The sequence below is a fragment of the Phaethon aethereus genome (assembly GCF_964289735.1).
Source record: "Phaethon aethereus genome assembly, chromosome: Z".
In the NCBI taxonomy this organism is placed as follows: domain Eukaryota; kingdom Metazoa; phylum Chordata; class Aves; order Phaethontiformes; family Phaethontidae; genus Phaethon; species Phaethon aethereus.
Window position 1 is genome coordinate 14,457,022 of NC_138577.1, and position 144,179 is coordinate 14,601,200.

The following is a 144,179-nucleotide window of genomic DNA, read 5'->3' on the forward strand; positions in this document are numbered from 1 at the left end:
TTGTTGACTTCTTTTCTACGAGATCACTTCTTTTGCTGGATCCACTAGTGAATAGAATGCCTTCCAGGTAACTGAGACTTAAAACACCGAAATCATAATTCAACAGCCCCAAAAGAATTAAATTATTTACAACACAATCAAGTACATTACAAGATTATAAAACTGCAGCCAATAACAATATTTACTTCTTAAACAGGTATATATATTAAATGCTCAAAACATTCTAAAACCATTAAGTAACAGTGTAAAAAGAGTAAGTAACTATAAGCAGTCTCACATATGTCAGGCTTAGGTCAGCTGACATTACTTGTGAACCTATTACAAATCTAATTAATAGTTTTACCTGTAAAAGTAACAAAGTAAGGTTTCCTTTTATATTTTTTTCAAAACAAATTTTCTATACTAAATTAACTTCCATTTTAAAATAAAATTAAAAATTGCATCATGATTTGTAGGGAATTTAATAAAAACAAAGTATTCCTAAAAATACAGAAAACAGTGTATTTTCATCATCTGCAAAGGAAAAAATAGAGACAAAACGGTCAAATGACTTACGTCATGTCATACAGTCAGCAGCTTGAACAGGAGAAGGACTTGGAGAAGGAGAAGCAATTCTTGTTTAAAAAACTCTATGGATTCTTTCAGCCTCCAGTATCTGAAAGGAGAGTTAAGCACAGGTTAAAAAGGGAGCAGTAATACAGACAGAAAGTCTTCCATTTCCTAAAAACCAATGTAGCTTTCAGCAATACAGAATGTATTTTTTAATGTGATTGTGATAGATTTTTCTTTTTGTCATACTTAATGATGCCTTGTCAAGTGTGTTCAGGTAATTACCAGAAGTCTAATAGCAAAATGAAACAACCCAAATTGCCAGCAACTCCATGTATCTGTTACACAAGTTTTCAATCACTGCAGCTCCAGTTTCAACTTCTGTGTCATAATTATCCTTCATTACAGCAGCAACATTAAGACATGAAACCAATTTCCACTAATCTTAATTGTCTTACAGTAGTAATTCATGTTTAACTACCTCTTGTCTCCATATTCCTTGTTTACACTTTTCCTACATGACAATATTTTTTGGATTGCATAGTTATAAAGACATTGCATAACTTGCCCCTTTACGTTAAAAGAATGAAATTTTATGATGTGGTCAGCACATCATACAAGGAAACACATACATATAGTGATATCTTTTGACATCACCTTTCTCCCAGTAAAGCACTCTTCTAAAACAGTGCTAGCAGAGCCTCAAACTCTTCAGTGATGGGATGTGCCATGTAAAATTTGTAAAATTTTAGCATCTGTCTCAATGCAAATACAGAAATAACACAAAGGCTTACATAATCTATAAAATGTGACAGATCAAGTGATTGTCTCTGGTTTTGATGGATCATCATTTTAGAAAACATTCGTAAGTTAGAATAATTAAACTGATTTAAAACATAATCTTCTTTATACAATGAACACATTTCAACACAATGCAGCAAAACTATTACACTTTCCTATTAAGAAATGAGAAAGTTTCAAGAGTATTAAACATATCTTGTACATTTTTTCTTTTTCAGGATTAATCATGCAGTTAAACTACAAAGAAATTCCATGACAGAAAATTTATCCTTATTAGCAATTTCAGTGCTGCTAACTCAAAATACAAATAGGTTATCTTGAGATTATTAGTTAAGTGGTATCCAATATTTGGAAAGCCCACGAACGTACAGTCATATGCATCACCCTACTCTCTTTACCAGACAGTATATTATTACCTGAACACACTCAAAAGAATCATTAGTCATAACAAATTTGAGGACAAAGGCTGCCAAAATGATCAATACTGAGAGAAAGAAATATGCTTCATTATTCAGAATATGGTTTTCTTTTTTAATTCTAGAAATGTTAAGTAAAAATAAGAAAAATTTGTATCACAATCATACACTTGGAAGTATAATAATGACCTATCTGCTGTGTAATTCACCCACAAACTAGCACTATTTAGTTTATCTATTGTGACATAATTATGAACGCAAATCATACTACCTGTGAAGACAAAGATGTACAGCTTTTCTCATTCCTCTCTCAAAGATGGTACAAGCTTAAGCAACGTGGAATTCAATGGACAACAAATAATCAAAGATTTTGTGATTGCATGTGCACTTTTGGTTACTCAGTCTGGTGCAGAAAACATTTACCGCATCTCAATGTTCAGCTGCTGGCATAGCTAAAGTAGCTTCCCTTCAAGGAAACAACCATACAACAGTATCATCAGTCCTCTGGTGAAATGATACAGAGATACACCCAATCACACTTCACAGTATGGTGCTTTCCATATTTATGATATTGGCTTCCAGACAACCCCATACACTAATTTGATAGGTGAACAATTTATCTGTGTTCATGGCCAAACAACAACAGCTTAAGCAATTCTGCTGCCTTTCAGTGTGGTCCTCAGTCACTTTTCCACAAAAAAAAAGATTTAAATGTAAATTTCCATTAAAATCTTGTTTTCTCACTCAAGATTCTTTTTTAGCTCCGCATGCTTGGGCCCAAATTTATAGTCAATTTCATAAGCTCTCGAAAGCTGATGTGGAATAGTCCCAATAAATATTCTTGCAAAATATTGTCCAGATTGTATGTACCAGCAACTAGTTAGAGAAGTTTCAATTGTACTCAACTTTATTTAACTTATTTGTTGCAACACTTTTAAGAATGCTGCTTGCAAATTACATGTGTTGTTTTATTTGAGATGTTAAAATTAATTTCCACTATCTTGAGCCAAGACAGGCAAGCCAAATAGGTTACTGCAAAAAATAATGAAAAGAGTAATGTCATTAATGAGGTTAGATTACAAGCTCCACTAGATCAACAAAGAGCTCTGGAAAAATTAGGCCAGCTGCAATGTAAGATATAAAATACAGCCAAGACAAGCTAAGTTGAAAAATACTTTGTAGGGACACAGAGAAACTTAATCCTTTCAAATGGCAGACTACCAGAGTTGATGGAAAAGGTGCAGCTGTTTCATAAGCAAATCTATAATTAAATGCAATTAAGGATTTTAAAAGCCACAAAGCTTTAGCCCAACTAATAGCTGAAGAGCAATTGGCATTATCTCCAGATCACTACTGATATGATCAGCATATCAATAATTTGTACTAAAATTGCTGGAGAGGATTAGCTAAATAATACAATTGCTCCATGTTCCCTTTTTGGTTCTATTGTTACTCCAAGTAGACTTAAAAAAGACAAAAAAGAAGCGGCTTACAGAAGGAGTTGAATTTAGGAAAAAAGCTATGGTTACACAAAGTAAACTGTATGTGTTACACAGAATGTGCATCACATATACCAAAATGATTATTGGTTGTACACACACATATTTAGGCTTTCTTTGTTTATAAAATAAGTCTTTCTTGGTACATTCAGTTCATCATCTAGATGATACTCCATAATGCTTTGTAAGTCTCCAGACGCAGCTGCCCAAGACATAGTGTACCCGTATTTTGATACATCTCTTTAAAACCCAGATCAAATACTTCAGGGATTGAGATCATCATCATGATGCTTTCCTATTTTCAAGTTTGTTTTTTGACTCCACAATTGCAAAGATAACTTCTTCAGCTCACTGAATCTCATCTGATTCCAACAACAAATTCTGACTCATCACATACGGTGAACAGTTTGAAAGGCAAACCATTTGAAGCAGCAAAACACCTTTTACCAGTCTATATTCATACACTCAGACCTGGCTATTGATGCCCTCTCTCTCTATTCGTCATAAAAAAGCAAGTCTTAATCTTGACTAGAATTTGCACTTTAACTCACATCACAGGCCACCAAGTGCTCTATAACAAATAGAGCATTTATACCTGACAGAGAGTATCAACATCACCATCTACTTTGTTCATCTGGATAAGGAGTGAGGGAAGCCAATATAAATTCTTTGTATTGACTTATATTTCTTTATCCAATTATTTATCCTTACATTCTGGGACTGCATGGCTTTGTATGTCTAACAGGAATAGTACTTGCAATGATTGGGGGAGGGTGGGCATGGAGACCAGGAAATATACACTTTGCTTAGTGTGTAAGAAGTACTAATTCTGCCTTTTAGGATCCTAAGAGGGTAACCCAGTATTTTTACAGGTATACTATTCCTCATGGATTTAGAAAAGGCTCATTTGTTATTGCTGTGTCTGCAGCAAGGTTTCTCCTGATTTCAAAATCACGTACCTGTATTCAGAAAAAATCCAAATCAACAGACAGAATCAATTATTACAGAATTCACATCTTTTTGAGCAGGTTACTGTTCCTCATACACAGTTAAATTACACAGTACCGAGTAATTTATCATACCAGATTACTAACTTAAGATAAAATATTAAAGAGACAGTAGAGGACATTATTTCTTTCCTAATATCAATACAATATTATTTTTTTTGAAAAGTTGGAAAATAAACAGACTTTTATGCCAGTTCAAAATGAGTTTTCTCTCTTCAATATTATTGCTCTTTCCTCTTTTGACAATGACTACTGTTAAAGTGAAGATAAAGTAAAGATTTTCTCCCAGGGACAAGAAAAGTAATTGCAAGTTGCATCATATCAATCCCATTTTCATTTTTTTAAAATGTACTTTTTGAAATATGCCTTTCTTATGAGCTAAGCAAAAGCCACAAAGCAAGCTAGTAAGCTAGATGAATATTTTCTAACAACTCTAGAGATATTTTCATGTAGAAGGGGTAATACTACATATGTATATACATGAGTTACGTATTTTTATATACATATATACATATACACATAAAATAGATATATTCACTAAACTTTATTCTGAAATATAAGAAAAAATTATGTATGTGTTCGATCAATGTTTAAAAAAACATCACCACAATGCAAATATATATTTGTCTTTATAACCATATCACCTGCTTCCAAAATGTAAAGTTACATGTACAAAAAAGCCTGTATTCTTGAAGAAACTAGAAAATTCATTTACTTTTCATGACAGAAAAGTAAAAAAAAACCCAAACAAACAAAAAACCATACAAAGAAAAAGTAAAAACAAGTTCATCCATAATAACATTTAATTTAGCACTTAATCTAAAAACATTCAAAGGAAATTCACAGAATCACTAGGTTGGAGAGGACCTTCAAGATCATCAAGTTCAACCATTAATCCAGTGCCACCATGTCCCCTAAACCATGTCCTGAATTCAGAAACTTAAGGTATATATAATAACTAATTTAACAGCAAAATACAGGTAATATGTTAAATAATGAAAAAATCCTCTTTCAGACTGACTCTTCTGGGATTAAAGTGAGAAACAGTACACAAGAAGGAACAGAACAGGAGAGCACTAGACTGATAAACTCTCTCTTATCTTCTTTCTTATAAGAAAACATCTCTCAGACTACTGTAGTATTACAGAATATTGCTTTAAAAAAGACTGTAACACCAGATCCACTTTCAATGCTGTAAGCCAATTTAATATCAAATATTCAGAAGACATGTCTGAATTTAAAAAAAGTTGGTATTCACTGTATCTAGCAGAAAGAACAGAGAATTTTGATGAACCCATAAAAACCATTTTGAAGTTAAGACTAAAGAAAAATTTGTTGGGCAACATTAAGACCAGCACAGTTTAGGTAGCAACAAATATGGTCTACATCTGCTAGTTTAAATTGTAGCGATTTCCAAAGGTTGTCCCTCAATTAAATGACAGAATACAGCACAGGGGCATAGTTTTTATAGCGACACTAAAGTAAGTTGATAGCTCAGTATCGAGCTGCAGATAGCACATTCAGAGTTAGCCCCAAGTTATACTAACTGATGAGCTGCCACAAATAAACATGTTTAAAGTAAAATGCTAAACTAGGAAAACTGTAAACTAGGCCCCTCACTAAAAGAAGGACATTTTGTTGCTGCAGCGTGTCCAAAGAAGGGCAACGAAGCTGGTGAAGGGTCTAGAGCACAAGTCTTATGAGGAGCAACTGAGGGAACTGGGGTTGTTTAGTCTGGAGAAAAGGCGGCTGAAGGAAGACCTTATCGCTCCTGCAACAACCTGAAAGGAGGTTGTAGGGAGGTGGCTGTTGGTCTCTTCTCCTAAGTTGCAAGCAATAGGACAAGAGGAAATGGCCTCAAGTTGCCCCAGGGGAATTGGATATAAGGAAAAATTGGATATAAGGAAAAATTTTTTCACCGAAAGGGTTGTCAAGCATTGGAACAAGCTGCCCAAGGAAGTGGTTGAATCACCATCCCTGGAGGTATTTAAAAAACGTGTAGATGTGGCACTTAGATACACAGTTTAGTGGTGGACTCAATCATCTTAAAGGTCTTTTCCAACCTAAATGATTCTATGATTCTGTGAATTACTATATACTTGTTCTGGCCAGGAGCTAGAGCAGTATGTACAGATGACTTACTTGGGCATGAAAAACATAGCCAAGTTAACCGTCTAAATGTATGTGACTGGGATATATAAAAGGTAAAATCACTCATCTTTTAATGAAAAATTACTCATCATCAAATCCTTTCTTAGCTATTCAGATTACCAAAATTTTAAGGATCAAGAAAGGAAACATACCAATATTTGCCAGCTAAGCAAATAGCCCCCACTTTCTTTGCTTCTCTCTTCTCTCTCAAAACAACTTCTTTTCTTATTACTTATGAATGGACTCTGAACTGAAAGGTTTTTGCTTAATATATTTTATTATTCTACGGATTTATTTGTTTTACAGCTTTACACTAAGATTCTGATCAAAACAGTGATTCTGCCCCCCCGCCCTACCCCCCCCCCCCCAAAAAAAAAGGAAAAAAGTTAAACAGAACCTCTTCCTCTAATTTTTTGCACATTCAAGTTTACTAGTCAGTGGTTGCTTTCTTTGGGAAAGTTGCATTCTTATTCTATACAGCATGTCCTATCCAGAAAAACTGCTTTAATAAGAATTGCTTCAATAATGGTTGTGTAATCTCTGTCCAGAACCTGATTTATTAATGATTTTATCTTACTGCTTTACATACTTGCTAGCTTCAAGGTGTTGAAGTATTTCCAGGCTTTCAACGTGCTAGCAATACAGCATGCATGCGTTTCATAATACATAGTGAAAGTGCTTATCATCAGTAGTTTATGAGAACGTTGTGATAAATGCATGTTCAGTAAACCATTTGCTAGCAAATTTCCTTGATCTTAACAAAATCATATTTTAGCTAAGAATGTGGTCAACTGTTATTTACTGTGATATACATGCCTTTTTAAGCTTTAAATTATATCTTGCTCAGTGATAACAATACTTCACAAAAATCACCTATGACAAGGATGATATTTTAGGGTCTGAAGGTTAACTTCTTTGATCACAGTTAAATCTTACACATATTTTTTCTACATAAATATATTATTTTCTTCTAGCTGCTATAAATGACCAGATTGTTAAAGAGCTGCTGACAGAACTTGCTAGACTTCATAGCGCTAGGGCAAAATTATTTCCCTTAAACACACACATTCTCTTCTTTGTTTTGTGGAGGTATCCTATTTATTTAGAGTAGGAGTCTTACTTACATTGCCAAAACCTGATGTAAAACTCATTATAATATAAAAACTTTGTGGATAAAGGATGACTTTTACAGACTGGTTAAAATGTGGAAGAATTTTAGGCCTTCTAGTATTCCTGAAATATGAAAAGAAATGGAATCTGAACTGAGTAAAGCAGAAAAAAAATCACAGAATCACAGAACCATTAAGGTTAGAGAAGACCTTTAAGATCATCAAGTCCAACCATCAGCCCAACACCAAATCCTCTCTTCAGGGCAGAAATATGACAATATAGAAAGAAGCGGGGTAGCAGAAAGAAGTGTGAATGACAATGAGCATAGGAGAAAACAAAAGCTGACAGAATTAAAGACAGTATGCTTCCTGAGTCCTCACAAACTTGCAGAAACAGGCAGCAATAAAAACTATAGTAGTATGAGTTGAATGAGGAGGAGGAAATAAGGAACATACCCGAAAGCAGAGGTTGGAAAAATATTAAGATTCAGCTAGGGTCTGAAATGGAACTTCTCATAAAGTGAGAACTTCTAACAAAGTGGGTTTTTAAAATTATTTTTATTTTTAGGAATTTTGGCATTTCACGTGACAGGGTTTGAACTGTGTCATGGTTTAGCTACATTTTACTACATTTTTTCCCCAACACTATTCCAGAGAATTACAATTAGAGCATTACAAATGTAAACAGAATATATATGGAATACGCACTATACCTGAATAACTAGAATATTCGCATAAATAAGGTTTTCAACAGGAATATTATAGCATAGAATCTACAGTTCTTGTAAGAAGTTCTTGATACATACTAAGGACAATGCATGCAAAAGAAGAATTTAAATAACTTAGAATTTTGCCCTGTCTCAATTCTCTCTTTTTATGCTTTAACTCTGAATATGACCTTAAAAACTGAGACAGGTCTTTCAACTATATGAAATTAGCACAGACACAATTCTGTAACATGACACCAATAAGACAGATTCAGCATAACATTGTGATAAAGAGGGTAACTGTAACTTTCTCATCAGGGTAACTGGCAAGCATCAATGCCTTGTGATAGGATTAATTTCTGAAAAAGTCAAAGATGGATCACCATGAGAAAACAGCATTAATTTTTAAGTGGTACGCTAAAAGTTATGGCTAGTACACCTAAACTGTCTCCCCAGATAACCCATGCTGTTATATAGCGAGCGGGTAGGTGAACTCTCAACAGATTTACAGAATTCTATGAGAATTTCTGCTAAGCATTATCACTGTCTGTTACTTTTCTACCACACGTGTTTTACTGGTTATGACTGAAGACACATTTGGATTAAAACCAAAATGCCCTTCATCTCCAAAGTGTTCTTTCCTTTAAGCAACATTCATACCACCAAATAACTCTTGCTAAGGCAAATTGTAATTACAAACTCTTTATAAATGTTTTACATCTCTGTTATTTAATAATTACATCATTTATGCTTCCATTATTTGTCCTGAATGAGTGAGCGGGTAGGTGAACTCTCAACAGATTTACAGAATTCTATGAGAACTTCTGCTAAGCATTATCATTGCCTCTTAACTTTTCTGCCATGTGTATTCTACTCATTATGACTGAAGATACATTTGGATTAAAACCAAAATGCCCTTCATCTCCAAAATATTCTTTCCTTTAAGTAACATCCGTACCACCAAATAGCTCTTGCTAAGGCAAATTGTAATTATAAACTCTTTATAATTTTTTACATCTCCATTATTTAATAATTACATCATTTATGCTTCCATTATTTGTCCTGAAAGCCTATCACCTTGCAAAACATGCATTTTTTTTCTGCTTGTTAAATTTCCACATTACAGACCTGTCTCATAAACCATGGCTGAAGCACACTTGCATACCCTGAACATTGTAAGGGTTCCTCCCTGAAAATGAATGATCAACAATTAAGTCCTCTTCACGAGTGAGGATATCTTCATTACAAACAAAATACAAACTATAAAATAAATTTGGATCATCATATTCAGCTCAAAGATGAAGGGAAAAGAATAATCATATTAAAATCTCTGTTGTGTCATACAGACATAGAGTAAAATAAATCACAACGCTGAACAAAATGTTACAATTATTGAAAAACTATACCTCTGTAGCAGCTGCTGTTCTATATGCTGACATGTACACAGGATGGAAATATCTACTTCTAATCCACAAAAAGGTTGTAAATAGTAGCTCAAAAATACAGAAGTGATAGGGACAATAGAAACAAATTGTCTAAGTATCAAAAACTATCATATGGAAAGCAATGTTACTTACTCTATTTCACAAAAAGTGAACCAAAGATATCTATAAAAAACTGCTATACTTGTTCTCTCTTTGCACAAAACAGTTGATGGATGATAAATTCAAAAGACAAATGTTTGATGAAGTTGTATTTACATAATTATTCACATTTCAAAAATATGTAATGAAGGAAGAAAATATTATTAATTCAATGAATTACATTTAGAATTCTGAAAAAAAAAGTAATTATTTTCATTCAAATAAGTAACTTTATACGAAAGAAACTACATAGCAGCAGTAAGAAAGCAATCGCTACTTTTTTTGTTTATTAGTGATTTGAAACACTGAACTTTGTGTTTGCAAAAGAGCTTTCAAAATCATTACCCGTTTTAAAAAAAAAATTGAAAAGCGTATACACACATGCTTGCACATCCACACATAATCCATACATTCTTCTGACTCTTACAGGTTTCTGTAAAGCTGTGTGTCATGAGACAAATGGGCTAGTTTGACTTCCCAAAATGTCCTTTCATTTGCTCTCTGAGTTGCTTTGGGGTGGTTGCAATCACCAAGATCTATTCCACTTGTAAAGGGTTTTCCATGTTAACATACCAAAGCAAAGCAAACTTAATTCCTTAGCTTTAGACACAAATGATAAGATGACCAAATCTTGAAACAATTGAACTAAAATTCATACAAATTTAACCACTGCACTGTCTTGATTTTGTTTGCATGAATGTCTGGGTCTCTAAGGAAGCAATTAAAAAAAGTCACAATTTCATTTATTTGCTTTTTGGTTATGTTTGCCATTCCTGGGCTTTCCATATCTGATACCTCTCTCACCATGGAACAGAAACTGTTTAAAACATTCCTTTCAAGGGATTGTTGAACAGAGCTGCCCAAGCCTAATCACAGGAAACAATGCCAGAAACAGAATATATTAATCTTAGGTTCCATGTATCATATGATGCAGTAAATTATTAAACTTTATCTGCATGGCCTGTATATATAAATCAGATTAATTTAACACTGTATTAGCAGTAAAGTCTGTCACGTATGCTTATTTCTTGTTTCAATATTAAATCTATTTTTCTGTGCTTCACCTGGCCCATTCAAGTAATATCATGCATTAATCTGTAAAGAAAAAACAAACACCAAAAAAACTTAATAAACAGTACGCTGCACTTGCTTTTATAGGCTTGGGCCTTTTGTTATTCCAAATATGACAATGAAGAAACCAAAAATGTATACCTAAATCTTAGAAAGGCATCTTCCTCTAAACGGACAATAAGGACTACTCTGTCTCTAAGATTCTTCTGACATGTGCAGAATATATGGATTATGTGTCTGCAGCAGCTATAAACTTTAGCGAAAGAACTTTCTGCTGCCATCCAATGGTAAACTGACCAAAAGATGGAGTAAATTGGCTTCATTTACATATTTTATTAGCTACCATGCAGGAGAATTCTTGTCACAGAAAATGTGATAATTCTAATTTTTAAAATGGAAATGAAAGAAGAATTTATTGAATTGCTACAAGCAGCAAGAATTTTGTTCAAGGTTATACTAAACCTTCAAGTCCTCTACTGAATAAAATTTCAAAAAAGAATAAATTCTACCAGTGACTTACTAGTACTTGTATTACATAAGAAAACATTTATATCAGTAAGTACCCACGCATATAACTGCAGTTGAAATAGCTGTTTCGAATGGTGCAGCCTGAGCATCTGTATTTGGTATTGTAAAGGAGAAATAACAGCATAGTGAGAGGTAAAACAAGAGAAAGGGCAGAATAAGCTTTACTGTCAGAAGTCATCAGTGAGAAGAAGAAAGAGAAACAGTACTATGGCATATCACTTTTTCACTGACACTGAAGACAAAGTCTACCTGAGTATATAACTAGAATAACACTACAAACTCAGTGAGGTTTTCAGAAGAGGCAGGAAGAAAATGGTGCGTGCTGGATATTGTCAATGATTCAGTCTGACAAATGCTGTGCTACTGTGCTGCTAAAAAGGAACTTGTCATTGATAATGATTTCTTTGGGAGCATTCATTCTGCATAAAAAGCTAAACACACTGACAACGAGCTGATCCTAAGGGGAGGAAGCAGCTTTTGAAACCCAAGGACAGAAAAAGATGTGCCAGACTTGGAACATAAATTGTGTAAAAGAAATTAGAACTTGTATCATAGGTTCAGAATAAGGCATAATATACATGTGAAGACAGGCATAATTATGCAAATTTGGGGATACATGATCAATGGTTTCTGAAGATACTTGGGAAAAAATACTCTGTCTAGTCTTAGTTGTTTTTTTAAAGCTGGCATATTCACCAGCTGGTTTTGTGAATACCTGACAGTCCAGCCGTGATTTTACTTGGTTTTAATTTTAAATCTCATTTATACAACATTTCTCTGAAATAGAGCAGGACAGCCACCACCCCTCTTAGGAAGGAATTTCAAAACTGTAATTTGCAAAAGCACTAAGCTGTCTAGATAGGCATGTGCCAAACATCCATATGCCAAATAACTTACAAAGTACTTGTACAAAAGGAACAGCTGAAGGGTTTTTTGGCCTATTGCTCTACACATGACACAAATGGCCAAAACCGACAAACTCTTGCCTAAAAAGCAATTCTAGCAGTTTCTGCCATCACTCTGGAGAATGAGGAGAAAAAAGAATGGTAAGAGTTGTTACAGTAAAAATCCAACAAAACGCACAATTCAGAATGTGTATAAACTACTTCAAAACCAAAATGCACATATGAGCCTTGGTGGGAGAGAAGGATTACTGCAGTAGATGAAAATGAGAAGACACACCATCATATGTGAAGACCTGAGGAATATGAAGAAGGAAATAAATGGAAATATAAATTATTCTTAACCAAACATGTGATAAGAATAATTCTGATAGCAGGCGAGAATAAGAATCAATGGAGCAGAAAGAGTTGGAAATGGGAATAAGTAGTAGGACAGATGGAAAAAATCGGAGGCAGAGTAGCACACTATTTTAGGTTCTTACTACTGGTTTGAACATAAAGCATTCTATGTTGTTATATAAAGTGATCCATCAGTAGTAGTAAGGCAGTCATTGTTCCATCACACAAGTCTCTACACAGTTATAATTTCTGTAATTTCTTTAAAAAGCTTATTTGTGCCACAACCTAAAGCACGAACAGTTCGATGGCTTTTTTGCATCTTTCACTAGTGGTCAGTCATTCTATGTTAATCTTTTTTACAGAATTCCACTTATTTTAAGGCAGACTGTTTATTCCCATTTAAATCTTCTATTCAGATTGTATGTAGTCAAAAAAGAAACTGTTTATGAATAAGACAAAGATATTATTAAACAAAATTGTATTTCAGTAGCTATTAAGCACAAGCACATTATTCCTGTCATCACCAGCAACTGTGATGTCCAAGAAGAAAAAAGCCATCTATTGGAATCAGCCTGGGAACAAATTTATTCTGGCATAAGATGAGAGAAATGTGCAACTTGAAAGATAAATCATTATTCTAGAAAAGCAAGTCTACACATATCTTCTTCTTACAAAATTAAATTTGGTGTATGAACATTATCATGCCATGATTTATCATTAATTTATTGTTAAAAAGAGCAACTGGGCATGTCAGTCCACGGTCTCTCCATTGTCTAGCTACATCAACATCAGTTTAATTTTTTAAAAACTATTTACATCATCAGTTTTGCCCTAATTAGCTAACAACTGCTGTGGATTAAAGAACAATTCTGAAAGCTTAATGTTCCACCAAGAACATTTCCAATGCACATTATGCTTACCAATGTTCTCATTGAACATAATGAGAAAGAACAAATATCCAAGGTTTTTAAGTGCTGGCATTAGTTGCAAGGATGCTAGCCAAATTCCAGATCACTTAGTTACATTGCGCTTACTTGCATTCCCTCTCCACTTCAGAACAGACACACTATTCTTCATTTTATACCTTAAAAATACAATTGAATGGAATTGTTAGTGCACAACAGCTGTCCTATTACTAACGGAAAAAGAATAAGCTCTTGCATTTCAGTAATAGCCAGAAGGACTCTAGTTACATTGCATACATTCTTTAATAATATTATACAAAAACTACTGTGAACGAACATAACATGGTGCACAGTTAATGAGCATTTATTGAATTATAAAGATAAAATACTAACTGATGAGGCCTTGTGAGTATTTAAATACTATTCAAAATATATCAGGCCACTGCATATAAAATAATGCATCCATAAAATGATAAACTCACATCTTGTAATCGTCTGAAAAAGTCTGGTTTCATTAATTTGATTTGTATCTCACAGAAACACTAGGCCAGAGACTGAATTCAACTATGCATGGCAAAAATGCAACTGACTGGAGAGAACTTTCATTCATCCCCACCAAGTGCATAACCATTCTGTGCATGAAAGAATGACAACAAGAAAAATATTCATGTAATTTAAGTTCTAACTGTATTATGACACAGATGTGTGTGTGGATGTGGGTAATTATTGGGATTGACTGAAAACATCCTTTGCTGGCATGTTTTACACACAATTTCCTATGCTAGAAAAATAGCGTGTCAGAATTTCAAAGCTCTGTTCAAGACATAAAATTAAGGCAATTTATGTCACCTTGATCTACTTTGTTCCATCCCTAGTGGAACGCCCTTTTTGGCTAGCGATCTTTAATAGTCACATTCCTTTATGAATTTTCATTCAATTCCACTCTCTAATCTTCAATCTTTTTAACCCCTTGCCTACTCCTAGCATCCTGCTACAGGATCACAGTCTGCATCCCAGAATCTTCCACCTGATGGAAAAAATTTACCATACAAGTATTAAAGGAAAGAAGTTCGTAGTAAAAAGGAAAATAAACTATTAAAAATAATGGATGCTCAAATATGGGTAATCAATTCAGTGGTATCACAATGACCTCTTTAAAATAAAAATGTCCTTAATTTCCCATCCCTTTGTTTCACACAGTTGCTTAAATCTGTATGTACATGCCAGTCTAACTTCCCTGCAATTTACTGTGTCCTTAAGACATGTACGTACTCATTTAGAGAGGTCCTGATGAGCTTTCTATTTTCTTTTCTTTTGGTTATGTGAATTTTCATTCTGTCAGACAGTTTGGCTCTTTATTTCCGTCACTTATGCTAGCTTTTACTGTTTCGACGCTTTCTGTATAAAGTGTTCCTTTGCTCTTGAAATGGTTGAGAAACACTGTCTACTTTAAAGCCACAGAACCTCTTCAAGAACCTTCTATACACTTTAAAAAAAATAACTATAAAAAGCTGCTTTAGTAAGTCTCTAAGTATTCTTACAAATGAATCCAAACAGTATCAATATTTCAAACGATACTCAATATTATATGCCACTATCCAGTGGATAGTACAAACACATCACACTGGAGATGCTGAATCATCATTTGAAGATGAAAAATTCTTCAGACCTCGGCTTAAATGTGGAAGTGTTATAACTGAACTAAAGGGAATCACATTTTCTTAGCACAAAAAGCGAGTTACAGTTCTGTGCAATAGGTTACATCACCTACTTCCCTATTTGGTTACCAGTATGGAAAATAAAAAAAGCAGCAGTCAGCCATAACACTACACTTGTTCCTCATACTGGAAGCATTTAGCCGTGTTTCTTCTTCATAGTGTCAGAACTTCTCTGCAGTTCTCTTGCCTTAATCTTGCCCAGTAATTTACTGAGATTTATTCAAGTTGAACCTACATACTAGTAATCCACTTTGCAGTACAAAAAAGAATGCACCCAGTTACAATACTTTCCTACACACAGTGTACTTGAAATTTTCCAGACTGCATCATACATCCTCATCGGTATTTGAACACAGATGACACACTTGTTTAAAATATAAAGAGGCTACTTAAACAGTAACTGCAGTTCTTTGTATGTAGCCACATTAGCACTGCCAAGTGTTTGTTCAACTACTTAAAGTAGGGGACTTTTTTTCACAGTATTTGTACAGCACACTCACACCTCAGCATTCTTCACGAAGATAATAAAAAGAGAAGAATATGCCATAGGAACCACAGTTCCACTCCAGAGACACTTCCCCCAAGCCCAAAACAGGGAAGGAGAGAGAAAAAAGATGGACAGTAAATGTACGTATACAATATCTCTATTATACTATTGAAAGCAAGATAGCACTTGAAACATCAGTTCAACTTGCAAGTCAGATGCCTAATGCTCTTTTTTAAAAGAGCTACTAGAGCGCTGAAAGCAACGAGCAGAGAAATACACAAAAAAATGTTCGTCTTCACATAATGGAAGGTAATATAATTAGTTCATGCAAAGCCTGGTTAAGCTATGGAACACCTTACCACAGACCACTATCAACATTAAAAATGGTCTGCATGTGTGCATGGAAGGAAAAATTAATTGTATTAGCTTATGTGGATGCAGAAATTCCTTCACCACAACCAATGTTTGCTGGGAGAATGTTCTGTAGGGCATCTTAGTATATGCTTTCCCCTAATTTCTTCCCCAGAATTTGTTATTGAGCATTGTCAGAGACAGGACACAGGACTAGTCAAACACCTGGTCTGAATTAATATAGTTGTTTTCTTGTGGCAACACAGAAAACCAAGGTAGGAGTCAGGACAGGGTTCCAGAATCATGGTATTCTACATGTCAGTATGGGCAATGGAACTGAGAGATGTAGCTATCCAATAGCTGTGGAAATGTGTGGTGAGCACAAAGCTCAAGATCATGTTTTTTTATTTAGGGCTTGATCCTCTTCTGACCTCAGTACAGACACTTGTAAGGACCCAGAGGTGACAGAAGGAGAGTATCAGTGCATGATGAGTATAGTTGAAACTACATTTCAAAGAAGATGTGATTATTTGGTCATGCCAGAGGGAATAAATAATGTTAAGTAAAATGAATAATAAAACTAATGAGGGAAAAGTGCAAAAAAAGGCCCAATTGGAAGTCGAGGATTTGTAGCCTCAACAAACTCTGGTGCAAAAAAGGAACCCTGAACTCACCCATTCTTTTAATTACTCTGTATCAGTTTAGTGCTACTACCCTCTGCACTGCTTCAATACAAATGCAATTTAACTTAAGAATTCAGGCACTTCTCAATTTGACTTTTCTTAATCTCAGTTGAAGTAAGATGAAATCATTCCTCCTAATCAACTCCCACTTCAGTTTAGAATCTTGAACCTTTAAAAGTATTTTGATTGTCCTTTTTTGATAAAAGCTTAAGTTTATTAATAATAACTTTAAAAACTGAGTTTTTGCCCTTTTATTCTTCATGCATGCCACTGTTACATACAGGTGATTCAAAGCTAATATCCACAAAAGCTTTAGACTTGATTATGTCATAAGCTCTTTTTTTGTTCTTCATACATGCAGTTTCTTTCACAAGGGCAAAAGGAATGAAATGCAACAGATAATCCCTTGGCACTTCAATTTCTGTGCTCAACAGATTGCTGTTTGATATGTTCCATTCCTTTGGCCATTATAAATAGAACCCAGAGACATTCTCTCCTCTTTCAAAGCAAGTCCACAGCAAGATGCATGAAGTTTAAATTACACAGTTTTCGGTGAAAAACTCAGATGCATTCCATATCCCGGTGTTACTGTCTAAAAGCTACATTATCCAAAGTACAGTGTCCTGTGGAACATCAGTTTGGAATTTCCAGGACAGTCCCACTGGCATTCCTAGCAGAGAAGTAAGAAATTAACAGAAGACAGAATAAATATTATTTGAAAGTAATGTGTTTTCAGCAAGGGTAGAATTAGGGAAACAGGTACCTTACTTGTAGTCTGCAAGTATTTTCCTTTGAACACACTCTGGACTCAGCTTTCACAGTGTACAACATAGACATCTTTCCAAGTTCTTAAATTCAGGGAAAGAATGAAGTAAAAATCAATTACTACATTATTCCATTACTACTCACAATTCTGTAAGAAAGCTACATTAATTTCTTAAAGAGCTAAGATGAAAAAACAAACCACTACTGAACTTAAACGAAAGAAATTGCACATCTTTCTCACAATTATAGCTTATTTGACTAAGATTATGTCCTTCTCAGCAGACAGAACAACCAATGTTATTTAAAAAAAAAAAATAGCTGTTTAGATATCCATTGAATATTATAAAGAACTTGAAGGAATATATTCCATAAAAAATTCTTAAAGACACAGGAAGTACCAGTGTTTCAAAGTCAGAGGCAATATGGAAAGAAGTACTAAACTTAATATAAATCTGGTTTGCATTTTTGAAATCAACATAAACTTCCGTTAATGACAGCAACATTTAACAACATATAAATATAAATACATATGCATTGATTTCTGGAGCTGAGGAAAAAATTCCATGATGAATCTAGAATAGATTTGTTCTTTGACATTTCAGAAACACTCTCTGATGGCAGATACTCCTAATGCAAAAATTATCGTAAAAAAAATTAGAAGCTTTTCTTTTCTTCCCCTGAAGTGTAGGTATTTTTATAACAACATATACACAAACCTTTAAATCTTTAAAAGGATATAAATATCAATTTAAGCATCCAACCTGAAACTATTTCACCTCTCTTGCAGTTTCCTGTTATTTGATTCATTCATGTGCCACTAACTCTACAATGACCTTATCAAGATATAAATGACAGGCAAGCTATGCATTTACCCTTACAAAACTTAGTAGTTTATTCTGATTTAAAGTACACCCTCTGTAAAAGCATAGAGATTTAATCAGAAGACTTTTAGAGGAACAGAATCCATAATATTCTAAGTTATGTCAACTGTTAATCATTGTCAGTTTGGAAAATTATGTTTAGCTTGTTGTCTGCCTGTTGTTAACCAGATCCTCTTGTTCCTGTCTTTTCTAGATCAAATAATAATCCTTTAGGATTCTGTATTGCACTGAAAAGTACTTGAAAACTTAATCAACTACAGATCTTCTCTACAGAAAGAAGTGGGCTAATTTAAATTCTCATGGTGTATTTTCCAGGTGCAGTTCTGTTCTCCATGGTCTACATTTTTGTAACACACTCTTCAAAATGGGGGCACCAAAACTATGCACGATACTTGTGTGATTCTAGAACAAAGATGACCAAATACAAACGAATTAGAGCAAACACCACTATCGGCGAGGCTTATTTCAAACGAAGCTCGATCCCCAAACTGGCTTATTGCAGAGCCACACGGGCAGCTGGCACACAAATGCTTCGAGACTTCTTACACAAACACGACTGTTAAAAAACATCCTTGTAAATGTGTAGCACACATTTTAACCGGCAGAGCTTTCTTCAGCAGTTTTTGCTCTCCCTCCCCCTTTCGTACGATGCTAACATAGTAATTTGTGCCGTCATGTGAACTGACCTGGGAAAATTACCCAAGATTAATTTTTTTCTTTTTCCTGCCACATCGTTTTTCAGCCTGAGAGTCGCCAGCTCTGCATCATGTGCGCTAGCACCACAGCAAATTCAGCAAGGAGCAGCCCGAGGCTGGAGTGGAACGGGGAAGTAGCGACTCAAACACGTATTAAACCAGCGGCTAGACACGCGGCCCGGCAGCCAGGAGGGGGCAGCTGGGGCAGGCAGGGAGCACGGCTGAGAAGGCAGCCGCTGCCCCGCCAGCCGACGCTGACAGCCCTGACAGAAAATAGCAGAGGATCATCGAACAGGGCAGTGAGAGACAGGGGCTACCGACCACCTGGGACTAGAAGGATCCTGCTGCCTCTCAGCCACGAGCTCCCTCGCGCTCAGCCGCCCCCTCCTCAACGCACTGGCAGCCCCGCGCCCCGCGAGGGACGCCCACACCTAACGGCCCCGCCGGAGGGGCGGTTGGGACGGTCAAGGCCCCGACGCGCGCCGCCCGAGCGGCTGCGGAGGCGGGCACGCGCTCTTCCTCGCGGCGCGCTCACCTTCCTCCTGGTCTCCCCGCCCCGGCCACACCCACGACACCGCCCCATCCGCAGCGCATGCGCAGCCTTCCCCGAGCCGCGCTCGCTCGTGGAGGGTGGCTGTTGCGGTGGGCGGGGACGCCCTCCCCTCCTCCACCGCGCATGCGCCCGGCCTGGTCGTCGTGGCAACGGGACGCGGTGCCCGGCGGTCGTGAGGGCCGCCGCGGGCGCTTGCCATGTCGGAGATTTTGTGCGAGTGGCTGAACGAGGAGGTGAAGCTCTCCCGGAGCGTGGGTGAGTGGCGGTCCTGCCCCGTCGGGAGAGGACGGGGGCTCGGGGCGCAGCTGGCTTGCCTGCCAGAGCAGGGCATAGCCGCAGGGTCAGGCCTTCGTCCCGCCGGGGGATTTAGGGGCTTCTGTGGGGACAGCTCCCGCTGACCTACTGCCGAACCCTTCCTCGCGTCCTGGTACCTCCTCAGGTACGTTTTTAATCTTCATGTGCAAGACGGCGATTTTCGAGGTGAAGTTAATTTTCCTCAAGGCACAAGTACTCTCGAGGGACATGAGGAGCTTAAGCTTCATCTGCTAATAAGGACTCCAGAGGATAAAAATATTTTGTTTTCAAAGCAATGCTTTGTTTTGAATGGCACGTGTTGTGCTGGCTTTGGAGAAGCACTTGTTCTGCAAGGAGGGAGCAACTTTCCATGCAAGAGTAGCCCGTTTGATCTAGCTTTGTTTTCATTTGCCTTTTTAATGGAAAATTTAGTAACTATCATTTACAGATATTGCCACGATCTTAATGACAATTATGACAACGTTTACATTTTAACACTGAAAATGAGAATTAAATGGCTACCTAAAGCTTATGTTGCAAAATAACTACACAGAAAGCAGATTTTTTTTGTGACTTGAAGATCAATCTGCTAGTATTCCTCTGAATTATTTAATAAAGTTTGGACTTAATTTGGTTATAAAAATAATAATGAGTTGTATTAAGATTGATGTATGAATTCTTTTAATGATCTTAAATTTTTTTTTTTAAAACAAACAAAAACCTGAACTTAGTTCCAGGATCATTTTCAGAAGAATTTTCTACTGGCTACCTCCTAGGAGAACTTCTACACAAATACGGTCTTCAGGATGACTTTAATCAATTTTCACAGAGCAGGTTAGTACGTATGGGTAACGTATCTCACAGAAATTAGACAAAATATTTATTTTTCAGTTAGGATTTGCTAATGCAGACTGGGAAAGACATATGGAACTTATTAAGATTTCATACATTTATCAGTAAGTCAAAAGCTACTTGTATTTGACACATGGGTTAGCTTTGTATTTCCAGGGAGATTGATCATACTGTTTTAAGAAAATTATGCATTTTGATTGCATCTATGAAAGCAACAGGTTAGACCAAAAGTTCAAGAAGCCTTTCAAGGATGTCTCTAAGATTGAGGATATTGACACTGTCCCCGTGAGCTGTGTAGAGCCAGGAATACAGAAGTGTGGTGTAAAATGAAAATGGTGGAGATGTGTTGGCTTTGATTGAAGCTTTGGCAGAAGATTATATAAGAATTTATACATTTACAAGTAAACTGGGGTAATATCTACAATGAAGAAGAACAGAAAAACAGGAAGTTGAAAAATCTTGTATAGTTCTTTGAGCCTTTGTATGTTGATGCTGTAGTTCATGGGGTTCCTTGGTTTATGCTCTTATTTTGGCAGATGTTGGTGCACTTGTGTATCAAGTGTGCCAAGCTGTACATCCTCCTCCTTTTTCTTCGTGAACCTCTTTTTTACCTTCTTTGCACTTCTCATTCATTTATACCCTTTCTTAACCAACTTGTAGGAAAGCAGCTTGAGCACAGCTAACAAAGGGAGACAACATACACAGCAGTTTTGCACAGTAGCTTTTGGGCTCTGCTTCTAGTGCTGTGATGTGATCTTCTAGGACAGGGTGTGATCCCCAGTACCCACTGGAGCAACTACTCAAAATGTCAGGGCTTCAGCTCAGATTGCTGTCCAGAGAAAGGAGGCTATATTACTTGTCTCAGGCTGTAGGGAATGCCCAGAGTCTTTACTTACCTTGGGCAGGGGAGGAGATGGCTTTGCCTGCAGATGTGTGTGGTCATGGAAGATCTATGTCACCAAGTCAGGCTGCTTCAGAAGGAGGTCAGTAGACTGTTCAGTGTCACAGATGATGAAAAGGAGATTGACTGGATCTTCTCTGAGACAGTGCAGATACAGGAACTTGAACCCGCAGCCATGCGGAGGGAGAGGCAGGCAGAATCTGTGCTTGTTGGGTTGGGAAAAGGAGATGACTGGCAGCTTGTGGCTTCTGGCAAGAGAAGGGAGGTTCCTGCTGCTGATCCACAGCTGCAGAACAGATTCACTCCCTTGGTAGCAGATGAGAGGCTGGTGGCTCTGTGCAACAAAGAATCTGAGCTGTCAAAGTCTGAACCACGCAGGAGCACCAGGAGGAAAAGGTGAGTGATAATAGTGGGAGACTTTCTCCTGCAGGAGATTGAGATGCCCATTTTCTGACCTTACATGCTAGCCAGGGAGGTCTGCAGTTTGCTGTGGGTTGGATCCAGGACTGCAGAGGGTCGTCCAGCTCTTGCATTGTTACCCCTGCTGCTCTTCTATGTGGGCACCAAGGATACTGCCAGAGAGAGCTGGAGCATATCAAGAGTGGCTCTGGAGGCAAAAGTCAAAGGCATGGGGGCCCAGGTGACTTTTTCCTCAATTCTGCTGGGGCGGTAGAAGGGCTGGCAAACCTAGTGAGGATAGCTTTAAACTAGGGATGAAGGGGGAAGAAGGTGATTTTAAAGGTCTTTTCCAACATTAATGATTCTGTGATTACTCTGAAACAAGTGAGGAAGTGACGGCCTAGACTGGCAAGCAAGAGGAAGGGGTGATGTGAATAAGAGAGGCAAAACAGTGCAGAAGGCTGCCCACCCCAAATGTGTGTATGCAATTAAGGAAGTGCTGAGAAGACAGCGTTATGGGAGAAGCATTCATAATTTTTCTGGTTAGAAAAATTGTTTTAACCTGGTTTGGCAGGTTAGAGCTCAAGTGCTTTTTGTGTATGGTATACAATTAGCTGCAATTGGGGGTAAGCTTTTGCTGTCAGATGCACTTTGTGTGTGCATGTATCAAGATTTATATAACCCATTGTGTTCTCTTTATCAAAATTTTTGCCTTGTAGACCAGTGCAGTTACATGTACTGCAATATAAAACCTAAGCCAAAGTGTGTATCTCATTACTTTAAGGAAGTCTTCTGTGCTTTTTTATCTTCCTATCTTGGTATGAAATAAATATCACAACCACACTTACTGCAGCAAGAAATTAAGTTTATGTTCTCATTTTTGTTGTTGTTTTTAATCATATAGGGTTGCAAATGCAAAACTTAACAATTTTTCTCGCCTGGAGCCCACGCTTCACCTCCTTGGTGTACAGTTTAATGAGAATGTGGCCCAAGACATCATGACGGGACAGCATGGGGCTGCAACAAAACTTTTATATGAATTGTATATTGCTTTAGGAAAAAAGAGAAAGGCAAAGCTCACTGGAGTAGCCATGGAAGCAATGAGACCTGCAGCAACTGCAAAGCTTAAGTCTATTGAAAGTGTATTGTATCGAGAGGTAACTATGCCTATTTTGTATAAATATATAGGAAAAAAGGTATCATATTTACATGTACCTGTGAAGTATGTTGCGTGCTTCCCCTCCATGCTTTTTAGATCTATTCAAAACCCAATACTTAAATGGAAAAGAAGTGACTCATGAGGATATTGGTCATCTGTGTTTTGTGTTCCTTTGTTTTGGCTCATTCTGTGTTACCTGCTCTGTTTTTAAGTTTTCTCCAGACTTAATATACGTATAGCAACAAAGGTTAGTAGTTATTCCGCAACTGCTGTTTTACTCGTTTGATCAGTACAGATTACAGACTGCATTGCGGTCTAGGTATCAATTTGGACTAATTTCCCCTCCAGAAAACTTATTTAAAACTGTGTTGAGCTTCGTGCCACAGTGGTTTGGTTCCTTCTGTTGCACATCTTTCCATATATTTATACTATACTCCAGCCTGCAATAACCATATGATGAGTAATATGAAGAGGAAAAAACAAAAGGAAAAGAGTATCTAAGAGGGAGTCAGTATCAATGTAGTAGATTCTGTTAAGGGCATTCTCCTTGTCTTCAGCAGTAACATTCAGTGTGTGCAGACCACAATTTTTTATCCGGATGAGTAATCTTTAAGAAGCTTTATATCATGAATCAAATTCAGCTGGGTGAAATTTTGTATTTTTTTTTGGCACACTTCCTGAAAGATAGCCTACAAGTAGAAAGTTTACCAACAAGTGCAAGGATAGTACCAGTTGAAACATCCCTTCACTTGTAGAAGGGATAGCTTAAAGAAGATAAAGCAACTGAGAGTAGCTCAGTTGAGATAGGTTCAGAATGGCATTTGAGTTGTAGAATAGTTGAGCTTGGAAGGGGCATCTAGAGGTTACTTAATCCACGCCCCCCGCTCTAAGGCTCTAAGCAAAGTAAACTATAGCAGGTTCCTCAGGACCTTGTTCAGTTGATTTTTTAATATCTCCAAAAATGGAGACTTCACAGCCTGTCTGGGCAAATTGTTCATCACCCTTTCAGTACTTTTTTTTTCCTTACATTTAAGTTGAATTTTCTGTATTTCAGTTTGAATAGAATAGAATAGAATAGTTCCACTTGGAAGGGACCTACAATGATCATCTTAGTGCAACTACCTGACTACTTCAGGACTGACCAGAAGTTAAAGCATGTTATTAAGGACATTGTCCAAATGCCTCTGACAGGCTGGGGGCATTGACCACATCTCTAGGAAGCCTGTTCCAGTGTTTGACCATCCTCTCAGTAAAGAAACGCTTCCTAATGTCCAGTCTAAACATTGCCTGGTGCAGCTTTGAGCCATTCCCATGCATCCTTTCGCTGGATAGCAGGGAGATCAAGCACCTGCCTCTATACTTCCCCTCTTCAGGAAGCTGTAGAGAGAAATGAGGTCACCCCCCAGCCTCCTTTTCTCCAAACTGAACGAAGTTTGGCATGAAGTTCAAATCCGCGTGTTCTTTTCAATGGAGCTAGTCTTGTTTTTCTGAAACATATGTGACTATGTTTAGATGTTGTTCTGTGTACATTAACACAGGAAAACACAGTTTGAAATGACTGTCACAAAATTATCAGGTTTAAATATGTTACTTACTGTTTCTGACACTTCATTGCTGCTTGTTTAATTTTAGCGTTTGAAAACTTTAACACCACGTCAGGCTGATTTGCAACTACAGCGGATTTCAGAGCATTTTGACATAAAATCTAAGGCAATAGAAGATAAAGCAGCTCGTATACACATTGCAGAACAACAGAAAGTTCAGAAGCTCCAGGAGGAACAAAGAGCCCAAGACATTGAAAAGGTGACTACTTATTTTTTATGGATTTCTAAAGAAGAGTTTTCTCAAGGTCATGTACATAATGAGTTACTTAAAGCCAGTGAAAATGTTTCTTAATTCTGTGCTACACATTCATGTTTATACAAAAGCAAAGAAAAGGAGTAAGCATGGCAATCATTAGTATTTAGATATAAAGCCAATACACTGTTAAAAGACCCTTAAAAACTTTAATAATAACTTAATGTTAAATTGAGAGTGTTTGCATATTATCATGCATGGAAAGTATTTATAGATTTGAAGGCAAAGTGTAAATTTCACAGCTGTATGTGTTCAAGGTGGCCTTGTAAAAGAGATTTGTGACATTATTCATTTGTGAAGAAAAGATGAAGCATTTTTCAAAAGCAGGAAGAAGACACAGGGAAAGGGACCTGTAGTCGGTATGGCCTCAGAACATCCTGTAGCTCTGTGTAGCTGTTCTGATAAAGTAAAAAAGAGGAACTAATTTCTTAAGATACGGGAACACTTACTCGAAGTACAGCCTGTAGTTTCTATAAAGGCACTGGCAAGTAGTCCAAGGGGTATTGAACCACAATGTAAATGAAGTTGACTAATTTGAGATGCATTATATATGGCTAATTAGAGAGAGTCTTGCTGTGGTTATTTAGTTGCTTTATTGCCACTGCATGCACAAGAATGAAAAAAAAAATCCCTTCATACATCTAGAAAAGAAAATACAAGCAATGTCCAAAATAAACTTTTAAAAGAAAATTTATTAATATCTTATTTGATATATTACATATTTATTTTTAACTAGCTTTGACTCTTTGTAAATTTTTTTCTACTCAATTCCACCTTTAACTGCATGTATCTGTAGTGCACTTTTAACTAGTGTAGTTTTAATGTTTGTTACTTCTTGGTCATCTGAGACTCATTGCTCAGCAGTAATATTACCTAATGGTATTATCAGTTTCTGTACCAGGAAACTGGTCTTCTCAGTTTCTGTGCTGAATTCTGACCTGAAACAGGTACTATATTAGAGTTAGAATTCAATACAAGCCCTTAAATGCCTATTAGCACTGAGCACAAACTGTTTTTCGTTACAGATGTGCTTCTATTGCACCGCACTATTTGTTAAATGTAGATGTAGCATATATAGACGTACCATTTTCAGATAATGGTACTTAAAAAATACATCTTCACCCTCAAATATTGCGAACATATATAACATATTGCTAAGCTGTCAAATTATTCAGAATGTAGAATGATACTTTAATTTAAAATGCATTTTACAACATCTACTTCTTGATATAAAAATGATGATTTATGAGCACAGTGGCTGAGAATATTCTTAAGGCAAGGTTTAACCGTGGACAGAAGTTAAGGAATTTTTTGCTTTCATGGCATTTTAGTGATATACTTTAATAGAAAAAAAGAAAGAAAGAAAGAAAAGTCATTTGCTCAAGCCTGGAGCCTGATAAGCTCTTCTACTTTCTTCGTGGAAGATTTTTTTTCCTTATGGCTTAATTACATTTACTTCATAGATATATAGTTAGTGTATTAGGGCCATATGGTGTATTTTGTTTCAACTCAAGTATCTGAACACAAGATGTTGAATATTTAGCATCGCATAGGAAGAAGGAGACAAAATGAAATAATGGCCAGGATTCAAGCAGCCATTATACAAATTCCAAAGGCACCACCAAGCCATGCCATAAAAGCTATTGAAGCCAAAAAATTCTTAAAGAAGAAAAGAGAAGCAGAGGTAACTATCATCAATATTCTTTTAATTTTAATTGTATGAACTTGCAAAACATGATTTCTGGGAGCATTTACACTTACAAATACTGTACTTGCACCATCCAAAAGCTGCTGAAATAAATGTTAAAATGATATTGTACACTCAGCCAGTGAAAATTGGGCTAAATATTAATATGATTATAATTCTGCACTTGTTACTTAGTAAAAATTTATTTTGATGTCAGGGAAAATTCTTATTGAATAAATATCATAGGTAGCTACCAATTTAATTGCTGACAGTATTTTAGCTTCTAGTCAACTAAGTAGAATATGTGAAATAAAAGCATTAATGTTTCCTTTTCGTTAGTGCATGATGAAGTTTTGCACGATAATGTATGAATTCTCCTGTAACACACTATAAAACTTTCTGCTCTATCAGAAATGTTAGTAACAGCTGAAATTGACAAGCCTTAAATCAAATGAAGAGATGATGGCAATGCAGCAAGAAAAACATTTTCTCTAATATCTAGGGCTGAAGAGTACTTGGTTTGTAATCTTACAGTTGATGGATTGTAATCTTACAGTTCATGGATTATATTGTCATTAGGAGTGCAAATATTACCTGTTTTTACAACTGCACAACTGTGACAGATGCATTTAAATGTAAGAGTGTAGGAACATAGCTGTTTGAGTAGCTATCAGTACTAAATCTAAAGCAGATCATAGCCCAGAATATCTTGTTTCAAATCCCTGAATGGTGGGAATTCTATAAACTGCAAGAGTCCTACATAAAATCAGAATTATCCTGCAGAATGAACAGCTGCAAAATCTTAGGATTTTCTGTCTGGTGGACGTAGGTATAGCTAGGAAAAGAGGATGTGGGAAGGAAATGAAAGGTAGAAGAAGGAAATAGTCTTGCCATTTTTCTTGATCTAGCTGATAACTTAAAATATTTTCAGTGTTAACATTTCTGTTGTACTAATATGACATAAAAATAATTCCCTAATACTTAGTCTGCTGAACCTTCCTTATGATGTTTCGTGAAAAGAAACATTACATTTTGTGTTATTTCTTAAGGACACATACAAGGAGATTAAAAAGTTTGAGAAGTCTATGGCAGGAAATGCATCTGCAGTGCACAGCCAAGACACTGACAGGTAATATTTGGGTGTTAGATTGCTAAGATTAGCCAGGTTCTTACCTCAGGTGCCTACTGTCTATGTAGACAGCTACTTCTGGAAAATGCAATGTCTTTAGTTTAAACTGTGATTGTCCTTTGAGTGATTGTCCCACTAGCACTGCAAATATTCCAGCTCCAGCACCGTTACAAAGTTTTTACCTTACCTTTAGTTGTAGTAGAGATGGCGCAAGCTTCATTCTCTTTTTTTTGCCATATATGCACCAACAAAGAACAAAAACTGCATCTCTTCTTCTCTGTTTATTTAAGTCATTGAGTCTGTATGGTTGGTTAGACTTGCAGAGAGACGAGAATGGTTGTGGATGTACACACACGGTAACACATTTCAAAAACAACAGAGAGAAGTAACCTTTCTCCTTTGACTTACCTGTACGTTCATTTATTTGTGAATAATTTTAAGTAATGGTCATTCTGTCACCTTTAGTGATATATATACCACAGTCATAAAAGTTGGCACTTGTCCATACTGCTGTGGATACTTCTGTGTGTAAACAACTGCGATTAATCATAGAATCATAGAATAGTTTGGGTTGGAAGAGGTCATCTAGCCCAACAACGTTACAATGAGCAGGGACAGTTTCAACTATATCATGTTGCTCAGAGCCCCATCCAACCTGACCTGGAATGCTTCCAGGGATGGGGCATCTACTTCCTCTCTGGGCAACCTGTGCCAGTGTTTTACCACCCTCACTGGGGAACATTTTCTTCCTTAGATCTAGGGTAAATCTACCCTCTCTTAGTTTAAAACCATTACCCCTTTTCCTATCACAACAGGCCCTGCTAAAAAGTCTATGCCCCCTTTAACTACTGGAAGGCTGCAATCAGGTCTCCCCAGAGCCTTCTCTTCTCCAGGCTAAACAACCCCAACTCTCTCAGCCTGTCCTCACAGGAGAGGTGTTCCATCCCTCTGACCATTGTTGTGGCCTCCTCTGGACCCGCTCCAACAGGTCCATGTCTTTGCTGTGCTGCGGGCTCCAGAGCTGGATGCAGGACTCCAGGTGGGCTCTCTTGAGAGCAAAGTAGAGAGGCAGAATCACCTCCCTAATTTCCTGTTTCTGCAGAATTTGCTTCCTTTTAACAAATTAACTAATTGACAGTTGGTTCAAGTCAGTGCTGGAGCCCTCCTCTTGACTTAGTGGTCATTGTGGGGCACAGGAGCATGAAAAAGTAGCCACAGTGCCCACAAAGAGTGCTGTTGCGCATTTGTGAGACTTGCACATAACTATACAGGGATCTATATGAAAACACCTCTAAGAACCATAATTCCTATCAAGTCAGTGATCCTTTTCTTTTTAACCTTTTCAATCAGTGGTATACAGGAATCATTGAAAACACAGAAGTTGAAAGAAACTACAGCACACACAGCAACTGAGCTGTTAAATATTTATTCAGATGATGAATATATACGGAAAATTCAAAAACGTTTAGAGGAAGATACATTTGCTAGAGAACAACGAGAAAAGAGACGACGAAAAATGCTAATGGAACAGTTAATAGCACATGAAGCTGAAGAGGTGAGAGAATATATGCTGAAGCATATAACCCATGCACAATTATTAATCTGAAAGTTTGCTTACAAATATAAAATAACTATTTTTGGAGGGTTGAATAAAATTTGGAGGGGATAAAGGAACCTATATACCCTTATCTCTAAAAATGACTTTTATGCCAACTATTGTCTTTCCTTGAAAAGTATGGAAGGTTGTCCATTCTTTCTCACCACCTTTATGTTATACTTCATCCTTACAAATATTAAAAGATCAGGTTAAGGCAGCAGAGCTAAAATTATTAAAAATCAGTTGAAGGCATGCCTTCTATTCTTTTCCTTGCTCCTCCTGCCAAGCTGAACATCAAAATGTATACTGGTTCTGAAGAAGATACTTATTAAAAAACAAGAAACATGACATTCCTTGGCTGAAACCCTGTATTTACAAATGTGACATGTAACGTTTTTGCTCTGGACTGAATGAATTCTGAAATGGTTGTGCTGCATGATATGAAGAAGCAAAACAATTATTTTGCAGATCAGAGCATTGATTTTTGATGTGTGATGGAATAGAAGATGTTTCTCTGGAGGATGTCTGTGTTATGTCTAAAAATGGATGTTGCAGGTTATTCGATTTGAATCTTTTCCTGTAAAGCACAAGGCTTTTCAGATTCCTCCTCAGATACTTCTCATTCAAAAAGCAGCTCATAGGTTACTGACTTCACAGATCTTCTCTTCTGTGATGATTGTATCAAAACAGAACCTTGTAACTTACTGGGTTTCTGTGATTTCTACTTACCTTTTATCTTACTATTGCACTGTGAGTCCTTAGCTTAGAATCATGTGTGTTGAACCCAGTATAGCTGAGCCCGTCTCCACTCTTGTTGGATAAAAATAGCACTTCAGATGTGTGGCATCTCTGAAAAGGAAAAGTTTGATATTATATATATATATTTAAGCATTGGCTTGTAATGTCTGGAGAATTGCTTGGAGTTGTTAAGAAAAAATAAAATTTGTTGTGTATTTTATCTCTATTTGATCTATATTTTATGAAAAACACCTGCAGTGGCTTAGATCAAGAGTCCGTCTATCCATGTATCCTGTGTCTGAGCTCTCATTCAAAGAGGTTCTATATCATGTTCTTATTGATATGCATAGGCCATGAAGTAGTTTTGCAACCCAGTCATCTGAAATCACTGTAGTCCCAAAACTTGCTCTTTACCTGCTATGCGCTGTTGCAGTCCCAGCACAATCCCACCAGCCTGGACTAGTGGGTCTGATAGTCATGGCTATCAGCTGATGGCCATGTGGCCAGCAGCAATCACTGGGGCATTTGGTGGATACAGCAGATCTAAGCCTGCAAAGGCAGCTAGTTCTGTTGAGGAGGTCTGACAGCTGGTCCATCTGCAGCTGTAGTACAAGCCTTGTCAGTTTGAGATGGAGGAATTGTTGCAATGTGCTGCCAATCAGACTGTCTCCAGCGAGGCTCCAAAGCAAGGCAAAAATAACAATAGTGTTCCTAACTTCCAAAGAGGAGAAATCAGCATTGATATAGAAACAAAAGAAGCCACAGACTGCAGGAATTAGAAGTAAAGACAAGTGAGCAGGTGACTGGAACAGTAGTCTGACCAGATCAGAGAATCTATTTAGTGGTAATTTGGTTCTAAATTAGTAGAGGAAGAGGTGTCTGGTTGGAAGTCTGTGAAATTTCAGAAGTTAGATCTTGCTTGACTTCAGAGAAGTGTGAAGCAAACTGAGATATTTTCTTTTAAAAATATACAAAGTAGTTGAAAATTACTTTCTCACTCCATCAGCCATTGAACCAGAAAGGATTTGAAGACTGAAATTATAGCTTGTAGACATTAGGGTCAGATTTTTACCTATACTGCATAAACCTTGAAACACAGGGCACGGGATCATTTAGAGTCAAATGAGTTTCATCCCTTCAGAGTGCTTTAGTGTCTTTCATGTCCATAAGTGTAAGCATCTACTAAAAGAATCTTCAAATTTTTGAGTTTTGACACACTGCAAGTTGGAGCCTGGGAGAAAAAATACTTTACAATCACATGACACTCCTTTATGTGGAGGACAGGGTGATGCCAGTCAGATTCTCATAGGCAGGAGTTGAAAGTGTTTGACAGTGACATGGCTTCATCCCAATTGAATCTTTGATCTCTTTCATTTCGACAAAGTATTTGTTCTAAGTACTCATTAATTTTAAATGTTCTGTATCTCTCTAAATTTAACAAGTTATCAGGAAGAAGATACTATCAGCAATAAATTGAGAAGATGAAAATGGGAGGAGAAACGAATTGTTACTAGATTATTGCATGTCAACCAAATAGATTTATGTATGCTAAGCTATAAGTTTTGGTCATAAGTGTTATGATTACACAACAGGACAGAATTGTTTCATTTGTATGTAAATTAAACAAGGAAATAGAAAAATAGAAAAACATGATATAGTAATTACATATGAACAACATGAAACATAAACACATTAATGTTTGACCACTGGATGCCACTGTTGTCTCAAGTAGGTAAACTGAAAAAAAGTGTGTATTACGCTTTCTCAGTAGTAATTTTTCAAATTATTACTAAAATGTCCAATTTATGATATTTATTATTTCTTCAGACACTTCACAGTCCTCTGTGAAGAAGTTGATGTAAAATGGTAGGTCAAAAATTGTACTACCGTTTTTATTTTGTCTCCTAATATGCCCAGAAGTTTCAAAACCTTTCAGCCTTAGGTTTTAGTACTTTGTCCATTCCTGTTCGTATGAAAGATAGCTACCAATGCTTCACTCCCCTATCCAATAAGCACCCTTTTTGAAATTATGAGTTTAGTGTTCTGAATTGTAATTTATCCATTGTGTAGCTCTAAGTTACTTGCCTTTTCATATATTCTTGTTCCTCAAAAATTCCCTGCTAGCTCTTTTTAGGCCTACTCAACATGTCAAAATATTTGAGCACTTAGAATATTGAAGTTCTCTACCCCCCAGTTAGAAAAGAAAAGGTCTGTTTTATCTGTTCTGAAGTGTTCTAAAGGAACATCTTCCCATTTCCTTTATAAAGAGGGCATTCACCTAGATGAGATGCTTTGATCTCTCACTGGGCCAAATATTTGCACCATATAGTTGATGGTTTGAGTATGACAAATGACCACTCTGTTAGGGTGGCTTCTGCAATGCCCTGTTAATTAGGATTTAAAGATCTATTTTCCTCTGGTGGAATACTTAACTGCTGTACTAATCCACAGTTGAGGATAAGCAGTTGCAACTAAAGAAAACAATGAAGGATATTTACTTGTAATAGGAAGCAAAGTCTGTGTATCCTCTATTCTTCTTTGAAATCTTAATGAAATTCTAAGTCCAAAGAAGAAGTGAGTAGAACTGAGGCAGCAAAGGGCATCATGTCTCCTTTTATTGCCTTGACTTAATTATGTAAGAGACAAATAGACAGATTAACTCTTCAGTAAGCAGTGCTACTGGATAATTTTATCACCTGAACCATATCAAATGACACATAGCATGATAATGAAAATATAAAGTGCATATAAAGTTGTTACCATTGCATTGTTTTCCATTTCAGTTGCATGCATTATGATAATTCTGTATGTAGAAAAATAGTGTACAAACAGTACACTGCAGATACAGTACAAAACTAAATACATTCAAAATTAGATCCTCATTTTGTGATAAGCTTTGTAGGGAGATGATATTCCATGCAAGTGAAGGATTAAACCCTGAGAGGACTGCATCTTTGCCATGAGAACTATCATGCAGTGTCATGAGATTCCATGCTAGGAAAGGGGATTGAAAAGCTCACATTTTGCTAAAATAAGTAAAAGTAAGTCACCAGTATTTGATTGGAATGTACTTTATTCCCAGCAACTGCAAAGGGAAAGGAACTTAAAAATACGGAAAGAGCCTTGTTCCTTGTTTGAAAAATATTGGCTTCTCCCTAACATCAACATTAAAGATCTAAATTAATTAGAAAGTCATTTGGTTTATTATTGCAATTAAAATTGCCATGTTTTGAAGCTTTGTGTTGGAAATCTATTACAGATGCCCTTGTTGCATTGTATAGCACAGATCTAGACCTCTTTGTAGAGTTCTTTCATAAATGTTATGATAATGTGCAACAAAGTTTGATTTTCATTTATAGGTGAATTTATGTAATGTGTTCTGCCCTCTTTGTCATAGACAGCTGGTGGAAAATAAACCAGATTGAAAGAAAATAGAAGCAATACTTTATTTTAGTTTGGTTTTTGTACTACTACTACCTGTCCTTATCTGTTCCTCTGTGTTTAGAAAAATTAACTTGAAATCTTCTGATCAGTTCCCAATTTAGGTCCTTAAATTTGAATACATTTCATAGCAGTTTTTCTGCATCTGAAACAAACACCCAAGGAATCAGAGATTTCCTATAAAAATCTGCTGCAGAAGTGTATTTGGCAATGGTGTTTGAAAGGCAAGCTGATGCTTTTGTATTGAAGACAGAAGTAGTTTTGGACTCTGAAAGCAGTGAGGCAAAACTTTAGATTAGGTTAAGCATTAATTTAGATACCAAGAACAGTCTAGAAAAGTATAGTAGCAAGAAGATACTATTATATTTTGACAAGTAGTTTGAAAAATGACAGTCCACATCCTTCAAAGTGTCTGTGCACACCGACCATGCTTCAAGCAATAGTTCAGAATGGTTTTCTGAACAGAGGAATTCTATTCATGTCCCAGTGAGAACACTGAAATTTACCCAGGAAGTCTTGAATTTTCTTCTGTTCTGCATGCTTCCTCATATTCCTAGTCTCCTGAATGGAGGAGGGAATTACCCAAATCCCAAGAAAGAAGTAAAAAGTTCAAACCTGAAGAAGAATAGACTGATTCTAGCAGAGTATGGCTGAGAATGGGGACTGGTAAAGAGTGGGGATAAGTTAATGATTTGAGGAAAGGGTATATCTTTACATAAAGAAACAATTGTTTGAAATATGCTGCAGTTTCTTTGCACACAGGAAATAGCCAAGTTAAAACTGAGTTAATCTGAACAAATGTATTTTTACTATCTCGGTTAAGACATATTTAGAATTCATTTCCATAGTTCTACAATTCTTACACAGTTTACAAAAATAGTAGTCATAAAGAGAGATATATGTTGTTCCAGATTTATGTATCAAATGAGCAGGTAAATGCTGTTATATGGGCCATTCAAATTTCTTGTATGAGACACTGATGAGTTGTCTATGAAATACCTTATAAGCTGTGCTTAATACTATTATTTTTTATCTTTTAGGAGGCTTACCGGGAGGAGCAACTTATTTACAGACTAATGAGACAATCTCAGCAGGAGCGGAGGATTGCTGTTCAACTCATGCATGTTCGACATGAAAAAGAGGTGTTAAGGCAAAACAGACTTTTCAGGGAAAAACAATATGAAGAAAGACGACTGAAAGAGTTCCAGGAAGCTCTTGATAGAGAAGCGGTAAAGATTATTTGCTCTTTGAATTGCTGCAGGGCTGTTACAGTACCTTCATGCTATAACATGGAATTTCTATTGCCAGCTGTTAGCATTTAGGACCTTTCTAGTGACAGGGTGATTTAATGATGAATATATTCTTTTATCTAGGTTCAGAGTTACACCTAAGTTAATGAGCGGGGTAAAGCTGAGCAACTTAAAGTCTAATTTTGATCTTTTCTTCCAAACTAATTTTAACTTTGTAGGAAAACATTGCATGCTGAGTTTGAAAGGCACAGTCATGCAGAGGCAAAATGACAGAAGACAATGACATAGGATCTTGTTTCAAGAATCATGTTTTTAATTTCCTTTAGACGTAATCTCTTAACAACCATTTTTGTCAAATACTGGAGGAGTTTCACTTATGAGTGCTAATTTCTAATTTTTTTATTTAAATGAGCAAGTTCATTTTAGTTTCCAGGACTGTGCACTTCTGCACTTTCATTCTCTTTGTAATCTCAAATTTCCTCTTTAAAAAATATTCTAGGCTCTTGCAAAACAAGAAAAAATTGATTATGAAGAACAAATTATCAAAGAAAGGGAACGTCATGAGAAAATTGCTGTTGAAAGAGCTCAGGCACGTTATAAAAAGCATTATTCTATATGTTGGGAAGTGATTGACCAAATCATTGATTTGTCAACAAAAGTAGGAGAGTATCGTCTACTAACAAACAAGTGAGTATGGTGGCTGTTAGGCAAAAACAACAGCTGTTGGGTAGCTGTTAGGCTTCATTATTCAGTCTGGTTTAAGCACCATAACATCTTATATAGGTTCTCGGATACCTTACAGGATAGTTCCGATTAGTTTGTGTGGGAAGATGATACTAGTTTTGTGTGAGGATTCATTGATGTGTAATACAGAGTGAACTAATGCTAAAGCCCTAATTTACTGAAAACTCAACTAACTTGAATCCGTAGTGAGACGAAGATGCTCTAGTTCTACAGCCTGTGAAACTAACGATTTCCCGTTTTATGAACAAATTCCTTAGTTTAAAAATTAAAAGCTGAGTGGTGCTCATCTCATTCTAGATTGCTCCACTAGCTGAACATTTCCTCAGTGTAATATAAACAGAAAGAATTTCCTAACATATATTAACCTGCCTGGACTGTCCTAAGAAAAGCAACTCGGTCCAAAATTTTCCGTGTCCTACATGCTGTGATTCCCTCTTCTGACATGCCCTAATTGCACAAGGTTTCTGAGAAGGTCCTAAAAAAGCAGTAACCTCCAAGTGCCTGTGCTGTAGGAGTGCTTCCAAAACCACAGAGTGGGGTGTTGCTGGTGTTGATCTATCATTAGTATTCAGTGAATAGACTATGAAGTAAGGCTTAAAGGATTAGAAAGTATGCCAAAATCTTCATCGCCTTTTAGTGTAAATGTATGTTAAAATAATAAAGATCTAAGTGTATGAAATACATATTTTTATATTTTAGGGAAATTACATAAATTTAGGCCCAGTAAATATATGATAAAATAGTCAACCTAGACACAGTTTAGTGATGATTTGATGATTTCCTTGTCTGACAGAGTCATGGTTCCAGTGTAAGGTAGTGTCACATTTGCTTGTACTGAGTCGTGCATAATAGGTATAGATATTTGAAATATCTTTCCAAAGTATGGATATCAAGGTTGTATCTGCATTTACTGCCATTATAGGTACGCTTTGTTTGTCCTGCTGTGCACTTCATTGTGCAGGATGCATAGAATAGATATTCAATTACTTTTCAACAGCACTTGCAGAGTTTTGTTTAAAGCTATAACACTCAACTGTCTACAATCATTACTAAAAAATGAAAGTCCAAATTGATGTAATCTTAAGATTAAATCTTAAAATTACTTTCATTTTGACCATATGTTACATTTGTTATTCATACTGTTTATTTAGCAGCAATAGAATTCTAATGTGACATATGTCAGCATCCTTGTTTGCATTTAGCTTGCTACTATATGCAGTTTATCTTCTTGTTTCATATGAATATTTTTCCTTTCTGAAAGAAAAACAAAGGAGTTTAATACTCATATAATTCTAAATTAATTTTAGCTTCCAGGAAAATTTCTGTAGATTTTTGGTGAGAGGAGGCTTTATACCACAAAAGGGAAGAATATTTTGTAACAGTGAAAAATAGCTACAGCAAAACCGCTACTATACAGCTCTGCCAGCCAAATACTGTGCGATGACATATCTGTGAAAATACTGAAGCCTACAAGTGCCTACAGCTATCATATAAGTAACTAAGCACTTATAAAAAGCTGTAATAATTATAGAAAGCATTGTAAATTATATCTAGTTTAGCATATGGTTTTTTGACAAATGTGATTCTTGTAAATTTGGGTCCACTATTCTCAAATATCCAACCTCCTTAATTTTTGGTTTGTAACTCATTCTTTTTTTTTTTTTTTTCTTCTGCAGCAAAATTCCATTAAAACTGATGGTTGCTTGGAAGGAATTTTTTTTTAATGCAAAACCAATGTATGAACAAGCCTCAATTCAACCTTTGCCAAATGAACCAAGCCCAGAACAACTTGTAGAGCTGAATAAAATGAATCTGTTAGATGAAAAAGATTATGGTGAATACAAGGTACCTCAAACTGATAAAACATAATGGAAGATAATACACCTTGATTTTTCATAATCATAAACATTTTGTTGTGATGTTTCATTTTGTTCTTTTACTAGTTTCTGATACCAGATTTTGACATGCATTTTCTTTTCATTGCCTGAGATTCTATATGAAATATATGGCTATATTTTCTGTTAGTAGCACTGGAGAACTTGTGCAATTTTAAAACACTGTTGTAATTTCATTCTTGTGTATAGCATTGATTATATTTCTCTCTTGAGTTCATAGGACCAACATGTTAATTGCAATGCAGTTATTTCTTACCTAATTGGAATTTGAAAGTGTGGTTAATACTACCACATTTGAAAATGCAACAGAAAGTAGCCAGCAAAAGCAAGTAAAATGGAATACTATATCTATCACAATGTCTGATAGTCTTAATTTCAGCAATTTTGAGTGAAAGCTTTCTAACAAGACTTACTGGTTTGAGTGATCCATTTATTTTAAGACAGTAATGTTTGTGAAAATTATTAAAAATGGTTGACATTTTTGTTAACCTTCTGTTAGAATACAAGTGACTATTTTTCAGGGTGCCTTAAAAGTTTTCTTCAACTTTACAATATATTAGTGTAAGTTCACAAGTGAAAGATGAGAGATGAATGTTTCCATGTTAAAATGTATTGTACAATTTTTTCCAAATTACATTAATGATACTTTTCTTTGGAAAAAAAATCCTGCTACATATTGGGTCTTTTCAAATAACCTATTTAACTAGAATATGGCAAAAGCATGGCAAATAATGTGTCTTTGACTTGTTGGGAAATTATAACAACAATATATATGTTCTTTTCTCCACATCCTGAACCAACTGGTACATTTTCTTTTCAAATGAGTATAAACATCCTTCTCTCTAAATTGGAGAGATATGGATTTAATGGGTGGACTGTTGGGTGGAATTGCTTGGATGGTCACATCCAACGGGTAGTGGTCAATGGCTCAACGTCCAGATGTAGATTGGTGACAAGTGCTGTCCCTCAGGGGTCTGTGTTGGGACCGGTAGTCCCTAATATCTTCATCAATGACATGGTGAGATCAAGTGCACCCTCATCAAGTTTGCAGATGACACCCAGCTGAGTGTTGTGGTTGACACGCCTGAGGGATGGGATGCCACCCAGAGGGACCTGGACAAGCTCAAAGAATGGGCCCATGTGAACCTCATGAGTTTCCACAAGGCCAAGTGCAGGGTCCTACACCTGGGTCAGGGTAACCCCCAGTATCAGTACAGGCTGGGGGATGAAGGGATCAAGAGCAGCCCTGCCAAAGAAGGACCTGGAGGTACTGCTGGATGGAAAGCTGGACAAGAGCCAGCAATGTGCGCTCAGAGCCCAGAAGGCCGACCATATTCTGGACTGCATCCAAAGCAGCATGGCCAGCAGGTCGAGGAAGGTGATGCTGCCCCTCTGCTCTCAAGAGAGCCCACCTGGAGTCCTGCATCCAGCTCTGGAGCCCTCGGCAGAGGAAAAACATGGACCTGTTGGAGCGGGTCCAGAGGGACAGCCACAAAAATGGTCAGAGGGATGGAACACCTCTGCTGTGAGGACAGTCTGAGAGCTGGGGTTGTTGAGCCTGGAGAAAAAGAGACTCCAGGGAGACCTTATTACAGCCTTCCAGTAGTTAAAGGGGGCTTAGAAGAAAGATGGGGACAGACATGCTAGCAGGACCTGTGTTGATAGGACAAGGGGTAATGGTTTTAAACTAAGAGAGGGTAGATTTAGCGTAGATCTAAGGAATCAAATTTTGACAATGAGGGTGGTGAAACACTGGCATAGATTGCCCAAAGAGGAGGTAGACGCCCCATCCCTGGAAATATTGCAGGTCAGGTTGGATGGGGCTCTGAGCAACCTGATCTAGTTGAAGCTGTCCCTGCTCATTGCAGGGGGGTTTCACGAGATGACCTTAAAAGATCCTTTCCAAATTAAACTATTCTATGATTCTATGATTTTAAGTATGTTGTCTGAGATCTATTAGAGAGGAGTTACTGTGCAACTTGAAAAGATTTTTTGGTTTACTTTAGGACTAAAAATAGGTGATTAGGTGATATTTTCATTTAAATTGATAATGCACATATGTTCAAAGTAAAGGCTGATCAAGTTCTGTTAGTAGAATGTATGTTGTGGCAATATATCATTCATGATAATAGGTTCAGGAAAAGGTTGCATATTCTATCTGGAACATGAATTCAAAACAGTATCTTTCAATAGCTATCTTTGAAACTGCTTGCTTCTGTTGATGGTGATTAAATATTTAATTTATAGAATGATACAATTGTTTACGTTGAAAGGGATGTGGAGGTCATTTAATTCAACCCCTTTGCTCAAAGCAAGGCCAACCTCTGAGTCAGATAAGGTGGCTCAGCACCTTGTCTGGTCGGCTTTCAAGTGTTTCCTAGGACAGAGATTCCACAGGCTCTCTGTGCAACCTGTTCCTGTGCTTAACCACTCATTGTGAACATTTTTTTTTCTTCATTTTTTTTCCTAGTTGGAATTCCTCTTGCTGAAACATTTGACTTTGCCTCTCAACCCTTTATTGTGCATCCCAAATGAGATGACAAACTAAAATCTCATTGGGAATACTATTAGTCCGCATATCTTCCAAAGAGCTGTTCAGTAGCCTGCAACCAAATAATAGTTAATACGGGACTAGTATTATCCTGCATACGAAAATGTTTTCTTCTAGCTTCTCATAGCATAAACTGCACATCAGGACTTCCCTGGTCTTGCAAGATCCAATACTGGTAGAGTGTATATATTAGAGAGACAAAAGCACAATTTTGTTTTCAATTCTTTTGACTACATCTTTCTATTCTCGTCTTTCTTCCAATGTGATTGTGAGTAAGTGTCTTTACCAGCAAAAGTTAAACTGTATGCTGGTACCTCATACCACTGGTAAATATATATTGGTCTCAGAGTAGATGAGCTGGAATCTTCTAGTCAGTATTTCCTTCCTTTAAAAATGTTTGAATTATATTGTGGTTTGTTTGTTTTGAGTTTGTTTTGGGTTGTTGTTTTTTGTATTTTTTCATCTCTATTGAATATGTGTTAGGCAAATCCATATATTTGAAATCTCTGTCCATAAAAACTTTCAAAGATTGATGTGTGATACTGGGCAATAGTGTATTTCAGAAAACTGAATGTTAGGATACTGGGCTTCTATGCAAAAAATCTGCTACTGATTCATTCTGTGGTATTGGTGAAATGATTTTTCATGTTTATGGAATTAAAAAAAATATTCTAGGAATCTATGAAAATGATGATGGGGTACTTCTCTTTCTCAACTGGGTCTTAGTGAGTATCAATAAACGCTTAATGATTATGACATAGTTATAGTTTTTAACAAGAGTTTAGTCTAAAAAATGTTTTTTTTTATTTAGTATTATTCAGATTTGGTTACTATATGAATTGTGTTTGTGTATAAATATATGTATCTAGAAAGATGAAAGACAAGGCATATTCACAAGTTATTTGGTAATTTGTCATTTATACAGAGTATGACAGGGGAATGGTGCCCAACTGAAGACAACAGTGAAAACAAACCTCCTCTCAATAATAACATATTGGGTCATGTGCTTCATAGACTGATGGAAATTTTCTATCCTCCAAAACCTAAATCTTCACCACCTCTGTTTCCTCCATTTCCTATCAAAGGATGTATTTTGGGAAAACTTTTTAGTGGAAAAACTACCTGTGTAAAGTTTATTGAAAAAGGTACAGTTGGTTTTTTTTCCCCTTAAATTCTTAAAATTTTTTATTTGCATTAAAATACCACTCCTACAATGAAAATTGTTAGGCACATTCTTGCTTTTCTAACCTTGAACTTCAGATACATCTGTATTTTGCAGGGATTGGTTGCAAGTCATTCATTCATTACCGTCCAAAATAAGATTAAAGACACGTGAACTTTCATGTAGTGTTAAGAAAGTATTACTTTTGCATTGAGAATTTGAAATGCTTTTGGCAAACTTCTCTGGGGATCTTTGTTACAGAAGAGACTAGCAAGATAGCTATGTGATTGTGGATACACACTGTGCAGTGGTAACAGAGAAGGGATGGTGGAAACAACTTACATCAAAAGCCCAAACAAAACCATTAATTTTATTGCCTGCAATAGTTTCTCTCTGTATATGCTCAACTCAAACTGTAAGGTTATCTAATTTTTGTGTGTATTAGTTTGTAATATTCAGGTACTATCTGTTGATACTCTGGTTCAGGAGGCCATCCGAGCTTTTCTTAAAAATGAAATGAAAAGTGAACACAATGTGATTCCACAAGAAGCAGAGAGTTCTGGGGAACAAAATGAGGTAAGCATTTTTGTTCATTTTGGTTTTGGCTCCCTTGGGAAGATAAGAATGAAATATGTAAGGAAGAAAGCATAGTGTTTCAATTTTTTCTCTATTTCAAACTTAATTCTAAGTTCTGACTTAAAAGACTTCAAGAGTCAGCTTGAATTGACAGGCTTGTTTTTCTGGTAATACGTAGTTTCCTTTTTAATCCATTTCCTTTCATAATTGATACAAGGTCCAGAAGAACTTATCAAAATCACCACTGGAAGTTCTAAAGAAACTCCAAACAGAAACACCTATCAATGGAACCAAAGGTGAGTATATATATTTTATTTATATATGTATATATAAATTAATAAAATTTAATTCTTATCTTATCTTATTAGATTTAAATGGAAGTTCCCCTTTCTCTTATACATTTGTGGTAGTATCCATGACATCTGAATTTTCACAGTAGTTTCCATTGTGAATTTTCCTGTTTCCACACAATCCTAGTGTCTGGGAGCAGCAAGTGCAGGCTGCTCCTTCGTGAGCTAGGTGAGGAGGGCAGCAGCAAACCAGGAAGCACATCATTCACCAACAAAGAGTGAGGCTATCAACTGAAGTCAGGGTCACTATCAGGTCCAGAGATACGGGTCCATGTGAGCCTCAATCTGGTGATAACCCAGCAATTCTGCCAATGAAGCAAGTCTGAGGTCAATCTGGGAATTGAAGTCAGCAGGTGTGGATCAGGATCAGAATCAAGGAGACAGGATGCAGGGTGCAGATATGACTGCTACACAGCTGTAATGTAGTGCAGCAAGGTCCAGGATGAGAGCTTCAGCCTAAAAGGAGCTTCCAAAGGAAGGAAGGGCAAACCCTCACCTTCCCTCACTTTACCTTTCTTAACAACAGATCATATCAACAAGGGAACTGGCACTGGGCTCAGCCACCTAAACTTGGAATCACAGAATGATTGAGGGTGGAAGGGACCTCTGGAAATCATAAATGTCCAATCCTCCTCAAAGCAGGGTCAGTACTGCAGGTTCTTCATGTCTATGTTCAGTTGGATGAACTGAATGGAGATGTTGGATGGATGGATTTCCAAGGATGGAGATTCCACAACCTCACTGAGCAACATGTTTCAATATTCCATAACTGTTACAGTTAATATTTTTATTTTTAAATGGAAATTCCTGTGTTTCAGTTTGTGTCTGCTGACTTCTGTCATTTTACTTGGCACCACTAAAAAGAGTCTGTCTCTGTTTTCTTTACTCCCCTCCCCATCCCAGATATTTCTACACATTGATAAGATTCCCCTCATGCCTTCTCTTCTCCAGGCTGAACAGTCCCAGCTCTCAGCCTCTCCTCATATGCCAGATACTCCCAGACCTTAGTAATCGTCAGGGCCATTCTCTGGGCCTGGTCCAATACATTCATGTGTTTTTTTGCACTGGGGAGTCCCAAACTGGACAATGCCAGGTGTGATCTCACCAGAGCTGTATCTGCTTGATGTGGTCCATGATGCTGGTGGCTGCCTTTGCTTTGAGGGCACATTGCTAGCTCATGGTGAACTTGTTCTCCCCCAAGGCCTCCAGGCCCTTCTCTGCAAAGCTACTTTCAAGACAGTTGGTGCCCAGCTGGTACTGAAGGCATGGGGTTTTCCTCACTGGAAGCATTTCCCTTTGCTGACCTTCATGAGAGTCCGGCCAACCCTTTTCCCCAGCCCTTCAAGGTCCCTCTGAAGGGCAGCACAACCATCTGGTGTATCAACCACTTCTTCCAGTTTTGTATCGTCTGCAAACTTGCTGAGAGTGCGCTCTGCCTCATCATGCAGGTCATTAATGAAGATGTTAAACAGTATTGGTCTCAGAATCAGCACTTGGGCTATACCACCAACCGCTGACGGTCAGCTGCACCTCGCACTGCAGATCACAGCCCCTTGATCCTGGCAGTCCAGCCAGTTTTCACTCCACCTCACTGTCCACTTACCTAGTCTGTACTTCATCACTTTATCTATGAGAATGTTAAGGAAGACGGGGTCAAAAGTCAATGTAAACAGCATACGCTGATCTTCTCTCAACCACTGAGCCGACCACCTCACTGTAGAAGGTTGTCAGGTTGTCAGTCATGTTGGGCATGATTTCACCTTCATAAATCCATGCTGACAACCCCCAGTCTTCTTCTTGTCCTTAATATGCTTGGAAATGGTTTCCATGGTTATTTGCTCCATCAGTTCTTAGGGACTGAGGTGAGGCTGACTGGCTTGTACATCCCCAATTCTTCCTTCTTGCTTTCCTTGAAGAGGGGAATGGCAGTTGCATTCTTCTAGTCCTAGGGATCTCCCCCAGTCACCAGGACCTTTCAAAGATTATTTAGAGTGGCTGAGCAATGACATTAGCTAGGTCCCTCAGCACAGGTGGGTATAGGCCATCAGGTCCCATGGACTTGTGTATTTCTAGCTTATTTAAGTGTTCCTTAAGCTGATCCTCCTCCACCAAGCTGATCCACCACTTACCAAAGGTAAGTCTTTCTTGCTGCAGACTTTCCTGCTAGTCTCAGCGGTTTTGGGTACCTCAGTCTTTTGCATGTCTTTTTTAGTAGGCCCACATTTTCCATAGCCTTCCTTTTGCTGTGGAGATATGTGTAAACACCCTTCTTGTTGCCCTTCTGACTAGACATAAGGCAAGACCTTTTCTCATGAGAACCATGAAGCATTGAAACAAATTGCCTCAAGAGGTGGTGTAGTCTCCATCCTTCGAGGTTTTCAGGACCACGCTGGGTTAACAACTTGGCAACATGGTCTGACCTTTGAACTGATGCCACTTTGAGCAGAAGATTGAACTTGAACTAGGTAACCTCCAGAAGTTACTTCCAAGCTGAATTATTCAATGATCCTATGATTCTAACAATTGTATATACGTTCTGTATTCATTTGTTCAAAGAACAATGAGGCATATACTTTTATTATTTATCTATAGTTATAAATATTTTAGTAATAGAACTATGAAACTTTATAATGTACCTGTTTTAGGAAATTGTCCTGTCAAAAAGGATCCATCTGGGCAAGATTTTAAATCAGATAACAGTCAGGATGACCTATCCAAGGTTTGTAATCCAATTTTATCTTCTACTTTTTATAAACATGCATTAGATAAAATGGTTAAATTACTTAAATGGCGATGCTGTTTCATCATTCTGAATTCAATTATGGACCTCACTCTATTATGAAAATCTATTCCTGTATATGTTGGTTAGAGTTGTACATATTGTTAAAGTTCTAAATACTCGTTAAATCTCACATTTATGTAAGATATGGCACTTTCTATGTAATTTCTGAGTTAGCTGTATTGTATGATGTATTCCTGACCTTGCTTCTGCCAAGCAGATCATTCATCCCTTGACAAGGTTTCTTTTCTTTATGTTCAAAAATACTTAATTCTGCAATGATCTCTTTGACTTCATTGCTCACAGGAAAATACTTTCAAAGATAAGATGTAAAAGAATCCCTGTAAAACTAATAAAGTTAAATGCTATCTGTAGGAAACTATCAGTGGATTTATAGTAGTGAAAATCAGAATGAGCTTCAAACCAGGGTACTTAATTTTTTATTTCTTGGCCTTCATATCCTTTGTTTTTCAACCTTGTTCCTGTCTGACATTTTTATGGGTGTAATGATGGAATTCAGTTGGAGATTTCAATGAAATTAGGCCTCTTTTACATCAGTTGAAACTATTTTGCCTTAATAGTTATCAATAAATATTATATGTAATAACAATAAATTTATAATATAAATAGATAACACAATAAACATTAAAATTAATTAAATAATATATAATATATAACAGATAAAATAGAATCATACTCTTTATAAGAGTGAGTGTTGTGAACATTCTGGGCTTACTAGTCTTACACTGCACTCTTCCACAGCTCTCTGTACGTGCCCAGCTTGGCGCCGCATCACAGAAATTGTTGAAGAAAGGAAAAAGTATTCCTGATGAATTACTAATTGACATCCTATTGGAAGCCATTAAGTATGAAATCATATAGCTTTTTTTTCTCAGTTATTTAGAACATAACTATCCATCTTGTAGTCCAGATTAAGCCTTTTCTCTTTATTAAGGATTTTTTTGAATATGAAGTTTTCTACATGGAAAGTGGAGCTTATTAGTGAAGTTAGTTAATGCTCATTTTATGCTAGTAGTAGAATGCTAGCAGTACAGTCTAGCCCTAAATTATGCAGACATTATTGTACAGGACTGAAGGTAAGTAAAAATATACTTGACTATCACATAGTTATTTAATATAACTAATGTATCTGTTTTATTTATTAGTTGGAGATATTCAGCACGTGCTAGTATTTTTTCTTTTACATTTAGTGAAATGCATAATCCAAGCATTCGTACTTCAGCAGTTAGCTTACTTATTTTTGTCTACCCATGTTTGACAGAAAATTGTCTCAACTACACTGATGTGCAATTAGCACTTAAATTCCCACAGGAATATAATTTAAGTTATATTACGCCCATTAGTATATTTTAAAGTTACGAAACACATTTTGCTGTTTCTTACTTCGGTGCAAAAGTTAGTAGAGAAAATAGTGAAATTACACCTCTGATCATAGTCTGTATAGAGTGTTTTTGAAATCTTTATTTATCAATACAGCAAAAATTGTCTTGTTTTTGCATTTTTCCCCTTTTATTTAGGCTTAATATTACTTTTCTGATTTAAAGTCCACTGCTTTACAGTTTAAGTTTTAATTACGTCTGTCATATTTTGTATTCATCAGGATATTTAATATACTGAATTCAGAATGAAAGACTGTTAGGGCAAGCTCATCTTTAAGTGTTATTTTTATGCTATCAATTTGCTGTATAATTCTGGTTCTTTATTTACTTTTAGCCGAACACCACCAGAGAAGGGGTGGCTTGTGGATGGGTTTCCAATGACAATTAATCAGGCAAAGCTATTCGAAAAAGCCTATACAGGGATTGATCCAGAAGCAAAAGATGCAAATTCTGGAAAGCTCTCACTTGTTACAGATCCCAGGGCCCCTAACGAGCCTCCTGTTACCTTGCCTGCATTTGATGTTTCTGTATTATTGGATATTTCAGACACTGTGGTACTGAAACGTGTGGCTAACATGAAGTGTAAGTTTCCAACTACTTTTAACAAAGTAAAATGACATGCAGATTCTGATGTATGGGGAATGTAAAAACTGTTACAATACTGAAATGACTAAATTGTGAGTAGTTGAGCAAGTTGCATATTTTAATTAAAACTACTAAAGTATATAAAATTAGATTTTCCTCTGATAATTATGAAATTAGAAATTGTTTAGATTTCTGGACAGCTTTCTTCTCAATTTGTAAGGACACTTTTAACTTTAGCTGTCTAAAAGTACATGACTAGGTAGAAGTAACACATTGATCCCAAACATTATTTACCAGGTATACCTGTAAGTTGTACTTATTAGAGCAAAATAGCATTACTGCACAATTTCTCTACATGTCATAGTATCACTTTCATTAATTGTGCATTATCACCTTGAATGTTTCCAGATTATTTCAAATACTTTTATTTGTTTCAAAGGCAGATCAGAAGGGTGCAAGTGCGTATGTGCTTGTTTGTATTTGTACTGAGTTCTCACTGGAGCTGAGACAGCCAGTGGCTGGTGTTAGGCATCACATAAAACAGCAGCTGGAAAAAATACAAGTTACAACAGATACAGAAATATATCTCTTTACAAATGAGTATGTGTAAATAGTATTTTTCTCCAGGAGACACATTTGGAAAAGGATGAAGGAAATGATAAACAAAGGGATGTGCCAACATTCATTCCCTGGGAGTGCCAACATTCATTCCCTATTGATTGCTGCCTTTGTCTTATCTTTGGTTAGTCAGTGAATAATCAGAAATTGTCAATTTTGGCAAACAAAGGCAAAGGCATCAAAGGCTTTTTGAGGGCTGTTTCCCTTCCAAATCACACATTTTTAATTGGCGTTACATACCCTGGCAAATCATAAGTTCATTTCATGAATATGTCCCATACTGTCCAAATTATAAAAAGATTGCTCTTCTTTGTTTTCACTGCAGCACTTACCTGGCACATGGCTTGAATTAAAGCACCATATACCTTTTATCTATAGGTAGGAGTGAGGATGAGGCAAAACCATTAGAGCTTCTGCTAACAATGCAGTGAAGATAAATTTATAGACACTTGAAATTCTTGTTAAAGACCTTGTGTTGGCAAAACACTTTGAAAATGTGATAATACATGATATAATCTCAGAAATCCAAACAGCATTTATTTCATAAGATATAATATGGTGATAGAAAAAGTCAAAAGAAGAATAAAAAAAATCAGAAATCTATAAAAACCTGTTTATTTCTAATCAATTAAAGTGTTTTTTAGATTTAGAGAAGACTCGGAAAGAGAGAATACCTTGTCTTCTGATGCAGTGGAATATCTGACCATTGTTGTGAAAAGTAGTTACTTCAAGGAAAATTCAGATTAGGCAGGGAAGATACCTTCTAACTGTTATAAGATAAGCCTGAAATAGTCTGCCCACAGGACTGCTCCCTCTTTACAACTGGACATTTCTGTGACTACAAAGCACCCATCAGGAAATGTTAGTGTTATAATGGGCTGTGCATTTAAATGGAGGAGGCAAGACACTGTGTTCAGGTCCTTTCCAGCTTAATTTTATATTTCTATGATTTTCTCTGACTTTTCCTTTCTTTTAGGAAGTTTGGTACCCAATTTTAAAATGAAGGAATGTAAACCCAAGGAACACTGAAATTTTTGTTTTAATGATTATCTTATTTGAAATGAATAACTACCTGCATAATTGCTTTATTCAGTATATGCTCATATATGCTGTTTTCCACACAGCGGATAAATCAAAGTTGTCTCAAACTGAACAGAACAAGAATCAAAATTCAGATGCTGAAATCCTAGAACAGAAGATTGAGTTAGCCAGGGACCAGGTGCTATCTAGGTATGTTATATGAAGTACAAAAAGTTGCTTCAGCCAGATATTTAGGCATGTTATTAATCTGAATCTCTCATGTGATCCATGACAGTACTGACATGCCTAATGTTAAGAATTTACTTGGGAGTTTCTCTAATGTGGAGCCTAAAGAGTACTTTCATTTTTGTCACAATATAAATAATCCTAGAAGATAAGAATTGATGTGGTTTGCTTTTTCCAGGGAGAATTTCTTTTTTAGATATATATTGCATGAACCATATGTATACATATACATATATACATACATATATACGCATACATATATTTGAAGTATATCATGCATCATGTGACTATCTTTGAGTGAAATGCACTTGATTTGAGTTACAGATTTTCTAAAATGGTATCTCCCACTTTTATATTTGTAAAAAAACAATTAGTTTTGTATTTTTTATTGAATCATAAAATGTTTAACTTTACATAAAAAGGAAAATCAAGAATAACAGGGTTTTTTTCTAAATAGTTGATACTATTAAATATTTCAGACTATTATATTGTTATTATTGTTTTTATTTGTGATACAAGAAAGTAGATTTAGCTTGTGACAAAAAAGAGTAAGAGATATATAAGACAAGGTAACAGGAGGATTTTGAAAATTTTCCTGTTGAAAAAGAAGGGGCTCATGTGGATGGAGTATTATTTTGCAAAAACTATTTCTTGGATTTGTTTTAGTATTAAATTAAATGGTCTGCTTGTTCTTTTCTTTAATAATTTGGGAAAATGTTTAATTTTTCATTAGTTAGATTCTAATTTTATACATTAATGTGCTTTTTGTAGAATTTCAGGCTTTCTAGACACATGGCCAAAATTAGAGAAATGGTTTTCAGTCCATCAAAATATTCTAGTGAAAGTCAATGCAGAGACAGAAGAAAGTCTCGTGTGTGAAGCAGTGAAGGAAATTATAATGGAAGAAATTGCCAAAAAATGGAATAGAAGTAAGCTTTCCTGTTCTTAATTTTTACAATTCAGTAAGAAAAGACTTTGTTCTTTATAATTAACACTAATAATTAATATAGAAAACAGTATAGAAACATACATTTTCACTGGCCCTGCAAGACTTTGGGTATGTGTGGGTTAGTGATAACTACACCAGAACTCTGAACTTTTCTGTTGTGCTTCTACTTCTTCAGAGGATGTGGACTAATTCCACATAATTGTAAAGATAATTTAAGAAAAAAATTTAAAATATTTAAAAGAAAGTGTCAATTGGATTTATTTAAATTCCATGAAGTAAACGATTACTAAATTCAGTCCCTTCTTCCTGCTTTAAATATTACAGCAAGCATCTTCACCATATGGGATAACATAATGGTATAAGAAAGGCTAACTTGCCATTATCAACATATACTAATTTATTGGCAGCAGCTTGAAAACATGGATAACTTGGAGTGTTTTTGCCATGTGTTTTGGTGCATCTTTATTCCATTTTTCCTCTTTAACACCCAAAATGAAAGAATCATTTAAAAGTTAAAAAGGAAAAAAGATGAAGTACCCAGGGGAAAAGATGCATCAGATAAACCAGGATTAGTAGACTTTTGAATATCCAAGTTTTTTCTTCATAATTATTACAAGAAAGTCTTGGTGTGTATTCTACCACCAAAAAAAAAAAAAAAAAGTAGTACTAGCTTTAAAAGCACAGTAAAAGTTTGGACCACTAGTTCTGCACAAGGTTTCCAGTTCATGAAAAAGTCTTGGAAATTGTGCACCTTACAGAAAACTGGATGGAGCATTTTCAAAGAACTACTTGGTTGGAATTGGGCTTTTTATGTGCTTGATATAATTTATAACCCTGCTGGACTCAGTGACAAAAATTCATGTTGATGCAAATGCAGTTGAGATTTTCTGGTTAGAATCCAATTATCTTGTAGAAGTATTGTAAGGACTATTTACTCCATATTAAGACATAAACCAGATTCAAAGGGGGAAGGGGATAAAACCAGGCTCACTAGAGATGAGCCTAGGGGTGGCATGCTGGTGTTGGGCGTGAAATTGATAGCCCAGCTCAAGTGCATCTATACCAATGCATGCAGCATGGGCACCAAACAGGAGGAGCTGGAAGCTGTTGTGCAGCAGGACAACTATGATGTAGTTGCCATCACAGAAACATGGTGGGATGCTTCTCATGACTGGAGTGCTGCAATGGATGGCTATAAGCTCCAGAAAGGATAGGCATGGAAGGAGAGGCGGTGGGTTGGCTTTGTATGTTAGGGCGTGTTTTGGTTGTATAGAACTCAATGATTGTGAAGACTAGGTTGAGTGCTTATGGGTAAGGATGAGGGGGAAGGCCAATGAGGCCGATATCCTGCTGGGAGTCTGTTGTGGTTTAGCCCCAGCTGGGAACTAAGCATCACAGCTGCTCACTCACTTCCCCCTCCCCCAGTGGAACAGGGGAGAGAATTAGGAAAAAACTCATGGGTTGAGGTAAAAACAGTTTAATAGGACAGCAAGAGAGAAGGGAACAACAATGATAACAATAATACCGGCAAAAGAATGTACAAGAACAAGTGATGCCCAATACAGCAATTGCTCACCTCAGTCAGTCTGGGTGATTCTTACTGTCATATCATTGATATGGTAGATAGCAACCATAGTAGTAATATCATACTGTATTGTGTAACAATTAATATAATACAATTCAAATCATTGACTATTTTCACCCAAAATCAAACCTCTTTGAGGTACACATTGGAATTCCCCATCCTTCCACATAACCCACCAAGTGCACCCAGGTCCCTGGGCAAAGGCAATCCCACGAATGCGTTTGCGTTTGCATTTGCCTGAGGCAGGAGTAACCCAGACTGTCTTCCCCAGCATATTTTTTATGTGCACCACGGGGACTTTATCCCCTTCTACAGAATGTAAAAGTTTTGATTGGGCAGGGTTGGCTCTATTAGTAGAAACCCTAGTGTTGACTAACCAGGTGGCTTTTGCTAAATGTTTATCCCCATGTTTGAATGTCCCATCACCCATTACTCTCAGTGTAGTCTTTAACAGTCCATTGTATCATTCAATTTTTCCAGAAGCTGGTGCATGATAGGGGATGTGATATACCCACTCACTGCCATGCTCTTTGGCCCAGGTGTCTATGAGGTTGTTTCGGAAATGAGTTCCATTGTCTGACTCAATTCTTTCAGGGGTGCCATGTCGCCATAAGACTTGCTTTTCAAGGCCTAGGATAGTGTTCCGCATGGTGGCATGGGGCACAGAATATGTTTCCAGCCACCCAGTGGTTGCTTCCACCATTGTAAGCACACAGCGCTTGCCTTGGCAAGTTTGTGGAAGTGTAATATAGTCAATCTGCCAGGCTTCACCATATTTGTATTTCAACCATCGTCCTTCATACCAGAGGGGCTTTAACTGCTTGGCTTTTTTGATCGCAGCACACATTTCACATTCATGGATAACCTGTGCAATAGTGTTCATGGTCAAGTCCACCCCTCGATCCTGAGTGCATCTGTATGTTGCATCTCTTCCCTGACGGCCTGAGGTGTCATGGGCCCACCGAGCTATAAATAGTTCACTCTTATGTTGCCAGTCCAGATCCACCTGAGCCATTTCAATCTTAGCAGTCTGATCCACCTGATGGTTGTTTTGATGTTCTTCAGTGGCCCGACTCTTGGGTACGTGAGCACCTACATGACATACTTTTATGACCAGATTCTCTAATCGGGCAGCAATATCTTGGCACAATTCAGCAGCCCAGGTGGGCTTGCCTCTGTGCTGCCAGTTTCTCTGCCTCCATTGCTGTAGCCACCTCCATAGAGCATTTGCCACCATCCATGCGTCAGTATAGAGATAGGGTATTGGCAATATCTAAAGCCAACTGGATGGCTTTCACCTCCGCAAACTGACTTGATTCACCTTGTCCTTCGGCAGCTTCTGCGACTCATCGTATAGGGCTCCATACAGCAGCTTTCCACCTTCGATGTTTGCCTACAATATGACAGGACCCATCACTAAACAGGGCATATTGCCTTTCGTCCTCTAGCAGTTTATTACATGGTGGAGCCTCTTCAGCACGCGCCACCTCGTCTTCTCTTCGAGCCTGCTGTGTGATAAGTGTGACCCACTTACTCCACTAGCATCAGTCGCATGATGCGTAGAGGAGACCCTCACTTTGAACATCCAGCCCAGCACCGGTAGTCGGGGTGCCAGGAGGAGCTGTGCTTCAGTACCAATTGCTTCTGAGGCAGCTCGAACTCCTTCATATGCTGCCAATATCTCCTTTTCAGCTGGAGTATAGTGGGACTCAGATCCCCTATACCCTCAACTCCAAAACCCTAGAGGTTGACCTCGAGTCTCTCCTGGTGCCTTCTGCCAGAGACTCCAGGTAGGGCCATTCTCCCCGGCTGCCGTGTAGAGCACATTTTTAACATCTCGTCCTGCCCGGACTCGCCTGAGGGCCATGGCATGAACTATCTCCTGTTTAATTTGTTTGAAGGCTTGTTGATGCTCAGGGCCCTATTTAAAATTGTTCTTCTTCCGGGTCACTTAATAAAGAGGGCTTACAATCAGACTATAATTTGGAATATGCATTCTCCAGAAACCCACAATGCCCCAAAAAGCTTGTGTTTCTTTTTTGCTAGTTGGTGGAGACATAGCTGTTATTTTGTTGACCACATCCATTGGGACCTGATGACATCCATTTTGCCATTTTATTCCTAAAAACTGGATGTCCTGTGCAGGTCCTTTGACCTTACTTTGTTTTATGGCAAAATCAGCTTTCAGAAGGACTTGAATTATTTTCTTCCCCTTCTCAAAAACTTCTTCTGCTATGTTGCCCCATATGATGGTGTCATCAGTGTTTCCACCCCTGGGGCAGTTGATTCCAGGTGTATTGGACACCCTTCCAAGTGAAAGCAAACTGTGGCCTTGCACTCTGCTGCCAAAGGGATTGAGAAAAATGCATTAGCAATATCAATGGAGATATTGCTGGTACCACTTGGCTGCCTTTGACTCCAGTTCATATTGAAGTTCTAGCATGTCCGGCACAGCAGCACTCAGTGGCAGCATGACTTCATTCAGGCCACGATAGTCTACTGTCAATCTCCACTCTGCATTAGACTTTCGCACTGGCCATATGGGGCTGTTAAAGGGTGAACGAGTCTTGCTGATCACTCCTTGGCTCTCCAGCCGATGAATCAGCTTATGGATGGGCATCAGGGAGTCTCTATTGGTGCAATATTGCCGCCGGTGCACTGTTGTGGTAGTGATCGGCACCTGTTGTTCTTCAACCCTCAGCAACCCCACAACAGAATGGTCCTCTCAGAGACCAGGCAAGGTGGACAGCTGTTTCATTTGTTCCGTCTCCAAGGCAGTTATACCAAAAGCCCACTGGTACCCTTTTGGGTCCTTGAAATACCCTCTCCTGAGGTAGTCTATGCCCAGGATGCACAGAGCCTCTGGGCCAGTCACAATGGGGTGCTCATTCCCAGTTAGGCTCACTTCGGCCTCCAGTACAGTCAGCTGTTGGGATGCCCCTGTCAATCCGGAAATACAAGTGGGTTCTGCCCCTATATGGCTTGAGGGCATTAGGGTACACTGTGCACCGGTGTCCACTAAAGCCTTATATTCCTGTGGGTCTGATGTGCCAGGCCATCTAATCCACACAGTCCAATAAACTCAGTTGTCCCTCTCCTCTGCCTGGCTGGAGGCAGGGCCCCTCTAGTCCTGGTCATAATACTCGTTACCCACTTCTTGTAAATATGAATCAGAAGTCCCTTCAAGAGGATCAGAGGTAAAATCAACCCTTCTATTTTTTCTGGGGAACTGCCCACTGGAAAGTGGAATGACGATTTTTCTGGAGGAACCCGAACACCCTTTTGTAATTGTTTTTCCTTGCAGCTGGTGTACTCCTGCCACTAGGGTTGAGGTAGGTATTCCATCCCACCTTCTCATGTCCTCTCCATAGTCACGCAATTGAAACCACAGGGTGGCTCGCGGTGTGTATCCTCTATATCCTCTCTCTTGAGCAGAAGAGTGCTTACTCCTAATAGCTGAGATACTGGTCCGTACGGGTGGAGGGTAGGGCATATCCTCTTTGAATTGCTGGAACTCCCGGGACAGTTTCTCTACAGCAGAGATGCAGGCCTGTAGGGAGGAAGAGAGACTTTCTTCATATTGCCGGAGTTGGCCAGCCAATTCATCCACCGTTGGTCTCTCTCCATCTTTCCAGGCCGTTACTGCTAATGAGTTGGCATATGATGATGGTGCAATCCGTACAAACTTCCGCCGTGTAGGTCGTGTGCAATTGACTTCATCTGGATCTTTGGATGATTGCCCATTGTCCAAACCACCATAAATCACGTCCAGCACAGCTAGCTCCCTCAGGTACTGGATACCTTTCTCCATGGTGGTCCACTTGCCTGGGTGACATAGAACATCTTCCTTGAAGGGATACCTTTCCTTCACACCCGACAGGAGTCGCCTCCAGAGGCTGAGGACTCGTGCACCTTTTCCAATAGCTTTGCCAATGCCCCCTTCCCTAGAAAGGGATCCCAGCTGCTTGGCTTCCCTACCCTCTAATTCCAGGCTACTGGCCCCATTATCCCAGCATTGGAGCAGCCAGGTAACAATATGCTCACCTGGACGATGGCTGAAATCCTTTCGCATATCTCGCAATTCACTCAGGGATAGAGATCGGGTAGTTACCATCTCTTTCATGAGTTCTTCCTCTTCCCCCTCTTCAAGCAATGACCCGCTCGCTTCCCTCTTCATTCCTTGTGATGGCCCTGCTTCAGAGCACTCTGCCTCCTCACTCTCTTCCTCTGCCTCTTTCTTAGAAAAAGCTTCTTTGTCCCTTACTAAACGAGCTGACTTCCGCTTCCAAGATTTTTTCTTTTGTACAGGGGCAACTGATACTGGGATGGGCTGGTTCTCTGGTTCTGCTGCAACAGTCTGAGTAGCTACAGTGCCCGTTGCAGGGGTTGGAGTAGTGGCAGTGCCCATCACGGGGGTTGGAGTAGTCACAGTGCCTGTCACATTGTCATCAGATGCAGAGAGCCTCTCCCCCCTTTGAATAGTGTTAAATAGAGCTCGGTAAGCATGGGCCAGGCCCCAGAAAATTGCAATGATTTGTGCCTCCTTGGAGCTGCCAGGGCGACAGCATACTTCTTCCAAATATTCTGCTAGTTTATCAGGAGTCTGCACTTATTTGGGAGTAAAGTTCCATAACACCAGAGGTGTTCACCGTCCTAGGCATTTGCCCATGCTGTTCCACACACCCTGCCATTCATAGCTATCCAGCCTTGAGGTAGATCTCTGGATAATATTCTTAAATTACTTGCAAACCTTAGACAAAACTGAAACAATGTTCCCCAGAAGTAGCAATAGAGGTATTTTAACTACCCAAGGGTGTTCAAAATACTGAGAAACTACTGTGATGAAGGAGGAAACATTATGATAGAGGGTAGCAATGGTACCATTCTGCATTTCCTCCATAAAAAGCCTTTCAGAGGCAGAAGTATAATTGCTAATTGTCTCCACAAGATAGTAGACAAAATACAGTAATGGCTTTAGTACAGACCTCAGATACCACATTAAGCTCTAAAAACAAATCTCGCAGGCAAGACATTACTAATCATTGCAGAGTACAGCAGCCTGCAGAAACCAACATCGATCTTTAACATGTACGGCAAAGATGAGATTGTGATGCAAATCAAATAAACTGATATCGTGACCTGCAATCGTTATTATCTCAAGCCTTTTGCCCCACGTTGGGCACCAAAAAGGACTGTCGTGGTTTAGCCCCAGCCGGCAACTAAACACCATGCAGCTGCTTGCTCACTTCCCTCTCTCCTCCAGGGGAAGAGAACTGGGAAAAAAATCGTGGGTTGAGATGAAAACAGTTTAATAGGGCAGCAACAGAGAAGGAAACAACAATGATAACATAATAATACCAACAAAGAAATGTACAGGAACAAGTGATGCCAAATACAGCAATTGCTCTCCACCCGGTGATTGATAGCCTGTCCCTGAGCAGCGATTTCTGCCCCCCGGCCAACTCCAGTTTATGTACTGGGCATGACGTTATATGGTAGGGAATCTCTCTTTGGCCAGCCTGGGTCAGCTCTCCTGGCTCTGTCCCTTCCCAACTTCCTGTGTACACCCAGCCTTCTTGCTATCAGGCCAGCATGAGAAGCTGGACTGTCCTTGACTACTTAGCAACAACTCAAAAAATCAGCACGTTATCAACATTTTCTCATCCCACATCCAAAACATAGCCTCACGCTAGCTTCTGTGAAGAAAACCAACTCTGTCCTGGCTGAAACCAGGACAATAGCCCGCCCAACCAGGATGAAGAGGCAGATAAGCATTCTATAAATGACTGGCAGAAGTCTTGCAATTGCTAGCCCTTGTTCATGTAGGGGACTTTAATTTACCAGACATCTGCTGGAAGTATAACAGAGCAGAGAGGAAACAGTCTAGGAGGTTCCTGGAGTGTGTAGAAGATAACTTCCTGGCACAGGTGGTAAGTGAGCCTACCACGGAAGGTGCCTTGCTTGACCTGCTGTTTACGAACAGGGACTGCTGGGAGATGTGGTGGTCAGAGGCCATCTTGGGTTTAGTGATCATGACGTGATAGAATTCTGTATTCTGAGTGAAGTAAGGAGAGGGGTCAGCAAAACCACTACCATGGACTTCCAGAGGGCAGACTTCAGCCTCTTCAGGTCACTGGTTGAGAGGGTCCCTTGGGAGACAATCCTGAAGGGCAAAAGGGTCCAGGAAGGCTGGACAGTCTTCAAGAAGGAAATCTTAAAGGCACAGGAGTAGGCAGTCCCCACGTGCCGTAAGATGAGCTGGTGGGGAAGATGACTGTCCTGGCTGAACAGGGATCTTTTGCTGGGACTCAGGGAAAAGAGGAGAGTTTATCACCTTTGGAAGAAGGGGCAGGCAACTCAAGATGAGTACAAGGATCTCATTAGGTCAAGCAGAGACAAAATTAGAAAGGCAAAAGCCCAGCTGGAACTCAATCTGGCCATGATCGTAAAGGATAACGAAAAATGCTTTTACAAATGTATTAACAACAAAAAGAGAGCCAAGGAACATCTCCATCCCTTACTGGATGTGGGGGCGAACATTGTCACCAAGGATGAGGAGAAAACTGAGGTCCTTAATGCCTTCTTTGCCTCAGTCTTTAATAGCCAGACCAGGTATCCTGAGGGTATTCAGACCCCTGAGCTGGAAGGCAGGGATGGAGAGCGTGATAAACTCCTCATAATCCAGCAGGAAACAGTTAAGGATCTGTTAAGCCACCTGGATACCCACAAGTCTATGGGGCCTGATGGGATCCACCCGAGAGTACTGAGGGAGCTGGCGGAAGAGCTTGCCAAGCCACTCTCCATCATTTATCAGCAGTCCTGGTTAACAGGGGAGGTCCCAGATGACTGGAGGCTTGCCAATGTGACGCCCATCTCAAGAAAGGCTGGAAGGAGGATCCCAGGAACTACAGGCCTGTCAGCCTGACCTTGGTACCAGGGAAGATTATGGAGTCGTTCATCTTGAGGGTGCTCACAGGGCATGTGCAGGACAACCAAGGGATCGGGCCCAGCCAGGCTGGGTTCATGAAAGGCAGGTCCTGCTTGACCAGCCTGATCTCCTTCTAGGTGACCTGCCGAGTGGATGAGGGAAAGGCTGTGGGTGTTGTCTACCTGGACTTTAGTAAAGCCTTTGACAGCGTCTCCCACAGCATTCTCCTGGAGAAACTGGTGTCTCATGGCTTAGACAGGTTTACTCTTCGCTGGGTAAAGAACTGGCTAGATGACTGAGCTCAGAGAGTCATGGTGAATGGAGTTAAATCCGGCTGGTGGCTGGTCACAAGCGGTGTTCCCCAGGGCTTGGTTCTGGGGCCAGACTTTAATATCTTTATTGATGACCTGGATGAGGGGATCAAGTGCTTCCTCAGTAAGTTTGCAGATGACACTGAGTTGGGTGGGAGTGTTGATCTGCTGGAGGGTAGGCAGCCTCTGCAGAAGGATCTGGGCAGGTTGGATCAATGGGCTGAAGTCAATTGTATGAGGTTTAATAAAGCCAAGTGCAGGGTCCTGCATTTGGGTCACAACAACCTCATGCAACGCTACAGGCTTGGGGAAGAGTGGCCGGAGAGCTGCCTGGCAGAAAAGGACCTGAGGGTGCTGGTTGACGACAGGCTGAATATGAGACAGCAGTGTGCCCAGGTGGCCAAGAAGGCCAACAGCATCCTGGCCTGTATCAGCAATAGTGTGGCCAGCAGGAGTAGGGAAGTGATTTTGTCCCTGGACTTGACACTGGTGAGACCGCACCTCGAATCCCGTGTTCAGTTTTGGGCCCTTCACTACAGGAAGGATATTGAGGTGCTGGAGCATGTCCAGAGAAGGGCAACAAAGCTGCTGAGGGATCTGGAGCACAAGTCTTATGAAGAGCAGCTGAAGTAACTGGGGTTGTTTAGTCTGGAGAAGAGGAGGCTGAGGGGAGACCTCATTGCTCTCCATAACTACCTGAAAGGGGGTTGTGGTGAGGTGGGTGTTGGTCTCTTCTCCCAAGTAACTAGCGATAGAATGAGAGGAAATGGCCTTAAGTTGCGCCAGGGGATGTTTAGACTACATATTAGGAAAAATTTCTTTATGGAGAGAGTGGTCAAACATTGGAACAGGCTGCGCAGGGGGGTGGTGGAGTCACCATCGCTGGAGGTGTTCAAAAAATGTGTAGACATGGCACTTCGGGACATGGTTTAGTGGGCATGGTGGTGTTGGGTTGATGGTTGGACTTGATGAACTTAAAGGTCTTTTCCAACCTTAATGATTCTGTGATTCTGTAGATCAGGTTGCTCAGAGGCCCATCCAACCTGCCCTGCAAAGTTTCCAGGGCAACTCTGGAACTCTAGGCAACCTGTGCCAGTGTTTCACCACCCTCATTGGGGAACATATCTTCATTAGATCTAATCTAAATATGCTCTCTCTTAGTTTAAAACCTATAGAACAGGCCCTGCTAAAAAGTCTGTACCCATCTTTCTTCTAAGCCCGCTTTAAGTACTGGAAGGCTGCAATAAGGTCTCCCCAGAGCCTTCTTTTCTCCAGGCTGAACTCTCTCAGACTGTCCGCACAGGAGAGGTGTTCCATCCCTTTAATCATTGTTGTGGCCTCCTCTGGACCCGCTCCAACTTGCTCTTTGCTGTGCTGAGGGCTCCAGAGCTGGACATGGGACTTCAGGTGGGGTCTCACTATAGTGGAGTAGAGGGGCAGAATCACCTCCCTTGACCTGCTGGCCACGCTGCTTTGGATGCAGCCCAGGATGTGGTTGGCCTTCTGGGCTGCGTATGCATATTACCGGCTCATGTCCAGTTTTTATTCCACCAGTACATCCAAGTCCTTCTTTAGCAGGGCTGCTTTTGCACCCTTCACATGCAGCCTGTATTGATACTGGGGCTTGCCCGAACCCAGGTACGGGACTCTGCACTTGGCCTTGTGGAGCCTCACGAGTTTCATACAGGTCCATTCCTTGAGCTTGTAAATAATGTAATTATTGTAAATTAATAATGTCTTTGTTGATAAATTCCAAGCTGTTCTTCACTGTTAGATTCATATAAGCAGACCATATGTGTGATCATGCATATTAACTAGTCAGACATCAGTAGCATTCTGGGAGTGATATGGTAAAGCTAAATTCAGATATTCGTTCTCAAAGTATTTAGCAGAAACTGAAGAAGTTGGAACATTTTATGTTCTTTTCATAAACTTAAATCAGGAGAATGATGACAGTCTTTCCATTGAAGCACCCAGCAAGACAGGGTTTTCAGAAGCAGATTTGTCATGTCTAAATCAAACAAAACTCATCTAGTCTTTAAATGTTAAGTTTCTTTCAAATAAAAATTCAAGAATGTTACAATAGTAGTTTAATGCAAGCCTGTTTATTTTATTTCATGTTTTCAAATCCACAGCAAAACTGGCCAGAATTCATGCACATGCTTCTGAGCAGTTAATTTGTGTTAACTTAAAACTCTAGTTGTTACAGGATCTTTCTATAGTCACTGAGGAGATGCTGATATCTTTCCAGAGGCTGTTCAGATCCTTGAGTTGAATAATGCTCTGAAGCTGCTAATGACATCTAGTATTATTGTGCTATAATATAGGTTAACAGGGTTATTTTTTCACTTGTTTGTTTGTCTACTGCATGATCTTTTCTGTCTCTTTTTTCCCATCCATCATCTTTCAAACTTCTCAGCTTCGCCCCGGACTAAGCTGTATTTTCAATATTAGGCCAGATTTAGCTCAATTTATGTTTGTTTCTTCTTCATTGTTTTTCTTGATTCACTCTTCCCCAAGTCTAGCATGGAATCTATAAATGTTTACAATTTCTTTTTAATTAAGCAGGGAGTGCTTGAAATCATGATAGTTATAATGAATCTCAGAATTGTATCAACACCATTTGCCTTGGTTTACCTGGTAAAGAATTTGTTCCATCTGCACACATACTAATTCATTATCTTCCCGTTTCTCTCACAGAGATGGTTTTAGATAAGTAACAGTCCTGCAAAATATAAGCTTAAGTGGGAAGTGGTTTTGTAACTATGGCATCACTAATTTGATTAGTATATTTTGTGATGAACAACACATAAGTAATGAAATAATGAATCTGCTCTGTTATTTTGAACTTGTCAGAGTAGTGTGGGTGTCTAATTCTGTTTATTGATACTTAAAATATATGTGAATGTACTAACTGTATGTTCATATACAAGGGTCCGCTCAAGAAATATCACCAGGAAAAAAGCTTTTACCAGTTACATATCAAGATCTGCTTCCTCCCATTCCTGTGTCACCACCACCAATTGAACCAGGATCAGATGAATGGATTTATGTAGATGAACCGCTTCCCAAGGTACATTCATTCATGATTAAAACTTTTAGATATCAAAGTATATATTTTTCTCAGTATTTTATGCATATTATACCTAAACATTTTGTCTCATTGCATGTTGTTTTCTTCAATATTTTTCAATGAAAGGTACACTAGTACTGTATTATAAATATCTAAAAATACATATAGCAGTTGCTACTAAAATATATACAATAAGACAACACTTTAAAATTTGATCTTTTTTTTTTCCTGAATTCTTCACAATGATGATGAAAAATAGCACATGGATGCCAAAATAATAATACTTTTTAATGTTATGAAGTACTAGCATAGACTAGTTTTAAAAAACTAGTTTTTTTAAAAAAACCCTAGGTCATAAAACTAGGTCAATTTTTTGTCTCTGACAAGGGCCAGTTGCGTATCTCGTAGAAAGAATGTAAGAATGGGGAGAGTATGCACTGATTTCTCCTAGGGTACTTTTTTTCTAACATGTTTTCCCCGAGGACATCTTTGTAGTTTCCAATGATCTGAAATTTAGGGCTTGTCTGGGATGACTTTGTACCTTCATCTTTGTGTTTAGTAGCTCTTAGTAGACTTTTCTTCCGTGATTGTGTCTAGTTGCTTTTTTTGAAGCAATTACTTTTTGATTGGTCTCCATGATATAGCCCGTATAATTATGCTCATTCTGAAAAAGTACTTCTGTCTTGGCTTTAAACCCGTTTGCTTGAGTCATTTGATGACCTCCATTCTTGTATTTTGAGATACAATGAATAATTCTATAATCATCTTCTGAAAGTATTTAAGAAGTGACAAGCATCTATTACATCTTCATTTTGCTCAATGTTGCCTTACTTCTCCAATCCGGTCATAATCTGTTTGTGTCTCCTCATGTGGAGCAGTTCATATGATTCTAGCCCTTCTGTCTAGTTCTACTGTAAACTTTTTGAGATGGGGAAATGGGACTGCATGCAATATTTGAGAGGTAGATTTGAAGGGTGCATAATGATGCTTTGTATTTTGTTCTGTAATTCCTTTCCTAATATTTACCAGTTTTGCCTTCATGATTGCAATTAGCTTGCATATTCTGGGTTTTTTCTGGCCATGGGCTTTATTTTGCTTTGCATGACAGTCAGTCAAATGTCACTTTTGCAACACCAGAGAGTCACCTTAGTTTTTTACCAGGTTGAACAGTTGTGTACCACCAAATTTTGATACTTAAGTTCTCACTTGGTTTCTTCACTTAGTCTATGGGTATATCCAAAACCACAGATATTGGAATATTCTGCTGGAATGTCACATTCATTTTGAGTACTGCCACTTTTTTCCAAATACATGCCCAGGATAAACTATGTGTTGGTACAGTGTCTATAATCAGTTGTAAATTAAAAGAAATACACAGTGAAAAATATCAGTAATATGATTTCATGCAATAATCTTTCTTATATTTGCTAATATAAGAAATGTAAGTGTAAATATAACCCGTTTACAGCTAAATGGCTTATCAAGAAATATAATGATTAATTTTGATGTTTTAAAAAAATTCACAGGAGATACCCAGCTTTTTAGTACCTTACTGGGAAATGGTAGAAAATGCGTATATGAGTACCATCAAAACTATACTTAGATGTCTAAGAGATGAACAGCACTCTGTAATTTATTACTTAGCAGACATTAGGTGAGTAGAAATAGTAGCTTATTATATTAACATTAGTAGTTTTTGTTTTCCCTGTGGCATTCTGTATGTCTTTTAACACCAAATTTTTTTTACTACAATTTACAGAAAAAAATTCCAAGATCATTTGAAGTGTCCAGATCTTAAGCAGGAGTTTGTTTCTCAGTGGCAATCAGATTTTAATTCAGTTGCTGATGACCTGCGAGAAGATGAGGAAACAAAAGCAGAACTACACCAAAGAGTTACTGTAAGTAAATGGCAAAAGTTATAATACACCCTAAAGTATTCTTTCATTGTATACAAGCTCGATGTAACATGGATGATACTATTTTTTTTTTTCTTTTTACCACTCATCTTAAACTGTTTCACTTTCTCTTATACATAAAGTGCTCTTCACAATTATTTCTCTGTTTTTTGGCCATATCTTTCTTATATCATGCTTCTTTTTTTTTTTTAGGTTATACTGCAGTATTCTGACATCTTGTAAAACAAATACTTCTCTGCTTTCTTTTTGTTTAAGTTTTATGGTTTTTCAGAGACTTTACTCACACGTTTGGACATTTATAGAGTCATAGAATTATTTAGGTTGGAAAAGACCTTTAAGATCTTCAAGTCCAACTGCTAACCTAACACTGCCAAGTCCAGCACTAAACCATGTCCCTAAGTGAGTATAGAGAATTTCTTTGAAATGTTTTGACTCAGGTAGATCTTTGCTAGGTCATCCATGTCCTGAGATTTCTTCTTCACAAAAATCCATAAGAGTAAAGGTCCTAAAAAGGACCAGATTTAACATAGACAGGAAGTGGAGCTATCTTTGGATTTATCATACGCCCATTTCAATTTTAGTTGAAAACGTATCAGGGAGTTCTCCCAGAAAAGGGGAAAAAAATGCTGGCAACATTGTTAATTGAAGGGAATGTTGGTGGAATCATGGATAAATTCACTGACATGGAAAAAGCATTGGACATACTTTTCTAAACCATTATTTCAACACAATGAAGTAGAGGACTTGAAAATCATAGAATCATAGCACAGTTTGTATTGGAAGGGACCTTTTAAGGTCATCTTGTCCAACCCCCCTGCAATGAGCAGGGACAGCTTCAACTAGATCAAGTTGCTCAGAGCCCCATCCAACCTGACCTGCAATGTTCCAGGGGTGGGGTATCTGCCTCCTCTCTGGGCAACCTGTGCCAGTATTTCACCACCCTCATTAGGGAACATTTTCTTCCTTAGATCTAGGATAAATCTACTCTCTTTTAGTTTAACCATTACCCCTTGTCCTATCGGAACAGGCCCTGCTAAAAAGTCTGTCCCTATCTTTCTTCTAAGACCCCTTCAAGTACTGGAAGGCAGCCATAAAGTCTCCACAGACCCTTCTCTTCTCCAGGCTCAACAACCCCAACACTCTCAGCCTGTCCTCATAGGAGAGGTGTTCCATCCCTCTGATCATTGTTGTGGCCCCCCTCTGGACCTGCTCCATCAGGTCCATGTCTTTGCTGTGCTGAGGGCTCCAGAGCTGGATGCAGAACTCCAGGTAGGGTCTCACCAGAGCGGAGTAGAGGGGCAGAATCCCCTCCCTCAACCTGCTGGCCACGCTGCTTTGGATGCAGCCCAGCACACGGTTGGCCTTCTGGGCTCTGAGCGCACATTGCTGGCTCATGTCCAGGTTTCCACCCACCAATACATCCAAGTCCTTCTTTGGCAGGGCTGCTCTCAATCTCTTCATCCCCCAGCCTTGTTTTGATAGAGGATGTTACTCCAACCCAGGTGCAGGACCCTGCACTTGGCCTTGTTGAACCTCATGAGGTTCACATGGGCCCATTCACAAGCTTGTCCAGGTCCCTTTGGATAGGATCCCATCCCTTGGGTGTATCAACTGCACCGCTCAGCTCGGTGTTGTCTGCAAGCTTGCTGAGGGTGCACTCAATCCTACTGTCTATGTTGTTGGTGAAAATATTCAAGAGTACTGTTCCCAGTATGGTCCACTGAGGGAAAAAGCTTGTCACCCATGTCCATCTGGACATTGAGCCATTGACCACTACCCTCTGGATGCGACCATACAACCAGTTCCTCATCCACCGAATAGTCACAGAATCACAGAATCACAGAATCACTAGGTTGGAAAGGACCTTTAAGATCATCAAGTCCAACCATTAATCCAGCACCACCATGTCCCCTAAACCATGTCCTGAAGCGCCACATCCACACTTTTTTTGAACACTTTTAGTCCACCCATCATCATCCATATTTTTAATTTCCACCAACTGGAATTATGAAAGCAATGGAATCCCTCTGTCCTGTATTTTAGAAAGCTAAAATTTAAAATATTTCGCCTTTCACTTGCAACAGAAATCCACGTTTGACATTGTCCATTTCAAATTAGGTTAAGAGGAGGTGGTAGTCTTCTATGATGCAGTGAGACTCGGATACTGTGATAAAACTAACCTCAGTAAGTAAGGCAGTTTGGAGGAAATACATGATTTCCAGAATTTCAGTTTCTGAAGGACCCTTTCTAGTCCTTCTGGATCTCAAACCTGTGGGTGAATGTGAAGATGGTACTTTCTCTCCTCTTTTAAGCCTTGCCCATTGTACCTCACTGAATCCGAGAATTCCATCATTCATCCTTCCTTGATGCTAGAAAAGGAAAGAGAGGAAATGAAAAGAGTGATAATCTATGGAATGTTTTTCCTCAAACATTTTCAGCTTGCCCAAACTGCTCAACTCTCAGCTGGACCCTCTCTGAAACACTATCCATACTGAAAGCTGCCAGCTGTGAAATCTGAAAAGCAAATTTCTCTAATATCAACTGGGAAATGTAAAAATACACTCCATTTTGTGACATGTGAAAAATTCCTGAAATGGCTAAAGCCCAAAGGGCAGCGCAGACTTTGACATCCTAAAGATCCAAACTCAGAATCACTGTGGATAAAATACACTTCAGCAGCCCATCTCTGTTACACTGTCTTTCAGCAATTTCTCCAACTTCCTTCTCACTCCATTGCTATCATCGAACATTGTCAGTCACTTGGTCTACTTCTCTTGATCCAGATAGGAGAGAACTTAGCACATACATCCATTTTCTCTTTTTTTCACCAACCTGAGTAGAAGGAAAGAAGATGAGAGAAGCTGTTCTACTTTGAAAAGAGGGAGAGAAAAAGAAGAGACACATAAAATATGCTTTTAGCTTCTCCCAGAGGAAGATACCTCACTGTCTCCCTCTCCAGTTATCTCCACTGCTTACAGTATATCAAAACTGTGACTTGAATAACATGAGGACAAAGAATAACATGCTTCTCCTTAGGTGTCTCAGGAAGGTACTGGAAAGAGCTGTACATCAGTTTGTACAAAACATCAGTTTGTTTTGGTTGTATATTATTGGGTTTATGTGGCAAGGTTTTGGTAGCAGAGGGTCTGCAGAGATGGCTTCTGTGAGAAGTCATCATGGGCTCCCCCTGTGTTGAACAGAGCCACTGTCAGCTGGCTCCAAGAGGGACCTGCTGCTGGCCAAAGCTGAGCCAGTCAGTGATGGTGGTTATGCCTCTGTGATAGCATATTTAAGAAAGAGTGAAAACCGCTGTGTGGCAGCTGTGAGAGAGAAGTGAGAAAATGTGAGAGAAATAACTGCAGTTACTAAGGTCAATGAAGAAGGAGGAAGAGGAAGTAGGTGTTCCAGGTGCCAGAGCAGAGATTTTGTGATAGCCTGTGGAGAAGACCATGGTGACATAGGTTGTTCCACTGCAGTCCATGGAGGACCACAGTGGAGCAGATATCCTCCCTGCAGCCCATGGACAACCTCACATTGGAGCAAGTGTATATGCCCTGAAGGGAGCGGCAGCCTATGGAGATCCCACACCAGAGCAGGCTCCTGGCAGGAACTGTGGCCTGTAGAGCAGAGCCCACACAGGAGGAGGTATTCTGGCAGGGCCTGTGGCCCATGGGGGATCCATGCTGGAGCAGTACAATCCTGAATGAGTACACACATAGAAAAGTCAGGAGTGAAGTTGAACTAGGGAAGAGGAAGGGGTGGTGGAAAGGTGTTTTTAATTTTGTTCTATTTCTCAGCATTCTGCTCTGTTATTAGCTGGCAATAAATTAAATTAATTTCCCCAAGCTAAGTGTTTTGCATGTCATGGTAATAGGTAAGTGATCTCATCATTATCTTGACCCATGAGTTTTTCCATCATATTTTGTCCCCCTGTCCTGTCAGGAGGAGGAGTGATAGAGCAGCTGGGTGGACACCTGGCAGACAGCCAAGGTCAACCCACCACTGCAAAACAGATAAGTTGTATGCTTATATCTTTTTCATTCAGTAGCATGTCCCTACATCCTATCAGATGATAGCCTTCACCTTGGCTACCTTGTATCTATGCCATCACTGGTGTGTTGGGTAGCCCAAGCAGTACTAATTTGTCAGCTTCCCTGTGGCTTTTGTCTGACAGAGGACAAACGGATTTGTCTGAAGTCTTTGGACGTGGGGAGAGAAACAGGATCTGACATACTAGGCTGAGACCAAGGCCCAGTGAATATGGAATCACTTACCACCTGAAGCCTAAGCTCTTCGTTGCAGGTCTGGTAGTCTGGAATACCTTTTTTCTTTATCCCAGAACAGGTCAGGTGGGGTAGAATTGTTTGGAGCCTGAGAGACAGCTCATCTTAGCCTACCTTAGCACTGCATTTAAGAGCGCTCTTCTCTTCCCATCACCTCTTATTACATAGAGGTCTGTCACACTATTTCCATGCAGAGGTCGCAATAGGGAACAGAGGGTTTGCATGCATGTTGTATGCTTGGTATGTCTTCAGTGCTGTCAGTGAGCCACATAGTGCTGCTATTAGATATAGTCACTAGTTGAAGAGTGCTTAGTTATAAAGAACGTTAAAGAAAAATGGCATGGAGGTATCCAAATTGGAAGAATTCTTGACCTCTGGCATAATTTTCTCAGAATTTTTCATATTGAACATCACCTTAGGGTGTTCTTCTTGTAAGTGTATTAGTTAGCAAACCATTCAAGTGGAAAGTTGTTGGTGCAGTTGGGAGCTTAGCTATTCATCTTCTCATGTCTTTGTCTAGCTTCGATAGGTCTTCTCTGCCTGAGGAAAGCAAGACAGCCTACACATTCATGTCATACCTCTGTATTCTTTTCTCTGGCACATTTGTAGAGCTACTTTCTGTCACCTGTCTGTAAGCACATAACTTGTTGACCGGGCTTTGACATTTATAACAAGAAAGAAGAAGCCCCAAATGGGAAGACGCCCTACGCATAGGCAAAAATTATGATTTTTGATAATAAACATAAAAAGGTATTTAAGTTTTCTTTCATATTTGTTTCTCATATTTGATTTTGTGTTTTAGGACTTAAGAGATCTTCTCTGGGATATCTGTGATAACAGAAGGGAAGAAGCAGAGCAGGAACGTACTGATATCATGAATGATGGCTGGTTACCAGATCATAGGGGGATTGCAATGAACCATTTCTTCTCACTTATGCAGGTATGGATCTACTACAGGGTCTACAATGGAAGGGGACAATGAATGAACACTAAGAGGTGTTTTGTATGGTTATCTCCAAATAAGTGAGGGATTGAGAGTTAGATAAACAAATGTTCATGCCTCTTCTGAATTTGTCTAGAAAGTTAAGAGACAAAAAGTAAATGCCATTCCATACATTTAACTGTTTGTCAGGCAAAGAAATTTAAGAAAAACACCATTGTTCTTGTTCAACCTCTAAACTTTCAATCTGTAGTGTATAGTGGTACTTTTTGCAATTTTATCAGTCCAGTGAATCATCTGACTTTTGTAACAGAAATGTTGGAGCTGTTTATCCTCCTGTGGTTATATTGACATTTGCTCTTAATTTGCAAATTACATAATTCACTGCTGTTGTAGACCCACTTGCTGTTAAGGTTGTCCTGTATTTTCCCTATCACAAAATTATTTCAGTTGTAACTTCACCAATGTGGCTTGAAATTTTACCTACAGACTGAAAAAAATAATTGCAAGGAATGTTTCTGAGAATGTGATGCCATTTGCTGCTCTTGAGAAAATCTGTTCAAATATGACCCAGCTTTCACACATTTGACTTTAAAGTTTTCAAGAGACTATCTTCAATTAGTTGGCTCTCCCCTTCCCCACAGTACACCTTTCCTCTCATTCAGCCTGACCATTACTTACTTCAGTTCCTGAAGTGAAGATTTTCCTGTGACTGCTGTTCTAGGTGCATAAATTTGGTTTCAGGCTGGACTGAAATAGACTAGAGCAGGCTAGGCAGGCTTTTTGCTATACTGAGTGACCGCTCTTTGAAAGTTTTGGCAACTTTAAAGACAAAAATGAAAAAAATGCTTTAAACACATGCCATTTGATACTAATTTGGCTGAAAAATCAGGCCTAAGCAGCTTAGGGTGGGCTTCCTGCCCTTTATTCTCTGTGTTATTTTTATATGTTTAATAAACAAGGGAACCAGTGTCTTGTCTCATATGAGTGTTGTGGTAATTTAAGTAAAGTTTGTGAAGTAGTCAGTTGCTATAATAAAGAAATTATTCACTGTTTCAAAGTATCTAAATAATGTCCTAAATAAAGGCTTAAGGCCACTGACTAAAGAGAGAAGTCAAAATATCAAATAACTGCTAACTGAAACACATTCTTCCTGTAACTAGGATATTAATAGGACTGAGTATTTTAAAAATATGTTTCTTAAATTATATGCATAAGGGAACCAAATTAAAGTAATATTGCAAGCTGAAGTATTTTACTTTTCTCCTTTTATATTCATGTATAACTTTGCAATCCTAGTTCTATTCTAGCCAAATTTCATGGACATGTATGATTCAGTCCAGATGAGATTTGCTACGAATCTAATTTGATCTGTCTTGTGTGGATATGCATAATATTATTTTAAAATTAAAAATGCATGTATTAGCCATATATAAGATTTTATTTTCCTAAAGAAAAATGCAAATGAAATAATTTTTACATTCTTCAGTTAGTATATACTCCCCAAAATAAATGAGTTATTAATGCTAAAACTACAGAACTAAAAATATACTAAATATACCTTTATGTTAAGGCTTTGTTTGAGAAGCAGGCAAAAATAGGCTGCTTTGGTCCTGAGCTCTCTGTGAGTTTTTCTGTGGGAACTTACATATATTCCCCAGGTGCCTCTGTTACTGTATAAACACATAGTTTTGTGTAAATGCCGTTTATCAGATTTATTTCCACCTTTCTGTGTACACACTGTTATACTAGAAGATACTTTCTCCTTAACCTATGGATAAGTGCTGGTTTACACCACAAAGGTTTTATCCTTCGTTTTGTGAATGTGGTTTTCTGCATTTTCCCATGAATATTTAGTACTGTTTTGTCGGTTAGAAACTAACGCCACACTGTATCAATAAATCAAAACATGACAGGTGTTAAATGTTTTTTGACTCTTACTTGATTTCTTCCAAGACACTTCACAAAAAAAAGGATCTTCCAGACACTTAGGTGTGTAAAATCTGTTTATTTCTTTGTCCAGAAAAACTGTATGGCTTTTAAAATTTTCTCCATCACTTAACCGTTTTTATTTTATACTATTAAGGATTTTATTTCTTTTGAACAAAAAGATCCCTATAATTTGTTGGTACTAGTATACTTGCTACTATAGAAATACATACACATCAAAATACATTGCCATTAAATTTAATGGAACAAACATTTATTGTAAATAATATTTCCTATTCTAACAACTAAAATTTTTATTAATCCTTAGAAATACCAGTGTGAAGATATTATAGATGCAAGTAGAAGTGTGCATTGAATACACTATAAATTTTCAAACAAATATGGTTATGTTTGCTGCTCTCCTCAAACTGTTAGGATATAGAATTGCTTCTGCTATCATGTATTTAAAAATGTAACAGAAATTTGTACTGTCCTGTTTTGAATTGCAATCTTTGTGTCCTTTCTTCTTGAGGTTGAAGTGGATCGTTTCCAAGATACAAAGAGACTTCTTCATGACTACTACAGGGCAATGGAAGGAAAAATCCCAACAGATGACGGTCAAGATTTTACTAGAATCCCATTGTTAGATATTATTGGTGTAGAGCAGAAAGAAGATCAAAACAAATCAAGAAGGTAGAAATGCATTATTGAATTAAATAAATATCAACAAATACAATGAACTGATAGCTTTGTGGGTGTATATGGAAATATATGTGTGTATATTTCATGGATGGGGAAATAAGAATTTTTAACTAGGGATTATAGTCAAATGATGAATCTTGAAGCATCTTGTAGGTTTAATTTATCCCTAATTTTTTTACTGATTTACCTATATAATTTTCAGTAATGCATCTCTGACTTATAAAACATCTTCAAACATTCCTTTAAAGAAATCTGCTATAGAAATGTTTCCTACTTCCCTCTGTGTTGCTGACAGTTTCCAACACAATCCTCACATAACTTAAGTTACATATTATTATGGAACATTACAGGTTTTAAATTTGCACCAACAAACATAATTAAATGAGTTGTGTAATGACAAATATAAATTGAAGCAGCCTACAAAGATGCACAGAACTGAATGCCATATTAAAAGGTAGGGATACTGTCAAATAATTTCACAATATCAAAAATATTGTCAACAATGACACGTGCTTTTTTAAAATACTTACAGTTCATTTAGAAATGGCACATCAAAGTAATAAGGCTGTGCTTCTAGCCCATGTAGAGTATGGGCTTGCAGATCATGCAACCATTTTGATTTCGTTTTATCCATCTATTATTATTGCTTAGCTTCTGCAGTTAAACTAGACAGTTTTCTTGACATCCACACACTTCATCACTTTTGGTCATAAGGAAAGTTCATCCCTTTTCTGTTGCTATGGCAAACTTTGAAAATAGCATTCTCATTCTGTCAGCATATTCTCCAATATAGTTATAAATTAACACGTTTTATAAAGGGATGTGTGAATTATGCCTTATATTTTATTTTTAAGGATTCCTTTAGTTTCTTGGAAACTGCCTTCACCAGAAATAAATATTACCAAGTCAAAAAGCAAGGGAGCTCTACAGAAGAGTGCTAAGGATGAGAATTCTGAAAATGGAGTGGCCACTTTTGGGAAAGACGAAAAACTTATTACTGATACATGGCAAACAGCAGTAACAGCAGTATCAAATATGGTAAGGAATGTTTTATTTACTTAAACATTTCTGATTGGACAGTCAAAGCCTCCCATTCAGTAGGCAGCCTGAACACACAGCCTTCACACTGTGTATCTCAAGTTCATGCCTCTTGCTCCACCACTGATATTTCCATTGAATATGTTTGTCTTTCTATGAGGAAGATACTGGAATCTGTGTATTATAAACTCTGTACTTGTAATTGACCCTTTCATTCTATTACTGAGACAAATACTTTGAATGTTGTCTGTATATAGGTCTACTTCTTCCATGATATATTTTCCCCTTATCCCTCAATAGAAGTGTGAAAAGAGGGACAAACTTTATCTTGTGATGCAATGTTTGCTCAAACCTTTGACAACTTCAAAAGCTGTGATTACGTTCTTTTTCATATATAGCTAAAAGTCAATTAAATCAGTTAAAGTTTTTCAAATGGTTGGTTTCTAGGTTTGCTTTTTCCCCCCCTTTTGATTATTTTAAATAAGTGAATTTCTGCACCTTTACGTCTTGCTCTGCATTTTGTTTATTCTTACATTTCTCAGGTTTTCCTAGAGTACAGGTAATGGGATTAAAACCAAAATCTCGCTGTCTTGCATTTTTGCTGTAGAATTTTATTTCATGTATTTATATATTTTAATAAAGTATTTTGATATAATTACACAATTATATATATCCTTTGTTTTATTTGTGTGTGTATGTCTCAGCAAGTACTTTCAGTAAGTATAGGCTATTTAAAACCACAGTTGCACAGTGTTGATACTATTTACTCTGTGTGACTATGGTGTCAAGGTAACAGCGGAAATACAGTCTAAAGAAATGGAGGAAGAAAAAGAACATCAGCAGCTAGAACTGAAAGAAGATCTGAAATCTTCACAGACACTGTCAGGCAAAGCTACTGGGAAAGGTGCCAAAGATGCCAAAAAGCTTTCCCCCAAATCAGCTACTAAAAAGAAAGGTATTTGAAATGCAGACTTTGTTTTAGCAATGTTTGAAATTACTGAAATGTAAATACGTCAGTAATACAGAAAAGAGTAAGGCAAGACATTTAATTTGGATTTAATTTATCTTTTGAAATGTCAAATGTGACAAAGCTGGTAGTGATAAAGGAGTGCAGTGGCTTTTGAATGGCAATTGCATTTATTTAATCATATGTGTTGTTATTATTATGTAGGAATCAATATTCTAAATAGAACCTAGAAAGTAAATATTAATTTTTCCCCATGTGCTGTTTTGGAATTGAATAGTTAGCATTAGTTTATCAAAACAAATACATTTTCATTAAATTCTCCCTACTTTCCAGCCAGAAGTCAAAGTATTTCAAATATTAAAATAGAAGTACTGGAATAGAATGGATAAATTATCCAATACTCTGAGTTACTTTGGAATGAATTTATAAGCCATATAGTAGCAAGGATCTATCAACATCCATAATTTTTATATATAACTGTAACATGGTGTAAATAAAGAACATAAAAACTAATGGCATATGCAGTCCTAAAAAAGACTAGAATCCCATTGAGGTGGATCTTACTCACAGGCCTGGCAAGAATCTGTCCAACCAGGTGAGAATACAAAATTTATTTGCAAAATAGAAACAGACCTGAAAACCCCCTATGTCTTTAGCCTAGCAATTCAGGCAGTCTGCTGGAATGCTGGCATGCAATGCTGTTTATACATTTTTTTTCATAAATACTTCCTTGAGCAGGTAACATTTTAAGTAACTTCCACTTCTTTCTGCAAAACATCATAGCTCCAGCAGGAAGCAAGGCTAGTAGCCTAAACCTTTTATCTTTTGTAAAGACATTCTACATAGCAAGAGAGGGGCTTAAGTCCTGTGGGTGTGAGGGTAGCCTGAAATGCAGGTACTCCATTTCCAAGTGAGAAAGCTGTAACTGGACTTATTATGCATAAAGTGGCTGACTTTTTTTCTTTGACAGACATTTTATTTGCACTGTACTCAGTGCTCTCTCTGATTCTGTACTATGATTCTGCTCATAGTACAGTGAACAAGTATAGCCCTGCAAATGCTTAGCCACACCTTTCTTAGCTTAGACACCTAATTTGTGAGCACCAGGGAGTCTTAGGTGTGTGTTTAGCATCTCAATCCAGCCAAGAGAATATGACATTTTCAGATTTCTAGAAAAGCTTTGTGATAAAAAATCAGCAGCTATGACCTATTGTATACTAAGTGGCTAGGTTGAGGTTTGTGACTTGCTTCTTGGAACTAAACTTTTATTCAGACCTGGTTCTAGACAACCTACCTGAAATCACAAAACTATAAAGTGACAGAACTGCAGCTAGAATTCAACTGTATATGCCTTATGGTAGAAGATAAGTATCAACTGATGTATCCATAACTGAAGTATCAACTTAGATTTCATGCCAAATACAGTGCTACTGTAGTGCTCCTGTAATAGAATAATTTCCTAGGAAACAGATATAGCTAGTAACTGGGTGATACAACTTATCACATGTAATTTTATCACTTCTAGATTTGACATTTGCTTTATGTTGACCTTACGTATCATGCAAATGTCATTATTTTTTTCTGTAAAAGCTCTATCTGCTCTTCTTCTATGACAAAACAGTTACAAGTATATTAATATTTTTGAGTAATAGTCAGTGTTGTGTCTGCAGAATTTCATGCAATCTTTAAAAACATGATAAAATACCTTTACAGTGTCTTTCACAGATACTTAAGTTAAAACAAGCTGCAAAGGCAGCTAACAATGGTTTAGAAAGGCATGAAATAACATACATCTCTTTTTTTTTTTCTTCTGACTTGTTATGATTTTTTTAAGTAACATTATTTTCCTTTTCACTGCTTTGATGGTAACCAATGATATTTACTAACATAGCATTTTTACTACAGTTTGCAAACCTGAATTTGCTCCAGAAGGAACAGCTGTCATTCAAAATAAGTTTATTTATGTGCTGGTTGTGGTGCATTGGTAGATTTTAGGATTAAAGAGGATATTTTGACCATCTAGGATTACAATAGAGGCACACTTACTCAGTCATGATTTTCCATTTAGAAATACGCTTTGGGATGAAATTTAACCGATTTTAATAAGCTGGAGTAATTTTATGCAGTGTTAATCTTAGCATGTCTTGCAGATGTAAATCACATTTGAAGAAATATAAATATGTTATGTTGACATAAGACACCTCAGTAAACCACCTTTGTATTTTCAAAAACGGTCACATTAAGTATAATGGAAAGTGCCATTTTTCATTTAAAAAGTGTGCTGTCTTGTGAGTGCCTGCGTACAGTTACACAAACTTACCAGCAAATTATAAAGACTGTGATAGGCCTATTTTCCTGCAGGGCCATCTTCTACTGCATCTGTGGTTGAAGTCAGTCCAGTTCCTATAAACACAGAAGAATTAAAGAAACGAGAACTGACACTTAAAATAAAGCAAGAATATTTCAGTGCCTTAAAACATGAGGGTATGTTACTATTTGGTTACTTATATTGGGGGGTGATTGTTATTCCTAATTTAGGTAGTGAAATAGTCAAAATTAGCCAGAAACTCTAGGGAAAATGCATGTGTGACTAAGAAAAAGAAGGGGAGAAAAAAAAGTGTCCGGAGAAATCAGGAATTTTTTTAGGGTGGTAGTCACCAGTAATTTTGAGGTAAATATATTTAAAATAGAAATGTGTTTTTCATTTTTCTTTTTATTCTCTTCTGTTTCATTGGTTCTGTGATTTCTGTGATTGGTTCTGTGAATCATTCTGTGATTTAATTTAATTTCATTTTCCATGACTAAGCAAGTATTCATCAGGAGAGAATATTTCACATAGGTGGTTAGCTACTTTTCAGTATTCAATTGAATTGAATTCAGTATTTGAAATGTTTTGATCTGTGAAAGATTTTGTTGGAAATTATATATTCCATTGATGCTCTTCTCTCTGATTCCTTCTTCCTCAAGCCACATGGGATTCAAGCAGCAAGACACAGAGTTTGTTTGTTCTTCCAAATTTCTTTCCAGATAGACCCTTCCAAAAATGATATGTTGTTCAGTTGTTCTGTCTCTTTGTCTGTCTTACCCAATAACTTCCAAGCCAACTGGTTAATTTCAGCCAAAAGTAGATGCCTGAAAAACAGAAGTCCCAAACTGAAAAAAGCTTAAAATTTTCTTTTGAAGATGGGTTTAGAATAGAAGAAAAAGACCTCTTTCTCACTAAAGGGAAAGTAGAACCTAGCTGTTAGAGATTCTGTTTAGCAACAGTTGGCAAGCCCATCATCATGTATGTTACCTCCTTGGCAGGCTAACTTTTGCATAGTATTTATTATGAAATGTAGAGGGCAAACAGCAGTTAATGAATGAAACCCAAACTCATAAGGCTTCATTAGGTCCACATCAGACGAAATGCTTGTACACCTCACACTTTCAACACGGTTTAATCCAAAAGCAATTTAGGAATAAATATTCTCAGTTTTTAGATAATGAGAGGAATGGTAGCAACTTTGAAGATCTTAATAGTATGAAGACAAATTTTAGTGATTCCTTGACAAGTTTTGTTTTCTTGAGGTTGCTTCATTTTCATCTTATATTTAACAAAAAAGCCAAGATTTAGAATCATAGGATCATAGAATCATTAAGGTTGGAAAAGACCTCTAAGATCATCAAGTCCAACCGTCATCCCAACACCACCATGTCCACTAAACCATGTCCTGAAGTGCCATGTCTACAGATTTTTTGAACACCTCCAGTGATGGTGACTCCACCACTTCCCTGGGCAAGGGGTCCTCCTCTGGTCCAACAGGTCCATGTCTTTTTTATGTTAGGGGCTCCAGAGCTGAACCACAGTACTCCAAGTGGGGTCTCAACCAGAGCAGAGTAGAGGGGCAAAATCACCTCTCTTGACTTCCTGGTTACACTTCTTTGGATGCAGCCCAGGATACAGTTGGCTTTCTGGGCTGCAAGCATACATTGCCGGGTCATGTGGAGCTTCTCATCAACCAATACCCCCAAGTCCTTCTCCTCAGGGATGCTATGAATCCATTCGCTGGCCAGCCTGCATGTGTGCTTGAGATTGCCTTGACCCATGTGCAGGACCCTGCACTTGGCCTTGTTGAACTTCATGAGGTTTGCATGGGCCCACTTCTCAACCTTGTCAAGGTCCCTCTGGATGGCATCCCTTCCCTCCAGATGTCGACTGCACCACACAGCTTGATGTCGTCAGCAAACTTACTGAGGGTGCATTCAATCACAGTTCATAGAAGAAGAATTTGGGTTGGAAGGGACCTTTAAAGGCCATCTAGTCCAACCACCCTGCAGTGAGCAGGGACATCTTCTAACTAGATCAGGTTGCTCAGAGCCCCATCCAACCTAACCTTCAATGTTTCCAGGGATGGGGCATCTACACCTCTCTGGGCAACCTGTGCCAGTGTTTCACCACTCTCATTGTGAAAAATTTCTTCCTTAGATCTAGTCTGAATCTGCCCTGTGCCAGTGTTTCACCACTCTCATTGTGAAAAATGTCTTCCTTAGATCTAGTCTGAATCTGCCCTCTTTTAGTTTAAAACCATTATCCCTTGCTAAAAAGCCTGTCTCCATCTTTCTTAGAAGCCCTCTTCAAATACTGAAAGACTGCAATAGGGTCTTCCCAGAGCCTTCTCTTCTCCAGGATGAACACAGAATCACATCCTGCTGTCCATGTTGCTGACAAAGATGTTGAACTATGCCATCCCCAATACTGACTGCTGAGGAACACCATTCATCACCAGTCTCCACTTGGACATCGAGCCATTCACCACAATTCTTTGAGTGCAATCATCCAGCCAATTCCTTATCCACCAAGTGGTCCATCCCTCAAATCCCATGTCTCACCAATTTAGAGACAAGGATGTCATGCAAGGGCAGTGTCAGATGCTTTGCACAATTTGAGGTAGATGACATCAGCCTCTCTTCCCTTATCCACCCATGCTGTAACTCCGTTGTAGAAGGCCACCAGATTTGTCAGGCACAATTTGCCCATAGTGAAGCCATGTTGGCTGTCACCAATCACCTCCTTATTTTCAGTGTGCCTTAGCATAGTTTCCAGGAGGATCTGCTCCATGATCTTGCCAGACACAGAGGTGAATCTGACTGGAAATAACATTAAAAGAACAGGCCATATATTTTTCAGGGTCCATCTTTCTACGATTGTTGCCCAAAGAAAGTTTCAGCCCCAAACCTAGGTATTTTGGAAACTTTGTAGCTTACAGAGTAAGGATTATAATGATTTTACAGTCTTTAACTTTGAAGTCACTGAACCAATTACTATATAATATTAATTGTTTAAAAGATTATGCAGTACAGAAGGTAAAATATGAACAAAAATTAAGTTAAATTCTGACTTTGCCTTCAGGATTGGAAATAATCTCTTGCTACTGGTCCTCTTTTGTTGCTCTTCTTTTGGAAGGCTTTGAATGTCTTTCAGTGCCTGTTCCATGTGTCTCTCAATACAGGACCGTAGTTGTCTTTTCATCCAGTTGGGATCCTTTTCACTTTGGACATTGCTGACTTGTTCCCATTTCTTGTCCTTTTAGCTCCTTTTTAAAGTATTAATGTCTCAATGAGAGACTGGGGTTTTTTTCCTCAGTTCTTTGCATTTGGAAAACTAATAATGAAATTCTCAATGTTTTTAAAAGTTTCATGTAACTACACTATGCATAATTTTGGTAGAGGTGTGACTAACCAACACTTAGTGCTCACTAACCAAACTCTTTTCTAATGCAACCTGAGTTTTGGGTATAAAATAGTCACATGTAGGAAGCTTGGAGTAAATCCTGTGAGGTTAATTTTAAAGGGCTGGAGGTTAGAAATAGAAAAACAAACTTTTATTGTCATTAACATGTATAATGATTTAGATGTGTTTTCTTTAAAATTTATCTACACCAGGGTACTCATACTTGCATCATTAACTTCTGTGTCTGTTGCTGTATAGTGTTAATTTAGTTCAATGTCACTGTCTACTTAAACATCCCCTGCACCTCTATATTAGTTTTATTAAGATATTTGTTACCTTGTAAATTCTGATGCTTATAGAAGACACACTTTTGTAAAAACCATGGTGCAATAGGGGTGATTCTGAAAAATAATTTGTTCAAGAATATAAGAAATTAAATAAACATTTTACTGCATAAAAACAGGTTAACATGTTAAAATTCAGGTGCTTAGGACTGAGAATTTTCCTCAAATTTTATAAGTATTGATTATTATGACATTACTTTTTAAACAGAGATAGCCACAATATCTCGACTAGAACTTATAAGAGAAAAAGCTTTAGCATTTGTTCAAGAGTTAACAATGAAAGCAGAAGAGGCTTATAAAGATATGGAAAAGTGGTTTGGATCCAGGTTCTTGGCAGAAATGTCCAGGTAATGTATATCTAATTTTAAACAGGAACCTTTTTTTTCAAACTAGACTATGCTAGTAAAGATAGTTGTTTATATAGAAACAAATAATTTGAAAAAAATATGTAGAAAATAATAATTTAATTTCATAAACTGGAATTTAATTTTATCTTAAATACATGAATGGTAATACCTAATTTCTTTCATGATTAGAAGGTCCTGCTGGCAGCAGCAGTAGAGGTAATTATCAGTTCTGCTGTTTTTCTAGATTACAGGTTTAGCAGATTTACGAGCATCAGCAGACAAACAGTTATGCCATTTAGTAGAAACCTCTATATCATTTCAGTGGCTTCTGTCACTTTGGATTGTGGGTTTATTTTCTTTCCTGTACTTTACACATGCCAGAAAATTCCACCTGCTGTTCTTACATGTATAACATGTATAACATTTCTCAAAATTATTTCAAGGTCCATTAAAAAAAAGGTTCTTTGCAGTTTTTCTGTCCTAGTAAATAAAATGTGCTTGGGACCACTCTGACACTTAGGCCTTCTGGGATCGAATGGCCTATGTTCATACCATTAGATTTTTACTCTCCAAAACAGAGGGGTCACATTGCTTTTGGAAAATGTTTCTGGCCCATTCTAACTTTTGAAGCATACCTGGACAGTGCTAGTTGATCCATGTCAGGGCAAGCCCAAGACAAGAGACATGAATTTAGGCTCTAACACCCAATAACTCAAAGAGGCTGAGCTTCTGCCTTTCAAAAAGTTTTATTTGCTTTCCTGACAACAAGCACTACCAAAGACACAATATTTACAGAACATCATGTCCTTTGACCTGACACCCCAGGCGAAACCTATGACTAGTTGAATGTTATAGACAGCTGACATCTTTCCCTGTATGAATTGTACTCATTACACTTGAAACAGGCTTTCAAATGCCCCTCCACACTGTTAGTCTAGAAAGTGCTTTGTAGATCTAGGATATAGGGGCAGAGCAAAAGACAAGGCATTGAAGTAGGCTAAAGGATGATTAGAGATGGAACATGTATGCTCCACCCCTATAAAATTTATGGAATAAAGAAAGTCTCATCCTTTCATATTTTTCCATCAGGCCTCTTCTGTGGCTTATATATAAATTTCTTACCATAGTCAAAAGATTTCTTGCTGCCTGAGGAGGAGTACGCTTCCTAATGATTTTGCTGAGTACATAATTCACATAAAGGATTTGTAATTTTTACCTCAGGAAAGCTCTCAAAGTGTGAACACATTGAAATTTGAACCTAAGTTATTAACATGGTATATTCAAAGTTCTCACTGTTTTCTGCATTTACACTTTCACAGTGTTGAAAAGCTGATTGAGGTTGCACGACATCATATCGAGAGTTCTAGCAAAATCCAATACGAAATTACTTTAGAAGAAACAGATTTCTTCATCAGCAGTGATGTAAAAGTGATTCCTGACCCTGTTCCTTCACCACATGTTCCACTCCTAGAGACCTCAGGAAGTGGTACTCTAACTATTTCACAACTTACTACACTTCATAAGCAGTTTTTACAGGTGGCACCTAAAGGTAAGAAAAATTTTTTGGTTTCACTCCTGAAGGACTGTTAGTTACATACTTAAAATTTAAAGTAACTGCTGGGAACTACTAAACATTAGTTACCTGTATTGTTAAAGATCATACTACAGTTAAAGATCCTGCTACATATGAAACTAAAGTCATAGTGCAGAATATAAAAAATGTGAAATACCAGACCACTTGAAAGCCTTTAATGTCTTTGCTATGGGCTTTATATGTTCAAGACCACATACTTAATATTGCTCTAACAAGTGTCTCTGTAATATGTTTTTAGGAGTGACACATATCATGCTTACTTTGCTTAAAGGTGCAAATCTTTAACTTGTTCACGAATTCATAGTTCAGTGAACACTGAAGCCATGTTATTTTAAAACACATTATTATGGAAATCAGTATTTCAATGAAACTATTGTATAGGGACTATTATAACTATTAACCATTATATTCTTCAAGTCAATGTGTGCCATTTGCATTGGGTGATTTGGAAGTGTTAACTCAGATATGTATTTTTTTCCCTTTGTTACGTGCATTTATTGCATGCCTACCCTCTAATTATGGGAAGCTTAGGCTTAGGATTCTTGAAAAGACTTTCTTGCAAAACTTCCTACTGCTTTATAAATGTTACAAAATTGTTTAGGTAAGGCAGTTTTAAACTGAGATGTAAAGCAGTTAAACACATATTTTCTGAGTTTCATTGCTACCAGTGTTCCATATTATAATTATAATTTTAGTATGATTGCCACTAAGATAGCGAAATAAAATGTGTAAACGTGTACTTACAATTTTGGATCCAACTCTTCCAATGTAGTAAAGCTACAAAGGGACAATGAAGTTGAATTTAATTCTTTATTCAGAAATGCTTGTCATGTGTATTTATGGAGAAATTCCAACTACCTTTTGAGCATGAACCCACTTTAGGCCGAAAGATGTTTACAGTTTTCCTTTAGAGAGATGCATATCATCTTATCTATACTGTAGGAGCTTGGATGTTTGTGTAAGCATTCCTAACTATTTCTATAGAGATTAATTTAGCAGATAATATTGCATATATAATGCCATGTGAAATTAAAAATCTGTACATTTGTAACCTTTAGATAGTGCCGTAGAGGTGAAACACAGATACCAGTTTGACTGGTCATTCCACTTAAAAGGTTTTCTTTTGTTTTTAAATAATTTATTCATTAAGATATTTAAAATTAACAAATTTTGTCTAATACAGACTCTATTATTATTGACATGTTTAAGACAGAACTATTTTCCTTGTACATTTGTAATAATTAGCAAGAACACAAATTAAATATTTATCTTTCTACAGCATTGTCCTTTATATAATATATATGATATTCTCTAAAATGACCCAGGATGACTTGTACAGCTCTCCAAAAAAGTAAGTACCTTGACAGGTACTCATCACCAGACAGTAAGAGAATGCCATTGCGTGTTCTCTGGGACAATGGTAAAGAATTATTGTTTAAAGTAAGGTCACAAAAAACATGCATCAACATTCTTCTACTGTCTGATGATGATTAAGTAAAGATATTTACCTTTTTGGATAGCTGAATTAGGATGGGAACCACAAGCTTGCAAATCATCTTTAAAATATTTCCTCCCATTCTCTTACACACTTTAAGACTGCATAAATCACATCCCAGATTTCCTAAGGCAGTCATTAACCTTCCACAGGAAGAGTTAAATCCTTCCTCTTCTAAAACATCAGGAAAATTTTTCACATCCTTCTGTCTCCCCTTGCTCAGCAGAAAATATATGCCTCCTTAGTAATTAGTCTCTTACTGAACAAAAGAGGGAAAAACACTAATGCACCCAGCACACTGGAAGCGTTGGACAGTAGCTCTGAAGGAGATACACAGCTAACACTAATCCCTGTCTTGGAGAACCTCTAAGCAGATGTACATTTGCTGCCAAACATCTTAGTCTTCTAATTCTTACTAACTGGAGCAGTCATCTGAACATTCATAAGAGGAATCCACACAAATGAGCACACAAGGCATAGACTATAGGACAAGTCTAAACAGAATAAAGCTACCAATCTTCTGTACTACTTAGAAAAATTCCTAAAGTTGTTCTGAAAATGGAATATTAGGGTTATTTTCTATAGCATTATAGAGATTACATGAAGAAGAATTTTACCTAGAAATCCAAACAGAGAGTAGCAAAGGAGAAATTATTGTGCTGGAAGAAATAAACACGTAAACGGTTTTCTCACAGGATATTTGGTAAATATCAAAAGGATGTCTTTTCTAGATATGTTTAACAATTGCCAAAATGAAAGCAAATAGTGGGAGTGCCAATATACGTAAAAATTGTCATATTTACAAAAGAAATCTTATAAAAATTGTAAACAGTTTTGTGTTTCCTAGGAATTTAAAGTAATAAAGAACTGCCAATTCGTCACAGACAACTTTGTTCTATCCTGCACACTTGGTTCTTCATGGAAGCATGTTACTCACCATTCTAAGAACCGATGGACAAAAAATACAGCCTATGCTGGACCTCCCTACCTGTTGACGCAGTCTTTCATTCAATAAGGAAATACTTAAATTATTATTTTTTTATTATTCCAAGTGCCATTGCCCAAACTCAAGCTGTCTCTGCAGTATTTGTTAATTTCACTAACTTCTTTGATCAATTTCGTAACAGTGCTTTAATATATTGCCTCAGGAACATGCTGCTTTTTTATAGGGAGAACTGTGGCAGATCTTAAATGGAGCTACTAACACTCTTTTTCTTTTCTCTTCTACAGTCTCTTTGAATGTGTTCTGTTCTTATCAACAAAAAGATTAGATCTCATTCCCTTTGATTCCCTTTAGTACTATGTTCTTCCTGAATGACCACATCTGTTATCAATTCAATTAGCACACATCTGGAATGTCTCAGTTTTCTTCTAAAGGTGCTTCAGAGAACGCAATTTTGGTACAAAACAGATAAAATAGATTCTATCCCAGACCTCTGTTTTCCATCTTACAACTGAATTACAAAAGGACATTTTAAATCTTATTCATTTTTTCACAGTCATGATCCTCATGAGCCATTCCAGTTTGAATTACAGAACTGATTATTCATCCTAAGTAAGCTTCGGTCAGCTTTAAAAAACTTCCATATCCAATATCCAAAAAATGTTTAAAATGCTTATTTATAAAACTCTAGAATAGTCTGCTAAGATGTGAACCAATAAAACATAGAGGGCAGCCTATGACCAAATTTTATTTGTATTTCTTTTCAAATTGTAGACTTCTAAATTGAGTTTTACTGTGTTGGTAGATTTGGAACAGATAGGCAATATTAAAGTGTCAGCTGAAATTCTACCTTTTTAATAGAATGTTTTGTTGAGTGGAACAGTCTGAATTATATACTGAGCCTGAATAATGTCTATAGATTATGCTTTCTCTTCCCAAGCACTTGTGTAGAAACAATTCAAGAGCTTACAATAATAATCCTCATGATGTGACTTTGATGTGAACAGAGAGTGAAGTCCATACGTGAGCACAGAAATAAGTTCATCATCTCTAACTGGTCTTTTCTAAGACTATATTTCTTTGCAATGTGCTTTTTTCAAAACTTGAAAATAAGAAAGGTTGAGTTTGTAGACAGAAGAGGTATATTTACTAGACAAATGATATAGATAGAAAATGCCTAAACTTTTGGGATATAAAGCCCTTAATCAGAGATCCAGAATAGACGTCTCCCTACAGGTAATCAAAAATTTGATAGTTCTAACTTAGTTTCACTTACACTTCATGTTACTTACTAAATCATGTATGTTATTTAATTTCAGAAAACTGTGACTGTTTGTCTATAGTGTTTAAAAATATGTGTATCCAATTACTTTCAAGAAACATATTTAATATGTTTGTGTATGTTTTTCTGCATTTGAATATATATATACAAGTATTAAGATTTCAGTCAGTGGGACAGGGGAACTCTCCTCTCATTGCATTTGTGCAGCAAGAGGCATACCTTACTCTGTGTGATTCTAAACTTAAAATTCCAATTCTTGCTACTTAATGAAGATTGGGTATATAACATAACAGAATCAGTAATAATTAGTAAATAAATGTTGTAAATAATTACAGTGAAAATCACTTGCAAGGGGTGATGAGTGTCTCAGTATCTTGGAGGGAATGAATCATATTTTTGCGACCCCTGTCTTTTCATCTAAGGACAGAACTATCCCATATTACTAGCTTTTAGACTGCTAAAGTTAGATGAATATAATTCAGCCTTAGGGTTTATTTCACTCATTCATTCCTTGTAACATTGCTCCAGATTCTGCTGCATAACTCACATAGATCATCATTGAAACTTCTACTTAAAAATTGCTATGGAAACGTTTTTCTCAGTGAAAATGGAGGGGAATAGAAATCTGTATAAATGTTATGGCAAAATTTGATGAAAATGGAATAAAATGTTAACATAATTCTCAGTTCTAATATAGATTTACAATCTCTTCATATTTTGTTACCTGTATAAATTTATAATCTACTATTACTACAGTTCCTCTATTTAGGGAAATATTTTCATACAGTGTCCATATGAAAACATTCTGCTGACTGGTGTATCAGTAAGAAATAGTCTCTTTTGTATATCTCTGCCATACAACTAAGATATGGTGATTACTCCTTATTTCTTATGTCCCTTTAAAATGTCACAGTTCTGGTTCACAGGGTGTACATCCAGTGTACACTTACGATGCTGTCATTCTTAATGCTCCTTTTTGAATGTTTATTTTTCTGTTTTCAGTTTCACTTGTGGTCATAATCTTGATTTCTTCACTAATTAATTTTTATGCATTTGTTTATTATGTTTTTGTTCTGCTTATTGAAAATATATAAATGCTTGTCAATATCACCATGTGATAATGATACTTTTTTGTTAATGATACTCACTTTTTAAAAGATTTTGATGAAAAACAATTCTACCTTGTGTAGCTTTTTCTACATTACTTTTCCTTTTGACTTCACTGATGACAAATTTTTATGTGAAAAAGAGGTTGCTTCATAAGTAGTACAGGCTGGCTTCCTTTTGTATCCTGTGTTCTTTCTGTAGTACCACTGCAACAAATCCCACCTTTTCCCATGTACCCAGTTTCCTCCCACTAATCCATCTCCTGTTCCTTTCCGTGTCTGTTAGCCTCAGTTACAAAAAAACCCAAAAAACTACTGTTGTCCTTCTTTCCTGTCATCCTACATATGTGTTTTACTTGCACAGCTATGGCCAGGATGCACTCGATACTGTGTGTGGTCTGGAACTGAGTTTAGAATGACTTACGCCTCTCAGCCACAGAGTGAATAAAAGGTGGTCATCTTCCTGCTTTTTCCTCAGTGGGAGTGTTATGAAGATCTTTCTCCTGTACCTTGGAACAGATCTGAAAGAAATTCGTAGGACCTTCATAACTCTACCTTACTGACAAACTTGGTTTGAATTAGCCATTCTAAAATGATCAGTGAGGGAGAACTGGCAGACAGACAAATTAATGTAGAGATATATAGGCAACACAACTGCATAATATTTATTTCCTTGGGTAAGTATGGTAAGAATATTCTAGAGGGAGGATTTGTAATGAGTATGGTCATAGTTTAGATGGGTTGTAGAGCTAATCTGATGATTCATGCCTCTTAGCAATATACTTGCTCTTCTCACACACTGTAGGGTATGCTGTCTTTCTAAAGACACATACAGCTGATCACTAATAAACACATGATGTCCCAAACATATTTTTCTAAGACTTTAAAACCTTGTGTTTTGAAATAAAAAAATGAAAACTTGAAAAATGTTGGTAACAGTGAAGGTCCATCTTACAGGGAATTTTATCCCTGACAGTGGCTTACAGAATCTACTCTGATCCACATTTTTCTAATCAATGGGAAATTTCTACAGGTGCTTATACACCTCAAGAAACAGTAGGCGCTGTAGACGGGTTACAACCATTTTGTCTCACCTTCTCACTTCTGCAGTTGCAGATCCGTTAATCCTGCCCCGATCTCTTTTTCAGCTTTTCTTGTGGTTTTGTGGCTACCTAATGTTAGGGAAGATTTTTAAAGTTTACTGTATGTTGAGAATGCTTCTCCTCCTCTCTTTTTGGTCCTGGGTGTGGTACTTGGGCACAAGTCAGAAGAACTTTCTGTTGTCTAGTTGCTTTTGCTGTCCATGTGGACCACAGCTGCTACCTCAGATTTAAAATTCTTTAAAAGAATCGCTCACAACGAAAATGTATCTAAACTGCATGTTTCTATGATTTTAAATATTATGGCCTTTCAGGATTCTCAGAATAGAATGGAGCAGACAAACTGTCATTTTTGTGACAATGGGAACAGACAGTTCTCACAAATTGCATAATGCATATATGAAAATTTGCCCCTTCTTGTAAAATAGAAAAGACTGGGGTACAAGGACTCTTTTTCTTAAGATCTTTTAAAACACCAGAAATGGCATTTCTTTCTATGATTAGCTTAATGTAATCATCAATTTTGCCTCTTGATGTTAGCATCATAATAAGGAGGGTGCGGAGTCAGATTGTTCTTAGGTCATTTCCTCAGTACTTTACTTTTGCTGTTTCCCAATGAATAGATTTCTAGTTTTATTGTCTTAGTTTTGCATGAAATTTGTCTTCGTTATTTGACCGCTTTCTTTTTAAAGGTATGTCCTTATAGCAACAGTATACTAAAAGAACATGAAATTACTTGACAAAAGTAGGAGATTCATGAGCTCGAGAGATAGAATTTTCAAAAATGTCAGTTTATGGCATTCGTGCCTACAAAAGATGGGAATGACCCAATGCTTTAAGAATGTTTCCATTTTGAGAACAAAATGTGAAGCTTATCCAATTCCTCTTTCTTAAAGCAGTAATGAACAGACGTATTTTAAGATCAGGTCAGCTACATATGCTCTGGAACATCTTATGCATTTTCTGACAGGTAGTTGATTATGTATTTACAGACTTGCTCCAAGTTAGCTTTTCTGTTATTGTCAGGTGTAATGGGCATTGTAATAGGTTTGTGATTTCAGTAGTATCTTCTGGAGACATTTTGCCTGAAAGACCACTCTGAATTCCACTCCCTAACTCTGTTTATCTCTGTTTCAAAAATGTTATTGGTTCTGCTGCACTTCACTGGTTGCATAATCTGACAAACTTCTGATAGTCAAAAGGAAACTGGAGTCAAAACTGACGATTTCTTACGATGGTCCTGGATAGTCTCCAAGTGATTTAAGGGTAGATCTAAATTTTCTTTGTTCACTTTCATGGCTGTTTATTTCATATCACAGTCTAGTCCCAAATTAGCAGAATAAATGAATGAAAAAAGAAAAAATACAGTTTATAATTTATGAAATAAAAACTATTTTATATTTAGTTGTTTTTTTTAAAATTATAGCCATAAGAGCACTGAAGCAATTTAAAAGCAAGAGTAATTCTTCTAGCAAGAGAGAAGTTGGTGACAGAGGGAAAGAGAAGAAAGATTTGGAACATCAGAGAACAAAGAGGAATCGCCAGTTTCCAAAAATATGGCTAACAAAATACTCCTGGTTAAAATATGATGATGAAAGGGGAATAATGTTTTGTGCACCATGTCGTAAGCACAATGTAGACTTGGGGGAAAATATTCATAATTTTTGTTCTGGCACTGATGACTTCAAACTTGAATTTATAAATACACACCAGAGTAGTGAAGCTCATGCCTGGGCTACCTGCATGGAAGCTGCCAGTACTGCTTCACCAGATATAGCTTCTGCTGAGCATATGTTGAAGAGCATGAACTCCATAACATTAGGTAGAGTAGAAAATATTTTTAGAACATGCCATGCTATTGCTAAATCTGGTCGTCCCTTTACAGACCTTGACTGGATGTGCAAACTAGATGATATGAAAGGAGTGGATATTGGTTCTGTATTTAGAAATGACAAGTCGGCTAGAATGTTTATACATTTTATTGCTGAAGTAGAAAGAAGAGCTTTAAAAGAGAAACTGGAGAAATGTAAGTTCTTTTCTGTCATTAGTGATAGAGTCACAGACAGTACACTCAAAGCAGCTGCAGTTGTCTATGTACGCTTTGCAAATGAAGGAAAAGTCCATTGCCAGATTGTTGGGGTTCAACCTGTTCACAAAACTGATGCTTCAACTATAAAAAATGCAATTGAGGAAACATTAGAAATAAATCTTCAACTCAGTCTGGAAAACCAAGACTGGTCAAGAAAATTAGTTGGGTTTGGAAGCGATGGGACTGGCATCATGGTAGGAGAAAACAGTGGGGTAGCTAAACTTCTGAGGGAAATTCAGCCCTGTGTACAGCCTGTGCATTGTTTTGCTCACCGCCTAAAGCTGGCTTACAAAGGAGCACTGAAAAATATTCAGCTGTACAACATCTTAAGCAATATCTTGAGAAATATTTATTACTTTTATCATAACTCACCTCTAAATAAGAATAATCTCAAAGCCACGTATGAAGCCATTAAGTTACGCCCAGCTATTCCTTCTCGCATCGGAGGCTCCCAGTGGCTTCCTCGTCTACAAACAGCTCTACAAATTCTCCTTAAAGGTTATCCTGCAATTGTTCTACATCTGACTAAGGTAAATGATTTAAGATTTGGTTGTAACTTCAGGAAAAAGTAATTGCTGTGGCTAATTTTGGTCCACATACCTGATGCTTTCTTTTTTTATATTGATTTCCAGATTGAAAAAGATTCAAGAGCATCAAACAGGCAGAAAGTCAAAGGTCTTTTACACCTCCTTCTGAGAATGGAGATAGTCAGGTTTTCTCACTTCTTATTGGATGTCACCAATGTCTTCAACGTTCTGTCATGTGTTACTCTGAATCACAACTCCTCCATTGCAGACATATTTGCAACCATGCAGTCAACGCTGGAAACACTCCACATGTATCAAACAAGGTCTAGCATTTCTAACAGCTGAACCATGATCTCTTAGAATATAATAAAAGAGTATTATATGTTGTTTTGTATTCTGTATCTTTCAGAGCTGGTCCAAAGGAACGTCTGATGGAGACCATTCAGCACTTTCATGGTTACCAGCTTCTTGGAAATGGAAATATTTCAGCAGTACGAACCAAATTACTAAGTAATTTGGTGAAGAGGATACATGATTGTTTTTGTGATGCAAGTCAAGATGTTTTGAGAGCAACTACTATTGGAAGTTTTAAACTGTGGCCTGACAAAATGAAACAAGGTATGGAACTGTGACAATGGCTATTTGAAGTGTACCTTCTAAATTTTTTAAAAACATAAAAATATGTTCATTTTCCCTCTGTTACAGAATTTGGTGAAAAGGAGGTGTCTGTCTTGACTAAACATTATGAAGTCGTACTAGAAGCTGCTAGTGTGAAAATAGATGAAGTAGAAACTGAATGGAGCATGTTGAAATCAGAGCTCTATAACAGGTAATAAGAAAACTCCATTTGTGTCTGTTTATTAATTTACTGAAAAGGATTATGGAATTACATTTAGTGATAGTTATAATTATACTTCTTACCATGCTTTTTAGATTTCAGAACATCCAGACCTTGACATGGGATTCAGTGAACTCAGATTATTCAAAGAAGTATCCCAACATCCTGACATTGGTAGATTTGATCCTAACTCTCCCAGCAAGTTCAGCTGAAACAGACAGAGGCTTCAGTCAAATGAAACTCACCATGATGCATTTGCACTCTAAACTAAGGTCTGAAAATGTGACAGATCTTATGATAATTCAGATGAACTCTCCAGATATCAAAAAATTTGACCCCCAGAAAGCTATTCATTTGTGGAATGCTACTTGGCAGAAAAATAGAAGAGTACAGGAAGGTGATATGATGACAAATGAAAAACCAGATTACTCCTCTGAGTTTGATTTGGAAAGTGTCTCTGGAAGTGACTAGATGAAAATTGTTAGGTTTTGTTTCACAGTGTTCTTGTAACATACATGGACACTTTAACAGAATACCTTGCAGAATTAATGAGTGTAAAATTTATGTTTTTTTCATAACGTATTATAATATTAAAAGATGGCTTTTCTTTATGTTCACTGCTGAATTGACAGTAGATGTTTATATATGCCCTTCCATACCTGACTCCTATAAATCTGACAACAATGAACAAAAATAATGGAGTACATTGTTACGTTGGCAACGTGGACAGAGGGATGACTCATAACTTCTATCTGATTGTTTATTGCATTTAGCTGAGTCATAATACATTATAAGCACTGGAGTTAACTCTCATCTTACTATCAGTCTTTAACAGTTCAGGAAGCTTCATTGATTTTGAAAACCCTGATTTTCTTTTCATAAATGTATGGAAAATAAGTGCATTATTTCTGTCAAATGCTTTCTTGACCTCTGAATTGTGGTTCATACCTTCTCTCCATATCTGTATGTATTGCCACTTTTTATTCTCTTGTGGATAAGTTTTGACATGACCTTTCACAGATTTTTGTCAGACTTGTCCTTCACAAGACTTTCCTACAGAGGCAGAACAGATCCATTTTCCATTGCTGATTATTAATTGCACAAATCGGTCTTCCCATAACAAATGCCTTTACAGCCAGGATATGACTAATATACTTTACAGCTTGAACCACTATTCTTCCCTGTAAAAATGTTTGTGAGGGTTGCAATAAGAATGCTGTATTTTCATTTTTAATCTAGGAGCTGAGAATCGGAATTGTTCAGAGAACTATCTAATTTCATGATTTCTTAATTTTACATGTTCTAAATGCAACTTTCTACTTGATAATTTGCAGTCAAGGTAAAGCATACCAGCAGAATGTATTTCTACCATCAAGGAATAAGCAATGATTTATATCAGAAGATAGATAAAATGAAATCATTAATGACCGTTCTTAGTTCTTTCAACAGTGATGAAGATGAACTAGAAATAATTTGTGAGAAACGAATGTGAGGTCATTCACCTTTAAATCAACCCTTTTCTAAATCAAGATCAACTCACTACTTTCAATATAAAATATCTAGTAACTGCAGAAGATATGCTATATATACACACACGTATACATATAGTCTTATTTTGTGTGTCTTTTATATGTATTCATGCTACTTCTAGGTCTAAATAGTATATCAGAATAGTGTAGGTTTTGAATGCATGCCTCATTAAGGGATGTTAGTCCACTCAAAGTAGAGTTAATCTGTAGGGATCAGAAGAAGAGTATTGTGCATTATATGGTTGATTATAAAAGATCCATCATTGAAATATCTTTATTTGTGATTTCTCAAATAACAAAAATGTTTAGTTATACTTTACCCTGTAAGCAACAGGATATATATTACAGAGGGTACCTTACTAGATATGTGGCATTGCTAATTCTACAGATTTTCTCTTAAGTCACATAATACCAAGGTTTTCCCCTCAAAGTTTTCAAATACACATTGCCCTTGGAAAAATGCTAGCAAAATCTTAGTATCATAACAAGTAGTTGGAAGGGGGTATCAAGAAGTCATCCATGTCTAAAAATGGGATCAATTTTAGTCAGACAATCTGTATCCAGTATTTGCATCTCATTCTTTTTTGATAGGCTTTTAAAATAGTCCAGTGTAGAATGTGTTGTTTGTTTTCCTTAGTGCTTTGGTGTCCTTCTCATTGTGTGTTTTTTTACTACTATCTGAAATATTTTTGCTGCAAATAAATTTTATTTCTTATCATTCTTTCTTACTGCAGCTATGGATATGGGCTTATCCCTATCCTGTTTGTAACGTGGTTTTAGCTGGAAAGCTGTTACTATGTTTTCTCATAATCTTCCTTTCATAGATGAAACTAGCAGAATTCCCTCAACCTTGCCTCTCAGGACATGTTTTCTAAGCCTGTGATGATTCTTGCTGCTTTCTTCTGGGCACTCTTTAGTTTCCATATATCCTTCTAGATCTGCAAATTCCAAAACTGTATGCCAGCAGAGGCCTTAACAGCTGAAAAGAATGCAAGGATTATTTCCATTGTCTTCCCATGCACTTTCTGGTGATATTGTAATCTGCCATAATTCCCAGAGCCTTTTCTACAGAAATTTTATGTTGGCAGTAAGATTCCCGTTGTGACATTTATGTAGTCCATTATTTCAGCCCAATGTAGTGTTTGGTATTTATTCTTAGTGGATAGTGTCCTTTTTATCCTAGAATACATCTACAATTTGTGAAGTGTGTATTAATTTGTGCAGTCTGTTTTCTCAAAGTGCTTTGATCTCTTTCCAGTGAAATTTACTTACTGATCTTGACCATCTCTCCAATTTTTCAAAATCTTCTTGAATTCTGATTCTTTTTCCAAAATGCTTGCTATCCCTTCTAATTAAGACTGTTTCTACACATTTGATAAGTTCATTTGCTAGTCAGTGTCCTACATCATTCAGTAAAAACTGTTTGGGTTTGGTTTCTTTTTTTTTTTCTTTTGGACTTAACACAAAGATTTTGTAAAAAGCATACCTGTTTTGAAACCAGTCTTGTTACGTGGACAAAGCTGATTCTGGGAATTGTTTTCTCATTCTTTCTCAGAGGACATTATTGCCTTTTACCACTTGCAGAGTACCGGTTGCAGACACCAGTATTCTTTTCTTAGCACCGTTTGTGTAACTGCCCACTCATAGCATCTCTCCATGATTATAAAACATTGGCAACCCCTGAATTAAACTGATGAATCACCTTTTGTCTTGTAATGCAATCAGATATCCAAATCAGTTCCATGCTCTATAATATAAAAACAAATACATTAAATATAGGCAAATTAACTAAAAATAGATTTAGGGAAGTTATTCAATATCTTTTTTATATGTTTATGAGGGATTTCCTTTTTATCTCTCTCAGACTTCCTCATTCCTCTTAGGTATGTCATGAGGAGGAATTAGGTCACACTCATTTTTAAATTTTTGAGCTATTATAACTTTTTGAAGACACTTTGTAATTGTCCTATGTAGATGTTTCAGAAGGAGGTAGTAAAGTAAAAGAAATTACTGTCCAGCACATGAGCAATGTATAATTGATAGATAGAAAGTAGCTTAGCTGTTAATGAAAGAGAGGGTTGTTTCTTCACATTTACCACAGAGGAAGAAAAATATGTAGATACTGCAGATCTTCTGACAGTGCTTAACTATCTCACAGTAATTGATGTTTGCAATAGGTTTACATCAACTAATGTCAAATCTACCTGAAAACTATGTTCTAGCATGTGCTACAATCCAATCAAAGTTCTATAAATTGTGATCAATGTTTTAGACTCCAATCCTTTAATCCCATTATCTCTTGATTCAAGTTCTTGAATTTTCTTGCCCCTTAAATGCTTTTTAGGTATGTTTTTGAAGTCATGTAGCCTCAGAAAATTTGACATGAGGATATTAATAACCTTTTAGAATTTTGTGCAGAAGAACAAAATTCAATTCCATTTTATGAAGCCAGAAACACGTAGGAAATACAGGAACAGCATTTTTTAGTGTCATGTAGAGAAATCATAGTAGGAATTGAACAGTTTAAACCATAAGATAATGTGAGAGAAAGAAGTTAGATTGCCATAGTACAAGGGATTAGATGTGGAAAGGGAGATGTTTAGTAAAATATAAAATAAAACTTACAATAGCTGGGCTTTTCATGGTAAAGCACTAGATAATTTGAGACTGCAAATAAGATATAAAAATTCTTCCTGTTACTTTGATATAGAGTTTTCACTGTCTCCTTAGTGGGTCATAGCCTATTCTCCCCATGAATTACTAAGAAGTTACCTCATTTATCGAATCTTCTAGGAAGTCTCCCAATAATGATACTTCTGTAATGTAGGCTTTATTGTGCCGTATGGAGATCATCTGATTCTTGTGGCTTGAAGCTCTCATCAAAATACAAGTTTCTGTTTACCTTAAAATTCTTAAATCAGTAACCCAATGTGCTTCAGTAAATAGTCTAACTCACAAAATTTTAAAAAGATGTTCTTTCTCAAAGTAGATCACTCAAAAACCTTCAAGAGGTGACATTCGAGCACCGTTATCAGTCTGCTAGTATTTTTGCCTAGCCTTTGTTTTCATGCTGAAATTTATGGTAGGACATAAGGCTTCAAGTCCAGGTGTTTGTTCCTTCTTTCTTCCTGTCACAATGGACTTTAAGCTTCTCAAATCTATTTTTTTCCTCTTCTCTCCAAGCTTATATACATATAGGATTTCTCTGCTGTATTAAGATGTGCCGAGAGGATTACTCCTAGTTTTCCTGATTGGAGGCAAACTGGTCTACAGAGATAGTAAACTACTAATTCAAATTGGCAACTTGATTTTGAATACTGACATTATGAAATTAATATTCAAACACATTCTTAATATTTCTACCACTTAAACCTTCCTCATAAACTTAAGAAATTTCCCTTCACTGTTCCACATCAAAGAAAAAAGTTTGCTAGCCATAGAATGCGCACAAACATGCCTTTTCAAAAGGGCAAGAAGTTTGGCAGTAAAAAGGAAAAAAATTAAGTCCTTCCGGGATGTCACTGATGGTGTTTGCTTTTAAAGGTAATCTGAAAACTTACGGTTTTGATGCTATGGAATTGATTATAATGAGACCAAATTAGTTTTGTCTCTCAAAATTTAGATAATTAGAAACTTATTTTACCTTTTTTTGTTGTTTAGTGCAGGGGTTTCGCAGTGAATCCTCACTGAGCCAGCAAAGTACATTTCTGAAAGAAAAGACTCATATCTGTCTGTTAAATTTTGGTATACATAACTTTGTGTTTTAATACTCTGCATGAAGTTTGATCTTTCTATTTGCTTATAAGCAAATCCATGCCTATTTAAAAAAAAGAAATGCTTTGTTGCACTTATTATTTTGTTATTATTTCTTTAAAATAAAATTGACAGAGCTATTTATAACTCCCACAAGCCAATTCTGAGAAGCTTTTTAAACAAAATTAAATTTTGTTTCAAAGTTAACAAACAATGGTCTGTGTTTTCCATCCTATTTTCTAACACACGTTTCCTTTCAGGAGTAGACATAGATCTATGATTGATTAAAGTAGAGCACAGTGAAAGAAAAAGTTGGTAGGTATTCAATACACAGAATGTGTGTGTGATTGGTATTTAGGAACTGCTTATTAACCCTCAGTGCAGACTGTGTGAGGATGGGCTAGTGATCACAATATAGAACAGGACAAGTACCAAAAGAATTGCACTGTATTGGAATATTTGACATTTTGCTGTTAGACAGGCCACACATGATTTATTTTAAATGAGAAATTTTATGTTTGGCTTGAAAGATACTACCACTATCAATAGTACATAATAGCAAAATAAATAACTTTCCCATATGGCCGTTAAAATAAAAAAACAAATTTCCTTTAACAGCAGAAGTCTATTTAAAATGGTAAATATAATTTTTTCTTATATTGATTTTCTTTTATTAGGTTTTATACAAAAGAAAGTATTTATTGACATTTTTATTGACTTGATTAGTTTGAATCTTGGAACAAATTGCCTTCCTGATGCCTGGCTGAACTTAACACTTCCAGTTGTAAGTAAGTTAACAGTGGTTTTAATTTCAAAAGTATTGGTTTGTGTAGAAGATGCAGCATTGTTCTTACTATGATAAAGTCAAGAATATAACTGTTATAGGGCACTATCAGTTTTTCCTTAAAATTCTTGCATTTTAACTAGAGAAAGAAAGATTCTGTAAATCACTTTGCCAGAAATAAAATGGTTTTGTCAGCACTATATTTATTTACGATTTTCAAATTATATCAGTTCCTTAGACACCATTGAAAATTCATTTCCAGGAGTTAAAACAAGACTGTTTATTGTTCTTTGTTCCAAGACAGGAAGATAAAATCTGGAGCTGTATGACCTTAAACTTATTTATCCAATATTTTAGATTTAGCAACATGAAAAAATATAATTTAGTCTTTGCAAATCTTCCATCACTAATATCGCTGATTAATTTTACTTTCAGATGCTGCTGGTTAGCCTACGGGATGAAAAGTTTCATTTGTTTTAAGCATATTTTGATAATTATTTCTGACAGTCAGCCATGATTCACATTAAGATTTTAATTGCATTTTACATGAGGGAAACAACTCTATTCAAGCATTCTTCAAACAGACAAACTCAATGAATAAACCATTTTAAAGTTTCTGAGTGATGGATTTCTGCTGAGTTTAGTGAAAACTAGACACAGCTGTCATCATCAGTATATAAAAATCTAATCTTAACACAGGAAATTAATTATATGGGGAAAACTATGAGTCAAACATTTATTAATAGACCACATGTGCATGTATCCCATGATTTTTATTCTCTGAGAACCCTTAGTGTTTATAAGTACTGTTTTTATTTTAGTAACAGAATTTCCTTTCCTTAAAAACACTATTTTAATATGAGACTTTTAAATTTATAGTGAAAGCAAGAACTTACATATAAAAGGAAATGCATGAAGCATAAGCTAAGGTATATATTTATTCCACACAAGCTATTCTGAACTGAACTCACCATTTTGTCATTGTGTGAGTTAACAGAATTTTAGACAAGTTTTCAAATTGTAATAAGCGGTACTGTACCTGCCAATGTTAGGGCATATGACATCTACAGCATTACCAAAATTGTCTCACTCTGTGTTGCCCTAGGCCCTTATTCCTGTAAACACATTCCTTCTCAATTCCAGTTTGGAGCAAACTAGTCACTTCCCTTGGCAAGGACATTTGGGTGTGGGGCAGAAGGTAGAGTAGAGGTATATAGTAGGGTCTCAACACACCAGTACTGCAGTAATGAATTGTGCCAGTTTTGTTCTCTCTGGCAGATACAGCCTTCACGGTGCTGTGCCGGGAGATTTTGCATGTATTCTCCTACTTGTGTTCTGCTATCCACATACAACATCTTTGGTGGGAAATAGGTACACGCAGAAAGCTGCAAAGCAGCTTTTCAATTACTACTTTTTTCTAACTGAAATAATGCTGGAGCAGAGAAAGCCATGTGGTGGACACCTGTAAGAGTCAGCAAAATGGGGCCAAGGCACAGGCCCAAGCATTTACTGCATTTTGTACTCATGCTGCTAGATTGTCAGTTCAATTCTTAGCACTCACAGATGGAGCATGGTTCAGGGGTTAGCATGTACTAAGGGCTTTTTATCTCATAGGCAGTTTAGATACAGGCCCCTAATTAGAGAGTCAAAGTATTTACTTAGAGGGATATCCACTGCACATGCCAAGCGCCTCAGTGGCAGACAATGCTCTGTGGCCTGTTTTGTTTAGTGTATCACTAAATTGTCTTTTATACATTTATTGTGTCATTTTTGAAATCTCACTGCAGAACCTTGTCCACCCTAATCAGGGAAAAGACCTAAGGATACATAGTATGTAGAAGGTGTATGTTTACGCACACATATTTAACAATATTTATTATTTTGTTTTTATAGTTACGAAATCTGGCATCTGCATTCATAGTGAACTCAGAATTTATTGACTGGCGCAGATTCTTGCTAGCAGCAGCACAGCCCTGGCCAGTGCCATCTGTGACACAACTTCTCAAAACACTACATAGCTTCAAGTCTGTTGATGTAGCTGGATCAGGCTTTGTTACACAGGAGTACTATATGCAGGTTATAATTCCTTTCTCTTTTGAATAATATGATTTTGTTAAACTCTCTGAATTGAATTATGTATTACTGGGTTTATTCAAGTTCAGAAAGTCAATCTGAATGTTAACTGTTTTTTTTTTTTTTTGATGATGCTTTCTAGTGAAAATAGTCTTCAGGAAATCGAAGGCCTAATTTTGAGTGCAAATCCTTCCTGTTCTAAAGAAACTATTCTGTGAGCACTTTGACTACTATTAACCTGTTTGACACTGTATCTATAAGACAAAAAATTTGTTCTAAACAGAAATAAGCATTTAGATTGGGGCTCACTGGCTCTACTTTAAATATTTCTAGAATTTTTCCAGTGAGGAATTCTTGCAAATGAAGATTATTTTTATGACCTTGAATAGATGGAAAATTATAAAATCCTTTGATCTATTCTTTTCTCTAAAGACAACTTCTATTTGAACTGTCGCGTAGTTCAGTAAGGTTTTTCAGGAAGCAAGTTTCATGAAAGAGTATTAAGAATACATTTTTCTTCTTTCAGCAATATACTGCTCATTAAGTTTTCACTTACTTTTACTTTGGATTCTTAATCATACTTGGGATGACTCTTTTAATGTGTACATTGTATACATGCATACATATATATACACATACATATGTAGGTATATATGTGTATACATGTACACACAAAAGTTCTACAGTTCTGTCAGTTTGTATTTGTTTGGTGATATAAAAATAAAAACCTTTGTTATTCCAGAAGTCTGTCAGTTTCAGAACTACTTAGATTAATTTAAAAATTCCAAGAGTGCCTGCCAATGCCTACCTACCCCAGCCTTGCAAAGAAACAAATTCTGCAAAGCCAGAAAACCCACAAAATGTGCAGGTCTATCTACATCTATTTCTCTATTGATGTGGTAATTTTTACTGAAGTGTGAGAGTTTAAAAATAAGCTAACAGTTACAAGACATGCAGACTGTAAATGTACATTTTTAACACAGGATCCTAGTTCAAATAGAATAATAACCAAGCAATTAATTTACTCACTTTAGGATTGGAATTGGCTTACATTCAGTCAATGATAGCAAAAATGCAGTGGTGTATACCCATTTGTTTATAGACCTACATTCCCTTAGTTCCTCCAGACTTCCATGAGAGTGATGAGTCTGAACCTACAGTCTCATTGAGTTGCTTGAAGACTAAAAAGTACTAAAAAGTTCATAGAAACACAGGTAACTCCACAGCTGAAACTCCTTTTTCAAAAGAGCACTATATAGGTAGGCACATAACTAGGTGCTCAAGAGAATGTTATGGGAACCTCCAAAGACCATCCAAAGCAAGTCAGTTCAACATTCGGCATTGCTCTGAAGATTTTGCTCTGCAACCAATTCATATTGCAAATAAAAATTGTAATGTCTATCACTTCCATTTCATGTTTGAAAATATAACCAAAACTTTCTTCACTTAAAAACCTCATGAAAACCCTGTGTATTTGCTGTATATGAGGTCCTACAGTTCATGTTACCGACAGTACTCTGGTTTGGAATTTTTCATATACAATTATGAGAAGAACAGGAACAGAATTTTTTAGACTGAAGTAAACTTTAGTCCTCTCATTTCAAATTAATTAATGAAGAACATCTGAATTGTTTATTGTATCCATTTAGAGTAATTTATGGCAAATTTTATGAGGTCAATACTTGTTTCATTTCTTTCTTATTAATTTCTTTCTTGAAAAAATTATGATTTGTGTTCTGTGGAACATGGTGCACTAGAGAATGAATGAATCAGTACAGTCCATAAAACTAAGGAAAGAACAACAGCTGAGAGTTAGTAAAATAATTGTTCATCAATTGCTGTTATTGATATTATATCATCGACAGCAAACCATCTGATATATTTCTGGTAAAGATCTCAAAGACAACATGAAGTCTATTTTCTTGATGCTAATTTTCTCAGTTTTCTCAGCTAACTTACATGGGGAAAAAGCAGAAAATTAGCTTTACTGATTTGTTTTTCTTTCTGAAAATCTATTGGAACGTCCCGCTTTGTCCTATCTCATTGTCTTGCTTTGTAAAGAAAGCACATAATAATAATGCAATATTTTATATAGTCAAGAATATAGTAATACACCCAAACTGTGGAAAAGCATGTTGCTAATGAATTTTTTAACTTTGTTACAATATTTTAACTGAATGTTTACACTGAAAGGCTATTGTATCTCTCACTAACATCTGTGATTCATGAAGATTTCAAATTATTTGAAATCTTCTATATTAGTCTATTAATATAGTAAGATTTTTTCAAATGTTAAAGTCTTTCAGTAAAAATAGAAACAAACTTTAATCTCTGCTTAATACTGAGTCTTACATGCACTCAAAGTATCATTAAACTTTATTTTACTTTACTGTCTTAACAAGAAACTATGACAAGAAATGTTCATTGAAAATAACAGGAAGAACCTTCCACTGGGAATTTGAGGGTCCGGTCCTCTATCTGCACCTGTACTAGTAAACTACACAATGCTAGGGAACATCCCCAGGTAGTGGTACTCAGTTGTCCATACTGTGACATTGTTTGCACAACCTGGCATAGTTTTACACGGGCCACGTCGAAACAAGTGAGTTTTTCTGTAGACAGTCTCTTCGTGGTCATCCTGGTTTAGAAGGTAAGATCCAGCTGATATTTCCTGTGTGTTGGGTCTTGTGTTGGAGAACTGGTTCTGGACCCTTTTAATTTACAGTTGTAGCTGTAGCTCTGTAGGCAGTACAGGACACTTGGTCTTGTTGTTGGGAGCAGGCAAGCATGGGAAGAGCTGGAAGGACATGTCTCTGTCCTTCATTATGCTGAAGTGCGTGGACAGTTTCTGCCAAAAGTACAGCTAGAACAAAAGCAATATGGTAGCAAAAGATACCCTAGAAGGAAGAAACCAGAACACACATAGAAATTCTGCATCATATTCTGCTTCTGGGGCAGTGTAGGTTTACAGCTGCCTTGTTAATTTTCACTTTTTTCAAGAGCATAGAGTTCTATCACACTCCATTTTCAGTAATTCCCAAAGTATTTGTTAGAAACATCTACTTCATTATTCTGATGTCATTGCATATTAATAACAAATTCAGCTTGATTAAGTCCAGGGATTAAGCTCTTAGTAGTCTGTCTGTTGAACACTTATAGAGCATAAAGGCCACTGTATTTTAATGTGTGAAATGACTTTTTTTTTGCCAGGTTGGCTTGTGGTTTGATGGAAATGAAGATCCAAGTGTAACAAAAAGTTGCACAGAAACTTTGCCTTTAGATAGGCTGAGACAGCTTATAAAGGTAACTTTAAAAACAGGTATTTTGAAGAGACCCCTCACTATTCTAACCCGAGAGGTTTCATTCAAAAGTTTATTGGGTCTCTTTTTTTTAGTAACTGCTGCAATGTTTCAGTGGTTTTTGAGGTCAGGTGGTGCTTCAGAATATGATTTCCATGCATAAAAACCTCAAAGTTAGGAATAATGTAGAAAGGTATCTAGGAATTGTCCTTCAGTGTTCTAAATCATAGTCTACTCAGAAAGACTTAATTATTTCTGTTCTCCCTTGAACCGCATTAATTTTGCTACACAGTAACTAGCATTGTAAAGAATGGGAGGCAAAGGATCCTTCCATCTAAGCTTCTGGAATTCTCCATGGAAGGGAAATAATAGTGTGATCTGAATTTAAGAAAATGTTTTGGACCTGTTTGTCCAAAATAAGTCCATAATACAAGATTTTACGACTCCTCCTTGTTCTGTGGAAGTCCTCAATCTAGAAAAGGAGATACTACAATTTCTGTTTCCTTCAATGACTCAGAGACATATCTGATTTATCTTGATTTACACAGCCTCAACACATTTTTAAAGATAAAATCACTTATCAGCAGTCATTATTTTATTTCATCCTTTTCTCCATGGTCTTTGATTTGTATTTGATTAAATTCCAATTGTAAAAATTAATTTACGTATTTTTGTCCTTTTGTAGTTTTTCTTCAGTTTATTTGTTGATACCGGAAAAGATCCTGCTCTGCTCAACTATACTGAGATGCTACTTTATTTTGCTTCCCACTCTGATCCAGTTGAAGGTGTTTATAGAGCACTTAGCGTTGCCACTGGAACATATATTCATAGGAAAGGAGAAGCTTCTCTTCCATGTGTGGTAAAATATTACAGTAAAATATTAAAGAATAGTAGTGGTGCTTGCGAATTATAAATTAGCTAGATATCTGTATATTTTCTTATCCTGGGTAGCTCCAGTCCTCAAAAGTAGTCCCACTGGCTTCATGGGAACTCTGCAAATAGTTCCACTGACTTTGGTAATAATACTCAGTAGTACTCTTGCAAAAGTCTGAAAATTTGCTTGCCAAACAATAATAAAAGTTTAAGATATTTACTGGTAGCTGCTCCTTGTACAGATAAACAGAGGACATTCTTTGACCTAATCTTAGACAATTAAGTCCAGCTGTCAATCCCAAGGAATTAGACTGTAGTGTGACTTACAGTATTGTTGTCTAAAGATGTAAAACCTGATATTATTGCTGGTCTTGCTTTCTTTTACACTATGTTTCTTTGGGGTATTTATAAGTATATGCACCTTCGTTGTTATTTTAAATTGTTTTGCTTTACCTGTAAGGTAAGAAGGATTAATAATTAATAATTTGTTTCATATGAAATATCTTCTAAAAATTATTTTTAGAGCCATGATGAACTTATTGTCACATTAAATGAAGCTGGGCTTTTGAACATTGTTAGTATTTCTAGACTGTGTTGTTATTTTTAAAGTCCCAAAACTGCTATTAGTGCACTGCATGCATCAGTTCCTTCTTATTGAAGTACAAGTAATTTTCTGAGACATAAAATGTACACATGTTGGAAAGAGCTTGCTTTTCTAGCTAATAAAATGTTTCACTATTCTGTCACAACCACAGTGACTCTTAACATTTGCCTAATACTTAGAATACAGTTGTGCTTTCCAGAAACAGTATAGAAAGGGCATTATTTTACCACACAGTGTAATCCCACACATATTCATAATTACATTTTATCACTTCAAATGACAAAATATATAACTGTACTCCCCTGTGTCTGCTTTTATTTGGTACAACAGAGTTTATGTGCATGGGAGAGATTAAGACAATTTCCTTTTCACATTTCATAGAAAGAAGGAGAGCACAGAATGCTACCAATTAAATAGAGTAGATCTGAACTTAGTTTCCCACATTTCAGTGGAAAGGTCTAACTCTCATATCATTGCATGTAAAGCAACACAACCTTTTCCCCTCCTTACGGTTTTCTGCTTTCTTTGATCTGTTTGGTTGGGACTTTTCTAAGATTGTAACTGCCTGCACTGGCATTATCACCTGTATGTCAATGACTTCTTAAGGGTTTGACTTCTTAAGGCTGTGAGTTATATTTACCTTCAATCTAAAATTAACAGTGTGTCTCTAAGGAGCAAGAATAATGCCCATCCAACCTGAGAATTTCCTCATACTTAGTTTTCCACTCCATGTATTGGCTCTGTGAATCTGGGCTATATCTGATGTATGTCTCACAATTATATGGACAGTTTGTGTGCCCCATTCATCTTGGGGAGTCCCTTAGAAACATAGAAACATCTAAGAATTAGGTTCTAAATGAACACCTTGCATGTGTGGATCCTCTTTGACTTCATAGTAATCTTTTATAGATTGGTTCTCAGAATTTGCAGGGCTGATAGAACAACATTTTAATCCTTTCTTTGTTCTTAAACCTTGTGTTCCATTTGTATACACTTTAACAATAATGTTGAATACAGAAAACAGAGAACAAATAAAATCCTGTTCCACCGAAGTGAATGAATTTTCACTATTGGCTTCAGTACGTCCAGCATTTCATGCAGGATATTTAACAACCACAAGGGGGCAAAAAGTACGTTATGAGTTGGTATCTTGTCACGTTTCAGTCAAGCTCCATCAAATAGAAAGCCGACATCCCTGAAGACATCCAAAGTGATTTTCAGCACCCGGTTAAGAACGTAAACCTTTGCCTACCTGTGGCTGTTTACAGTTCTCACTACAGGTACTGGAAACTGAGTAAACTTCAGTGGGATATAAAGAGCTATCCAGCTAATCTCAGAGGAGTTTTGTAATACACCTTAGATAGCCAGCTTATAAGTAGGGACTTATGCAGCAGCACCTAATTTAAGTTGTCGTCTCTTCTCTTTTTCTTGTTCTGTGCTGATAATTGCAATGACTTCTCATTGGTAGCTGCCTACAGAAATACGTCAGAAACTAAAGTGATGTTAATAGGAGAAGATCAGACAAACATGTTCTAGAAAGTTTTATTAACTAGCAAAGGCCCTTTCACGTAAAATGCTTAGCTTTTAAGTCTCAATAATTTTGTTATTGGTTGTGTAGATCTTATAGCTAAATATAAATGGTACAGTGGGAGATAGATAGAAAAACTTAAGTGCTGATATTTGTGTAATCTCCACTGTTGAGTGTTAGAAATAGTGTATCAATGACTCTGCTATTCCAGTGTCGAAAAAGACATGTATTAAGGCCTAAGACAGGTAGCACAAGTGTGACTGAATCTCAGCAGTCTCTTCCTCCTAATGAGGAAAGAAATGGTATGTTCAATTAAATGCAATTTTCTGTTGTTCATGGTTTAGTCTACACGGTGGCCTAATCTAGTCAAAGCATTGTTCACCCATGTGAGGTCCTTTCTCATCTTCTTGCTCACAAATCTCCATAGCAGGGTTTTTTTTTCTCTTCGGCGATCTCTAATAACACCGCAAAGACACCTCATTTCTTGTTTATAGTAAACTTCTAATTTTTCTGCATAAAGCTTTTCTCATCTTTCCCTGTGGAGAGCTGGTAAGTCTATGTTAACTGTTAGACAAAATAAAGTTCTTGCAGTGACTCCTTGATTTGGACTAGAAAATTCATGCTGCTTTTTTCATGTGAACATCCAGAATTGCCAAGTTTACTCCTTATATAAACACAAGGTTCTTGGTAGAGTATTGTGATTTGTAACTTTTAAGTATTTTAATGTTTTGTTGCTCTGAAGAATATTAATTTCTCAGTGGAATTTTGGCTGCATTCCTGGAAAAAGCTGTTCATTAAATTTCTAGTAACACCAGCATTATGGATATTTCTGGACTCTCAGGATCTATTCCTTCATCCTATAGTTTGGTAGATAATTTTGTGTGAATTGATGATTTTTGTTTTGTAAGAGCTGGGAAGTATAATCCACTGGTCCTCAATGAATGTCTAACTAAAAGAGATGACCTACTGAGAGGCTATTTATCACCAAGTATTATACCTATGCTTTATTTTCTTAGGCTTTTCCTTATCCCAACATAGTATCAAATGAGAAAACTTTAACAGAAGATGAAAAAGAAGTCTTGAATTACATGGGTGAAGGAATAATTTCAGTGACAACTCTGCTCGAAGTGTTTCACACTGGAGGAAGTAAAGATGAAGACAATCATAGATTTAGTAATTTGGAGCAGGAAGGCAGCTATGATAAGGTAGGCTGGTTGATTCAGAAAATGTTGTGTACTTTGCATTGTATGTTAAATAAATACCTGCTGCAATATTTGCTTTTCCCCAAATTTTTTTAACACTTAATAAATTGACCACATGCTATTTTTTCTTAAAGCATTTCATCAAAATATACAAAGAATTAGGCACTGAAGACCTGACACCCATTCCAGTTGCACTCCTTTTGCAGCATCCTTTCATTCAAGACTTGATCAACAGATATCAAGAATACAAGCTTCCTGTAAGTATTGCTTTCTGGGACCAAGAACTTTGTAAGTACGCATACTGAAATTTGCATTATCCCGGAAATGTAAATGTGATTAATTTAGATGCTGCCAATTTGCAGTGTAGACCAGATATACAGTATAGCAGGTTGTAGATGGGATCAGTTGTTTTGTTTTCCATGAAAACTCCATCCATCAAAGACTGCACTGCTTTCTGACCTATTTTTTTATACCGATCTTGTTTGCCTATAGCTATACAGGTTTTCTACTGCCTTGTCACATGTGGCATTGCCTTTCTTGCTCTGTAGGAAGGAGCCTGTTTGAATTATCTTCCTAACAGGACCTTCCTGCAAGACACTATGGAATACGTGTTAGAACACATTCCCTTCCAGGCCAGCTAGGCTGCAGAAAAGGGCACGCAGAGGTAGTACAGGTTCAAATGTTCTTCTCTGCCATACTCTAGAGCTTCCCCGTTACCGGCACCTGTGTATAAATGTGCATTAAAACAGTTACACATAAGGCAAGTTTGGGGCAGAGTATAAACCTATTAAAAGTATCGAACTATGGCAAAAATACATGGTATATAGGATGTAACAAAATAGTGTGAGACAAAATAAAAGGATGCTTGCACCTGCATACCCAAAGGTGAAACATAAACAGTATTCACAAGTTTGGGATGATCACCACCAGGGGCACATAATGTCCCACAAACTATAAATGTGAGTAAAATACATGATACTCCAGGAGTAACTTGGTATTTCTGAATTATATTAATCACTTATAAGAAGTGAAGTGCACAGCATTTATTGTATGACTCATAATCATTGTTAGTAAAAGACAAGATACAAAAATATATTTACTCTGTCAAAGTAAGGGTTAAAAATTTATTTGCTATGGTAGGAAGAGATGCAAACGGAAAACGTAAGACAAAGGCAACACAACTGAAGACTGTAACTATCAATGAGTACCTATCCTGCCTATGTTAATGTCTCAGCCAATTTGGAAAGATAGACACTATGGAATGTTAGGTTGCTCCTCCTTTCTATTCCCCATTCTTTCCTTCTGATGCTTTTTCTTTAACTGAGTGCTACATTTCCTAATTTGAACTTTTTTTCCAACTTCACTGAATTTCTTGTAGACCAAAGAATTTCTTAAACTAGCTCTCCGATCTCAAGAACTGTTCTTTACACAAACACTTCATGACTTTGCAATATTTAACATAATGCAAGTTCTCCATGAAGACCAAATGTGATGCAATCTAAAGTAACACTTAACTATGGTGTAAACTGAGTAATGCCATATGCATCTACTCTGCTATTTAGAGGGAAGGGGACTCTTTTTAAAACCTTTTTACACTAACCAATAGCTGAATATCAAGAGCACAGTATCTATTCTTTATCAAAATTTCTAATCTTCCTGTACAACTTTCAGGAGTAACTATATTATATAGCTTAAAGAGTAGATTGTAGTATAGGTTTAAAATTTATTAGCTACCATCAATTATCTATGCTGTTTGTGGCTCATCGGATATGTTCAGGGCAGTACAGTTATAAAAAGTACCAGTCTGTGAGAAAAGATGTAGGTGAGAAACTATTGCATACGAATCTTATCAGTAGCTGAATGTTTCAGTGCACATGCTCTAACCCAAAGGAGTTTCCACAGCTTGTCTACCAAAGACATATTGGTATTCTTGCATTTGAATAATACATTTTTCTACTTACTTGGCAGATTCATTTGATGCCTGTGTCTCCTGACTTGACAGTTAGATGATGCAGAACTTCAGTTTTCATTTGTAATACTTAGAATTTCCTCTTATACTGACTGTATCTCAAATATAGTGTTCTATGGTTTCTATACTTAAAAAGAGAAGATTATATTCCTTGACTGTACTGGTAAATACAGACTGATGTTTTATGCATGAAATCAACACTCAACAGTCTTACTTTCAAATTCTGACTAACTGGGGTAGAGCTAAGACAAGTTCTTACTCAACTTTACAGCAAATTATTATATTGATCAGCCAACAGGCATGAAACAGTAGCCATATTTTATGTAGATTAGGATTCTGGCCAAAACCATATGTACTCCAGGAATAGTTCTTCTCTGACAGCTCTTCAAAGAGCTATATTCGGTGAACACGTGAACTTTTTTCTTCCCAAAACATTTCCAAAGTAAGTAAAAAATACTTTAACATCAATTATTTTTAAAAAAATTCTCCTGAGACTACAAAAATCTCTTTAAAAATTAAATCCAACCACAGTGCTGTTATTTTGAGATCTTTTACAAGATAAATATAGCAAGCTAGGTTGTGGTTTCTAAGGTTAAAATGTTTCTACTACTGCAGTCATAAACAGTGGAAAATAAAATGTTTTGCTGAAAACTATAAATGGAATATCAGCTTACAATTTTTTAAATTTGAGATAGGGTACCTGATTCCTTTGGCTTCTTCATGACTTGTTCAATTTTAACCAATACTATCTCTGATTAAAATGTTTTCTCCAGGTGAATTACATTCTTGTCTTTTGAAGGGTGTTTGTTTTCTCAGTTCACATACGTGAACTGGCTGGCAATGTCCTACGTGATGATGACCTTTCTGTTAGCCTCAGTATAAATGTCAACAAATGAACAAGCTTGGAAATTCTATTACTTTTTCATCTGGTCTTTCCTGTTCTGATTAGAAGTCTTTCTGGTCCTGACTAGAACTTTCAAGTGGCTTGCTATTATAAACACTTTTTTTTTTTTCACTTATCAGAGGAAGTTTATTCCTTTAGAATAGTTAGACCACACCTATGTGTGTATGTGTTTATGAGTGCACTTCATCACATTCTGAATGAAATTGTCTTTAAGTACATTTAATAAAAGAATATTTTTATTAGACCAACTGATTCAGATGTAAGAAGCAAGCGATTCTGCTTTTTTCATTGTGTAGATTTGTCTATTAACATTTTTCTGTTAAGGAGTCATCTTCTTACCTGGTATTATTTTATTGTTACAAATTTTGCCTTCTATCCTGATACTGTCACAATTACAGTAATAGAGAAACAACCACACATTTTGGTAACTCTGCATTTTGATTGTGATAAATTTAAATAAAGATTCTGGGATATATTCTACTTTTAAAATTCTTAATGCTTGCATTTTTCTGTTATTTTGAGTGGACTACATTCTTATAATAACCAGGATAACAAGGTACTTTGATAATTACTATTCAGTTTGTTGATATGAAAACTATTATGCATTTGATAATGTTATGGTGCATTTTTTATCCTGCTTTCAAATCCTGAATAGTCCTTTTTAAAAACTCTAGTTTTAGAAGATAGGGATATCACATATTTCTATGTGTCTGTGTTTTGAAATCATTTAACATAGGTCTTTACATCAAGCTTGTTCCTTCTAAACCAATTGTCATATTATTACTGCTGTTATTGTTGTTGGTTTTGTTAATCATTTCAGTAACACTGCTCAGATATTCATTCAAATAGGAGTTCCACTGAGATAGGATAGTTATGTATAGTTAACACGTCTTTATAAAAAAAAATTATTAGTATGTGGAATAATTATTATAAAACCTCTTTATACTCACAGTAGCCATTTAATATTTTACAGCTCAACAAAGATTCAGAATGCCATGTAAAATTACAAAGGGAACTTAACAAAGAAAACGTAACTTAGTAAAAATGCTGTCTAGGGAGAGTTCATACAGATTGTATTCAGTAGGGTATATGAGGTGGACCACATAGTTCATAGGCAACACTTAATGCTTTGACAGAAAAAAGCACTGCTGAATCACTGTCTACTCATAGGCAGTAGCTGTAATACTTACGAAACTTGAGAAGACCTTTTCATGTGGTGTTTTAAATGTCCCGGTGTGCAAGAGAAGGAAAATTTAACTTAGTGTTTAAATACCTAGTTAAAAAAAGGGACCTATGTTATGCTTCTCTTTGTCATGTATTTGTACATATCATGTATATGCAATGCAAATATACATGAAAAATACTGTTCCTCACATTAAAAAAATGATAAAAATAATTATTCATGTGACAGAAATATTGTTTGCTTCATTAAAGACAGACATAGTAAATCTGTTGGAGTACTATTTCTCCAGTGTTTTGAAGTTATTTAGTTTTGGTTTCCTCTGCAAAACTGGTCGTTACATAAATAAAAACTGTCCAGATGAATCTTTTTTTCATTCTTAACAGATTCTTAAATGCTGTTCTGTCGCTCTCTTTTCTGCATCAGATTATAATTTTCAATCATACCGTTCTTACTTTTAGACTGATGTTTAACATACATTTATGTGGCATTGCTAAAGCATAAAGTTTCCACTTCCCACACACATGAACACAGTGACAGTATTGGATGTGCATAATAATAAGCTTTCTCAAACTTATTTTTTACAGCAACATAGACTTGTACTTTATAGTTAGAACTCTCATAACAAAATTCACATTCTGTCATGCCAGAAGCACTACCGTTTACCGAGATCCTCATCTGCTTTGTGTGGTAATGATAAGTACTGATAACTTGCTGAACGTTCCATTTGCTAACATTTACTTTTGTCAAACCAGAATTGAAACTCCTTTTTCTGAAAGTCCTCCTTACACTGAAGTATTTCTTAGAGTCAAAGATAAATGTTAGTACCACCTTCTAAATCAAAGGATTAGCAAAACTGTTCTTTTAACCCGGTTCTTCTGTATTCACTGAAATGCTCCTGATATTTTGCAAGGCATGTGAAGCATCATTACATACAGGCAGTTTCTGCTTTTGAAAGAAGGCTGTACCTTCAACATATGCATGAAATACATATTGGAGTATGTATTTGAATTTGAAGTAGTTTATTTTATCAAAATTATGACTGTTAATTATTCTCCTAAAAAAGTTTCTCCTAGAGAGTTAAATTACTGTTTAACTTTCTATTAAATATTCAGCACCTTTTTTTTTTAAATCAAAGATTGCTTGTTCATCCTACTTACAGAATGGGTAGTATTACTGAAATTGGAAAAAGAGAAGATTGTGCTAATGCGAAATTATTGGAAATTAACAAATCAAACAGTGTGTGATAAAGATTGCAGAACTGTGCAAAAAATTAATTAAATGTGGGTATGTACTCTTCCAAATGTTAGTTAATTATTTTATTTTATCTTTATTTCCTTGAAGTGTTGTTTAAGTTAAGCCTGAAATATGACATATAAAAAAAGAAACTGTATTGAAGAGTTTGTCTCTTGTGTTCTGAATAATATTTGCTGGTTTAAATAAGTCTTAATACCTCTCTTTACTGGTAAGTTTAAGCCAATGCTTAAGATCTCTGCTTACTTTAAGAATTGCGTTTTAACACACTGTAGTTTTGTAAAACTGCTGAAGGCAATGATGTTGTGTGGATAACATGAAAACATAATCTCAGTGACATTAGCGATGCATCAGGAGCTCTTTTAGAATTTGCCATGAAGAATGTTCTTTCCGCAATTATCACTGTAAGTTTGTGTTTTCATTAGTGCGCTGAAGATATGTAGTGCTTAAGCTGAATGACAGCATTGTTTTTAGTGCCCTTCTGGAAGACAGCTTATGTAACCTAGGGAAAGTGTGCTTTATAGTATTATATCTCACAGAAGTTAGTTTTTCATCATAATCTTCTAGGCCGTAGTTCGAAAGCTCACCCCATGGAAAGACAGGCATTATTATTATAAGTTTTAAGGGAGGTAAGTCTGTGACATGAAATGACCTTTCAATGTTTCATTTTCCTTTCTATAGGATATTAAAATCTTTCTCCAAAGATCCGAACAAGCAGTCAACTGATGGAAAAAAACATCACATGTAAAGACATCAATGTGTGAAAAATTATTGTTCATGAACAAACCTTTTTTTTTTTAAGTTTGTAAGAAATGTGTCTTATATCTCCAGTCCTCCCTTCCATGGGAAAGGATTGTTTGTTTATTCTTGCAAAAGCAAAATCCCATTTTGCAATTACACATTTTCTCTTATTTTAAACTAAAAAACCCACCAAATGCAAACCTAAAAACAGGAAGATTTGTGGTTGGTTGATATTGAATAGTCTGATGATACTTCTAAATAAAATTAAACCAGTTTCTGCATTTAAATAGAGCTGATAGTGTATTCATTAATAATTGGTGTAAGAACAGAGTATGTCCAATTCTTGTGAGCTATCTGCTTACCTTTTGTTGTGTCTAGTTTATTAATTAATTTTAATGAATTAAATTTTGTAATCAATTAATTTTTAAAAATATGTTGCAATTCATAGCTAATAGAATAAGTAAATGAAAACACCATTTTCTGTTAGATAAGGATAAACTCCCAAAAGGACATTATGTACATGAAAACAGCGTGCTTCTTGACAGGGGAGATGATGAATCTTTGTTATCCAACCTTCCTATTTCTAACCTTCCATTATAGCTCAACTCTGCTACCACACGCTAAAAATCTGCACGCTCTTCCTCCAGTGCAGTGTGGGTGGCACAGGGTGCTGCTCCCCAGTAGCCTCCACCCCCATCATGTTGCACTGAGCCGTCCCCAAATGAAGCACTACACCACGTGTGGTACACTGCTAATGGGCAAACTCCGCACATAATAGCAGTAGTTACTAGAGTTTACAGCGGGGTTCCACACAGCCGTTTTCAGTAATCGACCAAAAGTCCTTTTTTTAAGCGGCACAGTGTATTCAAGGGCACCATGAACTCCAGACACATTGCAGGTTTTCACCTATGGTAGGTGTTTGCCTAAAAATCTCTGTGGCACACGATGACACCTAGTGGATGTTGCCCTCTGTGGGAGGTTAAGCAGAGTCTTGGTGAAACACTCTCATTTACTGCTGAAGTGGTTGTTTCTTTTTCTATATCCAGTCTCACTCTTACTGGCTTTCCTGGAAGTTGTTCTGGAATAGTTTTCATAGAAATTTTCGTGTTAATAGGATGCCTTGCAGTTTTACTCAACTTTTCCATTCTCCTGTGGCTAGTGATGGCTAACTATAAGATAACAGGAACTATTTTTTCATGGAACTTTTAAACATAAATTTTAGAACACTCTTTGTAATTAACTCCTCCAGAATTCAACATTAAGATGCCTAATAAATCCTCAGTTTTCACGGGCACTCATTCTTCTGATGTACAGTTTCAAGTTTTCTGAAGACTGTACATTTCAAGTAGCTGTGATTATCTGAACTCAGTATACCTTCTAGTTCGCAATCTGTTCACTGCCCGAATGTTAGCAAACCTTGTGCATTCTACATTGTCTTACTAGCTTAGAAACATAATTAGTAAGTAAATACTTCCTAGATGCCTACTCATAGCTGAACACTGCTCCATCATTCTGGGATATTTTTTTCTGCATTTGGCAGTCCGATGGTAAGAATTACACAGGACATTCAAAGCTTCCTTTCCCTGGTTTGATTCAGCAAAGTACTCAAACATATGATGCTCTCTAAGAACACAAGTAGTCCCATTGAAGTCAGCTAACTCATAGGGAAGCACAAACCTTTGCCCTTTGTTGAGAAGTGCTATCTGCACAGAATACTTTTACATTTTTAATGTATCTTTATTACTTTTTTGCCAAGTATGCATGATATAGTATAGTATTTGCATAACATTTGCTGATGTTCCTAACAAGGTTTCTAAATTGCTTGCTTGAGGTACAAAATGATTACGTATCGAAAAAGTAGTAGCAGCGTACAAAAAAAGAGAAGCTGGCATAGTTACAGACTAGCAGACCTACCTGTAAAATACATTCTGTTTTCTGGTGTGATAATAAATATTTTGTCAGATTTTTAGAACTTGCCATTGTCAATAATGACAGGTTTCTTTCTTTGTTGATTAAAGACAGTCAAATTTTGAAAGGAAAGTTGGTAGTCTAGCAGTAGCAGATCAAAGCATCTGTATGTGATATACAAAGCTCAGAATAGAACCCAGTAAGCTTATCACTTCAGGCAAATAATGTTGTGTCTCTTCACTCTACATATTTTGTGCTAACCACACCGGCACATTGTAGCTAAGTACTATCTTAGAAACAGATGTAACTTTGTTGTGCCCCCGCAAACCATGCAAAAACCTCAACATCCTCGTTTCACTTATGACAACAGACTTTATGATGCATAAAAATTAATCTGCTTTCTTACCAGAATATTTCTTCTCATAGCACATACAACTTTGCCAGAATTTCATCTCCAATATTCTTGAAACATCACATATATGTTCATACAAGACTTTGGCTTTTTTCTTCTCCTGTGAAAATATTACACAGATAGAAAAAAATTACAATGCAGTTTTCTGCCTTCCACATGTTTCGGAATCTTTACATTTTTGCTTTTTTCCATATTTAGTTTCTTTCATGAAAGCCAGCTTTAATACTAAGTGTTAAATTCTGACTTTGCATACTGGAGTTCTCCATGTGAAAATAAAAAGGTATTATTTTCAGAAAGGCTTGCCAGCAGTCCGTAAATCTGAATGAGGTAAAAGGGAACTTCAGCTACTGGAAATCATAAATTGCTATTTAGGTACGGTTCTTCAAGTGTTACTCCTTTGTTATCCCCTGTTCATATATTTTACCTATGGCCTAAAATAGAACATAAAATCATTACTGATAAAGTTTGCAAATAAGTGCAAATTGTGGAGCAATGTCAAATAATAAAAAGTGAACTGGATTGCATGGTGAAGTGTCAAACAGTACATATTTCTGTATGGTAAAAGTAAAGGCATAATTTAAAAAGCAAAGAGTGTGTGCCATGACAACAGCAACTTATTTTTCTTAACAGTTACTACTTGATTATAATTGAGTATGATAGTGGTTATTCAACAGACTTGCAGTTCCCAGCTTAACGCTGGGGCCCAGATACGAAAGAGGTCCTTGTATTTATGAAGGGGGAATGCTGAGTAGATTTGCATTCAGATTTGACAGTGAAGTTACAGTCATACCATGTTCAGTTTTCTCATCTACACTTCAAGCAGGATGTTGAAAACTGGAAAGTGTTCAGAGAAGAACCACAAGAATGATGGGAAATCATGTCTCGCACCAGAAAATTCAAGGAACTCACTCTTCTTACTTCATCAAGAGAAAACTTAATGGTGGGTCAGATATCAGTTTACAAGAACCCATGTAAAGCATCTTCATTCTGGTAGACAAAGACAAGCAAGATTCAATGGCTGGAACCTCAGGCTTCAAAGTAACATGCAGATTTTTAACAGGGAAATAGATTAACTGCTGAAGCAACTTGCTAACTGTTGTGGCAATTTCCTCATCACAGAGTTGTAAAATGAAGATAGATAGTTCTTTTAAATCCAGTTTGTGATAGAAACGGAAACAAGAAATAACTGCACTTTTTATTTTAAAATACGTAACTAAAAACAAAACCCCCAAAATTTGTTTGTCTTTCAGTTAATTGTATGCAACATGTTTGATCCTGTTTTCACAGCATGCTATCTTTTAATGTTATATTTCCTCTACTCCTTAACTTAATTTATTTCAGATATTCTTGTGTATGCTGCATAGAAAATGCCTTGGATAGTTTGCCTTAGAAAAGATGTAAGGAGGTTTATATTAATAATATTCTTATAATAATTAAAATTACTTTTACTCCATCCTTGCAAAAATGTTCTTTCAAAAAACCCAAGAAACCAAAAAGTACTGCAGAATTAGGATGCGCCCTGCACTTTTATTGGCTCACATCAAATCTCTCTGCATAAATCAGGCTCAACATTCTGTAAAGAATTCAGTAGAATTCCTTCAGGCTCATGCCTCAGGAAGCAGCGTCCTGTACAGGAAGATTCAAAAATTTACAAGTAACCAGGACATTTTTCAAGACAGTATTTTTTTAGCTTTAAAATGTGGCTATGTGATGTCACATTGCTGCCCTAATAGCAAGAAAAGTTCCTCAATCTGCTGTGCGGTCCCTACCTCAAAATTTCCACTGAGCATGTTGTTCAGCCATGGTTTCTTCTCATATTCTTCATAAGTGAAGCAAACCATTTTGTGAAAAGCGTCTTGGCTATGCTGAATTTTCTCAATGCATGAAGACTGCTAAAGAGAAGTTCTCCAAACTGTTGAAAGAAGCACAGAATGATAGATACAATCTGAAGATCAAGCATACCACACAAATTTATTTGCAATATTATAGTTATGAAATTAAAACAACAATCAGAAAACTTCAAAAGATGTAGTATTGTTCACTTTATCTGTACAAATTACTTGCTTTGGTATTGCTTTTGTTACCTCTAACAGATTCCATAAAAAATATGCTCATTTGTCAGTAGAAAAGCAATTTTATTTCATTCCCGATTTTACAAAATTTCCTTTACAGTGGAATTTTATTTTTTTAAAGTATTATGCGTAATGAAGATTCTGCATTTTGATACCTCATCATAGGACATCCCTGCAAATTCAAGAAGGACAGATGCAAAAGGCTGCCCCTTTGGAAGGAGTACTCTCGCAATGATAAACACTGGGGGTTTTCCAGCTGTGGAGCAGCTCTGCTGGAAAGGATCTGGGGGTCTTGGTGGACGAGGCACCTGAACATGAGCCAGCAGTGTGCCCTGGCAGCAAAGACCAACAGCATCTTGGCATGTATTAACAGGAACATAGCTAGTAGATTGGAAAAAGTCATTATCCTCCAGCAATCAGCACTCATTATGTCTAGAATGTGTGTCCAGTTTTGGGCCTCCCAACACCAGAAAAACATTGACAAATGGCAGTGGGTTCCGTGGAAGGCCACCAAGAGGGAGGCCTTGAGTACTTGCCAGGAGAGGAGACACTGAAGAAACCGGGCTTGTTCAGCCTAGAGAAGAGCAGGCTGTGGGGAAATCTAAAGTAGTTTTACAATACCTATGACACAGCTGGAGTCAGACTCTTTACTGTGGTGCGTGGCAGGAGGACAAGAGACAATGGGCACGATTTGAAGCATGGCTGGTTCTGAGCATATGTTAGAGAAACTTTTTTCCCATGAGAACAGTCCAGCAGTTTAAGAGGTTACCCAGAGAAGCTGTGCAGTCGGTGTCCTTGAAGGTTTTCAAGACCTGACTGCATAAAGCCCTGAGCAAACTGACCCTGACCTCATGCTAATGCTACTTGAGCAAGAGGTTGAAATAGATGACCTCTGGAGATTCCTTCCTGAATTATTCTATGACCTTTATTATTTTCAGTTGTACCATGCCAAATCATTGACGTCATTGATGCAACACAAGCATAACTAAATGGCTTTTAATAACTAGTCCTCCTGAAGACGAAAATGGATGAGAATGCTATCCACTGTCTTTGCTTATCTTATGAGTGCCTTGATGAGAGGAATAAAGAAGTGAGCATCCTTTCATTACTGAGATCAAAAGTATGACTTTGGCTGTTTCCAGGTAGCACTGTTGTTAAGCAGAAATAACATCGTCCACTGTCACTTTTAAATATGTGCTAGATTTCATGCTTGGCTTTGCCATATATGCATTATGCACTTTACCATTAATTTATATGCAGAAATTGTTTCAACAGAGTTTTAACAAATAAAATAGAAATAAAATATCACTAGCTTCATTATTTTGGAAGCATTCATATCATAAAGGTAAATGTAGGGGGAATCTCTTGATCTTTGAATATTACATTCTTCATTTAAAGATTCTCTGAAATGTTTTGAATTTCATTTCCTTTGTCATCTGTAGTCACTTTATATTCAAGTTTTCTCACTGTCATGGCTTCAGTAGCAACGTCTTTAGACATCCTTATACTCCAGAATGGCAGAGCTTTGACTTAGTAGCTCAAGGCTTGACAAGCTTCTAGCTCATGGCCTTGCTACATTAACATAAGTGCTTGTCTCTGCTTTGAGAAAAACTTGTACTTATCTCATGCTATGAATATAATACCTGTTAATTAAAAAGTAGCAGCAGTACTTTGTCAGTAACAAAGAATGTGCCCATGCCTGCTTCATAGTTCAACTTAGTCAAAGACTTTGTTTTTCTTCTCTTTTCTCATAAAGGTGGTTCACCTTTTCTTTGTATCCAATATGTGTATATATATGTATATGTATATGTATATATGTACACATATATACATACATACATACATAGAGAAATCTAAAACTTTTCTTGTCTAATTGTAGATAGGAGTACATTTTCATGTGAAGGAGTTTAATCACATTCTGGTTAACTGTGAATAGCTGGTTTTAGAGCAAATAACATTCTGTGCTCAAACTGATTTTTTTTTACTAACAGCATTATAACTGTTGAACTCATAATCTGATCCACTGCAGAACTTCATGGATATTATAGCTATCATAAGGTAGGTTTAGGAGCAGGTCTTCATCATTGGTCCTGTGGAAATATTGCTACTTCTAGCAAAATAACATTTAATTATGTCAGTGTAGGATTTTTGTTGGTCATTTTTGACTTGTTAATAGAAAGAAGAGTATGTACAAAAATCATTGTTGCCAGTATTTTAAAAACTGTGTGTGCTGAAATAACCTGGAATTCAAGGTCCTGTGTACTCGGGGCTAGATTAAACACACAAGACTTTGCAGTACCATGACAGCTGAAGTTCAGATAGTACATGTTGCAACTGATTTAGCATCATGTTTTCCTTCTTAACCTCATAATGATTAATAGTCACACAATGAAACCAGTGGTTTTTCAAACTGGGCATGTCATTCACATTGTTTCTTGGAGGAAGCCTAAAAGGGAAGAAGGATGGTCTTGTGGTTAGGGTTCTGCAATAAGGATATGTCTCTTTGTCAAGTGAAATGCAATATAGAGGTGTCGAAGCCGGCTGCAAGTAAATTAATTAGCTAGTTCAGGCACTGGAGTCTTGCTAAAACAAACAGAGCCTTGTAATTGTAGTGCCGTGGCTAAACTTAAAGCACCTGAAATTCATACTACATTCTGCAGCATGCATACACCCTTAGGTGACAAAAATCAGTTTTCTGAAAAATGCCTCTTATATTTTCTGTTCTTCCATTGGCAGCAGGAAATAGAAGATTTCATCTTCGTTCCGTGTCAACACGATCTCAAAGAATCCACAGAAGCTTTTTTTTCCTTATTTTTTGAGATGAACATTAATCTCTTCAAGTTTTCTGCTTAGTATTTTTAGCAACAACTAGCTTTTACTTTAAAAGAAATATGTTTTCAGTACCTTGGCCTGTTTGGCTTTTTTTGTCCCCCACCACTTCCTTTAAAATTTTTTGAATTAGATGAGCCCTCTGAAGCGTGGCCCGTGGCATGTTTTCACCTCTCATTATCTGAATTACATAGGCTTCTCGATAATCAACACAGCTTTATCTTTTCCCCAAGCAAACTATCTTAGTTTGAATTGATCTTTCTTCAGTCTGGTGCTATAAAAAAAGAGAGAAATCCCTCTGTTACTTCATTATTCTCATGCTTGATTGTAAGCCCAAATGGTTAACATGCAAGACTCCGTAAAAGATCCAAAGCTAAGCAAAGGAAGGGCTAGGGTGGCTTCTCAGAAACAGATGAATTAGAAGTAAGAAACAGGTTTCCTTTTCTCTACCACTACCCACATCTGAACATACAAACAACAAAAACAATGGTAAGGTAAGGAACAAAATGAGGACAAACTCAAAAAAAAAAAAAAAAGAAAAAAAGAGCTGGTACTCAGATAAAATCAAAGATTGTTTCCTACCATCAGTTTGTTTTGGAGTGTTTATATTCATAGGGTGAAATTTTGTCTCTACTAAAATCAGTGGACCGTTTGTTACTGATTTCAAAATAAACCAAGTTTTCATCTGGAGATTTTACCCTTGATTGCAAGAAACTTCATCCTAAATTTCCCAACAAAAAGCCTAGCCATCCTTCTTGCTGGTTTTTAGAAAAATGTCCATTTTTGATTGCAAGAGATTAGTAGAAAGAGAGTGCAAAACATCAGACACTGATTTATTTTAACAATTACTCCCATATTTAAAAATGTGCACTTCTTGTTTAGTTTGAATTCTAACATCATGATCCAGTGCCTGGACTTTGTTATGCTTTGTGTTCTAAGCTGAAAAGCCTTCTTTCTTTTGGAAGCTAACTACCGTGACCAAATGTTTTCTTAACCTTTCATTTGTAGAGAAAAAATTAAGTTCTGATATTTCTCCTCATATGTCTGTATGGACTTTCCTCTATATTACTGAGTTCACGTTCTGGAAGCAAGCATCCCAGGTATTTGGTCAGACTTTTCAGTTTAACTTATTTGAAGCCTATCTAGAAATCAAGTATTATTTCAATATTCACAATAATTCTCCCACCTTTTATCTCCTTAGAAAACAGCTAACAAAGCTTTCTGATATGTTTTTAAAGTAGAAAACAGCAAATATAAACAAATATGTTACGAAGGTTTAAAACGTAACACCACCTTAAAAAATTAGTGACTCCATATTATTGCAGAATAGGGATGCAGTTTTCTCTAGAACATGCTCTTGAGAGCAGCTCTGCTCTTCTTGGACTAGGGAGGGATTTGGGGGATGTGGTATTTATGTTATACTGCACATTCCTTTATTGATTAACCTCTCTCTAATAATACAATACTACTGGAATAAGATTGATTTGCTATCTTGCAGCTACAGCTTAACTTCACTAGTTGCCTATAAAGACTTTTGATGCTGACACATACAAACCTTTTAGCTTATAACTACGCAAATGCACTGTGAGATCAGTATTGTTAGCACTTCACTGCAGAATACATGTGGCATTCCTTGCACGGAGGTGAACTATTATACGTGCAAAAGCAGTTTAATTCATTCCCAGTGAGTATTACAGCTGATCGTGATCACATCAGTGCTCTTGGCGGCTTACTTATGAAACACTGTGCCCACCTCTATGTTAGGTTTTTGTGGTTTTTTAACAGGCCTAAGCTGTTAAATGGACATAGGCATCGTAAATCTGGTTTTCAGATCTGCATTATTCATTTGTCCTTTTTAATCTGCGGACAAGTGTTGATATCAGAACTCAACAAAATTACTCACCTGCTTTATATTTAGAAATGCAAGCTCAATCTCACATAACATGGGTTTGCAAATTCTTACATTAGATGAAGTTGAATTAGATTTGTTTGACAGGAGTTGCACAATATTTTGGAAAATATTTTACCAGAGATTTTCGAGATAACATTTTTACAATGTTGTGTTAATGGAACTGACTGCGTTAAACTGTTGCTCTCGAAAAGGCGTTTAGGTCAGATGAGTTTACCATAAACAAAACAGAGGCCAGGCAGGTTTTGGGGAAGGCTGGCTAAAGATTTTGTTGATATCTATTACAGGAATAGAAACTTTTGTACATTAAATGGTCTGCCTTCATGTAAAGAATTGCATGTTTTCTTCGGTGAAGTGCTACAAATACTGATCTCACAGTCCATTTGCATAGTTATAAGCTAAAAGACTTGTATGTGTCAACATCAAAAGTCTTTATAGCGAATTAGTGAAGTTAAGCTGTAGCTGCAAGATAGTCGATCAATCTTATTGTAGTAGTACTGGATTGTTAGAGAGGTGTTAATCAAGAAAGGAATGTACAGTATAACATAAATACCCAGTAAGCATAGCTTACACACAGAGGGCTCAGGGAAACAAAAGCATCATGTTTAAGGGCTTGGTGAGGGAAGAGGATGTATATCTAAAGAGAAAGTACCAATACATGTTATCATATTGCTTCTCTTTAGCCAAAGAATGCATGAGCATGAAAAATTAACACTTAGAAATATGGGAATACTTCTGTAGAACTAGAAGGAAGGAAGTGCAAGTTTTATATTGCTGTTTTTTCAGTGCAAGCAGAGAATGTATTATAGAATTCCCTTGATGATTTTAATCAGGTTGATTAAGCAATTATATTCATCTGGACATACAATGGAAATAAACAGGTAAATGGTATTGGAGGAGGAGATACATAATTGCACTGTCTGGGAAAAGGTATGTTGCTGGTACGTTTTCTCACTTCCATTTCTAAGCCCCAAATGTAGGTACACTGATCTGAAACAGAGGATCGTGTCCTCCTGACTTGCTCTGGCTTTCTTAGTTAATATTTCGACAGATTTTGTATCTCCTATTCTAGAGGTATATAAGCAGGACACTGCGAGGTGACCTAATTTGATCTGAGTATGTTACACTTCTAAAACACAAATAAGCTGACCTAATTTAGGTCATCATGTATTACCGTGCTTAAAAAGTCCTGGCATTAAAGTGATTGTCATGTTTCTGTAAAAGTGAAGGGCTTTAGAAACTTTTTAGACAGCCAAAACAAATGAAACTAATGTCTCAGTAATTGCTGTAGCAGCAGTGACTCAAATATAATCAGTCACGTATTTGAGTTTAACCCATGCTTTAGATGTTTGAAATATCCTCAGGAAATTCTGTAGCAGGTCAGTTTTTTCCTGCTATCTGAAAAGATGACAAAGACATCCTTTGTCAGAATGCTGCAGTGCTGGAGGACATCTTCAGCCTCTCTTACATAATCTTGTGTGGTTTTCAAATGCAGAGTCAATAGCATTAATTAGGAACTTATTTTATTCTGCATAGATTCTTGCCTTCACGCAGTCAGAAAGGGCAAGTATTTCTCTCTTCAGGGGGTCTGGAACTGACTCTGGAGGACTGGAATGGACATGAAGTTAGGTCCAGTTAACCTCTTCTGCCAAAAAGGTTATTTTAAAATTGGTGGTGGCATTGCAGTAGGAAGCTCTGATTTTTTCCTCTTCAGCTCTGCTGTTCAGTTGTTTTATGGTTCAACCAGCACTTTGGACAAAAATAATGAGTAATGCTCCTGAGGAGCATCACTGAGAGAGAATAGAGGGGAAGGACAGAAGCAGAAGCTGACAGATCCCAGAGACTGCATTGAAGGAGGTAGAAGGGAAAGGGGGGATTGACATAAAGGTGGAAGGAGATGATTAAGGACGTTACTTTATTTGGCAGACACTGAGATCTACTCTTGGGCAGTAGAAAGATGCCCAGACTATGTCTCTATTGCTAAATAAAAACCAAAGACTATCCTGCCCAGGTTGACTGGCATCCAAGCTGTGTAGGATTAACCCCTGAAGAGTGTAATGGTTGCATCCACAGGGAAGGGAAGGGAAGGGAAGGGGAAGGGGAAGGGGAAGGGGAAGGGGAAGGGGAAGGGGAAGGGGAAGGGGAAGGGGAAGGGGAAGGGGAAGGGGAAGGGGAAGGGGAAGGGGAAGGGGAAGGGGAAGGGGAAGGGGAAGGGGAAGGGGAAGGGGAAGGGGAAGGGGAAGGGGAAGGGGAAGGGGAAGGGGAAGGGGAAGGGGAAGGGGAAGGATTCCTTGCATCTTGCCAAGCATTAGGTTTTTCCATTTTCACCTGTGAGAAGTGAAACTTCTTCAAAAGACAGAGATTTCTCTTATGCAATTAAGTAACTGTAGACTGCTGATTTATGAGAAACATGCAGACCACAATCATTCATTCCCAACAAGTAGAACCAGCAGCAGGTTGCCTGCATGTTAGTGCCTCATTAGATAAAACAGTTCTAGCACATAAACCACAGGCAAAAGTGTCACGTTGCACCCACACCTAAATGAACCACTCGTACATCTTTAGTGTAAATAAAAAATCTACATTGGTCAATGTTTTTTCAGAAATACCTTTGTTCATTTTTACACAACAAAACAGTCTATTAGGTAATGAATTTAAAAGAAGATATGGAACAAAACACGGTAACATAAATTTCTGTATCTCTTTGAAGATGGGAAACCTGGAATAAGAGCTGAGTTTTAATTAAGGTAATCAACTGGAGTTTGTAATCTGAAATAACTATCATAGGCTATATTTTCAAGTGTAGTAAATGTTTCCAGCTGATTTGAAGACACTAGATTTTTCTGGTTTTTACAGATTAAAGGCTTTCAGAATAAATTGCATGACAAACATCATTAGCAGAGCTGTCAAAGCCATCACGATATGTAGTGACTGAAATTATTATTTTCAAACAATTATCCCCCCCGCCCCAAACTTAGTCCCTTTCATCTTTGCTGAACATTCACAAACTGATCCAAAGATGTGGCAATATACTTGTGATTCATAAACTTAATTTAGATTTTGGATTAAAAATTTTCAGTTTGTACGTATCTGTCCTACATATTTTTAGTAATTTACATGGGTACTGCAAATCACTATAACACTGCTGTTTATATGAGGTGATAAAATGGGAGGGAAATGAACAACAGGTATTCTGGTTCATACATTAATAATAATTGTCCCCTTCACATGCAAGTACATCTGCTTGTAGCAACTGAACTGAAAAGCAACTTTCAAATGATTATATAAAACTAATATTACTCCTACAACTATTCGTTAATAGTATATGAGGAGAGGTAGAGAGCTAAATGGAACACCTGCTGGGAGCGATCTCTGCCTCGCTGACGATTATGGCAAAATCCCACTGGTGCAGGAAGCCCCCAATTGCTGCAGTGTTCCACTGCCTCTGAGCATAGGAAGCAACATTTATGGACCTTAATCACCAACATAAACCAGCTATCAAATCTGCTTCTCTTTCCAAAATCTCTGTTCTGAGGATTTCTAGCCCAACTACATAAGCAGTTGAAACCAGTTAAAGCGCTTTAACTCCCCATCTCCCCAAGGCTGGTATCTTCTCTCTTGCTGGCTGTTGTTGAATCCTCTGTTTCATCAGATGTGTATTCTTACCTTGGAACAGAAAATTGCAGGTGTTCAGTGCACATGAAGTGTTGGTAAGTTTTATATTAGTAAGAACATTTTAATAGTAGTCAGGATTATAATAAGGTTTTCAAGCTATAAGTATTGGCTCCACTATGTAAACAGGAAAACATAGTTTTTTGATAACTTCCTATCTGAACACCATTTTCTCATTTGTATGTGCAGATGAGTCAAGTGTCAGGAAACTTCAAGATTCTCCATATGTTTGTTAGAATACCACTTCTGTGACAGTGTAAACCACTCTTAGATAGCAAAGGTGCCTGCAACACATTCAGCATACCTATATAGGACCCAAAGCTGCATATTTGTGGCTGAGACAGAACGTGTCCATGTCCTATTCTGATTCACAGTGCATTTCCCACCCTACGTCCCTTGCTGCTGTGCTCAGCTACTTAGTTAAGTCCAGAGTTCGTGTCATGGTTTTAAGTGAGTGAACAATTTTAGAGAAAATAGAGTGAAGATGACATAAAAGTGCAAATCAAAATTTCTCAAGATTAAGAAGTAACTTTTTGGTGCAGTTTTCTGTGGTTTCAGAAAGGAGCAGAGATGAAAGGTTTTGTTATTGTTGTTGTTGTTGTTGCTGTTGTTGTTGTTATTACTTTCTAAATATAAAATCATGGTTCATGATGTAACATCGTGGTTGATTAAAATCCTGACTTTCCCAAACTCAGTTTGGCAGCTGCCATGACCTTCACTGGAAATACATATTAATCCATTTAGTGCTTTCATCTACTAATTACTGCTAATGAGGTTGCCTTCATTAGGTCTCCAGTAGGGCAGAAGTACAAAGTATTCCAAACCATGCAGTTCTGTTAAAATGTTGATGCTTTTTCCTAACAAACAGTGTTCAGTGTTCAATTCCTCTTCCACATTTCTGATCCTTTTCAGGTATTTTAATTTGATGGTGGACAAAAAAGGCTGCTAAAGGATCAGAATGCTGGCAGCATTCATAGTTCACATTGCTGAGTGAGTTTCCCCTCTGTGAAATGAAGTTAATATTTACTTACCTTAAAAATTAAGGTTTTGTGGGTTTTGTCATCAATAGCCCCAAATCAGTGTGCTGTAAATAGCTTGATTCCACTTTGTTTTTACAAAGCATGTTTGTGATGGTGTCTACATCCTCTTTGCTGTGGGGCTGAAGGTAACTGCAACAGACACAGGGAACCTGTGCAGCCAACCTGCCCTGGGAAGGGGGGTTGACTGCAACCTTTGCATGGCTTTAAAACTCTACTTAGCAATGCTAGCACTTCAAATGAACATCCATTTCTATCTATTGCCAATCCTCTTCTGACTTCTTCATAGAGGGAAATCAGTACTCCTTGTACATAGTTTAAGTCCTGAGTAAGTCAACATAAAATCACCCCAAAATGTTACACATACATTTTCCCATAACTGCTGAATGACAATCCACAGTAATCAGTAAAAATTCCCCATGTAGCGTTGTAGTTAGGGGCTATAAAATGGAAGGAACATTTTCTGGAGTAATACCCTTGTAAATACTATTCTGTAGAAAAAACTATGGACAATCCTTTCCAAAATAGTTCCTTAAAGTCAGGTGCAGAAATCCATTTTTAGTTACTTAAATATATAGCCAAATATTTAGAGATTATTACCAACTTCTAACAATCAATGATCAATGGAGGATGTTGAGCAGCTGTGAAAATCAAGGCAAATATTAGGTAACAAAGGATTTATCATGGGATTTTCAAAAGCTTTCCAGTGGCTGAGAAGCACAAATCCTACTGAAATTATTTTTCCCCCTCTCTTTTACTTTATTACTTTGAAAATCTTTTCCTAGAGTGGGAGCCAAACTGGAAGATTCCACTTTGAATTTTTTTCCCCTAAAATAATCAGAAAGCTGGGAAATTTAGATGTAGCAGCTGAGGAACTGTGGAGCTAGGGTTCCAATACCATTTGCAATGCAACTCCCTTCAAAGTTCACTTCACATAAGCATATGGAAATGCTGAGTGCTTTAGCATACAAAAAAAAGTTTTAGTAGGAGAAGCAAATAAACAAAGCATTTGGCAAGCACTAAAAATTTTCACTGATGTTGTAAGTGATGGAGTTTGCATAGGGAATTATAAGGTTACACTGTACACACTAACGTAATGATCTTGAACCACTAAGGAGTCTATCTGTGGTTGTGGAGGATCTCACCGTACACTCCTGTTTCCCAGTAATTGTAGCATCCAGCAGTTAAAACTTCTCCTGGCTTTCCCGGAAAGCTTAGTAAAATCTACTGGATCTGAGACTTGAAGGGAAATGAAACATTCAAGGAAGGAAATGCAAAAGAACAAAAACATTCAAGGAAGGAAATGCTAAAGACCACCTCAGTTTGCCCAAGTGAAGGTCTGGCCCTACAGCATGGATGGCATATGTCATGACATGGGGAATGTTTGAATGCTTTTGTTGCACTTCAGTGAGTGTAGTGTGTCATATGTAGCATAGCAATAACCTTACTAGAGCAGGTTGCAAGCTGTGAGGGACTCGGACGCACATGCCTTCTGGCTAGCCTTGGCCAGGCAGCAACGCTAGCTGGGTGGAAGGGCCCATCGGCTCAGTGTCCCTGTGTCTCACTTCACTCCCTGGCCTTTCCTGCTCCTTGCAGGAAACCTCTTATGCCCAGATGCGGATGGCTTCCCTCACTGCACTGGCTCAGCTTCTCCAGCCAGCCGTGCTGTGGCAAGTGGAGAGCAGAGGTCCCAGACCATCAACCCTCCCCTGGTTTTCACCATTGTCTTCTTGAGAAAAGAAGTAGGCACTTCATGAATTCCCTTTTTACTTGATCACAGTGAAAAATAGTGGACACTAACAGCATCACCGCCCCATCCAGACATCCATGGTCAGAGACATCATTTTGTTTTCTGCTGTACTTGCACTTTGTACCTTGCTGATGGCTTCCCTAGCTCAATCTTGGGCTGCAACAAATGTGCATTTCAGCAGCTGGTGTCTGTTGCGGTTTGGTTTTTTCTTTGGTTGTTCGATATTCACATTTTTGTTTTCCTCCCTGTTTTTTTCTTTTTTCTTTTCCAAGCTGAGGTGATTTGGTGCAGGTTTACAGAACATTCTGCTTGTGAGCACAAACACCTTGACGCTGATGGCTCCCGTGGCAGTTACACGTCGGCTGCGCTGTGGCTGGGCTTGCGTGTTTGCCTTGAAAAGTGAAACCAGGGGAGGTATGCCTGTTTTCATGTTTTATTACAAACTCCACCTCAGGACAAGGTCACTGAAAGGTTGGGCAGCCTCCGTAACCTGTAAGCAATCCATGTTTATTGTTTTTCACCAGCACTGCTTCACCTTAATATATGGCCTTGGCACAGGTTCATGTGACTGTGATCAATTTCTGACTTGGCTTTCACATTTTCCGTGACTTTTAGGGCAACACACCTTGCATATATTTCACTGTGGAGTGAAAAAATTGAGTCTTACGTACCAAACTCCATGCCATCCCCACAAGTCCAGACAGCAGTATGTGATGTAAATCCACACACATGGTAGACAATAAGAGCCAGCATATACCTGACTTTCCTGTATACATTTAATGGAGGGAAATCAGCTCTGTATAATCAGCCAGGTAGAAAACACTGGCCGACGCTGTGCAAGACGGAGTGCAAGAAGGGAGCTGTGCAGGAGCCCGGGAGCGAGGGGAACCGCCTGGCCCCTCTGAGGGTCTGCAGATAGACAGGTCCTCCTGCAGCACATGCACCTCTGCTGGCTGCAAAGAGCTCTTGTCAGTGCAGCTTGTATTGTTCAGTGAGGTGGATAGCAAAGAAGGAGCTCCTTCTTGATGTACAGTGCACCCACAGCAAGGAAAAAGCCCTGTAATGCTGTAGGTGTGGTCACTCCCTAATTACAAGATTAACTTCAGGGCAGTATGTTCTGCACCATGACTATGTGCAGAGACCCAAAAACCAGTCAGGCATTTTGGCTTCCTTCTCTCTGGGACACTGCCTCCCGTTCATGTGATGCTGACATTGTACAGATCCTGGCGAACATTTCCACAAGGACCATGCTGGTCATTCAGGAGATGACAAGATGGGTGAGCCCTCCCACTGCAGTTACCTTGTCCTTGTGCTGCCCCCGCAGGCACTGAGAGCTGTCTTTCCACCTCTCCCCACATACTCTGAGTTCCACCCTTCCTTTCATTTTTGTTCTTCTACTTCCTCCTCGTAGGCAACATCTCTCTTAAACCACAGTGCTGAAATCAGAAAGAATAATGACCCTTGCTTTGTTCATTGGAACCACTTTGCGTAATGTATTCCCTAATGAAACTTAACTCATTTTAACTATGATGACATCTGTTCAGCCCATGGTGGGCAGCCCAGCTAGACAGAACAAGCAGCTGGGAGGCTGACTTCAGCTTGTAGGGAAGACATATGAGCAAGGCAACTAAGAACCCCGTGAAAGTAAGCAATTAGACTTCCAAGCAGACCTGACCAAAATAGGTGTGCTCAACAGCAGCCTCACATTCCCAGACATCAGCTTTTGTGTATCACCTGGTCAATGCTTGCGGTCTTTCATCCCTTTTACTGGGTAAGGGTCTGGGCTCAGGAAAGTAATGGCTCCAAAATGAAGCTAGGTAAGACTGTGGCCATGTAATTCAGCAGGTGATACCAGTAGATGCAGCAGTTAAAGCAATAGTTTTGATCCAAGATGTATAAGCACAAGCATGTGGAGAACTGCAATGATGAAAATATCCCGGCACACAGGGATTAGTGAGACTCTTATGAGAGTATTGTGTCTGGTTCTGAGCACTTCAGGAAAAATCTGCAGGAAAATGTGGTGTCAGGAAGACCTGTCTTACTCAGTGAGAAGTTTAAATCCCTAGATTTAGTTTACTTGTTCAAAAACATGATAAAATGATGATTTCATGTTTGACTACAATTATCTGCATGGAAAAGGATTTCTGACACTTCATTTTTGTAAACAAAGGCAGACAAGATCTGCTCACTGGAAGGTGGATTTAGGCAAATTTATCCGTACAACTTGAATTGTAAGGACAGCTAATTTTAGGGGTGCAGCAATTCCTCCTCTGCTTCAAGTCTTGAGAAGACCAAACGCAATAACTCAGGCATCACAAATACAACTGATAAAGAGATGAGAGAGTGATACTCTTTGGACAGTGTTGTGCTAGCAGGGCAGAGCACATTATCATAGAATCACAGAACCATTAAGGTTGGAAAGGACCTTCAAGATCATCAAGTCCAACCGTTAAACCAACACCACCATGCCCATTAAACCATGTCCCAAAGTGCCACGTCCACATGTTTTTTGAACACTTCCAGTGATGGTGACTCCACCACCTCCCTGGGCAGCCTGTTCCAATGCCTGACCACCCTCTCGGTGAAGAAATTTTTCCTAATATCCAATCTACACCTCCCCTGGCAAAACTTAAGGCCATTTCCTCTCATCCTATTGCTTGTTACTTGGGAGAAGAGACCAACACCCTCGTCGCCACAAGCCCCTTTCAGGTAGTTGTAGAGAGCGATAAGGTCTCCCCTCAGCCTCCTCTTCTCCAGACTAAACAACCCCAGTTCCCTCAGCTGCTCCTCGTAAGACTTGTGCTCCAGATCCTCACCAGCTTCCTTGCCCTTCTCTGGACACGCTCCAGCACCTCAACGTCCTTCTTGTAGTGAGGGGCCCAAAACTGAACACAGGATTCAAGGTGCGGCCTCACCAGTGCCGAGTACAGGGGCACGATCACTTCCCTACTCCTGCTGGCCACACTCATGACAGTCTGTTCTGACTTCTAAAACCTCAGGTTATGTTCACCGAGCACAGTGCAGCATGGGCTAGAGATACCTCATCTGGATCTAGGAGTGAACCGCAGTGGTGATACAGTTGTGCTGACACGGGCTTAGGTAGGTGAATCAGAACTGTGTGCTAGTAATGCAGTATAGCATGCAGCTTTGCAACTACAGCTATATAGCATTTGAGGTGGTACCTGTGCCTCTAATCTTCATTGGGCTGTGAACTGAAAATATTGCTGGTTCAGAGGATTCAGTTTCCATATTACATTGAAAGCTCAGCATATTTGGGAGCACTGTTTTTCGCTTTACTCTTCACTCAGTTCTCCCCTTTAGCTAGGACGAAATTTTGACTGAATCAGATTATCTTCTTTCCTACATTTTCTACACATGTCAATGAAGAAATTAACTTTTTTTCTTTGGTCTTTTTGCTGATATGCCTCAGTGTAAAGCAAAGGAGAGCTGGAAAGGCTTGTTAGTCCCACACTGCTACACATTTGATGCTACACTGACACCCTCAAAAAGAACGGCCATGTAGAAAATAACAACAACAATAGTAACAACAACAATGCATCAAATAGTCTTCTGCTCTGCCCTGTAGACCTGCTGGACCCCACACCTGAAGCTTTCCATTGAGCAGACACAATGCTCTAGATTTCAGTCCTGTGTCACCTTCCTTTATTTGACGTTATTGACACAGAGCAATGTAATCCTCTGGGGCAAGAAAGGCCGACGGTATTCGGTTTGGGGTTTTAGTGTGCTTTGATCAGCACGGATAAGGAGCCATTTAAACATGAAACAAAAAATATGAAGCAGATAAAAACCCTTCCCTTGGGGTGAAGGAGGTGGCCAGCAGGTCTGCGCTCTCTGGGTAACTCACGTCTTTCATTTCGGCGGCTGAAGAGCGTTCTTTGTGCTCTGCCCGGGCACAGCAGGCTGAAGCCTTGCGCGTTTGCCGTGCGCGGTGCCATGGCACCCCGCTTTGGGGCAGGCATCGGAGATGAGCAGCTCTACCCCTGAGCACCCACCCGTGGCCGGAGGGGAGCAGGGAGGGACAGCAGGAAGGGGAGCGAGCCAGCGACGGGGGGACTTGGCGGCAGGAATGTAGACGGTGAAAGCAGACAGCAGAGATTAGAAGAAAGAGACTTTATGAAGGACACGGGGGGAAGAGTGGAGCCTGTTGCCAGTAGCTGGGCTGAGAGCAAACCTGGAGAACGGGTCCTGTGCTATGCTGGGCAGTGTCTGGAATCTGATGGAGCTTCTCCATTTCCGAACGCGAAAAGCGTGAAACCATCTCTGGGTGGTTTTTAAATGCTCGCTGTAACAAGAAGATGATCACAAATCTGCATGCCAACTGTGCTGGCTGGAGTCACACCACAACTCACATATGTCCCTCTGCAATTAGTTACTTACCTGCGTATTTCTTCTTCTCCTGGTTGATCAGGGATAATGAGTAGGGAGAAAGTGTGGAAATATTTTCCCCTGTTATAGAGATTTCCCCACACCTACCTTCATATTTAAAATGGAGGATAATCCTTCAGGTCGATCACATATATTTTCCTGTGGTTTTCTAGCATGAAGTTTCTCAATGTAATGACTTTTCAAACATCATTCCTATTTAATTGATATGAAATAGATGTAATTAATTTTGGACAGATAAACATCTCAGTGCACAAAAATTATGCTAAACTATATCACATGAATTATATATCTTTTTATTGCTCTTGATAATATCTGTTTACAATGTGTTTTTTTAATTTGCAATTTCATTTTCTCAGTTCCCCTATTTCCAAGTAAGTTTCATACCAAGAAAAAGATTTTAAAATATCTTTAATCATAGAATCATAGAATCTTAGGGCTGGAAGGAACCTTTAAAGGTCATCTAGTCCAACCCCCCAGCAGTGAGCAGGGACAGCTTCACGTATATCAGGTTGCTCAGGGAATCTACCACCTCTCTGGGCAACCTGGGCCAGTGTTTTGCAACCCTCATTGTGAAAAATTTATTTCTTATATCTAGCCTAAATCTGCCCTCTTCTAGTTTAAAACCATTACACCTTGTCCTACCGTATCATGCCCTGCTAAAAAGTTCATCCCCATCTTTCTTATCATCCCCTTTAAGTCCTGGCAGACTGCAATAAGGTCTCCCCGGAGCCTTCTCTTCTCTAGGCTGAACAACTCCAACTCTCTCAGCCTGTCCTCACAGCAGAGCTGTTCCAACCCTCTGAGCATCGTGGCCTCCTCTGGACCCGCACCAACAGGTCCCTGTCTTTGCTGTGCTGAGGGCTCCAGAGCTGGACGCAGGACTGCAGGTGGGGTCTCAGCAGAGCGGAGCAGAGGGGCAGAATCCCCTCCCTTGACCTGCTGGCCATGCTGCTTTGGGTGCAGCCCAGGATACGGTTGGCCTTCTGGGCTGCAAGCGCCCATTGCCGGCTCATGTCCAGTTTTTCATCCCCCACTACCCCAAAGTGCTTCTCAGCAGGGCTGCTCTCCATCCCTTCATCCCTCAGCCTGGATTGATACTGAGGGTTGCCCTGACCCAGGTGCAGGACCCTGCACTTGGCTTTGTGGAACCTCCGGAGGTTCACATGGTCCATTCCTCGAGCTTCTCCAGGTCCCTCTGGATGGCATCCCATCCCTCAGGTGTGCCAACCACACCACTCAGCTTGGTGCCATCTGCAGACTTGCTGAGGGGGCACTCAATCCCACTGCCTATGTCATTGATGGAGATATTAAACAGTGGTGGTCCCCCTACGGACACCTGAGGGACACCACTCATCACCGATCTCCATCTGGACACTGAGCTGTTGAACACTACCCTCTGGATGTGACCATCCAACCAAGTCCTCATCCACCGACTAGTCCCCCCATCACATCCGTAACTCTCCAATGTAGAGAGAAGGATGTTGTGGGGGACCATGTCAATGGCTTTACAGAAGTCCAGATAGACAACATCAGTAGCTCTTCCCTTGTCCACTGATGCGGTCATTCCATTACAGGACACCAGGTTGGTCAGGCGGGACTTGCCCTTGGTGAAGCCATGCTGGCTGTCTTGAACCACCTCCCTGTCCTCCGTGTGCCTTAGCATAGGTTCCAGGAGGATCTGTTCCATGATCTTCCCAGGCACAGAGGTGACACTGACAGGTTGGCAGTTCCCAGGGTTCTCCTTGATACATTTTTTTTAAAAATGGGTGCAATGGTTCCCTTTTTCTAATCTCCAGGGAATTCACCTGACTGCCAGGACTTTACAAATATTATGGAGGGTGGCTTGGCAGCTATATTACCCAATTCCCTCAGGACTCTGGGATGCATCTCATCAGGTCCCACAGGCTTCTGTATGTTCAGGTTCCTCAGGTGGTCTTGAACCAGGTCTTCTCTTCCCTCCCCCATGGGAGAGACTTTGCTCCTCCAGCCTCTGTCTTGAAGTCCATCCACTCAAGAGGTCTCAGAAGAGAAGACTGCCAGCGAAGGCTGAGGCAAAGAAGTCACTGCATACCCCAGCCTTCTCCTCATCCATCGTTACCTGTCTGCCCATCTTGCTCATCAAGGGGGTTACGCTTTCTTTGACCTTGCTTTTCTGGCTCACATACCTGTAGAAGCCCTTCTGTTTATTCTTTGCAGCCCTTGCCAAGTTCAGCTCCAGCTGCTCCTTGGCCTTCCTGACCCCATCCCTACACAACTGGGCAGCGTCCCTGTACTCTTCCCAGGATACCTGTCCCTGCTTCCACTGCCTGTGCGTTTCCTTCTTGCCCTTTAGTGTGACCAGCAGGTCTCAACTCAGCCATGCTGGTCTCTTGCCTTCCTTTCCTGGTTCCTTACACCTGGGGATCGAGAGCTCTTGCACTTTATGGAAAGCGTCCTTAAAGATCTGCCAGCTCTGTTCTGCTTCCTTGTCTCTGAGGGCAGTTTCCCAGGGGGGATCACTTGCGTGGTGACCAACAGGTCCAGTAATGCATCCCCTCTGGTAGGGATGTCTATTACCTGGCATAGGAAGTTTCCCTCTGTGCACTCCAGGAGTCACTTGGATTGCCTAGAGCTCTCCATGCTACTTTTCCAGAAGAAAATATATTTGTATTATTTAAATATAAATACATTTAAATTATTAGTCCCTTTTGTGACCTTTTGTTATCTAATGTTTTTCTAGTCCTCATTCATTCAGGCATTCTATTTTTTTTTAAAAAACAGTCTATAAAAATATTTTAATGAGTTCAGTGTTACTGATGAAGCTACATTCAACCATGCTAACTTTAACCAATAAATTCTGTTATCCCTATGGATAACAGTCCGTATGGCTGTACCTGGTTTTTCAATGCTGCTTGTCAAGCCACTGGAAGACCGATACGTACTGATGTGCAAGGAGAAGCAAACGGAACGTATGCTGATATTAAAGGTTGCCTTCAGCAGCCTGATCCACCCAAGTTGCCACTCAAGTCCACTTCGCATCCATCTAAATAGCACAAACTGTTTAGAAACACATCACCCTCCTAAAAGCCAGACTCTGGAGGACTTGCCCCTCCCCAAGGGCTTGTCCCTCTCCCGGAGCACAGTGGTGAGGACCTGGCCACTGTGACGTCAGAGTTCAAGGGCTGCAGCACAAAACCCATGGAAATGATGTGAGGGGACAAACACTGGCAGGATCAGCCCCACAGCAGGGCATTCAGCACAGCTGCCATGCTGCTTCCCACCCCTCCTTACTGCAGCTTCCTTGGGGCTGCGGGCACTCTGGCTTTACTACACCACCTGCGTCCATCTGTTCCATTTTGCAGGGCCATGTCATCATGTTGTCTCTGTTTGTTCCTTCCCTTTGTCCTCATTGCTGAGGTCTACACTCACTTTTCATGTGGGGTTTACAAAAGAGTCCAGGTCTGTGTCATGGACTAGTCATATGTTGGAATGGAGCCTCCTACGTCCCCTTGGCTTCTGTTTCTGGAATGGGGTCTGCATACAAGAATACAATGACTAAATATTAAAATCCAAAAGCAGCCACAGCTGTCGTGTACAGATTCTTAAAGAATGTGTTCAGAAGAAAAAAAATCAGGTTTTAGTAATTTAAATTTTTAAACTGAAGGAAATTTTAAAACCAAATTCATTGAAAAAAAAGAATATTCAAATATGTTTAATTTTAAAGTTGCAGGGGTCAGATTGTAGTTTTTTGCAGATTTAAAATACATTCACAAAATGTTTCATTGTTACAAAGATGGCATGGTTTTGTCTCAGCATTGTATTTGAAAAATGTCGTTGAGCAAGTGCGGTGGTCTTATGACAAGTGGTCTCCTGCCAGATCTCATAAAAGTAATACATCTTGCAGTAGTTTATATTCTTCTTTAAGAACTAAAAAAAATAACGTGAAGGCAATCTAAGTTTCCTTACTTTAACTATGCTTTAACTCAGATTGTTGTAGAGAATAGCTGCAAATATGATCCTGAGCACCCTTAGAAACTAGCAAGCAAATTAAAGAAGCCCAGAAGTATTAATATGACTTTTTTGTTACCGCTGTTACTTTATTTGTTGCTTAGGGAAAAAAAATCACCTTTTTAAACTTGTACTGTAGTTTTGTTGGGGTCTGATCTCATAATATATGAATGCCTGATCAAAATGCATACCATTGCATACCAAACATTTTTCTAACTTTTCTGTATTCTTCCCTCGTATAACAGGTCTCCTAGTTAATATGGTGCCAATTTATGAGTGCTGGGGGAAGAAGTTCAAAGCAGAAATTTTAAGTGTCAAGACCTCAAAGACAAAGACAGTTCAAAGAAACAGTAAAAAATTTCTACTCTCTGTTAGACATGACTCTTTTCTTGAGGACAATGTGGTGACAAACTACGTATCTTCCACCCCATGTTGCTCTCATACTCTGCAGACCAAAGTCATTTGGTCATAAGGGAAGCACAATATCTTCCAGATTAACTCAAATTAGTTACATTTTCCCAACATTCTTACCAGAGCTGGCTTCTCAGCTGAATAACAACAGTGTCTACTCTCACGCTCTCTCTCTCTCTCCACTGAGGGCTTCAAGTTATGTTGTCCATGGCAATGTTGCCTTAAGCAATATTGACTCCCACATGCTCCTGCTCTTGGGCCAGCAAAACACTTCTTAGAGCAGCCTGAGGCTAATGTGAAGTCCTTCAGCTGACAAGCTTTTGCAAGATGTCTCCACAAAGGATAAGATATGTGGAACGAAGTTTTCAAAGCAGTTCAGAGTGAGAAATGTCAGGAAGCAACGGAAAGATCCTGAATCCTCTTTTTATGTAGAAGTCCTCTTCCTCACAGCTGAAGCTGGATGGAAGATTTCTACTCCCCAGAATATCTGGTTAGAAAAATAAAAATCTAAGTATGAAGGCTGTTTGAGTATATATGGAATACATGTTCTGATAGGACTCTAGTTTATTACTTGCCTGAACTTTGCCATACTCTCTGCTAACACCAACAATAAAAAGTAATAATAAACATGGTAATAACCACATTCTTTAGTCTTAGGTACCAATCTGTAACTTACAAATAAGGGTATTAACATCTCAATTTCAAGTGTTCATTGAATTCCCTAAATGTTTCAGAGCTGCATGAATCCCCCAGTTTGTCTTTCTGGCAATAATCTAAAGGATCATCCTATAGCAGATTTTTTAAAGGATCTTCAGGATGTTTTTTCTTGAAGCTTCAATTTAGTGAGAATCAGAAGCATGTTAAAGTTATGAACAAATTAAGGAGGATGAACCTAAACAGGTGTTAAAAAGCCATCTTGAATCAGCACCGATACCCCATAGAAGGGAAAAGAAATTGTGCCATCCTCTCCTCCAGCTCCCCATGTCTTTGAGGAGAAGTGCAGAGTGGGTCAGGTCAGGTCAGGCAGAGGGACCAGAACCTTGTTCTGTGATACAATGAGATAATTTACTAATAGCCCAAGGAACAGAGGAACCCCCATGCCACAGAGACAGTCAAGAAACCAAACAGCTCCTGCTGAATCTGATCAACATGAGAAAAGTTCCCTCCCAGTCCCATGGGTTTACCCATGGGTTTCTGATCAGGACATACCAACCGTGCTCTTCAAACACAAGGATGCCTGTATTGTCCAACCATCAGTATCCACATGACCTGTCTCCAGTGCTGCACACTGGAATGTATCTGGAAGACCTGCTTCACTCGGCTCCCACAGATGTTCTGGGATCTCCCTGAACTGGAATGTTTGAAAAATGTAGCTGATAGAAGGAAGGGATGTACTAACTTAATCTTTCTAAGCAGATACTGATAGGACTTAAATCTACCATAGGTGCAGAAGCCTTTTTCACTTTTTGGAGCCAAAACAGAACTAAAACAGAATTTTCTGTCCTCAGGAAAACAAAAGCCATGTGAAAGGGCAGTCTAAAAAGCAAACAGAATTGAGAACTTGTAGATTACTTGCTTGGTTAGTAGTTTTCAATAGCTGCAACACAAGTGATAATCCAAGAAGCAACTGGATGGTGTGGAAGTGCTGAGGAGCTGATACACCGCATGGACAGCAGACACTTGTGAAACACAGGGCACAGAAAAAAATGATTACCCCAGTCATATGGGCTGTGACCTGGATTTTGTTGATGACTGAAAATGTAGGAGGGTCTAGGGTGACTCAGAAGCTCCACAGGAGAATGTTGGGACCCAAAGAGGGCTGGCAGACCAATGAAGCACAGATAAATTTTTGCTGGATTATCAAAAGTCTTATCTGTTTAAACCGTTGTGTTGTGGGTTTTTTTGTGGAACCCTGAATTAGAAGGCAGAAGCAGTGTAAGTTTATTGCAAATGAAAAGTAATCCAGTTATCCTTTCAGTCTCTTCTAGGTACTAACACTTCAGCTGCTGTAAGATTTAGACTTTCATAAATTTGATTTCCTATCTCCAGGGCATCAGAGGAAGGCCACAAGGTGAGACTGACGGACTGAAATATCTCTTAGAATTCAAACAACTTTTGATGCAGAGACCAGAAGTAAAACAAAATGTACTTTTGGTTCAGGGTTTTTCTCTATGCTAGTTTTTTTTCTTTTCATTGTGGTCCCTCATTTCCCCACCCAGACAAAATGCAGCTATGACAACATGGAAATCCCCTGAGCAGCACAGCTCTGATAATAAGATTGTTCAGGTTCAACCAAAAATATTATGTCTGAAAAGTCTTTTTCTTTTAGTTTGCTCCAGCTGAAACAGGAAAAAAGAAAAAAAAAGATCAAAGTGATATCCCACTCAATTATAAACAAGACAAATTTAATGTGAAAAGGTGTCATACCTGGATAGTGATCAGTTTGCACATTTTATTGATATTTCTGTCTGAAAATGAGGTAGAAATTAGCCTGAGGGCTTCTAGAATAATATGATATTGAATATTATTAATGCAGGTGCTGAAATCCTTAAATAAACTTTTCTAAAGCAAGACAGGGGTAGGCCTTAGGGATGTGAAACCACTGGGACACAGTCTCATTGATTCAAGTTTGGCTTCAATAAGACTGGGTCAAGCATAGGAACCTTGGGAGCGAGAGATGAAGACTAAGTACTTCTAAAGCCCCACCAGCTGTCTCAGACCTCTGAAAGAGTGTATTTCTTGAAGGAGTATCATGTGAATGGAGCAGTGAACCAAATAATTCTGGAAATGAAGTCAAGCTTTTGAGTGAGCGTTGGTCAGGCCATGGTGCTGCCATCTTCAGTGGCTTCTTGACCCCAGCGCCATGTCCAGCTCCTGCCCTGCTTTGTATGGATGGCCGCTGTGGCCCGGCAGGTCCCTCTCCTGTTTGTGAGTGAGAGGTGTTGTAGCGGTCTTCCAAGCAGATATCTACCCCACACCTTACCTTGGGCTCGTTTTTAATTCAATGGAGAGAAATGAATGTATTTAGGGGTTTAATTTAATCTTTTCAATGTCTATGTTAGGATGAGATGAATTACGCTCTCCGCTGGCTAGATGGGAATGAAACATGAAATGCTTTGTCACAGGAGTATACGCTGTAAATATGTACATATTGACCAATGAATCCAAACCCGTTTCTCTGTATCTACCTAGGCTTAGTGCACCTTCAGGGAACGTTTTGGTGGGAATCCTCAGGGTCCCACCACAAGGAGGGACTTGACACAGGTATGGGAAATGTCCATCTTCCAGGCACCCTCACTGAGATCTCCTGGAAAGGAAGCTATTTCTTCCCATTAAAACAGAGCAGGGGAGTCCAGAAACACCCCCTTGGCTACCCATTGCCCCTTGTTCAGGGCAGCAAGTGACACTGGAGGACAGTCTTTGATGTCCTAGCAAGAAGGACACTTCTCTGGGCACGAGGGCTAAGCTTTCATAATTTTTGTGAGTGGCTTAAATTATTTCCTTGCAAAGGAAAAATTTGCTGTGGCTTCCATATTGAATCTCCTTATTATAGTGTCATAATTTTTCTGTTTGCTGGGGCATTGTTACCAATTTTGCCCTTGGCTTCCTTTACGCCTCCGACATAAAGATTTTTGATACAGCTAGCGTTGAGCCAGAGCTTGCTCTTCTCTTTCAGGTCTTCAGCTCACTTGTAGTTAGCCACATCAGTCAGCTATGTACATGGCCCTGCACTACGCTCTAGTGTGCGTTGGTGTATACAGCCACAGAAAGTGTGTGAAGGAAACATTTAACACCCCTTTATCTTCCGCTTTCTGCCTCTGCTTTGTCCAAAGCCTGAAAAATGAGATGTACCACTTTGTTCTCAGGAGCTATGTTTTGTGGGATTAGTCTTTTAAATCACAGCTTTCTGGGTAAGCATTGCCTTATGTGGGACTTTGTAGAATCAAAGAATGGTTTGGGTTGAAAGAGACCTTTGAAGATCGTCTAGTCCAACCACCCTGCCATGGGCAGGGACAACTTTCACTAGGTCAGGTTGCTCAAAGCCCCCCGTCCAGCCTGTCCTGGAACACTTCCAGTGATGCAGTATACACAATTTCTCTGGGCAACCTGTTCCAGTGCCTCATCAGCCCCGATCATAAAAAATTTCTTCCCTATGTCCAATCTAAATTTATCCTCTTTCTCTTTAAAACTGCTGCCCCTTGTCCTACCACTACAGGCCCTGGTAAAAAGTCTCTCACCATCTTTCTTCTAAATCCCCTTTAAGTACTGGCAGGCTGCAGTAAGGTGTCCCTGGAGCCTTCTCTTCTCCAGGCTGAACAACCCCAACTCTCTCAGCCTGTCCTCACAGCAGAGCTGTTCCATCCCTCTGAGCATTGTTGTGGCCTCCTCTGGACCCGCTCCAACAGGTCCATGTCTTTCCTGTGCTGAGGGTTCCAGAGCTGGACACAGGACTCCAGGTGGGGAGTTGGGGTTGCGCCAGAGCAGATTGGAGGGGCAGAATCCCCTCCCTCAACCTGCTGGCCACGCTGCTTTGGATGCCAACACTTAAGGAGTGAGTAACAACAATCACACTTCATGTTTCACAGCTGGAAGAGGTCTCTCCCTTGGACTTGTTTACCTCCATTGAGAGGAGAGTGGATGAGAGGACTAAACTGTGTTCTCAGGGAAATGAGCAGCAAAAAAACCCCTATCCAAGCCAGGACCAAGGTCCAAGAAATGTGCTCCTGACCCACTGGACTTGACCAGATTCAGCCCAAAGAGTCAATGAGCCTGTTCCAGAAGGTCCTTAGTTTTGAAGTGGGAAGCATGTTTCAAAGTAAAAGCTCTGCAAATATCTTCACGCTGGCTTCCTGCTCTCCACCACTAGTCATCCTTGTCGGCATGTTTACATTTCCCCTTGCCTGCGGTCTCTTTATCAGGCAATGGGTTTGTTCTGCGCCTAGTATAAAGTAAGCGAGCGCAGGTTTTGCACACACACGTACTGCACACATGCAGCATGCTCAGGATGACACAGACAAGTACAGTGTTGAGCATTTTCATCTTGTTTCTTCACACCACTTTTGGGGAAAGTGGTTGCACCTCAGCAGATGGTGATGGTGAGTCATTTCATCTTCATCTTTCCACTTGTGTATGATCTTGAAAAACCTGAGTTAAGAGCTTCAAAATGCAACTGCTGGGTTAAATGTGTTAGTGTTTTAGCCTCCAGTCTCTTTCTTTTAGTGCTGGTACCTGAGGTGGATATGGAGCTGGAGGGTACCTATTTAATTTAATTCCCAAGTGTGCTTTCCTTGTAACATCCCAATTTGTATGAAATGAGGGAGACCATAGCTGTATGCAGAGGGAATGCAAGATCAGACCTGTTAAGCCCTTCTTTTTGTACCTAGTATTCATGTCAGGAGTTATGCCTGGGAGCAGGGAACGACTTTAGTCTTCTGCAGTCCATGGTCACTCTGAGCTGCCGTCAAAGAGGGGTGAGGTTCTGGCTTCTCTTGCTTTTGGCAGTTTCCTCCAAAGAAAATGTTTCAATGAACCTCAAACTTGGCCCAAACCGTTCCACTTCAAAAGCCAAACTTTTTCTCTTTTTCTTTAAGCAATTGCATCAGGTGTATCTGGGGGATAGTCCCAGTCTCTCTCGTAGTATGACTGGAGCAGTAACTCAGCCAGGGGGCTCTTACAGCCCACCACTAAGAGCATTCATCCCTTAGCAAATAATTATAAATGAATTCAACAGTTTAAATTTAGGTTTATTGCAGATTTCATCATCTCATTTAGAGAAGTGAAAATTATTTATCAATCAGCATCAAAGTAAAAAAATCAAAACACGGGGAACAGCAATAAAACCACTGTTTCAGTCTGCTGTCCCTTTTCTCAAAAAGGAGCTGAAAAATTGGATTTGCAGGTTCAGTCCCAGATCAGTTAAACTCTTACTTGTCTAATAGTAAACAAACAGCAGTGACAGAGCTTCTTGCACCGTGTCTGAAGGACATGGGCAGTTGCTCAGGTAATGGTAGTTTTAGGACTCCATTGTTTGGGAACAAAAGAGGAAGATTTGTAGGAAGATAATGGCTGTCTCGCAGGTTGGGAATCTCATTTTCTCCTGCGTCATGTATTATAACACTTTGTATCTATAAACAATACATACATACATAGGATATGCATGGTAATTTTTTTAGTTAGAAGAAAATGAGGGGTGGCTAAGAACTGCATCTAACTACCTTTTTTTTTCCTATGTGCCTTTTATTTATACAATCTGCAGCTGTTCAGAGCCAGCTTTGGCAAGCAGTTATGGTGGTGAATGGTCAATGTTAGTGATTTATCACTGGTGTCACTGAAATCTTCAGGGCTTCCTGAAAGCAGATGTGACTGGCCTTTCCCTTGTATTGCCACTAACTTCCAGTAAACCAGTTTGTTTAGGATTAAAGACAAACAGATTCAGAAAATCCCTACTGAGCAATTAGCAGCTTTTATGACATCTTTATGAGTCTTGTAGGCTTGGCCAACAAATTAAACAATCCAGGGTAAAACCACCCATGATGGATGTTTGGCTTTCACTCTTCACCCTTCCAACTTGCCCTGTCTCCTGGCAAAGTGCCACCACTTGACACAGGCATGAGCTCACCCCTTCTTATCGGCAGAGGAGGGAAAAGCTCATTGCAGCACTTGCCTTCATCTTTCCTGGTGGCAGACTGCCTCGCAGGTGCTGTCTCCCAGCCTGGTAGAGGTGGTGGAGATCCCTTAAGAGAGCTGCAAGCAGGGCTAAGAAGGGCAGCCATGGAGGCGCAGGAGGGCTTGGGCAGGGGCAGCAGGGTCTCATGGGCAGGATGGCTGGTTTCAGTGGTCCTCCTACTCAGACTGTACGGTTTGTCCAACCCACATCGAAATTCTTGTGGTTAAAACGAGTTCTGTCTGGATCAGATCAGCATGAGAGATTTCATGTTAGTCTGACTTTGGAAATTTGGTCACTGATCCTGCAGGAGCTTAGCAGTGCCTCTGGTTTCACGCACTGTTGTTGGTACCGGTGGCTTCAGAGCTTAAAGCTGAAGCATGTTCATAGCCTCGGCTAACACTCCTCTCTTTGTAAAGGCTCATGAGATTCCTGCTGTGATTTGAACCATCCTGCTGGGTGTTGTCCAGGCCCAAGAGACAACCATTTCTGTGAAGGA

At 37.9% G+C, this 144,179-nt stretch overlaps 2 protein-coding genes across 2 annotated transcripts in view; both read left to right on the top strand.

Annotated features, from left to right (window-relative positions):
* Window positions 1-19,897: 19,897 nt before the first annotated feature.
* SPEF2 (sperm flagellar 2) lies at window positions 19,898-83,899 on the top strand (the record flags this gene model as incomplete). Its single annotated transcript, XM_082012873.1, has 29 exons — window positions 19,898-19,955; window positions 20,726-20,828; window positions 23,051-23,303; window positions 24,938-25,108; window positions 26,706-26,846; window positions 27,899-27,978; window positions 29,329-29,533; window positions 34,795-34,983; window positions 35,504-35,691; window positions 37,425-37,593; window positions 41,120-41,339; window positions 41,802-41,932; window positions 42,150-42,228; window positions 44,928-45,001; window positions 45,824-45,927; window positions 46,796-47,043; window positions 48,789-48,894; window positions 49,702-49,859; window positions 61,637-61,776; window positions 63,303-63,430; window positions 63,536-63,674; window positions 68,778-68,915; window positions 71,377-71,537; window positions 72,401-72,584; window positions 73,374-73,539; window positions 75,913-76,035; window positions 79,817-79,955; window positions 81,275-81,504; window positions 83,877-83,899. The coding sequence occupies 29 exons, from the start codon at window positions 19,898-19,900 to the stop codon at window positions 83,897-83,899; spliced, it is 4,248 nt and encodes a 1,415-aa protein (XP_081868999.1).
* A 58,113-nt stretch (window positions 83,900-142,012) lies between these two features.
* The window catches only part of IL7R (interleukin 7 receptor), a gene marked incomplete at both ends in the record, with an annotated part of 15,466 nt that continues 13,299 nt past the window's right edge, over window positions 142,013-144,179 (top strand). Inside the window, one exon of the mRNA XM_082013453.1 lies at window positions 142,013-142,112. Within this exon, the coding sequence (XP_081869579.1) occupies window positions 142,013-142,112 (100 nt within the window). The remainder of the gene's footprint in view (window positions 142,113-144,179) is intronic.